The sequence below is a fragment of the Globicephala melas genome, chromosome 8 (genome assembly GCF_963455315.2).
Source record: "Globicephala melas chromosome 8, mGloMel1.2, whole genome shotgun sequence".
Lineage (NCBI taxonomy): Eukaryota > Metazoa > Chordata > Mammalia > Artiodactyla > Delphinidae > Globicephala > Globicephala melas.
In genome coordinates, this window is record NC_083321.1 from 8,838,440 (window position 1) to 8,960,335 (window position 121,896).

General features: G+C 46.9%; 10 protein-coding genes, 10 non-coding genes and 1 pseudogene across 30 annotated transcripts in view; 14 read left to right on the forward strand and 7 right to left on the reverse strand.

The window, feature by feature from the left end:
- Window positions 1-534, reverse strand: part of SLC3A2 (solute carrier family 3 member 2) — a 6,184-nt gene extending 5,650 nt beyond the window's left edge. Inside the window, exon 1 of the mRNA XM_030833837.2 lies at window positions 1-534. This exon is cut by the window's left edge and continues 53 nt beyond it. Coding sequence (XP_030689697.1) covers window positions 1-380 — 380 coding nt within the window. The 5' untranslated portion in view covers window positions 381-534.
- A 10,750-nt stretch (window positions 535-11,284) lies between these two features.
- On the reverse strand, window positions 11,285-35,157 carry LOC115840617 (small ribosomal subunit protein eS4, X isoform-like). The gene is made up of 2 exons (XM_030833838.3): window positions 35,038-35,157; window positions 11,285-12,116 (listed from the first exon to the last, which is right to left on the reverse strand). The coding sequence occupies exon 2, from the start codon at window positions 12,107-12,109 to the stop codon at window positions 11,306-11,308; it is 804 nt and encodes a 267-aa protein (XP_030689698.1). The 5' UTR covers window positions 12,110-12,116; window positions 35,038-35,157; the 3' UTR covers window positions 11,285-11,305.
- LOC115840719 (U2 spliceosomal RNA) lies at window positions 15,766-15,882 on the reverse strand (annotated as a pseudogene).
- Window positions 27,474-27,661, reverse strand: LOC115840717 (U2 spliceosomal RNA). The gene has a single exon (XR_004034555.1). It is a non-coding gene; the product is annotated as a U2 spliceosomal RNA (small nuclear RNA).
- Window positions 35,158-36,072: 915 nt separating the features above from the next.
- LOC115840711 (small nucleolar RNA SNORD26) lies at window positions 36,073-36,148 on the forward strand. The gene has a single exon (XR_004034549.1). It is a non-coding gene; the product is annotated as a small nucleolar RNA SNORD26 (small nucleolar RNA).
- A 279-nt stretch (window positions 36,149-36,427) lies between these two features.
- LOC115840710 (small nucleolar RNA SNORD27) lies at window positions 36,428-36,499 on the forward strand. The gene has a single exon (XR_004034548.1). It is a non-coding gene; the product is annotated as a small nucleolar RNA SNORD27 (small nucleolar RNA).
- Window positions 36,500-36,830: 331 nt separating this feature from the next.
- LOC115840709 (small nucleolar RNA SNORD28) lies at window positions 36,831-36,905 on the forward strand. Its single transcript, XR_004034547.2, has one exon. It is a non-coding gene; the product is annotated as a small nucleolar RNA SNORD28 (small nucleolar RNA).
- A 554-nt stretch (window positions 36,906-37,459) lies between these two features.
- On the forward strand, window positions 37,460-37,586 carry LOC115840715 (small nucleolar RNA SNORD22). The gene has a single exon (XR_004034553.1). It is a non-coding gene; the product is annotated as a small nucleolar RNA SNORD22 (small nucleolar RNA).
- A 206-nt stretch (window positions 37,587-37,792) lies between these two features.
- Window positions 37,793-37,859, forward strand: LOC115840708 (small nucleolar RNA SNORD29). Its single transcript, XR_004034546.1, has one exon. It is a non-coding gene; the product is annotated as a small nucleolar RNA SNORD29 (small nucleolar RNA).
- Window positions 37,860-38,031: 172 nt separating this feature from the next.
- Window positions 38,032-38,101, forward strand: LOC115840712 (small nucleolar RNA SNORD30). Its single transcript, XR_004034550.1, has one exon. It is a non-coding gene; the product is annotated as a small nucleolar RNA SNORD30 (small nucleolar RNA).
- A 250-nt stretch (window positions 38,102-38,351) lies between these two features.
- LOC115840713 (small nucleolar RNA SNORD31) lies at window positions 38,352-38,420 on the forward strand. The gene has a single exon (XR_004034551.1). It is a non-coding gene; the product is annotated as a small nucleolar RNA SNORD31 (small nucleolar RNA).
- Window positions 38,421-38,684: 264 nt separating this feature from the next.
- On the forward strand, window positions 38,685-38,810 carry LOC115840714 (small nucleolar RNA SNORD22). Its single transcript, XR_004034552.1, has one exon. It is a non-coding gene; the product is annotated as a small nucleolar RNA SNORD22 (small nucleolar RNA).
- A 5,933-nt stretch (window positions 38,811-44,743) lies between these two features.
- LOC115840705 (U2 spliceosomal RNA) lies at window positions 44,744-44,934 on the forward strand. Its single transcript, XR_004034544.1, has one exon. It is a non-coding gene; the product is annotated as a U2 spliceosomal RNA (small nuclear RNA).
- A 1,954-nt stretch (window positions 44,935-46,888) lies between these two features.
- WDR74 (WD repeat domain 74) lies at window positions 46,889-52,275 on the forward strand. 2 transcript variants are annotated; one of them, XM_030833852.3, is made up of 11 exons: window positions 46,889-47,006; window positions 47,085-47,191; window positions 47,277-47,398; window positions 49,184-49,259; window positions 49,400-49,546; window positions 49,726-49,827; window positions 50,927-51,027; window positions 51,110-51,165; window positions 51,508-51,653; window positions 51,738-51,794; window positions 52,060-52,275. In XM_030833852.3, the coding sequence occupies exons 1-11, from the start codon at window positions 46,943-46,945 to the stop codon at window positions 52,237-52,239; spliced, it is 1,158 nt and encodes a 385-aa protein (XP_030689712.1). In that variant the 5' UTR covers window positions 46,889-46,942; the 3' UTR covers window positions 52,240-52,275. The 2 variants fall into 2 exon arrangements, with proteins under 2 accessions (XP_030689712.1, XP_069902207.1); XM_070046106.1 differs by having other exon boundaries at window positions 46,953-46,972.
- Window positions 52,276-52,433: 158 nt separating this feature from the next.
- TEX54 (testis expressed 54) lies at window positions 52,434-52,865 on the forward strand. The gene is made up of 2 exons (XM_060303592.1): window positions 52,434-52,512; window positions 52,620-52,865. Exons 1-2 carry the CDS (start codon window positions 52,434-52,436, stop codon window positions 52,832-52,834), a joined length of 294 nt encoding a protein of 97 aa, XP_060159575.1. The 3' UTR covers window positions 52,835-52,865.
- A 284-nt stretch (window positions 52,866-53,149) lies between these two features.
- On the forward strand, window positions 53,150-81,635 carry STX5 (syntaxin 5). Of its 2 annotated transcripts, XM_030833855.2 has the most exons (11): window positions 53,150-53,290; window positions 53,978-54,221; window positions 55,222-55,292; window positions 55,458-55,513; window positions 55,632-55,702; window positions 59,499-59,615; window positions 59,691-59,747; window positions 59,923-60,004; window positions 60,476-60,582; window positions 60,752-60,873; window positions 80,886-81,635. In XM_030833855.2, the coding sequence occupies exons 2-11, from the start codon at window positions 53,997-53,999 to the stop codon at window positions 81,043-81,045; spliced, it is 1,068 nt and encodes a 355-aa protein (XP_030689715.1). In that variant the 5' UTR covers window positions 53,150-53,290; window positions 53,978-53,996; the 3' UTR covers window positions 81,046-81,635. The 2 variants fall into 2 exon arrangements, with proteins under 2 accessions (XP_030689715.1, XP_060159047.1); XM_060303064.1 differs by lacking the exon at window positions 53,978-54,221 and having other exon boundaries at window positions 53,159-53,290.
- Window positions 81,636-82,376: 741 nt separating this feature from the next.
- NXF1 (nuclear RNA export factor 1) lies at window positions 82,377-94,984 on the forward strand. 2 transcript variants are annotated; one of them, XM_030833843.3, is made up of 21 exons: window positions 82,383-83,207; window positions 86,531-86,714; window positions 86,934-87,093; window positions 87,896-87,979; window positions 88,092-88,196; window positions 88,320-88,400; window positions 88,514-88,583; window positions 88,717-88,805; window positions 88,938-89,045; window positions 89,229-89,338; window positions 91,164-91,200; window positions 91,670-91,738; window positions 91,832-91,887; window positions 92,019-92,126; window positions 92,243-92,301; window positions 92,408-92,523; window positions 92,647-92,689; window positions 93,287-93,359; window positions 93,837-94,019; window positions 94,508-94,568; window positions 94,685-94,984. In XM_030833843.3, exons 1-21 carry the CDS (start codon window positions 83,180-83,182, stop codon window positions 94,721-94,723), a joined length of 1,863 nt encoding a protein of 620 aa, XP_030689703.1. In that variant the 5' UTR covers window positions 82,383-83,179; the 3' UTR covers window positions 94,724-94,984. The 2 variants fall into 2 exon arrangements, 1 of the variants encoding a protein (XP_030689703.1); XR_009564824.2 differs by lacking the exons at window positions 91,670-91,738; window positions 91,832-91,887; window positions 92,019-92,126; ... (5 more) ...; window positions 94,508-94,568; window positions 94,685-94,984 and having other exon boundaries at window positions 82,377-83,207; window positions 89,229-90,849.
- Window positions 94,985-95,013: 29 nt separating this feature from the next.
- Window positions 95,014-96,284, forward strand: TMEM223 (transmembrane protein 223). The gene is made up of 2 exons (XM_030833861.2): window positions 95,014-95,435; window positions 95,858-96,284. The coding sequence occupies exons 1-2, from the start codon at window positions 95,120-95,122 to the stop codon at window positions 96,148-96,150; spliced, it is 609 nt and encodes a 202-aa protein (XP_030689721.1). The 5' UTR covers window positions 95,014-95,119; the 3' UTR covers window positions 96,151-96,284.
- A 109-nt stretch (window positions 96,285-96,393) lies between these two features.
- Window positions 96,394-98,738, reverse strand: TMEM179B (transmembrane protein 179B). Of its 2 annotated transcripts, XM_030833858.3 has the most exons (6): window positions 98,484-98,738; window positions 97,806-97,908; window positions 97,448-97,635; window positions 97,233-97,364; window positions 96,986-97,064; window positions 96,394-96,738 (listed from the first exon to the last, which is right to left on the reverse strand). In XM_030833858.3, the coding sequence occupies exons 1-6, from the start codon at window positions 98,600-98,602 to the stop codon at window positions 96,577-96,579; spliced, it is 783 nt and encodes a 260-aa protein (XP_030689718.1). In that variant the 5' UTR covers window positions 98,603-98,738; the 3' UTR covers window positions 96,394-96,576. The 2 variants fall into 2 exon arrangements, with proteins under 2 accessions (XP_030689718.1, XP_030689719.1); XM_030833859.3 differs by lacking the exon at window positions 97,806-97,908 and having other exon boundaries at window positions 98,507-98,738.
- Window positions 98,587-110,446, reverse strand: TAF6L (TATA-box binding protein associated factor 6 like). 6 transcript variants are annotated; one of them, XM_060303063.2, is made up of 13 exons: window positions 110,327-110,409; window positions 110,123-110,177; window positions 109,529-109,588; window positions 107,787-107,946; window positions 107,357-107,443; window positions 106,538-106,688; window positions 106,332-106,382; window positions 105,674-105,768; window positions 104,146-104,220; window positions 103,794-104,014; window positions 103,310-103,442; window positions 99,621-99,749; window positions 98,587-99,502 (listed from the first exon to the last, which is right to left on the reverse strand). In XM_060303063.2, the coding sequence occupies exons 3-13, from the start codon at window positions 109,534-109,536 to the stop codon at window positions 98,732-98,734; spliced, it is 1,881 nt and encodes a 626-aa protein (XP_060159046.1). In that variant the 5' UTR covers window positions 109,537-109,588; window positions 110,123-110,177; window positions 110,327-110,409; the 3' UTR covers window positions 98,587-98,731. The 6 variants fall into 6 exon arrangements, with proteins under 6 accessions (XP_060159046.1, XP_030689705.1, XP_030689709.1 ...); XM_030833845.3 differs by lacking the exon at window positions 110,123-110,177 and having other exon boundaries at window positions 110,327-110,446; XM_030833849.3 differs by lacking the exon at window positions 110,327-110,409 and having other exon boundaries at window positions 109,472-109,588; window positions 110,123-110,312.
- Window positions 110,447-114,725: 4,279 nt separating this feature from the next.
- POLR2G (RNA polymerase II subunit G) lies at window positions 114,726-118,068 on the reverse strand. Of its 2 annotated transcripts, XM_030833862.3 has the most exons (8): window positions 117,712-118,057; window positions 117,469-117,578; window positions 116,339-116,498; window positions 115,704-115,754; window positions 115,533-115,598; window positions 115,357-115,428; window positions 115,140-115,173; window positions 114,726-114,946 (listed from the first exon to the last, which is right to left on the reverse strand). In XM_030833862.3, exons 1-8 carry the CDS (start codon window positions 117,721-117,723, stop codon window positions 114,933-114,935), a joined length of 519 nt encoding a protein of 172 aa, XP_030689722.1. In that variant the 5' UTR covers window positions 117,724-118,057; the 3' UTR covers window positions 114,726-114,932. The 2 variants fall into 2 exon arrangements, with proteins under 2 accessions (XP_030689722.1, XP_030689723.1); XM_030833863.3 differs by lacking the exon at window positions 115,704-115,754 and having other exon boundaries at window positions 117,712-118,068.
- Window positions 118,069-121,896: the final 3,828 nt, after the last annotated feature.

The following is a 121,896-nucleotide window of genomic DNA, read 5'->3' on the forward strand; positions in this document are numbered from 1 at the left end:
TAGAGGGCGCCCTTGTGCCACCAGCTCATAGCGGGCAGCTCGCGGCAGCGCGGCGCCCGAACGATGATGACCACGGCGCCCGCCAGCATGCCCAGCCAGCCGAGCCAGAAGAGCAGCAGCAGCGCCCAGCGGGTGCGTACCCAGCCAGGCCTGCCTGCCACCTTCAGCAGCTCCTCTTTAGACAGGCCTGTGAACTTGGCCGCGGCCGCCGCGGCCGCCTCGTCGTCGGCCACCTTGATCTTCACCAGACCATTCTTCTCGGTGCCGCCCGCCACGGCCACGGCCACAGCCGCCCCCGACGCCGCGTTCATCGGCTGCTTCTCGGGTTCCAGCTCGTTCAGCTCCACTTCCTTCATGTCCACCTCGGCGTCCTGGCTCATGGTGCCTGCGAAACCGGCAACACGACGCAGCCTGCGGTCAGCTGGTGGCTGGATAGCTGCCCGGACCTCCCGGCCCCAGAACAGTCTCCCAGGTTTCCGTGACTCCGCTCAGCTTCCACGACCGCGTCTGCGGCCGGGCGGGCGCGGTCTCTGGGACTGGGCACGGGAGCCCCGCCCCGGCCCGCCCCTTAAAGTGGAACATCCTGGATTGCTCTTCCAGGGACTGAAAGGGTGGGCGGCGGCCGAGGGAATAATATTGGGAACTCGCTTCCGACGGCCGTGTGGTCGAATTCCTCACCTCGAACAGTCTAGCCGTAAGGTTCGGACACAAAGAAGGCTGAGCACGGAGCCACCTTTAGGTGGGCGGGGTCTGTGCTTTGTCCTGCCTCAGGTCCCCGCTGGTCCCTCGCGCTGCCGGAAAGTGGGCCAAAGGGGATATCCAGAACTGCGGGGGTGTCCCGAGGCCCTTCTTTGCCCACACCGAAGGTTTGTGACTTCCCTGGACACCACCCTCCATTTGCCCCTGGCCCAGGGCTCAGGCCACCGCCTGGTCTTCCCAACTTCGCATGGCCACTTGTACTCTCAGAGCCAATCAAACTCAACTCAGCCCTTTCCCCCACCAGACCTTGTCTTCTCAGGCCTCTGGGACTTGGCGCTAGACCTCCGATTCCCCGCAGGGCTACTCCCACTCTTTCAAGATATCTTGAATTTAGTTCAATTAATTCATCATGCGGCAACTATTTACTGAGTGCCCACTACAGTACTGTGCTTTATTAACTTTAGTGAATTAACCCTAATCTAGCCTTCCCCATGATATTTTATGATAAATCTGTTTGGACAGCACAGTTGCTGACACTCCCCATCTTACCCTACCCCACCCCCACTTTCTGGCCCCAGGATGTCGGGCAGCTAGGAACCTGACATCCAAAAGAGATGGATGGACAGCCTCGGGGCTAACAACATTCTGGGGCTGGGCCTCAGTTAGAGGCCCCCACCTTCTCCTTACACCAGATCAGAAGATTGCCATGGCCAGAATCTTCCCCTCCTTGCAGGGCCTCCCACACATTAGCCCAATCTCCCCACGGTGCCATGGTTCCCTTACCTCCCTTACCCCTTCACTATGCTAGGCCTTGGAGGCAGCTGGTACTGCAGAGGCCTTGAAAACCACCCAACTTCTCCCCACAGAGGTCCTTGGATTGAGAATGAGACAATTCACAGCAGGGACTGCCGGACATCAACACCATGAGGTGCCAACACTCTCAGGAACTTCTTGTTCCTGCGCACTGCCAGCTGGGTTATTTTCAGAGAGGCGCTGAAGGAAATAAGTTCTTTCTCCCTCTCCCACCTGGGCTGGAAGCCAAGATAGCTGTGTATTTGGAAGAAAGCAGAAGCCAAGATCTGAAGAAATAGAAAAGGTACCAAAGGAGAACCAAGAGAGTGAAAAGGCTCATCCCGTGCCATTCCCCTTCCTTCTTCGTACCAGAGCCCATCCCCATCCCTCACCCCAGGCAAGCGGGTAGAGGTTGGAGTTCAGACCTGTGCTCAATGATGATAAGGAGTCCAGGGTGCCCTGGGCATGCCAACCAGGGGCTGTGAACAGACTTTATCACCAGCATGAAAGCTCAAAGTTAAGAACTGTGGGGTCAGACACTCTCCTTGAGATAGTCCAACATAACACCCCCATACATACACATAGTATCTTACTCACAGCCCCCCATGGCTCCAGAAAGATGAAACAAATCCCTCCTGCATGCGGTAAATAAGCTAACAACTTACCTTCCCAAGTTTATCACCCACCACACCTGCCACAGGGACCACCCTCCAGCAACATCAGCCTTCAAACACCCGTTAGTCCCACAACACACCCAGCTTTGTCAGGCCTCTGCATCTTTGTACATGCCATTCCCTCTGTGTTCTGCCCTTCCTGTTCTGCCACCCTGCCTCATAAGCTCCAATTCCTTCCAGACCTAGCTCAAATGATAGCTTTTCTCAACTCCCCCGAAAGGATTACTTTCCATCCACTGTGCACCTCTCTCTTCTACAATTCACGTCTCATTTGTTCATTACATTTCCTTGTCTGAGTGTCGGCGCTTCAAGACGAGTGGCAGGGGCCTCGTGCTATTTGTTCATGGACGTGCCTGCTCAGGGGTAGCACACAGTAGGCACTTTGTAAGTGTTTGGTAAACGAGTGGATGAACTATTATCAATCAAACCCAAATTGCTCCCTTCTTAGAAATAATTCAACAGAAGTAGCATGTATTTGAAAAGAAATGTGCACCTCAGTGTTCATAGCAGCATTATTTACAATTGCAAAGATATGGAGGCAACCTAAGTGTCATCAACAGATAAATGGATAAAGAAGATGTGATATATACATATATACACACATATACATGTATACACACATAATGGAATACTACTCAGCCATAAGAAAGAAGGAAATTTTGCCATTTGCAGCAATGTGGAAGGAACTTGGAGGGCATTATGCTACGTGAAATAAGTCAGAAAAAGAAAAATACTGTATGATATCACTTATATGTGGAATCTAAAATATACAACAAACTAGTAAATATTATACAACAAAAAAGAAGCAGACTCACAGATAGAGAAAACAAACGTGGTTACCAGTGGCGGGGAGGGGCAATATAGGGGTGAGGGAGCAGGAGATACAAACTACTGGGTATAAGATTGGCTCCAGGATGTACTATACGACATGGGGAATATAGCCAATATTTTTTAATAGCTGAAATGGAAAGTAACCTTTAAAATTGTATTAAAAATTTTTAATTAAAAAAATAAAATGCAGGGCTTCCCTGGTGGCGCAGTGGTTGAGTCCGCCTGCCGATGCAGAGGACGCGGGTTCATGCCCCGGTCCGGGAAGATCCCACATGCCGCGGAGCGGCTGGGCCCGTGAGCCATGGCCGCTGAGCCTGCGCGTCCAGAGCCTGTGTTCTGCAACGGGAGAGGCCGCAACCGTGAGAGGCCCGCGTACCGCAAAATAAATAAATGAATAAATAAATAATAAAATGCAAAAACAAAAGTAGCATGTGAAGGTAAAGGGATAAAAGTGAAAAGGAATTTAAACAACACTGTATGGTATCAAGATGAAGCTGTTTATGTAGGAAAACAAACCAAAACTTGTAACTGTTCAATCAAATAAAACAAAGAATAAATCTGGGTGAAGGAGAGGACAGAAAAGCAACAGGGCAAGACTGCAGAGAAGAGGACTGAAGGTGACTCGAGATCCTCAGATCCTACAATGCATGTTGCTAAATACAAAACTTAGTATTTACTATAGAATTCAAAGTATATAATGTGTTCAAGAAGAATTTAGCCTTCAAGAAAAGGCTGGGACAAAGCAAAGAAAAAAGCAGTTCAAGAGTCCAGAGGCCAATAAGGACGAAATAATGAGGCCACAAGCCTTCAGGACTTTACACTCACTCAGAAGATGGGGGTGGGGCCCTGAAGTTCAGAGGGCCAAGTGCACAGAGAAAGTTCCTTTCTAATCCCCTGTTGAAAAAATTCATGTCACCTGTTTCCCAACAAGTGAGGATTACTTGATCTTAGCCAAAAGATATGGAAGTTTTTTCCCCCTCAGTGTGTAAAAAAAAAATTCCAAAGACAGAGCAAAGATGGGAGGATAGTTAGAAGCTTAGGAGACTGTCCAACAGACACGGCAACGCTGCCAAAGCTGAAGACATAATTCCAAAACACCCAGAAAAAAAGCATTCAGGCTCTGCCTCTAAACTACCCATCAGCCTTGAGTTTAGCCATTTGAAAAATGGATGACGGCTGAAGTTAAGGAACCAAGCATTTGGAAGCCAAAGTGCAGCTGAGATGAAAGCAGAGGAGGAGGCTGACCCCAACCACAGGGGCCCACTTGGCCGCTGTTATTAGAAGAAGCGATGTTGAAATATTACTTTACTACAAATCCTGCAGAAGGGGCACTGGCTGCTGAAGAGAACTGTCAGAGCTGTCTTAGTGAAGGGTGAGGAACGTGAGGGGGAATAAAAGCCAGAAAGAGTAAAGGAAACGCCAACCAAAGCCTTCTCTTAGAAGAAGAGAAATGAAAACATCTGAAAAGTATCTCATACTCACAATGGACAAATGAATAACACTGCAGCAAGCCATTCTCTCTAATGCAACCAAGTATTAAAAGAGAAACACCAGAGATACAGCAGATCAAGTTATGGAAGAGTTAGAGAAGTACTTTTAACATATTACCCTTGGATAGATGACATCATATATTCAATTGATCAGGACTTCCCTGATCAGTTTCTTAACCACTGGTGGCACAGTGGTTAAGAATCTGCCTGACAATGCAGGGGACACAGGTTCCAGCCGTGGTCCAGGAAGATCCCACATGCCGTGGAGCAACTAAGCCCGGCACCACAACTACTGAGCCTGCGCTCTAGAGCCCACGAGCCACGACTACTGAAGCCCGCGCTCCTAGAGCCCGTACTCCGCAACAAGAGAAGCCACCACAATGAGAAGCCCGTGCACCGCAACAAAGAGTAGCCCCCGCCCGCCGCAACTAGAGAAAGCCCACACGCAGCAACAAAGACCCAACGCAGCCAAAAAACAAACAAAAAAACAAATTCAACTTTAAAAAAAAATAAATCTCAACTTTAAAAACAAAAGATATTCAACTGATCAGAGACAGAATACTGATCTCATCAAAAGGCTAATTGGTAATAAGAGATTAAATGATTCCTTAAATGATCACCAAAGTACTCCAACGTCAGCTCCTTCTGCAGTTCTAGTCACACAATACTGTTGGGTATTGTCATCTTCCCCATCTCCACTGCTCCTCAAAACTTTCTATCATCACATTCTTTAGAAGAAAGTCACTAAGTGTAGCCACACTCAAGAGGTATGAGGTTAAGCTCTGCCTCCCAGAGCTGGGAGTATCTTCATAAATTATTTGGGATTTTTCTGTATGGAAGATTTGTCTCTTTTCCCTTATTTATTTATTTATCTATTCATTTATTTATATCAGTATAAGTCAACATATGTATGTATTCTTGGATACTTATTTTATACTTTGGGTTAGAATCCAACACTATATTGCTTTGCTGCTCAAATTATTCCAGCTTTGGCCACTGTGAGCTCTTTCAGTCTGGCCACTGTGTCCTTTTAATACATTCCCCCTCCCCCCCCCCCCGCCCTTTTTGTAACACTACTCTGCTTTCTGGCACTGCAAGATGCCCCAGGTTCATCTTGTGTATTCTCTAGGGCCCCAGCCCTAGAATCAGCCATTTCTCCAAGGAGCCCTGGTCCCTTTTATTGGAGAATGGTATTAGAAATCAAGATATGGGCACTCAGGTGTCTTTTTTTTTTTTTAATAAATTTATTTGTTTATTGGCTGGGTTGGGTCTTCGTTGCTGCACACGGGCTTTCTCTAGTTGCGGTGAGCGGGGGCTACTCTTCGTTGCGGTGCGCGGGCTTCTCATTGGGTGGCTTCCCCTATCGCAGAGCACAGGCTCTAGGCACACGGGCTTCAGTAGTTGTGAAATGTGGGCTCAGTAGTTGTGGCTCGCGGTCTCCAGAGCGCAGGTTCAGTAGCTGTGTTGCCCGGGCTTAGTTGCTCCGCAGCATGTGGGATGTTCCGGGACCAGGGCTCAAACCGTATCCCCTGCATTGCAGGCAGATTCTTAACCACTGCGCCACCACGGAAGTCCCTCAGGTGTCCTTTGATGAACGAAAGTTATCCATCAAAAATATATCAGTCTCGGTAATCTGCCTGCCAATGCAGGGGACACAGGTTCGAGCCCTGGTCCCAGAAGATCCCACATGCCACGGAACAACTAAGTTTGTGCGCCACAACTACTGAGCCTGCACTCTAGAGCCTGCGAGCCACAACTGCTGAGCCCACAAGACACAATTACCAAAGCCCACACACCTAGACCCCGTGCTCCACAACAAGAGAGGCCACTACAATGAGAAGCCCCTGCACCGCAACGAAGAGTAGCCCCCACTCGCCGCAACCAGAGAAAGCCCATGTGTAGCAACGAAGACCCAACACAGCCAAAAATAAATCAACAAAATAAAATAAATTTAAAATATATATATATATATCAGTCTCGGGACTTCCCTGGTGATCCAGTGGTTAAGACTCCACATTCCCAATGCAAGGGGCCCAGGTTCGATCCCTGCTCAGTGAACTAGATCCTGCGTGCCACAACTAAAGATCCTGCATGCTGCAACTAAAGATCCCGCATGCCACAACTAAAAGATCCCACATGCCACAACTAAAGATCCCACATGCCGCAACTAAAGATCCCGCATGCCGCAACTAAAAGATCCCACATGCCACAACTAAGACCCAGAGCAGCCAAATAAATAAATAAATAAAATATTAAAAAAGCAAATAAATAAAGGGCCTGTATTATTTAATATATATATGTATATATTAAATATATATATCAGTTATATATTTATATATTATTAAATATATACATGTATATCAGTCTTGGGAATTCCCTGGCAGTTCAGTGGTTAGGACTCTGCACTTTCACTGCTGACGGCGTGAGTGCAATCCCTAGTCAAGGAACTAAGACCCCACAAGATATGCGATATATATATATCAGTCTTTATATATATATAAGATATATATATATCAGTCTTTTCTTGTATACTCTGGTTTTGGGGGTTTTTAGTGTCCTATTTTTTTTTCAACATCTTTATTGGAGTAAATTGCTTTACATTGTTGTGTTAGTTTCTGCTGTATAACCAAGTGAATCAGCTATAAGTATACTTATATCCCCATATCCTCTCCCTCTTGCATCTCCCTCCCACCCTCCCTACCCCACCCCTCTAGGTGGTCACAAAGCACCGAGCTGATCTCCCTGTGCTATGCGGCTGCTTCCCACTAGCTATATTACATTTGGTAGTGTATATATATCAATGCCACACTCTCACTTCATCCCAGCTTGCCCCCTCCCCTTGTTCTTAAGTCCATTCTCTACATCTGCGTCTTTATTCCTGTCCTCCCCCTAGGTTCTTCAGAACCATTTTTTTTTTTTAGATTCCATATATATGTGTTAGCATATGGTATTTGTTTTTCTCTTTCTGACTTACTTCACTCTGTATGACAGATTCTAGGTCCAGCCACCTCACTACAAATAACTCAATTTTGTTTCTTTTTATGGCTGAGTAATATTCTATTGTATATATGTGCCACATCTTCTTTATCCATTCATCTGTCGATGGACTTTAATGTCCTATTTTTTAAATCTTTCCTTACTTCAAGGCCTGAAAGATACTCATCTGTATTTTCTACACAAAAAAAGGAAGGTTTTATTTTTGACATTGCAATCCTTAATCAATCTTTAGCTTATGTTTACTTATGGCATAAGGTAGAGAGCCTATCTCATTTTTTTTCCACATGGGTAACTGTAACACAATTAAAATACATATATATATTCGGTCTTTGTCCCTAGTTCCTGACAGAGAGCTCCTAACTCCCTTAGAATCTCGTGGGTGATAGGAATGTCTTTTGTTTTAATGAGGCCACTCTTGGTGGACTTCTAGAAAGCTTGAAGATGGGGGCTGGTTATCAGAAAGTCATGATTGGAAGGTTGGAACTTTCAGTCCCACCCCCCAACCTCTGGGAAGGGGAGAGGGGCTAGAGACTGGGTTAATCACCAATGGCAATGATTTAATCATTCATACCTACATAATGAAACCTCCATTAAAAACCCCTAAATGATAGGGTTCACAGTTTCCGAGTTGGTGAACACATCAGGGTGCGGGTGAGGCGGCACAAACACCCCCACTCCTTGCCCTATGCATTCTTCCATTTGGCTGTTCCTGAGTTGCATCCTTTATAATAAACTGGTAATAGTAAAACGCTGTACACGTACTCAGTCCCTCAAGGACCCATTTATTCTCAAATCTACTAAAGGACCCCCAAATCTTTGTTCATCTTTAGTTAGTTCTATATTTCTACTTATTCAAAATTAATCTTATCTTGCCATTCCCACAATCCCCTATAGCCTCTCCTCCTCAATCCCCCTGCTCAATATCACAGTTCAGTGAGTGACACTGGCATTCTTCCAGTTTTCTAGGCCAGAAGCACTTGGGCAATTTTCTTAGCTCTTACATCTCCCTATCCTCCTTGTCCAGCTAGATGCTGGTATAAACTCTGTAGCCTGGTTAATATAATTACAGTATCTCCACTTAAAGAACAACAGAAACTTCTCCTGCCTGCTATCACACAGTTCTCTAAACAAGTTGGAAATGGTTCCAAGTCTCCATCCAGACTTAAAATGTGCCAGCTCTTTTTTTTTTTTTTTTTGCGGTACGCGGGCCTCTCACTGTTGTGGCCTCTCCCGTTGCAGAGCACAGGCTCCGGACGCGCAGGCTCAGCGGCCATGGCTCACGGGCCCAGCAGCTCCGCGGCATGTGGGATCTTCCCGGACTGGGGCACGAACCCGTGTCCCCTGCATCGGCAGGCGGACTCTCAACCACTGCGCCACCAGGGAAGCCCCAAAATGTGCCAGTTCTTGATCCTGCATTCAGTATTTCAAATCCTGTCTTATAAATGTATTTATACAAATATATTTGTATTTAATATAAGACAATGTATTAATATATTTGCATAAGCAAATGTATTAATAAACGAAGCTCTCAAGCACTTTTGATTTTCACAGGCATTCAAAATGGCTAAATGTTACCAGAGCCCTAAAGACACATAATGAGACGTTGGGATCTTAGATTTCAATATGCACTTCCTGAACAGAAACTCTTCCTTCATTCCCTCAAGGCAAGTGACTCGGTATTTGAATAGCTCCACCCACATCTGCCCCTGCTCCTGCCTGTGCTCCCTTTTGGGTCAATTATAGGAAAAATCCTCTTAGGGCTCCATGCAGGGAAATAGATGCCTGACTACATTTTTCAAAAAAAATTTTATATTCAGTAAGGTGAAAAGGGGGTATATAGTGTTGAGAAGTAGACATTTAGGGACAAGTATGGAATATAACAGAAACCTGAATTTGAAATAACCACTCACTCTGGACCTAAAGTGGTTAATTTCAACAACTCTCTGTAAAATAATTTGGACTACAGATAAACTAAAGACAAATTAAAAAAAAAAAAGTAAAATACATCACTAAGAAGGGAAACCCTCTTTTCTATTTCAAAATAGAAACTGTTACACTAATGAAATGCTAACTAGAATGTAACCAATCTGAGAAAGGAAATAAACTTTTTCCTTACAATCAGTGATTACCACAGCCTGATTTTCACAGCTTCTTTTGAACCATTATAAGTCCCCAATAACACATGTTCCCAGAGGTGCTGCAATACCAGGCTGTGATACTGCGATATAAGAAATATGTATTTGGGACTTCCCGGGTGGTCCAGTGGTTATGACTCCGCACTTCCCCTGCAGGGAGCACGGGTTCAATCCCCTAGTCAGGGAACTAAGAACCCATATGCGGTGCGGCCAACAGAAGGAAGGAAGGAATTTGGTCTTCATTCCACTTTCCTGGAACAAGAGCTTCTAAAACCTTTGGAATCTCTAGAGTAAAGAGTGTCATTTTGTATGTTAACAAGGTGACCGGGTGGGGGTGGGTGGGTTCCAGGATGAAGACTTGTTGCCAGAAGAACCTGAGTAATTAGGAGTTTGGAACTTTCAGCGCCACCCCTCGGCCTCCAGAGGGGAGAGGAGCTGAAGCCTGAGTAATCACCAATGGCCAGTGATCATGCCTATCTAATGGAAACACCATACAAATCCTAATCAACAGGGTTTGGAGAGCTTCCAGGCTGATGAACACATCCATTTGCCAAGCAGATGTCACACCTCAAGTCCACAGGGTCATAAGACTCTGCACTTGGAACCTCACCCTATGTACCTCTTCATCTGGCTGTTCATTTGTATGCTTTATAATATCCTTTATAATGAACTGATAATAGTATGTAAAGTATTTCCCTGAGTTCTATGAGCTGTTATAGCAAATTCAAACCTGAGGAGGGGGTTGTGGGAACCCCTAATCTTTAGCCAACTCAAAAGTGTGGTAACTTGCAGATCCACTACTTGAGATTGTTGTGTGAAGTGGGGAACAGTCTGTGAGACTGAGCCCTTACTTAACCTGTGGGGTCTGTGCAACCCCAGGTAGTTTTAGAACTGAATGAAATTGTAGGACATCCAGTTGGTGTCCCCACAGCATTGGAGAATTGCTTGGTGGAAAACCCACACATTAAGTGTCAGAAGTACTCTGTGCAGAAAACATCATGGTAGTTAGCAGTAAACAGGCCATTAAAGCAGATTCTTCTCACAGACCCTCGCACTCAAATCTGGAAATGTTATTTAAGGAAGCTTTTTTCTTACTCATTTCACTCAACAGAAAAGGTACAAAATATCTACGGAAATGTAGACATTTAGAGAGATATTTTTAAATAGCAGAAATCTAGATTCTGGTTATCACACTTCCATGAAAAGAGTAAATGATCTCAAACAAAAATTTGTACTATTGGGCTTCCCTGGTGGCGCAGTGGTTGAGAGTCCGCTTGCCGATGCAAGGCACGCGGGTTCGTGCCCCGGTCCGGGAAGATCCCACATGCCGCGGAGCGGCTGGGCACGTGAGCCATGGCCGCTGAGCCTGAGCGTCCGGAGCCTGTGCTCCGCAACGGGAGAGGCCACAACGGTGAGAGGCCCGCGTACCGCAAAAAAAAAAAAAAGAAAGAAAAAAATTTGTACAGTTAAAGGTGCTGACTAGAGACAAAATTAAAACTCAAAAGTCTAAGAAAAATGGGTCTTATAGCAAGTTTGGAAAGGGGAGTCCTTTTTCATCCTCAAATTAGAAAGCAGCATTAGAACTGAGTTACCATAGAGCAAGTTTCTTTTTTTTTTTTTAACACTAAAGAGGCGTTTAATTATGTAGCGTTATTTCTAAGTACAAAGACTTTCCCAATCACATCACTTAGAGATCATTTTCTCCACTGCTCTGTTTGGCCGCCAGTCTCTTGTCTCTCTCCTCAGCAATGGTAAGGCGGACACCCTTTCCACAAGGAAGAGAGATCCATGGTTTTTTGCCTTTGCCGATAACGAAAATGTTGGAGAGCCGGGTGACAAAGCTATTGCCGTTGGCATCTTTCACATGAACTACATCAAAAGCACCAGGATGTCTCTCCCGGTGAGTGATCACACCAATTCTTCCCAGGTTAGCACCTCCAGTCACCATGCACAGGTTACCAGTGTCAAATTTGATGAAATCAGTAATCTTGCCAGTCTCCAAATCAATCTGAATGGTGTCATTCACCTTGATGAGGGGATCAGGGTAGCGGATGGTGCGAGCATCATGGGTCACCAGATGAGGGATTCCTTTTGTCCCCACAAAGATCTTTCTCACTTTACATAACTTATACTCGGCCTCCTCAGGTGTAATACGATGAACAGCAAAGCGACCCTTGGTGTCATAGATCAGACGAAAATTCTCTCCAGTCTTGTCAATGCTGATGACATCCATAAAACCAACAGGGTAGGTTATATCAGTGCGGACCTTGCCATCAATCTTAAGGAAACGCTGCATGCAGATCTTCTTTACTTCATCTCCTGTTAGGGCATATTTAAGTCTGTTCCTTAGGAAAATAATTAGGGGGAGACATTCCCTCAGCTTGTGGGGACTGGTAGATGGACGAGGAGCAAACACACCAGTCAGTTTATCCAGCATCCAATGCTTTGGAGCTGCTACGCGCTTCAGGTGCTTTTTGGGACCACGAGCCATGGCTGCACTAGGCACGGAAAGAGGGAGCAAGTTTCTTTAAAACAGTAATATCAATAATTTACAAAACACTTGTATAGGTAACTAAAATTTGATTTGGGGAATAAAACTGATACCTAAATGTTTTTCTTACTTATAGAAAATAAAATTCTGTATAGAAAAATCAAACTGAATCTAGACAAATTATTAGAATAAGAGTTCAATAAAATACTAGACATAAAATAATATACAAAACCAATTCTGTTCTGTACACCAGTAGCAAACAACTAGAAAATGTCTTTTTTTTTAAAGTTGCCATATATACTAGCAATGAAAACTAAGAGCTAAGATAAAAATCTAACAGTAAATAGATAACTTCTTTATGAAGGAAAAGATAATATCCTACAGAAACTCATTCACACAAAAAACACTGAGTACCTAGTATGTGCCAGGCACTCTTCTATGAGCTGGGGTGGTAGCGAGGAAAGAGACCCTGCTTTCATGAAGCTTAATTCCACTGAGGGAAAGAAAGACAATTAAAAAATACTCAACCATACACAGTATGTCAAATGATTACAAGTGCTTTGAAAAGATAGAGGAGGGTGAGAAGGAGACTACTTTATTCAAGGAAATCATCTCTGATGAGGTGACATTTGAGCAAAGACCCAAGGAGGTAAACGAACAAAGGAGCTTTCTAAAAGAAAGTTTTCTAGGTGAGGGAATAGCAAGTGTAAAGACCAAAAGGAGAAGTGTCACATATTCATGAATAGAAAGATTTGATGTCATAAAGAAATTAATGCTCCCTGATGAAATAAAATTAAGTCAAGATAAGAAAAATTTAACATAAAGTTTTTCTCAGCAGTTTGAGCCACTCCACTGCCCTTCCAGTGTGCATTGTGCATCTGCATTATGCGTTAACTAGATCCCCTTAGAACACACAGCAATGCCTACTTGCAAAAAGAAACAACAAACAAACAAACAAAGCAATTTCCTCCTGGCACCAGGAAGGTAACTCCTCAGAAGATAAGATAACATTCCTTTCTCAATTCTGTAAGGGGTCACAATAACTCATAACTCGCCTTGTTGGACTATGTTACTTTGATGTATGACCCTTTGTCTCAAAAACTTATAAAACTGTGCTTTGACCTCTAACAGAGGAATAGTCCTCAGAGCTTTCTGAAAGACTGTCTCCTGGGTTATAATCCTCAGGTTGGCTTAAATAAAATTTTCCAGTTCTTTCTTAGATTGACTATTGGTGGTTAATTTTTTCATTGACATCCCTGAACAATCTGTCTATCCACTGCAATTCCAATACAAATCTGAATATCTATTCTTGGGAACTTTATGATTCTATAACACGTGTAAGAGAAAAGGGCCAAAAACAGTAAAGATATTTTTTTTAAAAAGTAATATTTTTGAAGACAAATCCTACCATATACCAAGCATGTTATATTCTTAAGTAATAATAATAGCATGCTAAAGTAATAATAATAGCATGCTATAGCCACAGGGATGGACAAACGGACCAATAGAACAGAATATGAAATCTAAAAGAAACTCATGCATATTTGAAACCTTAATATATGCAGAGATAATATTACAACCACTGGAGGAAGGAATAGCTATTCACCAAATGGTGCTGAAAAAAATAAAATTAGGTCATTATTTAAAAGTAAACACAATAATATATTCCAAGTGATTAAAAGACCTAAGTATGAAAAGCAAATATTTAAAATTTTTAGAAAAAAAATTAGAATATCTTTCTGACTTCAAGGTAAGGAAGGAGTTCTTAAACAAGACACAAAAGCACAAAACATTAAGAAAAGAACTGATAAATTCTGCAAGAAAAATCTGTGCATCACGAGACCATAACAAACTGAAAAGACAAGCCACAAACGGGAGAAGACATAGTATCTGAAACTAATAAAACAACAGAGTCTTGCATAAAACATATAACTCACTGAAAACCAGTAAGGAAAAGGCCAACAACCTGGTAGGAAAAAAAAAAATTTACAGACTACGAACAGTCATTTCACAAAATTGGATACACAAAAGAATGGCCAGTGAACTCTTGACACATTACATAACCTTAGTAGTAACCAAGAAAATGCAAATTAAAATCACAACAAAATATAATTTTATGTCCATCAGATTGGCAATATCAAAACATCTGACTGAACCAAGTGATGACAAGAACATGAAATTGCATAAGTGACAACATTAACTGGTACAATCTCTCTAGGTGAGCAATTTGCAAAAGCCTGTAGAATTGAAAATACTCATAGCTATTACCCAGAAATGTCATTCCTGGATTCATAACCCAGAGAAACTCTCATCCACATGCACAAAGCAATATACAAAGGATTTCACTGCAGCACTGGTTAAGTAGTAAAAACTTGGAAATCTTAAAAAGGGTTTATCACTAGGGGACAAAATAATTTGTAGAAAACGTCTAACTAGAGTACTATAACTAAATCTTAAAGAGCTAGGGCACAAAAAGACAGAAAAAATGCATCAAAACTATAATGTTAAAGAAAAAGGGGGGGCTTCCCTGGTGGCGCAGTTGTTGGGAGTCCGCCTGCCGATGCAGGGGACACGGGTTCGTGCCCCGGTCCGGGAGGATCCCACGTGCCGCGGAGCGACTGGGCCCGGGAGCCATGGCCGCTGAGCCTGCGCGTCCGGAGCCTGTGCTCCGCAACGGGAGAGGCCACAACTGTGAGAGGCCCGCGTACCGCAAAAAAAAAAAAAAAAAAGAAAAAGGGGGAAATAGCAGGTTTCACCTTAAAATTTTTTCCAAAAACTAAATGATACACAGAACACCAGCAGTCTGCATTCTCTTTTTAATAAATTTATTTATTTATTTATTTACTTTTGGCTGTGTTGGGTCTTCGTTGCTGTGCGGCCTTTCTCTAGCTGTGGCAAGAGGGGGCTACTCTTTGTTGCAGTGCGTGGGCTTCGCAGTGCGTGGGCTTCTCATTGCGGTGCCTTCTCTTATTGCGAAGCACGGGTCTCTAGGCGTGTGGCTTTCAGCAGTTGTTGCACACAGGCTCAGTAGTTGTGGCTCACGGGCTCTAGAGCGCAGGCTCAGAGTTGCGGTGCACGGGCTTAGCTGCTCCGTGGCATGTGGGATCTTCCTGGACCAGGGCTCAAACCCGTGTCCCTTGCACTGGCAGGCAGATTCTTAACCACTGTGCCACCAGGGAAGTCCAACAGTCTGCACTTTAATTGACATCTATCCCAAAAGGGAGAACCACACCATTCATGGAGGAACTGAGACAGCAGACTGATTTGTGGAATGGAAGGAACAAGCCTCTGGTTCATCTCCCTGTTCCAAAATTCCACTTAATAAAGTATCCTCAGGGCTTCCCTGGTGGTGTATTGGTTAAGAATCTGCCTGCCAACACAGGGGACACGGGTTCGAGCCCTGGTTTGGGAAGATCCCACATGCCACAGAGCAACTAAGCCCATGTGCCGTAACTACTGAGCCTGCGCTCTAGAGCCCACGAGCCACAACTACTGAAGCCCGGGCGCCTAGAGCCCGTGCTCCACAACAAAAGAAGACACTGCAATGAGGAGCCCACGCACCGCAATGAAGAGTAGCCCTCGCTCGCCGCAACTAGAGAAAGCCCGCGCACAGCAACGAACACCCAACCTAGCCAAAAATAAAATAAATATAATAAATTATTTTTTTAATAAAATAAAATAAATAAAGTATCCTCAGGTAGAGGATTTATGAGATGTTAAATGATAAGAACAGATACTAACCTTGATCTTGGGCCAAAAACCAAAGAAACAACCTATAATTAAGATTCCCTAACCAACAAGGACCTACTGTATAGCACAGGAAACTATATTCAATATTTCGTAATAACCTATAAGGGAAAAAATCTGAAAAGAATGTATCTATGCATATGTGTGTGTGTGATATGTGTGTGTGTGTGTGTGTATATATATATAGGTGTGTGTGTGTATACATGTAGCTGAATCACTGTGCTGTACACCTGAAACTGACACAACATTGTAAATCAACTACACTTCAATTAAAAAAGAGAAAAGTTCTCATCAGGCTTTGCTTCCCAAACTTTCACGCAAGGCCATAGAAGCAGCCTTAAAGTTGTTCCTTTTAAAATTCCACATGTTTGGCTCTTCCAAAAACCAGTCTAATCCTTCCCTGGGAGAGCTTCCCACTGTCACACTCCTCCACGGTTCAGGAAATAAGGAAATTCTGTTCTCAGATTGAATTTTTGCCCTACAGGTGAACATCCTATCCTGCTCCTTGCAGAGCACTGCTCATTTGCTTATTCCTACTCCTCTACTAGTAGAGGCAGTGCCTCTTGCTGCCAGGAGAGGGCAGACCAATTCCCTGGAGCAGCTGCCATCCTCCCAGAAAGATTCCTGTTAGAGGAACCTGTTTATAGTTCAAAAGTATTTCTTCTAACAACCTCTTCAGGAGCTTACTTCATAGCATAGAGCAGGTAATCAATGAATTCTAGTGACATGCCTTGTTATACATGATGGGGATAAAGTAATAAATTATTCAGACAAGATTTCTGACCTCAGGGAATATATGCCAGCAAGGGGTCAGGTAGAGCGACGGGGAGGGAAGGAGTGGTGTTATTGAAACTGAAAAGGGAAACTGGGCCTTGCTGGCTCTGTTGGTAGTGAGACAGGAAGACAAGAGTACAGCCATTTCGGAAAAGAACCGAGGAACGGCCTTGGGCAAAACAGGCCTTCAAGCTAAAGAACAAAGGCCCTGGGGGCCTGAGTCCCAGAGACAAAAACCAGGCTCACATGAATAAAAGATTAACTTTATCTCTGTTACACTAACCTAGCTGCCACAAGACAAGAAGCTCAACTATAAATTTTAACCTTATCTGTTCCTGTGCTTTCTTGCAGAAAATTCTCATGCATTTCTTTCCCCTCACAGAAGCACTCCCTATTCCTGACAGCCAACCTGGGGCCACCTGCTGCTGATCAAAGAGCTTTGATGATTTCTGGAAATTATCATTCATCATGAGACAAACCCTCCCTTTTGTTATAAAAGCAACTCGCCCCTTCTACTCAGGGAGCTGGCTCTTTTTTTTTTTTCCTGCCTTCTCCCTTGTGCACAAGCTATCTCTTTTAATAAAAAGCTTTGCTTGCCTGAGAGCCTTGTAGAAGCGATATTCATTTCTACAGTATTGCTGTCCAAGAGTCTGGAAAGGGCCTGGTAACAGTAGGAACATACTTTAAGAGCAAAGGAGGAGGATTCTGAGCTGAGATCAGCTTTTTTATTTGGAAAGATCACTCTGGCTATCCTGGGGAGAATGGATTAGAAGGGGGTAGAGTCAGAGCCAGGGAACCTGGTTAGGAATCTCTAGCAGAAATCCAGGGGTGAAGAGCTTGAACTAGGGTACTGAGAAAGAGAAAAGTAGCTGCTAATGTCCAGAAGCTGGCCTGGCCCTCACTGCTAGGCCTTGGTGTTCTCATGTTGAACATAACATCAGACAAGTCTACTCTGTGGTCATGGTGGATGAAGAAAAAAACCAGAACAAGATCATTCACATAATCACGTCTAAACACAAACGAAAACGTGAACAAAAGTCCAAACATCTCTCCATCCTGGCTAATACGAGTGACTGCTGCTACTTCACCAATTACAGATTCAGCCTCATTGTAGTCTCCCCTCTTTCTAGATAAGACTTATTAAGATATCCAATAACAAAATGATCCCACTTCCTGAAAACACCCAGAGTAAAGCCCCACGAGCTTAAACCCTCACCCAAATCACCTAACGCCAGCCCAAATCCTGTAAGTTTTTCTAACACTCTCCCCCCCATGGTGTGTGTTCTTCCTCCTGTAACAAGTAATAAATCCAACCTGCTCTGATACAAGTACGTTCCTGACAGTCTTCAGCTGGAGGGCATTTACAGTATGGAGGCAGTGGGGATAATGTCTGTCTTGGACAACTGAGTAAAAGAGGGCATGCTGGAGAAGGAACAGATTTGTGGAGAAAGATGATGAATTCAGTTTTGGACAAGTTGAGCCAGATGTTGATGAACCATCCCAGTGAACACGTCTGGCAGTCAGATACAAGGGTCTGCAGTTCAGGAGATCCTGGATTGAGATGAAGTTTGGGAGACGGCGGAATATGTATAGTTAATGAAGTCATGGTCATGGATAAATTGGTCTAGCCAGACTGAGAAAACAAGTGGATCCAGGACAGAACGCTGAGTGCAATGGGTTGAAGAGAGAATGGGAAGTTAGAAAGTCGCTGGAGTGGGGACCCAGCAGTTTCAAAGATTTCTACTTTGTCTTTCCCAGGCCAAAGACTCAATGTGGGGGTTACTCCAGGTCCAAGTATATCAATCCCATTAAGCACTTGGGGACCAGGGATATGATCACTGGTTAAGAATCCAAGGACTTCAGGGAGCTTTCTTGGGACCCAGGACTCAACCCCTGGCAAGGATTCCAGTGGGTGGGGCAAAATCACTGCTATGGTGGCTCGTAGAAGCTTTGAGAAAGCAATGGCCTATGCTGAGTGAAACAGATATGCCTGACTTGCCCTAGTAGGTGGTAGAGGAAGGAATACAGAGGTTGAAGAAAGCAGGCATGCCAGAATGGATATATTAGGTGAGGTCAGAAGACCCACCAGAGAATTGTGTTCCAAGAAAGGGCCCAGAGGACACAATATTCACCAAGGCCATCTATTGAGGGGTATCAGCATCACTAAGAAGTTCAGGGGTGGTTCTCCTCTATGGTGGAGGAGAGGAAGTCACAGAGCTGAGCTACTTAACATGAGATGTATGGGGATGGTACTCCTTGCCAATCCCCATCAAGTAAAACAGAAGAGGTTTAACAGAAGCACTGCTTAACTGCCAGAAGCCAGAAAGCTGTAATTACCATAAGAACGGCAAGATTGGAGGGTTAGCCTTGGGGCCTTGACCCATCAGAGACAGTTGTAGATATAATAAACAATGGTATTCCTAGCGGTAAAATAGATGGGAAGCCAAGGAAGCCAAGAATGCTGCTGAACATCTACAATCTGAAGAAAGAAAGAAGAAAGGAGCAGAAGGCTAAATACAGTCACCACAATAAACAGTAGCCAAGAGGAAGCTTGCACAAGCCTCTTAGCCTCATCCACCAGCAAGAAGAACTACAGTTCTGCAGCCTGTGGAAGGAAAACCACATTCACAGAAAGATAGACAAAATGGAAAGGCAGAGGACTCTGTACCAGATGAAGGAACACGATAAAACTCCAGAAAAACAACTAAATGAAGTGGAGATAGGCAACCTTCCAGAAAAACAATTCAGAATAATGATAGTGAAGATGATCCAGGACCTAGGAAAAAGAATGGAGGCAAAGATCAAGAAGAAGCAAGAAATGTTTAAAGAAGACCTAGAAGAATTAAAGAACAAACAAAAAAAGATGAACAATACAATAACTGAAATGAAAAATATACTAGAAGGAATCAATAGCAGAATAACTGAGGCAGAAGAACGGATAAGTGACCTGGAAGACAGAATGGTGGAATTCACTGCCGCAGAACAGAATAAAGAAAAAAGAATGAAAAGAAATGAAGACAGCCTAAGAGACCTCTGGGACAACATTAAATGCAACAACATTCGCATTATAGGGGTCCCAGAAGGAGAAGGAGAGAGAAAGGACCCGAGAAAATATTTGAAGAGATTATAGTTGAAAACTTCCCTAACATGGGAAAGGAAAGAGCCACCCAAGTCCAAGAAGTGCAGAGAGTCCCAGGCAGGATAAACCCAAGGAGAAACACGCCAAGACACACAGTAATCAAACTGACAAAAATTAAGTGTAAGGCCAACTGGCCCGAGGCAGGGGAACGCAATCAGACTCACAGGTTGCATCAGACCGAAACTTTCCGGACCACCCAGTTCCAGGAACTGACCTGGGGACTTTCCACCCGGCCCAGCCTTCCCGCCTTTCGAGGGGCGGGACTAACGGTCCCCCAGGATACCCGAAAAGCCCACCAAGTAAGGAATACCCTGCGCCCTCCCGGATTCACCACACCCCTTTCCCTCCGTCCCCTATAAATTCTGCCCAAACCCTCGCCCGGGCGCGACTTCTCTGGCCCCTTTCTCTCGGACCAGTGCACCTCGCCCGGGAGCGCTCCCTAATAAAGCTCACTTGAAGCTTTCCTCTGTTTCGCGATGCCATTTGTTAAGATCCGACCTTACATTAAGGACAAAGAAAAATTATTGAAAGCAACAAGGGAAAAACGACAAATAACATACAAGGGAACTCCCATGTTAACAGCTGATTTCTCAGCAGAAACTCTACAAGCCAGAAAGGAGTGGCATGATATATTTAAAGTGATGAAAGGGAAGAACCTACAACCAAGATTACTCTACCAGGCAAGGATCTCATTCAGATTCGATGGAGAAATCAAAAGCTTTACAGACAAGCAAAAGCTAAGAGAATTCAGCACCACCAAACCAGCTCTACAACAAACGCTAAAGGAACTTCTCTAAGTGGGAACACAAAAGAAAAGGACCTACAAAAACAAACCCATAACACTTAAGAAAATGGTAATAGGAACATACATATCAATAATTACCTTAAACGTGAATGGATTAAATGCTCCAACCAAAAGACACAGGCTCACTGAATGGATACAAAACAAGACCCATATATATGCTGTGTACAAGAGACCCACTTCAGGGCTTCCCTGGTGGCGCAGTGGTTGGGAGTCCACCTGCCAATGCGGGGGGCACAGGTTTGTGCCCCGGTCCAGGAGGATCCCACATGCCCGTGAGCCATGGCCGCTGAGCCTGTGCGTCCGGAGCCTGTGCTCCGCAACTGGAGAGGCCACCGCAGTGAGAGGCCCGCATACCGCAAAAAAAAAAGAGACCCACTTCAGACCTAGGGACACATACAGACTGAAAGTGAGGGGATGGAAAAAGATATCCCATGCAAATGGAAATCAAAAGAAAGCTGGAGTAGCAATACTCATATCAGATAAAATAGACTAAAATAAAGAATGTTACAAGAGACAAGGAAGGGCACTACATAATGATCAACGGACCAATCCAAGAAGAAGATATAACAATTATATATATATATGCACTCAACATAGGAGCACCTCAATACATAAGGCAACTGCTAACAGTCATAAAAGAGGAAATCAACAGTAACACAATAATAGAGGAGGACAATAAAACCTCACTTACACCAGTGGACAGATCTTCCAGACAGAAAATTAATAAGAAAACACAAGCTTTAAATGACACAAGAGACCAGAGAGATTTAATTGATATTTATAGGACATTCCACCCAAAAACAGCAGATTACACTTTCTTCTCAAGTGCACATGGAACATTTTCCAGGACAGATCACATCTTGGGTCACAAATCAAGCCTTGGTAAATTTAAGAAAATTGAAATCATATCAAGCATCTTTTCTGACCACAACACTATGAGATTAGAAATCAATTAAAGGGAAAAAAATGTAAAAGACACAAACACATGGAGGCTAAACAATATGTTACTAAACAACCAAGAGATCACTGAAGAAATCAAAGAGGAAATCAAAAAATACCTAGAGACAAATGACAACGAAAACACAACAATCCCAAACCTACGGGATGCAGCAAAAGCAGTTCTAAGAGGAAGTTTATAGCCATACAAGCCTACCTCAAGAAACAAGAAAAATCTCAAATAAACAATCTAACCTTACACCTAAAAGAACTAGAGAAAGAACAAACAAAACCCAAAGTTAGAAGAAGGAAAGAAATCATAAAGATCAGACCAGAAATAAATGAAATAGAAACAAAGAAAACAGCAAAGATGAAGAAAACTAAAAGCTGGTTCTTTGAGAAGATAAACAAAATTGATAAGCCATTAGCCAGATTCATCAAGAAAGAGAGGTAGAGGACTCAAATCAATAAAATTAGAAATGAAAAAGGAGAAGTTACAACAGACACTGCAGAAATACAAAGCATCCTAAGAGACTACTACAAGCAACTCTATGCCAATAAAATGAACAACCTGAAAGAAATGGACAAATTCTTAAAAAGGTATAACCTTCCAAGACTGAAGTAGGAAGAAATAGAAAATATGAACAGACCAATCACAAGTAATGAAATTGAAACTGAAACTGTGATTAAAAATCTTCCAACAAACAAAAGTCCAGGACCAGATGGCTTCACAGGTGAATTCTATCAAACATTTAGAGAAGAGCTAACACCCATCTGTCTCAAACTCGTCCAAAAAATTGCAGAGGAAGGAACACTCCCAAACTCATTCTATGAGGCCACCATCACCCTGATACCAAAACCAAAGATACTACAAAAAAAGAAAATTATAAACCAATATCACTGATGAATATAGATGCAAAAATCCTCAACAAAATACTAGCAAACAGAATCCAACAACACATTAAAAGGATCAAGTGGGGTTTTATCCCAGGGATGCAAGGATTCTTCAATATACGCAAATCAATCAATGTGATGCACCATATTAACAAAGTGAAGAATAAAAGCCACATGACCATCTCAATAGATGCAGAAAAAGCTTTTGACAAAATTCAACACCCATTTATGATGAAAACTCTCCAGGTCTTCCCTGGTGGCGCAGTGGTTGAGAGTCCGCCTGCCGATGCAGGGGACACGGGTTCGTGCCCTGGTCCGGGAAGATCCCACATGCCGCGGAAAGGCTGGGCCCGTGAAACATGGCCACTGAGCCTGCGCGTCCAGAGTCTATGCTCCACAACGGGAGAGGCCACAACAGTGAGAGGCCCATGTACCGCAAAAAAAAAAAAAAAAAAAAAAAAATTTCTCCAGAAAGTGGACATAGAGGGAACCTACCTCAACATAATAAAGGCCATATACGACAAACCCACAGCAAACATCATTCTCAATGGTGAAAAACTGAAAGCATTTCCTCTAAGATCAGGAACAAGACAAGGATGTCCACTCTCACCGCTATTATTCAACATAGTTTTGGAAGTCCTAGCCACGGCAATCAGAGAAGAAAAAGAAATAAAAAGAATACAAATTGGAAAAGAAGAAGTAAAACTCACTATTTGTACATAACATGATACTATACATAGAGAATCCTAAAGATGCCACCAGAAAACTACTAGAGCTAATCAATGAATTTGGTAAAGTTGCAGGATACAAAATTAATGCACAGACATCTTTTGCATTCCTATACACTAACAACGAAAAATCAGAAAGAGAAATTAAGGAAACAATCCCATTCACCATTGCAACAAAAACAATAAAATACCTAGGAATAAACCTAGTAAGGAGGTAAAAGACCTGTACTCAGAACATTTTAAGATACTGATGAAAGAAATCAAAGATGACACAAACAGGTGGAGAGATATACCATGTTTTTGGATTGGAAGAATCAATATTGTGAAAATGACCATACTACCCAAAGCAATCTACAGATTCAATGCAATCCCTATCAAATTACCAGTGGCATATTTTTACAGAACTAGAACAAAAAAATCTTAAAATTTGTATGGAGACACAAAAGACCCCGAATAGCTAAAGCAGTCTTGAGGGAAAAAAACGGAGCTGGAGGAATCAGACTCCCTGACTTTAGACTATACTACAAAGCTACAATAATCAAGACAATGTGGTACTGGCACAAAAACAGAAATATAGATCAACGGAACAGTATAGAAAGCCCAGAGATAAACCCACACACCTATGGTCAACTAATCTATGACAAAGGAGGCAAGGATATACACTGGAGAAAAGACAGTCTCTTCAATAAGTGGTGCTGGGAAAACTGGACAACTACATGTAAAAGAATGAAATTAGAGCACTCCCTAACACCATAAACAAAAATAAACTCAAAATGGATTAGAGACCTAATGGACTGGAGACTGGACACTATAAAACCTTTACAGGAAAACATAGAAAGAACACTGTTTGACATAAATCACAGCAAGATCTTTTCTGATCCACCTCCTAGAGTAATGGAAATAAAAACAAAAATAAACAAATTGGGGGGCTTCCCTGGTGGCGCAGTGGTTGAGAGTCCGCCGGCCGATGCAGGGGACGCGGGTTTGTGCCCCGGTCCGGGAAGATCCCGCATGCCGCAGAGCTGCTGGGCCCGTGAGCCATGGCTGCTGAGCCTGCGCGTCCAGAGCCTGTGCTCCGCAACGGGAGAGGCTGCAGCAGTGAGAGGCCCACATACCGAAAAAAATAAATAAATAAAAATAATAAACAAATGGGACCTAATGAAACTTCAAAGCTTTTCACAGCAAAGGAAACTACAAACAAGACAAAAAGACAACCCTCAGAATGGGAGAAAATATTCGCAAATGAATCAATGGACAAAGGATTAATCTCCAAAATATATAAACAGCTCATGCAGTTCAATATTAAAAAAACAACCCAATCAAAAAATGGGCAGAAGACCTAATAGACATTTCTCCAAAGAAGACATACAGATGGCCAAAAAACACATGAAATCTGCTCAACATCACTAATTATTAGAGAAATGCAAATCAAAACTACAATGATGTATCACCTCACACCAGTTAGAATGGGCATCATCAGAAAATCTACAAACAACAAATTCTGGAGAGGGTGTGGAGAAATTGGAACCCTCTTGTACTGTTGGTGGGAATGTAAATTGATACAGCCACTATGGAGAACAGTATGGAGGTTCCTTAAAAAACTAAAAATAGAATTACCATATGACCCAGCAATCCCACTACTGGGCATATACCCAGAGAAAACCATAATTCAAAAAGACACATGCACCCCAGTGTTCACTGCAGCACTATTCACAATAGCCAGGTCACGGAAGCAACGTAAATGCCCATCGACAGACGATTGGAGAAAGATGTGGTACGTATGGAATATTAATGGAATATTACTCAGCCATAGAAAGGAACGAAATTGGGTCATTTGTAGAGATGTGGATGGATCTAGAGACTGTCATACAGAGTGAAGTAAGTCAGAAGGAGAAGAACAAATATCATATATTGACGCATATGTGTGGAACCTAGAAAAACGGTACAGATGAACCAGTTTGCAGGGCAGAAGTTTTGACACAGATGTAGAGAACAAACGTATGGACACGTATGGAAACGTATGGACACCAAGGGGGGAAAGTGGTGTGGGGAGTGGTGGTGGTTGGATGAATTGGGAGATTGGGATTGACTTATACACACTAATATGTATAAAATAGATAACTATAAGAACCTGCTGTGTAAATAAATAAATAAAATTTAAAAATTTAAATAAATGGTGCCAAAATCTCTTCCTTAGTTCCTGGATCTGAGCCAATTTTCACATCCAAAACCAAGTCCCTAGAGGAAGGATCATGAAACTATAATGACTCTCCCAGTTCTTCCCAAAAGGGAACTCATCATCTATTCAGATGACTATACATTTGGAAAAGGAGAATATGCAAATATTTTCAGCATTTTAGACACAGGATCTGAGCTGACACTGATGCCTAGAGACCCAAAGCATCATCATGATTCCCATCAGAAGAGGTAATTTCTTCAGTCCCCAAGTGTTTAGTGGAACTAATATACTCATGAGTTGGTATAACCTCTACTTTGGGTCCTTAGTGTAAGAGAGAAGAGCTATCATAGTGGGAAAGGCAATGTAGAAATCTCTGAAACTCCCCCACTCTTCAGCCATGATAGTAAATAAAAAGAAATGACCATATCCTAGGGAGTAAGGGGAGAGGGACAGAGATTAGTGCCACCATAAAAGACAGAAAGGATGTGTGGATGGTGCCTATCTTATCCACTCCTAGAAATAAAGCTCCCACCTATACACCAGATGACATGGTAAGTTGCCAACTTTGAGTGCAACCCAGAGTAGGAAAGGGCTCTGCAGCAGGTCCAAGCTGCAATGCACGAAGCCCTGCCATTTAGGACATAACATCCAAGAGACCTAAGAGGGTGGAAAATCATGCAGTGTGGAGCCTATGGCAAGCCCCAATGGGCAAAGCAGGGGCTTGAAATTCTAGAGCAAGGCCAGGCTGTCCACAGCAGACAAATACATGCCTTTCGAGAAAAAACTCTCAGCCTGTTATTGCAATACTTCATTATGAAACACTAAGTAACCATGAAATGCTCCCATTATGAGTTGGTTGTCAGACTTGCTCCCATTACGAGTTATGAGTTATGTCAGAACTGCTGCCATTATAAGTTGGACCTGTTAAGTCAAAGAGTCAGACCAGACCAGCAGCAGTCTTTCAAAAGATAGAAATGGTACCTTCAGAATCAAGACTAAGCAGAACCAGAGGACACAAGCAAACTGCATGAGCAGGTAGCCCAGACCTCTTGCTATCCACCATACATCTAAAAGCATCCCCACCCCTTGTGCAAAAGAACCCATAGTCATAAGGAATGTCTTGTATAACCTGCTAAGGGAGGAAGTAAAAGCCCAAGCATGATTTACAGATGGGTTAACTTATGAGTGCCAACTGAAAATGGATGACAGTCACATTCAGAAGTGGTCTTGAAAGACAGTGGAGACAGAAAATCTGCCAGTTATACACCTGATGATCCACCTTGTATAGAAGGAGAAATAGCCCAAGGTGAGAATATATACACATTCTAGGTCAATGGCCAATGGCCTGGCCATCTGATTTGAGGACTGGAAGGAAAAGGACTAGAAGATCAAAGGCAATGAGGTCTGGGGCAGAGAATGGTGATGGACATATGGGAGAGTGCACAAAGCCAAAGATTTCTGCATCACACATTAATGTCCACCAAAAAGAATCCACCATGAAAGAAGCACTAAACCACCAAACAGACAAAATGACTTGGCCTTCATCAGAAAGCATAAGATGAACCCAGGATTCTAATTTCAGGCATCCTCGTAGCCAATACAATGATTTACAAACAAAACATGTGAATTTCTATTTATATTTCATCCTTTGAAAAATTTTCTACCTTTTCAAATAATTGATAATGTACATAAAATATAATTTACCCTAAAAAATCGTCACATATTAGGGTGTTCGAGTTTCTTTTGTTTTTTGGGGGGTTTTTTTGGCTGCGCTGTGCAGCTTGCGGGATCCTAGCTGTCGGAGCAGGGATTGAACCCAGGCCCTCAGCAGCGAAAGCGCAGAGTCCCAACCACTGGACAGCCAGGGAATTCCCTCTAGCTTTTTTCTTAACTGATAGGGAGCAATCAAAAAAGTTTGGTGACCACTGCTATATTCTGCCATTACATAAAGTAATTACTGGTTGTTGAATTAACAGATATACTTGTTAGCCTAATTCTGGACTACTTCATATGGTTTATAGTACCTCTTACAAGTCCATAACCAAATCCTTTACTAATGAATCCAGTTGCCATAGTTTATCATGCTTATTCTTTCTAAGGGAAACATAATTTCACCAAAGTTATAGCTAACAAATCTCTTGTTTAACAACTAAATATCCCCAAAGGGGTACACTACTCCTAGAAGTACTGCAATGCCGGGTTGATGCATGGAGCTGACAAAACAAGCTCCTATTCTATCTCCTTGTTCCAAAACTCAATGTAATACATTGTCCTCAGGTAAAGGACATAGATACTAAACTGATAAGAACAGATACCACACTTCATCTTAGTCAAAAGGCCTAGAATTGATATTATCTGTATTAACTCCCCATCATCTCTTCCTGTCCCAAACTTTCCTCACTCAGGTCCACAAACACAGCTTGTAAGCATGTCCTTACAACCATCAACATCCTCATCTTCCCCAGAGACCAGGAAATTCTGTTATCAAATAACTTAAGTTACTGTCTTATCTCCCAGTTCCTGGCAAAGAACTAGTTATGTGCATACCTCCTCATCCATTAAGTGAGGCAGTGCCTCTTGCTGCCAGGTGGGGGCAGCGTTGCTCTCTGGGCAAAATCACCAGACCTCTCTAAGCACCTCATTTGATAAGAAGGGTTATCAACGAATTGGGGCTAGAAAAAGATCATTCAAAAATTTATAGGGATAAATTAGTATATATTGGGTCCTACTTTGTGTCCTCTACTCTGCTAGGCAATAGGGATACAATGATGATTTACACAGACATGATCTCTAAACTCAGGGAGTTTATGGTGGGCAGGCAGAGCGGATCTGTCTTGGGGAGGGAGTGGCAGTAAGGAAAGGGGCAAAGGGGTCTCAATGGCCATAATGATGATCTGGACGATAACCTAAAGACTATGGAGGGGCACTGAAGAGTTATGAACTGAGACATGAGACTGGACCAAATATTTTATATAGAAAGATCACTCCAGCTTCAAGATGGAGAATGGACTAAAGAAAGGAAACCAGGGTCAGGGAGTCAGATTAAGTCTGTTGTAAAAACCTTGGGGTCAAAGGCCTCAATTAGGGTAGTGGCAGTGGGGGAGCTTGGACAATTGAGTGAAACAGGAGAAGCAGGTTGAATTCAATCTGGAAAAGTTAAGAAGTTTGTGGACCACGTGACAATGTTCAACCAGAAGGCAACTGGATGCACAGCTCTGAAGCTCAGGAGAAAGATCGTGGGCTGGAGCTACAGGCATAACGGTGGTCATTAAAATCACGGGAGTGGATAAGGTGGCCCAGGCAGAGTAAGTAAAAAGTTGGGCCTAATACATAACTGGAGGAACATTAATGTTTGAGGAATGGGCCAGAAGATGTACCTCAAAGGATCAGGAAGAAGTTAGCAGAAACGTAAGAGGAAGGCTAGGAGAGGGCAGTGTCCCAAGCACTGTGGAAACAGTGTTTTAAGAAATAGGAAATGGGTCAATAGGGTAAGGTGCTGCTGAGAGATCAAGTAGGATGACTGAAGTGTCTTAAGAAGTGGGCAGCAACTGTGTGAACAAGTGCTTCTTAAGCCTTAGCTTGCATACAGATCACCTGGGGATCTTGTGTAAATGCAAATGCTAATTCATTCGGCCTGTGAAAAGACCTGAGATTAGCACTTCTAACAGGCTCCCAGGTAACGCAGGTGTAGCCAGCTCTTTAAAGGTAAAGACAGTTGCTGGAAAGAGGAAGCAAGATACGATGCTAGCCAGAGGGAGGCATGGTGTTAGAGCCACACTAGCACACTGTCTAAAGCTCCAATTCGGGAGTCAGACCTCCTGAATTTAAATTCTGACTCTCAGTAAATATTTTCTGAATAAATAAATAAATAGATCAACAAAAGACAGTGTACCACAGGGGTTGTTAAAGTATAATTTTTAAAAATGAAAACATGACTCATAAAAATATAAAGTAAACACATGTCAAAGATTTTATTCAACCTATTAATTAATAAGAGAATGAATAAGATTTAAAACTGGTTCAATAGAGAATTCTAGAAAAAGAGTATCATCAGTCAAGAGTCCAGGCAAGGGCTTCCCTGGTGGCGCAGTTGTTGACAGTCCGCCTGCCGATGCAGGGGACACGGGTTCGTGCCCCGGTCCGGGAAGATCCCACATGCCGCGGAGCGGCTGGGCCCAGTGAGCCGTGGCCGCTGAGCCTGCGCGTCCGGAGCCTGTGCTCCGCAACGGGAGGGGCCACGACGGTGACAGGCCCGCGTACCGCAAAAAAACAAACAAACAAACAAAAAATCACCTAATGTCTTACAAGGCAAACTTATCAAATTGTAAAATATCCAAAGCGATAGTAAAAAGGACATCAGGGGCTTCCCTGGTGGCGCAGTGGTTGAGAGTCCGCCTGCCGATGCAGGGAACACGGGTTCATGCCCCAGTCTGGGAAGATCCCACATGCCGCGAAATGGCTGGGCCTGTGAGCCATGGCCGCTGGGCCTGCGTGTCCGGAGCCTGTGCTCCGCAACGGGAGAGGCCACAACAGTGAGAGGCCCGCGTACCGCAAAAAAAAAAAAAGAGTCCAGGCAAGAATGATATGAATTTGCATTCTAATACATAGATATAAAATCACCTAATGTCTTACAAGGCAAACTTATCAAATTGTAAAATATCCAAAGCAATAGTAAAAAGGACATCAAACAAAGGTACACACCCCCTGGAAAACCAGATAATCCCCAAGCTAGGTGGGCCTGCTCTCCGTCAAAAGGACACCTAGTAATAACTTTTGCCTATTTCCAAGTTTTGGATAATTTTTCTTAACAGGGTCAAAAGTAGAGACTGGATTTGAATAACAGCTCTGCCACACTAGCTATACTATCCTTGGATAAGTAACTTATATAAAACTCAGTTTTCTTTTTTCACAGAACTAGAACAAAAAATTTCACAATTTGTATGGAAACACAAAAGACCCCGAATAGCCAAAGCAATCTTGAGAACGAAAAACGGAGCTGGAGGAATCAGGCTCCCTGACTTCAGACTATACTACAAAGCTACAGTAATCAAGACAGTATGGTACTGGCACAAAAACAGAAAGATAGATCAATGGAACAGGATAGAAGGCCCAGAGATAAACCCACGCACATATGGACACCTTATCTTTGATAAAGGTGGCAGGAATGTACAGTGGAGAAAGGACAGCCTCTTCAATAAGTGGTTCTGGGAAAACTGGACAGGTACATGTAAAAGTATGAGATTAGATCACTCCCTAACACCATACACAAAAATAAGCTCAAAATGGATTAAAGTCCTAAATGTAAGGCCAGAAACTATCAAACTCTTAGAGGAAAACATAGGCAGAACACTCTATGACATAAATCACAGCAAGATCCTTTCTGACCCACCTCCTAGAGAAAAGGAAATAAAAACAAAAATAAACAAATGGGACCTAATGAAACTTCAAAGCTTTTGTACAGCAAAGGAAACCATAAACAAGACCAAAAGACAACCCTCAGAATGGGAGAAAATATTTGCAAATGAAGCAACTGACAAAGGATTAATCTCCAAAATTTACAAGCAGCTCATGCAGCTCAATAACAAAAAAACAAACAACCCAATCCAAAAATGGGCAGAAGACCTAAACAGACATTTCTCCAAAGAAGATATACAGACTGCCAACAAACACATGAAAGAATGTTCAACATTATTAATCATTAGAGAAATGCAAACCAGAACTACAATGAGATATCATCTCACACCAGTCAGAATGGCCATCATCAAAAAATCTAGAAACAATAAATGCTGGAGAGGGTGTGAAGAAAAGGGAACACTCTTGTACTGCTGGTGGGAATGTGAATTGGTTCAGCCACTATGGAGAACAGTATGGAGGTTCCTTAAAGAACTACAAATAGAACTACCATATGACCCAGCAATCCCACTACTGGGCATATACCCTAAGAAAACCAAAATTCAAAAAGAGTCATGTACCAAAATGTTCATTGCAGCTCTATTTACAATAGCCAGGACATGGAAGCAACCTAAGTGCCCATCATCGGATGAATGGATAAAGAAGATGTGGCACATATATACAATGGAATATTACTCAGCCATAAAAAGAAACGAAATTGAGCTATTTGTAATGAGGTGGATAGACCTAGAGTCTGTCATACAGAGTGAAGTAAGTCAGAAAGAGAAAGACAAAATACCGTATGCTAACACATATATATGGAATTTAAGGGAAAAAATGTCATGAAGAACCTAGGGGTAAGACAGGAATAAAGACACAGACCTACTGGAGAACGGACTTGAGGATATGGGGAGGGGGAAGGGTGAGCTGTGACAGGGCGAGAGAGAGGCATGGACATATATACACTACCAAACGTAAGGTAGGTAGCTAGTGGGAAGCAGCCGCAGGGCACAGGGATATCGGCTCGGTGCTGTGTGACCGCCTGGAGGGGTGGGATAGGGAGGGTGGGAGGGAGGGAGACGCAAGAGGGAAGAGATATGGGATCATATGTATATGTATAACTGATTCGCTCTGTTATAAAGCAGAAACTAACACACCATTGTAAAGCAATCATACCCCAATAAAGATGTTATAAAAACAACAGCAACAACAACTCAGTTTTCTTATCTGTAAAAAGGGGATGGTAACCATAAAAACTACTATTTTTTGAATTGAGGTAATATATATAAAGCACTTAGTACAGCGCCTGGAAGGTGTCATGGAAAGCACTTAATAGATGTTAACACCCCCCACCAATTGTTTCACCTTGTTTATCTCATTCCCATTACTTGACACCCCAGCCTTTTTGCACCATTCTAGCAAATGTGTTTACACACACACGCACACATTTCACTTAATTTGACTACTACATTCTTCACTTGTGCAACATCCTCTTTTAACCTTATTATTCAAAGGAAAAAATGTCCAGCATTCACTTATTTCATGGGTAATGAAACTTGCATTATTTCCACCAAACTTCACCTTGACGTATATAATACCTCCCCAGTTATGTTTTAAAAATCCTAACCACAACCTATAAATCAGTAAGCACAGTCCAGTGCTGCAGTCCTACTTGGAGCATTCTACCTCATATGGCTCTCTCCTCCATTTCTTTCAGAGTTCTGCACAAATGTCCCTCTCTGAGTGAAATGACAATTCCTCCCCCTCTGCCCCAGCACTCCCTCTCTCCTTCCCTACTTAATTTTCACCATAGCTTTGTTTTTTTGTTTTGTTTTGTTTTTTGTTTTTGGCCGCACCTCACGGCATGCAGGATCTTATTTCCCCAACCAGGGATCGAACCTGTGCCCCGTGCAGTGGAAGTGCTGAGTTTTAACCACTGGACCACCAGGGAAGTCCAATTTTCACCACAGCATTTAACTGCACTTGACATATTATTTGTCTGTGTTTTCCACCAGAATATAAGCTCCAAGGGAGCATAAGGGGACTGTCTGCTTTGTTCCCTGTTGTATCTCCTGTGCCTTGTAGATGCTCAACAGATAAGTAATATTGGTAGACTAAACGTTAAGCGAAGGTTGCACCCGTGATCTCCAACTCCCAAGAACATTGGTTTTTTTTTTTTTTTTGGTGCTTAAGCCCCTCAACCCACTTACAGCTTCCAAAAAGAATATCCAGTTTTTGACATCCCCCCCTTTCTAGTGGATTCTATATCACTACAAAAGATGCTGAAAATTCGCACTCTTGTGCACAGGCATATTTTGATTGGCTCATAGAAAATGCTTAAAATTTTTAAGTTAGATGCCAACATTTTATTATTTTTTTTGTTTTTTGGGGTTTTTTTGGCCGCATCACATGGCACGTGGCATCTTAGTTCCCCAACTAGGGATCAAACCCACGCCCCCTGCATTGGAAGTGCAGAGTCTTAACCACTGGACCGCCAGGGAAGTCCCGATGATGCCAACTTTGTCAATGGGCAAATTAATAAACAATTCTGGATTTCTGGATTCTCTTGATCAGATTTTTCAGAGAACAGTATTCTAGGAAGGCAACAATCTGCTGGAGCTAAGACAGAGCTATCTAGATCGCCAGAGTCCCCACCCGGTTCCTACGGCTTACTGCATTACCTATATTCCTGTAGGTATGAGTTGAAGACTTCTGATGGAAATCCTCTCCTATTTCCCTTTCATTACACTTGTTAGTACAGAATCCACTTACCTGCTGCTTAAACTACTGTGACAATCTAATTAATGTCCTTATCTCATCTTAGCCCTCAATTTCTAATCACCTCCCTACTCAAAAACTTTCACTGTTTATTTTTATCTATAGTTCAAATTATTTAGCTTTGCATTCCAGGCCCCCCTCATCCGGTCTTCCCCAGGAAATCTTTTCCAATTTTATATTCTGATTCCCCTTCAGCCCATCTTTCATGAACTATATTCATACACTTCCTTTTCCAGCTCCAATCCTGTTGCTCAAATTGTTTCTTTAACTTGAATTCCCTCCCTGGTTCTGTTTATCTAACCTTCAAGGCCCAGGCACTCCATAAAGCATCCCCCAATTCCCATGCCCACACACAACCTCCCTAGACCTATCTGCCTGCTCTGGACCTTCTGAATTCTCCATAACTTATCTGTTCCATTTTCTATACATTTTGTTACAACTTTCCAATCATGTACTTGCACAAGCACTTAATAGTTATTGAATAAATGAATTTATTCCATCTATAATAACTTTGTTCATACTGGAATTCTTTCAACACTTGTTTTGTCACTTGTGTTACGCTGGGACATGCGTGAGGACAACACTGCCCCCAAAGGAGTGAAAATGGATTCCTGCAGAGTAGGGAGAGGGCAAAAAACCCTAGATATTAAAAAAAAAAAAGGTTTCTGGCCCTCCAAAGGTCCGTGGAACATAAACAGACATACAGTGTATCAGTGTTATTGCAACTTCATGGTTGGGATTAGAGGAGAAAATGTCTTTTTAAGGCTCCTGGAGAGGGGAAGACAACAATGAAAACAATTGAGAAACAGTATCCAGGGACCATGCTATTTGTTTCCTGTGTATTTGCTTGCCCCCCAAATTCCCAGAGAAGAGCGAGGACAGCAGTAAAGCAGAGTGATCAAAAGTGCAGGCTCTCGGGCTTCCCTGGTGGCGCAGTGGTTAAGAATCCGCCTGCCAACCCAGGGGACATGGGTTCGAGCCCTGGCCCGGGAAGATTCCACATGCTACGGAGCAACTAAGCCTGTGCGCTACAATTACTGAGCCTGCTCTCTAGAGCCTGCGAGCCACAACTACTGAGCCAATGTGCCTAGAGCCTGTGCTCCTCAACAAGAGAAACCACCGCAATGACACCACCACAAACGATTAATAAATTGATGCTGGTTGGCCTCAATAACAAGTGTATACAGGTGACTGGAACTGCCTCGCCAATCAGGCGGGAGCTGTAGGCTGCTCTGCAAGAGGTCTTTACACCTAGATTCCCTCATCTATAAAATGCGTGTACTGTACCAACCTCTCTTTTGGGATCTGGAGAACTGAAATATAATCAATTCACGTAATGTGCTTAAAGCGGCACTTTAAATATCAGCTAATATTAGCCCTACTGCAAGCCAAGCTCCTAGTAAAATCGGACTGGACAGCAGGACAGAGGTGGCCAGTTAGAGAAAACATCCTAAGGCTGTTATAAAATTCCAAAAGCACCTACGGCCTGATTCACTTTCCCGAAACGGCTCCACGCAAGGGCCCTCCACTCGAGCTCGGCCCGGGGCCCAGTAGTACCTGAGTCGCCCCCCATGCTGGGACCCTGAGGACCAGACCCAGAATGCTGGCTGGGCGGCTGGCGTGGAACCGAGACGACGCCGGCCGAGGGTTCATGAGGTTCGCGGTCCATCATGTCGGACCCTACACGCGGGTTTAAGGTGTGTGTGCGCAAGAGGGGGGGGGGCTCTCAGGGAAGGGAGAGGGGGCAGGCAGCTGTGACCGAGACGGGGCGTCAGTCCAGGATCCGCGGGAAACCGGGAACTAGTCGCCTCAGTCCCACAGTTATCCGCAGTACAATCCCCGCCGCGGCACGTTAGGCGTGCCTGCACAACCCCTAAGGCGCATGCGCACCGCTTTCGCGCCGCCGCGTCAGGGAACGCACAGCCTCCCCCTCCCACCCGACCCGGGCTTCCTCTGGAAACCTTTACCCAAGAGCCACCAGGCTCGCACGCCCTCTCTTTCTGCGCTTGCGCCTGTCATAGTCCCGCCCCCAAATCCCGTGGACCTCTGCGAGATGCTATTTAAGTGTCTCTCGGTAGGCTTTCGGTCTCATTCTTCCACAGATTTCGGTAAGTGTGTGTGTTTGACTACACTTTAAAAAAAAAAAATGACCACGAGAACGTGTCCGCGCCTTGGCCTCTCTCAGTTGCATGTATTGGGTTCGTGGAGCAGGGGAGAGAAAAACATGGCCATGGCATTGAGGCCTTGAAGCGACAGGGGCTTTGTGAAGGACAACATGGCGATGGGGGGCGGTGCCGACGGGCCTCTCTGTGATGAGAGTCTTTTCACAGACCTGTACTGAGCTCCGTGAGGATAAGAAACTCTGAGGAGACAGGCCTTGCACGGCCGACGCAGTCTTAGCTCCGGAAAACAAAGCGTTTACGAGATAGCCTAGTGCTGACCTGATGTTCTTTTGTCTTCAGGGTTCGGGCGCGCGTCGAGCACTAAAGGATAGCAAAGAGTTCTCGTTACAGTAAGTGCTCGTGGCGTGCCTTTACCACCTTTATTTTTTTGGTTTAATTGTTGGGATATACGGAAGTCTACCGGGATGTGCTACGGGGATGATCTCAAAAGTTGAACTCTCTCTTTCTGATGAATTAGTGGAGAAAACATAAAAATTCTGAGTAGCACTGTTTGTGGCCAATGTTTGGGCTCTTTAGCCCTGAGGTGTTAAGGGACTGACGTGGGACAGTTAGGCTACGAGACGTAAAAGTGAAGGGTGTTCTTTTTTTTTTCCCCAGATGTGGTTTAAATCAAAAGACCTTATGGGTGGGACGATGGGACAAGACCCGTCCCTGTGTGGACCAAGCATTATGGCGATGCTCCAGGTGGGTATACGATGCTTTATGCAATTACGGGTAGGGGCACAGAATCTGGATGGGACTTGCTGCTTCAGATTGCGCTGGCCACTCCATGATGAACGTAAAATGACAAGCATATGCCTGAACTCAAAAGTGATGTCATCTTACTTCTGAGAAGTGGGCCCCAAATACTCAAGGGCCTTGAATGGCTATTCTTAGGTACATATAATGCCTCCCTTTTCTGTCTCCAGCATCTCATCGCCAATCCTAAGGAATTCAGCTGCCTCCCAGGGTGAATGCAGGTAATTTTGCAAATGGGGGGGTTAGGGTGTAGTCTGTCTGGTGTTCCCTACAACCAGGAGAGCAAATGGTCAGTGGAGCAGTGTTGCCTTTTTGCTCCTTCCAGCTTGTTCCTCTTGGAATGATTTTCCTGGGGAGGGAGATGGCAGCCCAGCAAGCAGCACAGTTGGTTCTTGTGATGGTGTGCTCTTCCCTCACCCACATGTCACTGTCAGATGATTTGAGTGGTAATGCTGATTCTCCATGAGGTGCGACATTTAATAGCATGTTAGAGTTCTGATGGCAGTTCCTGTTAATGAAGACATTTTATTCCATCCTAGTGTTTTGAAATAACCATTTGCTGCCCTTTTGCAGGTTGTCCTCATGGTGATGTATACATCTGTCTTACAGTAAGTTACTTTTTCCAATGTTGTAAGTTAGGTTATATGTGAGCCTTGATAACTCTCGGGGGGGGGGTTGTTGTAAAAGCCCTGATTGATCCGTGTAACTTTTTGGTTTCTTTTGTTCCTTATAGTGATGTTTCTTGATCTTTTATCTTTCCTTTTTTTTAATATTTACTTCTTTATTTGGCTGTGTCAGGTCCTAGTTGTGGCACGCAGGCTCTAGAGCCCTCGGGCTTAGTTGCCCCGCGGCATGTGGGATCTCAGTTCCCCTACCAGGGATCAAACCATTGTCCCCTGCATTGGAAGGCAGATTCTCAACACTGGACCACCAGGGAAGTCCCTTATTTTATCTTTCTTGATTTCCTAGATGCCTCTTGATCTGCTCAGGGTCAAACTCCTGGAGAGAGTTGAGAATCGTGAGTACTGGTAACCTTTCTGGTTGTAGCTTGTTTCCAGTGCCAGTGAGGAGAGCAAGCATTCTGTCTTACTCCTGTTCTAGCCCCAGAGCCAGTAATGGTGAACCCACTGGGGCTAACGGGGAGAGGGGATGAAAGCTTGTTCCATAAGGAAGTGTCTGAGGTGCAGCAAATGCCTGCGGATATCACTTGCTTAGCTTTTCTTGGTTTATCCATTAACCCTAGCTAGAATAATTCTGGCTATGTTGCTAATTACATGACATTCTCATTCAGGAGCAGCTTGTTCCTTGTTCCTGTATTACTCCTGGAAAGCCTCCCGCGTTGAAAGGTTAGTTGATTAATGTCTGTATGGCATATATCACCAAGTAAGCAGTTTCTATGATGAATCAGACTAGCTCACTATGACTTAAATAATGAGAAGACCTGAACATCTGAGAAACTGGAGAAGACAGCAGTGGGATACTGTCTGTAAGGAACTTGTATCACTCACAGCTTCATCCTTCCCTAGGTACCATTGCCAGTTACCTGCTTGTTTGCTCAAAGGTGAGTGTTTTTCATATGCGTTGGTGCACACAGCGTATTGAGTAGAAAGAAATGCCTTTTTCGGCATGTCTGTATGATGACTTACCTGGAATCTCGTTCGGCTGACGATTTGCTGTTGAGACTCGGAAATCTGATTTTCTAGGAACCATAGCTTAGGTGGGAACAACTTTTAATGCAGGAATTAAGCTTACTGATTCAGTCTTGTTTTTGTTTTAGGTCCAACTCCTTGTCTGGAGCCTGAGAATGAATTGAGGTAAATCTGTCATCTGTGGCTACTATATAGAATTTGCCAGGGTTTCTTGTGGCACTTTGGATAGCTGTGCAGACATTACTTGTTTAATCCAAAGTTTGTCTTTGGCCATTTGTGAACCACCTGTGACAGATTTCCACTCACCAGTGATGAGTTCAGTACCGCCCCAGTCTGATCACTATGACTGAAAGGTATTTTCTGAGCTGTGAGTTTGCCTTGGAGTGAAAGGTGACAATAGTGGGAAGTTGGGTGGGCTTTATAGCCAATAGGAAGCTTTGTGGACTAGGTGGTGGTTTCTATCAAAATGTCTGTTGAGACCTACATAGATGTGCCTTTTGTCTCGGGGTGGTTTAGAGACTTAGTTCCCAATCGTTCTTTCGCAGGGGAAAGGAGTAAGCCATATTTCTGTTCAACTCCAGTCTGAAGTTAAGAGGTGAGTAAATGTAAGCACAAGGTGGGTCAAGTTAAAATTTCCCAGTGAAGAAATACTCACATGTCTTACTTCCTGTCCTAGTCCCAGAGCCTGTAAAGGTGAACCCACTGGGGCTGGCTGGGGGAGAAGAGGAAAGCTTGTTCCAGAAGGAACTGTCTGAGGGATCATAAGAATTTCTAAACAAGGCAAAGGAGGGAATAAATTACTGGTTGAAAATCGGTTGTGTTTTTTTTTTCCTTCAGGTCTGAAGAAAGAACAAAGCACACATAATGGTAAGTATCTATTCATGTACTTAACGTTACATATTTAATAGACTAACCATGATAAATAGAAAAGTATCTGGAAGCAGTCCTTTTAATGTTAGCTGGTTTAAAGGATAGCCCTTCTAAACCCATGTGGTATATACTTTTCCATATGGTAAGAAAACTCAACTTTTTTTATTTTTCTCTACAGGAGTCCAACTCTCAAAGGATATCAAAAATGGAATTTTCTTATACAACCTACCTGTTCAAATTAGCATACAATCATTTTAGCCTTTCTAAATAAAACTTTTTGTTTTTTTAAACCTTCACTGATTGCTGTGTTTGAGTGGGTCTAGCTGGACAGAAGGAAATAATCCCAGAAAGATTGTTACTGGCTTTACCCTGTTTAAGCTTGGCAGTTTGCCTGATGCTGAATTGTCTAACCCAGGGAACCATTCAGGGAGCCTCCTTACACCTTTAAGGAGTTTTTCCTTTTCTCTGTACTTAGCTGAGGAGTTCTATATGAATGTTTGCTGGGTTTGGGTGACCCTTTAACCTTTAGCTGTGCCCTAAAACTTTATACTAGACTTTTCTCAATAAAATACGTTTTGTGTCAGAAGTATAGTAAAGTAAAAGGCAATTTAACTGAAAGAAAATGCATTTTTGCTAATTCAGTCGTAGCCATACAGTAATAAGAATGGTGAACGTAGTAATTATAGCCACAAGAATGAAAGGGTTGGTCCAAGTAAGAGAAGGCACACCGAGGAAGCCTGGGGAAGCACCTGTATTTAAAGGTGGGAGGAACAGCAGAGGACAGACCCAGAATGAGGCACTGCAAGCAGTAAGAGAGCCTGCAGTGCTGACCTGTAAACCTGAGGGAAGAGAGCACCATGAGAGGTGTTTGGTAGATAATGAAGCCTTCCTCAAGCAATGTTTTCACTGTGTGGCAAATAGGAATTCAAATTAAGGCCCGGCTACTTAAGAGATGAAAGAAATGAGTCTGGGACAATCTGGAGAAATGGGGGAGAGCTCCAAAATGAGGGGGACCCTCATAGTCCTTCCATACAGTGATGACTCAGTCTATGATATTTCTAGCCTGGACTTCTGCAACCTGCTCCTGAACTGATAACCAGTCAGACATTCAGACCTTGATTCCATGTTGTTCCTCTCCAGTCTCCCCACTTCAGTAAGTGTCAGCAGTGCCAACGTGTTGCTCCATCCCAAACCTAGCAGTGTATTTGCTGGGAGAGCCAAGGCCCTGCTCTTGGCTTTTGCTGACTGATGTTTGGTTACATTCTAGAGGAAGAGGAGGAGGCAGAATGAGAGCCAACAAACAAGGTTATTTGAAATAGCAGAGTGGTTCTCAACCAGGGGTGATTTTGCCCCCTGGGGAACATTAAAAAATGTCTGGAGACACTTCTGGTTGTCACAGTGTTTTGTGGGGGGTGGTGGGTAGGCTATACTACTACCTAGTGGGTAGAGGCCAAGGATGCTGCTAAACACCCTACAATTAATAGGACAGCTCCCCAACTCCCCAAACAAAATGTCAATAGTGCTGAGTTTTCAGGCACCCTGAGATAAACGCCGGAAAGAATAGGAGTCGGGCTTCCCTGGTGGCGCAGTGGTTTTAAGAATCCTGCCAATGCAGGGGACACGGGTTCAAGTCCTGGTCCGGGATGCCACGGAGCAAGTAAGCCCGTGAGCCTAGAGCCCGTGCTCTGCAACAAGAGAAGCCACCACAATGAGAAGCCCGAGCACGGCAACGGCAACGAAAAGTAGCCCCTGCTCGCCGCAACTAGAGAAAGCCCGTGCGCCGAAACGAAGACCCAACGCAGCCAAAAAAAAAAGCTTGATCCCTGGTTGGGGAGCTATAATCTCACATGCCTCGCGGCCAAAAAACCAAAACATAAAACAAGCAATATTGTAACAAATTCAATAAAGACTTAAAAAAATGGTCCACATGGGCTTCCCATGGTGGCGCAGTGGTTGAGAGTCCACCTGCTGATGCAGGGGACACGGGTTCGTACCCCGGTCCGGGAAGATCCCACATGCCGCGGAGCGGCTGGGCCCGTGAGCCATGGCCGCTGAGCCTGCGTGTCCGGAGCCTGTGCTCCGCAACGGGAGAGGCCACAACAGTGAGAGGCCCGCGTACCGAAAAAAATAAAAAATAAAAAAATGAAAAATGGTCCACGTCAAAAATCTTTCTTTTTAAAATTTATTTATTTTTGGCTGCGTTGGGTTTTAATTGCTGCGTGTGGGCCTTCTCTAGTTGCGGCGAGCGGGGCTACTCTTCATTGTGGTGCGTGGGCTCCTCATGCAGTGGCTTCTCGTTGTGGAGCACGGGCTCTAGGCACGCGGGCTTCAGTAGTTGTGTCTCGGGCTCTAGAGCTCAGGCTCAGTAGTTGTGGCTCATGGGCTTAGTTGCTCCGCAGCATGTGGGATCTTCCCAGACCGGGGCTCGAACCTGTGTCCCCTGCATTGGCAGGCGGATTCTTAACCACTGCGCCACCAGGGAAGTCCACGTCAAAAAAAATCTTTAAAAAAAAATTACATCACCTAACCTGCTGTGCCTCAGTTTCTCCATCTGTAAAAGAGGGAAGATTATAGTACTACTTATTCAATTAATGTTGTTAATACATATAAAGCACCTGGAATCGTGCATGAAACCATAGACTAGTCAGGCTGGGAATCAGTCATCACCAGGTGACGGATGGGAGGGAAAGCCAGGGCACCGGATAAGATCATTTCAGCAGAGAGTGTAAATAGGAGCAGACATTTTGAATTCTTAGGAGCCAGGGAGCTAATACTAATCAGCAAAGAGGGTAGGGTTGGTGATCAAGAGGTCAGCTGGGCCCTCTTTTCTGGCCCGACTCCAACCCAGAGTTGCCACACGGGGATGCAGGCCCAGAGGAGCCAGTCTTTAAGTCCGGGAGCCGAGGCTATCTCTCTGTGGGCCTGCCTACAGGGCCTTCCAGGACCTCCAGATCCTGTTCCTCCAGTTGATGTGGCCTCTTTTTAGGTGTTTGGATGCCTTCAGACAGGTCCTCCTATCTTTTCGGGGCTGTGGTTGTTAACTTGTAGGTTAGTGAACAGGCTTTAGGGGGCTCTAAGAATCTCCTCGGAAATTGTATGCAAAATTGTATAAGGCAACTATGCATTTATTTGGGAAAAGCTTCAACAGATTCTCAGAAGGGTTGGGTGATACAATAAAAATTAAACACCTCTTCAGACTGACCAAGCATTTCTTCAACCTGCTTCATATTATGTTGGTTTTTAAGTTTATAACATCTTCCTCTCAAGAGCACCAAAAAAAAGTCTAAAATTGTTCAATTAATTTACAAATATGGGGGACTTCCCTGGCGGTCCAGTGGTTAAGACTACAAGCTTCCACTGTAGATGCGGCCAAAAAAAAAAAGAGTTAAAAGGGGGTTGTAAATTGGGAAGAGTTGTTGTTATAAACCTTTGAACACTACTTGACAATTTATACCATTTTCATGAAAATAAAACATTAACTTACAAAAGTTAAATGCACCCACATGGAAAGAATATTCCCTTGGCCTTGCTTTGCTTGTTATCAAAGCCAGTGACTTTTTGTGACTTCTTCCACTTCTCTCCATCTCTGCCACCACAGCCACCCCAACCCCACCCCCTAAGCCAGTTTCATCTCTTGCCTGGAGGATCACAGGAGCCTTCTCTCACTTTTCCCCAGTAAACCTTAAACATCATGAAGGCAAGGTCCATGTCTGATTTTGCTCATCATTGTAGGGTATCTGCTCAAAAAGCATAAACAAATGGACAAATGGCCTCCCAGTGAATAAATAGATCTCCAAGTTCCTGTGGAGTCCTCACTATCAGCCTCCTGTACCCACGCAGCAAGAGGCGGGAGTCACAGTAGAAGAGAGTGACAGAGCTCTCCCCACTTGCCTTTGCTTCACAGGAGGACCTGACAGCTGAGACCCGACAGGGAAAAGCCCGCCAAGAGATCTGTGCACTCAGGATGCTTGGCTGCAGCCTGCCTGGACAGACTGAAGCCTGCTCCACCAGGGGGCTGTGGCCTGCCCCAGGTTGGGTCTTGCAGAGTTTAGAGAAGGTTAGAATTGAAAGAAACTGAATTTTGCTTTTGTTTTTGCTTCTGTATTAGTTGTTTGTTTGTTTTGTTTTGTTTTTTATTGCTTGGTGGCTTAAAACAAAAAAATATATTATCTTACAGTTTTGGAGGTCAGAAGTCCTAAATGGGTCTCAATGGGCTAAAATCAAGGTGTGTTAACAGAGCTGCATTTCTTTCTAGAGGCTCCTGCCTTTTCTAGCTTCTAGAGGCCACCTCCATTCCTTGACTGATGACTCCCTTCCATCTTCAAAGCCAGTGACGGCTCATCAGATCATCACTCTGACACTGAGTCTCCTGTCTCCCTCTGTGATCTTTGTGATTACGTACATGGAGCCCACCAGATAATCCAGAATGATCTCTCCTTCTCAAAACGCTTAATTTAATCATATCTGCAAAGTACACTTTGCCTGCCATGTAAGGTAACATAATGAGAGATTCTACGAATTAGGATATGGGCATGTAGGGGCATTATTCTGCCTACCACATCTCCTTAATTTGGCCCCTCCCTGGAGATTCTGGATTTATTTTGGGAGCTTGTAGAAACTGCTTCTGTTTATTCACAGGGACACATTGTAAGAAACCATATTCTCTAAAATCATAGATTATCAGACTTTGCTAGTTGAAATCATATCAGTGAGAATAGAACATCCCACTCTTGCCTGAAGGATCTCAGCCAGGCCGGTCACTTTGACACATAAACAGCTGTAGAGCTCAGTTAAGGGGGTTTCGAACAGAACGTTCCGCGTTCAGATTAACACAGTGTCCAAGCAAACAGGACTTCAAGTCCCGTTCTCAGCCAGAGTCTGACATTAATCCCTTTCATACAGCTGGGCTATGCTGTGAGCCTCTAAAGTACCGCTTCTTTTAGATTTGACCTACATTGCCTCACCCCTACTCCCACCGCAGGTTCCTGGGTTTATGAATCAGGCGGCTCCGAAATGTCTTTCTCAGGCCATCTTTTCTCCGCTGTGGGGCCGACGGGTGATGGATGGTACAAAGGGCAAGATGTAAGTGGGGTGGGGGTGGATGTTACAAGCCGAGGAGGCGGGAGGGGCAGAAGGGAGCCGGGAGCCCCAGGATGAGAGGGGAACACAGGCTATAAGCCAACTTCCACTGTCACCTCTGGGCCGAGAGCAGCGTGTCCTCAGTTCTCACAACCACCGCTTAAATGCAGGTTATTAATTCCTCCATTTAAAAGAGGAGAAGACGGGAGCCTAAGCAACATGCCTCGAGCCACCAAATCAGGAACTGGCAAGCATGGATTCCAACTCGGTTCTTTGAACTCCGAAGTCTGTGCTCGGGAACCGCGGCCTTTCCAAGTAAATGTCCGGGAGAAGGGCCCCGCCCTGCATCTTCTTCCACAGACTAACGAACACCACCGCCCTGCCGCCCCCAGGGAGCGCCTAAAAGCCTTAAGGCTGGAGACGGACGCCACAGTCTCTGAGCAAAGGTACGACGCGGCCATTGATATCACGTCTAGTTATGTGGACCAATCCCCAGAAAGTGAAAGAGCAGAGGGGCGGGTTTATGCAAAACACACAGCGCTTGAGCAGGAAGGCGAAGCAGTAAAAACCTTATTTAAGGTCTACTTCCAAAAATTTAGTTATCATTATGAAGCAAAAATAATGAAGAATTGGTTTTAAGCAAGATCACACATTAAGAAAAGTCTAATGATGAAGCCATAAAAGTCACCACAACCGTAAAAGCTATAGCAAGAGTAACGCTGGCCAGCAGTGAAACTTACCAGTATCGCTTCTCGGCCTTTTGGCTAAGATCAAGTGTAGTATCTGTTCTTATCAGTTTAATATCTGATACGTCCTCTATCCGAGGACAATATATTAAATGGATTTTTGGAATTAGGAGATGGAATAGGAGCTTGCTCCGTCCACTCCACGCATCGACCTGGTATTGCAGTACTTCCAGGAACGGTGCACTCCCCTTCGGGGGAAACTTTTGGTTGTCAAAAAAAAGAATATAATTATTCAAGTATTTTGCTGTTTAGAATACAGGAAAACTTTATCATGAAGGTTAAAGTTTCCTCATTTACTTGTCTTATCTAGTTGTTATAGGATCTATTTGCAAGTGGAAGTTTATGATTCGTATAGTTCTGTACTAAATAACACATACGCTTCATTTAAGCTTGGGTTATGCGCTATTTTCCGTATGTCCGTTAGCTGCTGTGCAAAACATGAAATCGGTGATACTGTTTGAAGTCCCTTCGGCAAAAACTCTTAAGTTCTCCGAAAAATACGAGAAAACCAACAAAATGTGCATAGTTACAAGAATTCTGAGCTGCTTTTTTTTTTTTTCTTCTGAGAACTCATAAGTGTTCATGAGAGATTTTGTTTCGCGTGCCATGAAGTGTATTGCAGGAAACCCGTGTAGTCCCACCATCATGAGACAACTGCGATTATTCTTTTAACTGTTTTCGGTGCTTCCGTCATTGCAGTAGTATAAATCTACCGCCGCTGACGCGGGTTTGAGTCTTAATCCGCGCAGATCTCCCCACAAACATTTCGTTTTAACGCCGCAACTGTTGAATCGCGTCGCCTGTAGTTCGTACTCCATAGCAAGAGCAACTACGGCGATGAGAAGGCCGCACACCACCTTCACAACAAAGAATAATTCTCGCTCGCCGTCCGCGTGCAGGAGTGGAGATGCAACGCAATCAAAAATAAAGGAAGTATTTAAAAAGCCATCAGAAAGAATAGTAAGTACTCCAGTAAGTTCCGTACAAAATGGAGGAATCCGAGCACCGACTTTTGGTCTGGATTGAACTAGATTGAGAGTGTTCTTTTCTCGGTAATGCAAAGCCAAGAGCAAGGGTGAAGTGTTACTCTCCGCACTCCTACCGCCAGTTCTCTACCGGAGTCGAAAATAAAGATTGCTTCTCTCTTCAGGAGTCAAATCCGCCGGGCCACAGTGGGGTGCTTTATTCTTACAGACGTAGTTTAAAACAGCAAAATTTCTGAAAGGCTTTGATTTCAGGAAACAACACTTCTCCGTACGTCACTCCAGAAAGGGAGTCGTTGTTATTTCGTAAGTTGCATTTTATTCTGAGGAGAAGTGTTAATTCTGCAGTTTTTTCACTGTGAGTTGATTTTTACGATCACCAAACCTCAACGTGAGGGAGAGCAATGCCCTACCTTACTTTTCCAAAAGGATATACGTATACTTAAGAGTGTCTCTTCGTTTTCCCAAACACTATTCGTGTTGTTTTCTCCTTCTTTAATTATTTTTCTTTTACGCTGCTTTGGGTTTTCCTTGCTGCACGCAGGTTTTTATCCGTTGCTGCGAGCGGCAACTACTCTTCGTTGTGGTGCGGGGCCTTCGCATTGCGCAGGTTTCTTTTGTTGCTGAGCACGGGCTTCAGGCGGCGGACTTCAGTAGTGGTGGCACGCGGACTCTAGAGCGCAGACTCAATAGTTGCGGCACACGAGCTTAGTTGCTCCATAGCCGGTAGGAATTTTCCCGGCGTAGGGTTCAAACCTGTGTCCCTGCATTGACAGGCGGTTGTTTGATTACTGTGCCACCACAGAAGTCCCCTTTTTGTCTTTTCATACTCGAAGTTGAAGCCCTCCGCTTCACTAGCGTTTCAATCATTTCTGAAATGGTCTCTTACCTTGTCTGGTACAGGAAATATTACATGATGCTTTGGGGTAGGGAAACGGACTACGGATGCCTAGACCCGGCATCGCGGTTCAGTTAGGATACGCTTCACTCGAAGTGTAAAATGGTCAAGTTACTGTTCAGATCTCCACAAGAAACATCTCCAGGTTTCTGGAGATGTAAAAGCGAAAGCAACTGGCGCGCAAAGGGATTTTTTTGTTTTTTTAACTGTTGCGGTTTAACTCCCGGAAACCGCATTCCACTGGGTCGGACTCCGCGCGCGCTGGTGACGCAGCTGCTGCGCCGGAAGTGCGAGCCGTAGGTTCCGGGACTCAGCTATGGCTGCTGCGGCAGCACGCTGGAATCACGTGTGGGTCGGCACCGACACCGGCATCCTGAAAGGTGGGGGGCGGGGGCGGGAACCAGGGGCGGGGGTCGCCGTTTGGGGACATTGGCGCGACTAACGTCCGTGTTCCACAGGCGTGAATCTTCAGCGCAAACAAGCGACCAACTTCACGCCGTCGGGACAGCCGCGGCGCGAGGAGGCGGTGAGCGCCCTGTGTTGGGGCGCGGGCGGCGAGACTCAGGTGCGCAGCCGCTGGCAGGCGGAGCGAGGGGCCTGGGGCACGGCCGCCTCCCTCTTCTCGCCATTCTGCCCTCCTCTGCTCGCAGATCCTGGTGGGCTGTGCGGATGGGACAGTGAAGCACTTCAGCACCGAGGAGGGCAGGTTCCAGGGTCAGAGGCACTGCTCCGGAGGGGAGGGCATATTCCGAGGCCTCGCCCAAGTCGACGGGTAAGACCGAGCCCCTTGCTGAAACGCTCAGGTCGTAGGGAGAGCTTTGAGGTTCCCGTAGGACGGCCGAATAATGGCGATCAACCTTGAGGTGACACGGGCCGGGTCTGCGTGACAGGGGCCTTTGTCCTGCCGAAGTTCATTCATTCCTATAACAGACATTAACTGAACACCTACTGGGTTGTATATAGGCATTGGGCGAAATGCAAGGGATTCAGGTCAACCAGACACAGTACCTGCCTTCATACAGTTTGCAGCCTCCAGGGTTTTTCTTTTGGCTCCATAATCTTTTGGATGACCCTGAGCCCGTCATTTAATAGTTTCGAGTGTTTTTCAGTGGGGGCTAACAACCACCAACAAGGTCGTGAAGCTCCCAAAGTAAAAGATAGGAAAGTGCTAGGTTGCAGGCCTAGCTTCCTTCCGAAGATGAAGAGAGAGGCTGTGAGCAGACTGTGTAGGTTTGGTGATGTTAATTCTGACAGGTGAGGTGGAGAAGGCTTTGTGGGGGTGAGAAGTTGGAACTGGCCCTTGAAGCATGGGTAGAATTTTGAAATGTGGAGAAAGGAATAAGGGCATTCTAGAAAGAAGCTCCTGCCTGAGCAGAGGCCAAGGATTGGTGTTAGGCTACAGGGTACATCACAAGGACGATAAATAGCATTTGAAGGTTGAAGCTGAGGCAACGTTTTTCCTTTTTATTTTTTTTCCTATTATTTGTGAGGAAGCATTTTAATATGAGATAGGCAAGGTAGGTTGGGACTAAAGGTAAAGGGCTTTAAGTGCCAGGCCGAGAGATCTGCACTTCTGTAGGTGGTGGGGAGTTACTGGTTTTTGAGCAGGAAATGCTGCGGTCAGAGCTATGAGCTTGCAGGAATGTGGAGGATGGATTGGAGAGAAAGCAGTTGGGAGACTTGCCACAGCCCAGGCAAGCCTAGAGCCTGAACCGAGTTGGGAAGGGTGGGCAGATATGAGAAAGAGTATAAGCTTGAACTGTACCGATACTGGGGAGAGACTTGCTTGGGCTTCATGGGATGCATACTTTGAGGGAGAGATTGGAACCCCGAACAGGGAACTTGAGAGAAGAAGCTGGTGTTTGGTTTTGGCCGAACACTAAATCCAGAACAGTCCCATTTCAGTCCTTTCAGAGCTACTGATCCTTACCTCTGGTGACTGACTCAAGGTTCAGAAAGACTAGCAGGGCCAGGTGCCCCAGACGTAGCTGTGGAATAGCAAAGGCTGTCTGTTTTGGAGTATCAGACTTGATTTCCAGCTCTGGTGCTGACATTTATAGCTGAGTGGCAAATCTTTTAATTTCTCAGAGCTTCAGCTTCCTCACTTATGAGACTGGTAAACCCTTACCTTGTTGAGGAAATTAAGTAAGAGCCATCAAGCCCTGCCCAGACCCGAGTAACCTAGAGGCTTTCTTAAGAGCAGGACTGGTATGGGACCTCCCTGGTGGCACAGTGGATAGGACTTGATGCTCACAGGACGTTCAGGCCTGTGTGCAGGAGGCCAGGGTTCAATCCCTGGTCGGGGAGCTAGACCCCACGTGCATGCCTCAACTGGCAGTTCACATGCCTCAACTAAGGAGCCTGCGAACTGCAACTAAGGAGCCCGCCTGCTGCAACTAAGACCCGGGGCAACCAAATAAATAAATATTTTTTAAAAAAGGAACAGGGCTGGTAGGAGGGAGTCTAGTTCATATGAATTTGGGCGTGGGTCGACTGGGGCCAGAGAACAACCCTGCTCCTTTTTTTAACCCTGAGTCTATCCTCCCTTTGCCGGCAGCACCCTCATCACATGTGTGGATTCTGGGATTCTTCGAGTCTGGCATGACAATGACAAGGAGGCATCCTCTGACCCTGTGAGGCTCCCCTGGCCTGATCCTGATGGTTGGGGGAGGTGGGGCCCAGGGTAGGAGCCAGATGAAGGCTTTGCGGGAGGGAGGAGGGTAAAGATCTGGAACCGACTCTCATCTCCCCTCTCATCTTCCATTCTTTTCAGCTCTTGGAACTCAGAGTGGGCCCTGGGGTGTGTAGGATGCGCCAAGACCCAGCGCGCCCCCACATGGTTGCCACAGGTGGGAAGGAGAATGCTCTGAAGGTGTGGGACCTGCAGGGCTCTGAGGAGCCTGTGTTCAGGGCCAAGAACGTGAGTGATGGGGGGTGGGGAGGTGATGGGGGGCAGGGAGGGGCTGGTTCCGAGGTCCAGGGAGTCTGAGGCCACTATGTCAGAGACCAGCTGGGCTTTAGGGGACAATGGTAGAAGGCAGGAGGAAGGGGCACACTGAGCCCTCCACAGCCCTGTCCCCCATCTACCCACCCTACCAGGTACGGAATGATTGGCTCGACCTGCGGGTTCCCATCTGGGACCAGGACATACAGTTCCTCCCTGAGTCACAGAAGCTCGTCACCTGTACAGGGTACCACCAGGTGAGGCACCACCCCACCCCTATCTCTTTCTGGGCTTAAGCAGCCTCCTGGAGAAACAGCCTTGCTGTGCAGGCTCGGTCCCCACCATTCGGCACAGCCGCCCTGCTTGCCATCCTTCTTCCATCCCTGAGCTCCCAGAAGAGGGACGACTTCCCCCGTCTGTTCCAGCCCAATGGCTGAGCCGGTGATCTTCTCTTACTACATTCTAGGAAGGAGTTCCCTGAACTGTGATTCTTCCTTTTCCTCCCACCTGGAAGAGAAAAGAAGGGAGTGTCCCCTTCATAGTAGAATCACATGGTTCAGGTGTCATGAGAAGACGTGAGCTGGGTATCAAGAGAACTGAGTTCTGGTCCTGATGCAGCCTCTGATTTGCTTTCGGACCCAAGCCTGACCCTCTACTAACTGGCCTCAGCTCCTCAGCTTTACAGGAAAGGTCCACATGGGGATCTTTTCAGTGGGTCTCTCTCTCTCTCTTTCCTTTTTTGACTGCCCTGCGCTGCATGCGGGATCTTAATTCCCCGACCAGGGATCAAACCTGTGTCCCCTACAGCGGAAGCACAGAGTCCTAACCACTGACTGCCAGGGAATTCCCAGCTGGTCTTATGTGAAGTTCTAAGACCCAGGCAGGCCTGGGTGGCTGTATTTGCCCTGTTTCCTTTGCTCCTACATATTGAAGTCTGCTATTGGTGAGACGCCTCTGCTCAGAACACATATGAGGGCTTCCCCTCTCTTCCCTGTTGAGACTTAACGTCTTTCTCTGCTTGAAATTCAGCAACTCTTGACAGTTGGACTGACTTGCTTTTCCATCCCAAGAGGGGAGTACGGGGGGATGGAATGCTCATGCATGCAGACCATGGGAATGCTGCCGCCTCCAGGCTGGGGGACCTCTCTCCTCAGCCCTGTATGTTCATGCTCCTTAGCAGCTGTCTCTCCTCTACCCCCCAACACACAGAGAAGAGGAGTGCATTTCAAATGGGAGTTTCTCTGAAAGAGTGGGTTGTAAACAAAGCAATATATGAGGAGGGAATGAAGATGTGGAGGAGCCGGAGGGCATCTGTGGAGTGCGGGTACTGTTGGTGATGCTTCAGCCTTCCTCCAGGTCCGTGTCTATGATCCAGCCTCCCCCCAGCGCAGGCCGGTCCTCGAGGCCACCTACGGAGAGTACCCACTGACAGCCATGACCCTCACTCCTGGGGGCAAGTGAGTGTTTAGAGGGCAAAGTGGGGCTTGGGAAGGACTCCAGGGGGCCCCTGCTGACCCCATGTGCCTCTGATCTCCTCAGTTCGGTGATTGTGGGGAACACTCATGGGCAGCTGGCAGAAATTGACCTTCGGCAGGGTGAGTGGACTAGGGAGCCTTGCGGAAGGGGAAGGGGTGGGGAGGAAGGGAGGATTCCCTCGGACGGGGTGCAGTGGAGCTGTTGAGCCCTCTTTCAGGTGCCAGATTGCCCGGGTTCAAATCCTGGTTCTGCCATAAGCTGTGTAACCTTAGACAAATTACTATGTCAATTCCGTGCCTTAGTTCCTTCACGTGAAAAATGCAGATATTAATGGTAATTGCCATCTCAGCATTATGTTAAACGAGGATTAAATGTTGAAACATAAAGTGATATGAACAGTAAACACTCAATAAATGGTTGTTGGCTGGCCAGCTAGCACTGATTCCTACCGCCTTCTCTAGGGCGCCTACTGGTCTGTCTGAAGGGGCTGGCGGGCAGCGTCCGAGGGTTGCAGTGCCACCCTTCAAAGCCCCTTCTAGCCTCCTGTGGCTTGGACAGAGTCTTGAGGGTACACAGGATCCGGAATCCACGGGGCCTGGACCATAAGGTGAGAGCCTGCTGCCTCCTGTTCCCCGGATTCATGTTTCTATTTCTGCAGGCTTGGCCCGTTAAGGTCCCTCATCTTTTGCAGGTTTACCTCAAATCTCAACTGAACTGCCTCCTGCTGTCAGGCAGGGATAACTGGGAGGTAAGCAGTTGGGTCTGGGAATGTGGGAGCTAAGGGCACAGGTGTGAGGACTTCCCTGTGAAGAGGAAAGGGAAGCAGCTGGAACTCAGACCTGGGACTGTCCATCCATCTGCCAAGTGTAGTCCTAAAAGAGTTACTGCCAAGGGTGAGATAGGCACATGGATGGACATGGTTTCCAGGAGCAGGAAATAAAAGGGGTGGTGCCTGGAGGAATTATTCCCCTTCCCTGTGGGTCTGACTCCTAAGCTCTTCTCCCACTCACCAGGATGAACCCCACGAGCCTCAAGAGCCCAACAAGGTGCCCTCAGAAGACACAGAGACAGATGAACTCTGGGCTTCCTTGGAGGCAGCTGCCAAGCGGAAACTCCCCGGTTTGGAGCAGTCCCAAGGCGCCCTCCAAACCAGACAGAGAAAGAAGAAGAGGCCTGGGTCCACCAGCTCCTGAAGAGCTTGTGCTCACGTTGTAAATAAACAGCTTAATACGTACCACGACCCTGAGCCTTTTGTGTTGGCAGAAAGGAAAGAGTGGCGGCTGCTCCCTGAGCTGGGGTGATGGGGCTATCTGCTGTCACAAAAGCAGGGCCGGGAGTCGGCGGGCTGGCGTGGGTGGAACCGAGTGCGGGGGCCGCGCGTGGGGCCATGGGCTGCTGCCAAGGCAAGGACTTTCAGACTTCGGGTGAGCAGGCCAAGGAGGCCGGGTCACAGGAAGTTCAGGAAGGTGGGACCGGAGACACACAAGGGTGCCCAGGGAGCCGGGAGTGCGGGATGGACCACCCGGAGGTTGGACTGGGGAGGATAGAGCTCAGCGGCCTCGCATCCTCGCAGGCAAAGAAGGGATCGATGCAGACTCGGCGGAAAACCGGAATCTCAGGTCGCACGAAAGGCTTCTGATCACTGTGCTGTGGCGGCGGCTCTCCCTGTTCAGCCGTCGGGGCTCCTCGCGGTCAAACAAGAGGCAATCAGTCCAAAATCCAAAGCAGGCGTGTACGTTCCAGGAGTGCAACCGGGAGGGGATCCAGGAGGAGCCGGAGAAGGGGTGACCCCAGCCCTGTTCTCAGTCCGCCCCAGCCTCCCTCCAGAGAATAAAGTTTCTAACTTGTACCTGCCTGAGAGCTTGTGCCTCCAAGGCTCGCTTTGCGCACACAGGGCGCGGGCACCACCAGGGCTGCGGGCTCTTTAAGGCTCCTCCCCCGAGGCTGGCCCATTCCCTTGGGCCCCAGGCTCCCGTTCCTTGGGGGCGGGGCCACGGTTGCGGCCTAGCCAATGGGAGAGCGGAGTTGCATTAGCGTTTGGGTGGAGGGGCGCGTCTCTCGGGTCGCCGGGCTTGAAAAGGCGTGGCACCGCCCGCTCGTCACCGGGGGTGGGGTTACGTGTGGGTGACGTGGCGGCTTCTAGTCTTTGGTCGGGTTTCGGCGGCTTCGGTTCCCGGGGTGAAGGCGGTGACGACCCGGGAGATTGTGGCAGTGGCGGCGGCGGCGCCAGGCGGCAGAGAGGAGGTAGGACACGCTCTAAGAGGGGTCTGACCGCAGTGTCTGCTCTGGGCAGCTCTTTCCGGGGACGGCGCGGGCTGGGGGGAAGGGAACCAGAGGCAAGCGGGCAAGTCCTGCCGGCACGGCTCGAAGTGAGCGAATACGTCGCCGTCCAATCAGGAAAGCCCCTGTTGAGAAAGACGTCGGCCTTAGCTAATTAGTGGTTGCAGTCCTCCAGACGGTGGGATTTAGGCGAGGCGAGGGTGGTACTTCCTGCTTCAAATAAACACCTAGAGATTTCCCCCCTCCGCCCACCGAAGTGTGTCCCTCTCAGGAGGTCCGTCACCGTTTCTCCCTGACGAGTCGGAGGAACCCGTGGATACGAGAGGGCCCACTTAGGGCCTAGGGCAGTTGCACGGGCCGGACTGGAGCTTCGGAGCCACAGGACCTGGCTCTGGCCCTGCCTCTCCTTCAGGGCCCCGGCCCGCGCTCTGGCCGCCAGAACCAAGTTGGAAGAAGAGTCTGAGGAGCCGGACGGCTTGGGCCAGAGAAGAAGCGGGGTCCTGCCCGCTGCGGGTCGGCCCCAGGATCTGCGGGTGGCTTCGGGCGCGAAAGTCCGTGCCAAGTGCAAAGGGGCCCCGAGGATCTGCTGGTTGGGGGGGATTTGTGGGGAAGGAGGCTGCCTGGGGAATGACACTCTCCCCTCCACCACAGTCCAAGGTTATGCGTCTCAATGATCCCGCGGAAACGCTACGGGTCTAAGAACACGGATCAGGGTGTCTACCTGGGTCTCTCAAAGACACAGGTCCTGTCCCCTGCAACTGCTGGCACTAGCAGCAGCGACATCGCCCCTCTGCCCCCCCCAGTGGCCCTGGTCCCTCCCCTTCCCGACACCATGTCCTGCCGGGATCGGACCCAGGAGTTCCTGTCTGCCTGCAAGTCCCTGCAGAGCCGTCAGGTAAGGACCTGGAGTGGGAAAGGCAAGAGTGACTCATACTCAGACCTGGGAGACGCGGTGCTCCAGCACCGTTGGTTGAAGTAATTCTTGGGGGAGCCCGATGGAGAACTGGTCCAGCTTGGAGAGGGTGGTAGGTTCTACCAAGCAACAGAGAAGAGGTGGGCTAGCTAATCCAGAGGTAAGGATCGAGGCTTTTTTTTTTTTTTTTAAATCAGGAATTCCCTGAGCGTAGGGTTGCTATTCTGGAAGGAATATCTCAGCGCAAGAGGTGGCTGCAAGTATATTTGGTTTGGATGAAGAACAGGTTCTCGAAAGAGCTTTTAGCTCAGAGACAAGCACTTTGAATTCTAGTTCCAGTATAATTTTACCACTTTTGCTCTGTGACAACACAGAAGTTAATCTAGTTGGATCTCAGGTTTTGTATCTGTAAAATGAAGGAAGGTTTCTAAATAAGTAGTTTTAATCAAAACCACTTTGGAGTGCTTTTTTAAAAATTAGATTTGTCTTGGTCCAGACTTTCTGAATCCAAGTGGAACCTGAATAAATGTAATTTAAAATATTTTTACTGGTCAGCTCTTGTTAGTTTCTCTTCTGTATGACCTCCAAGAGTTTTACATGTATCCTCGCTGACTCCCGGATTGGAGGAATAGAATGGTAATACTAGTAACCATTTATTTAGTGCTTAGAATGGACCTGGTATTTGGCTAAAATAATTTACAACCCTTAGGTTTTTTAATCTTAGCAAGAACAAGAGATGTGTGGATTGTCTTCATTTTACAGAAGAGGAAGTAGAGATTCAGAATGGTTTAAGCAACTTGCCCCAAGCCCCCTATGTAGTAAGAGGTGGCACCTAGATCTGAACCCAGGTCTACCTGTATGGACCGTCTGGTGGAGGATGCCACTAGTGTTAGAGGGTGAGTTTAGTAGACACCTGAGGAACAGTGAAAGCTGGAAATGGGGAGGGAAAACTAAAGTTTTACCTCTTGACGTTGCTTTTCAGAATGGAATCCAGACAAACAAGCCAACTCTGCGTGCTGTCCGGCAGCGCAGTGAATTCACCCTCATGGCCAAGTGAGTTGACAGAAGTTATGTGGTGGGATGACCAGTGTCTGAGGAGAGGTAGCCTTGCCTGTGGTGACCTTGGCCGTAAGGACTGGGATTGGTTGTGCTGGTGCTAATGTGGGAAAGGCCCTCTCCTTCCCTTCCCGCAGTGTTCCCATTAATGCTCGTTTGCAGGCGCATTGGGAAAGACCTCAGCAACACATTTGCCAAGCTGGAGAAGCTGACAATCTGTGAGTGTTCTCGGGGCCTTTCAGAACTGGGGCAGTGAACCCGGGAGGGCGGAGGAACCATACTCCCTGAGCCTGGTCTTCAGCCTCACCTGTCGTGACTTCTTGTTTGTCTCTGCAGTGGCAAAGCGCAAGTCCCTCTTTGATGATAAAGCAGTGGAAATTGAGGAGCTAACTTATATTATCAAACAGGTGAGCGACTAGCGATCGGGAGAGCCCAGCATTTCAATTGGATCACTTCCATCATTTTTCTTGCTCTAGGGTCCCAGAGAAAAGTTTCTAGAGCCAGCCCTAAACATCCCGCTCATCCAGTGTGTCAGTGATCTTCTACTGTGTACAAAGCACCGTGCTGGGCACTTGCCACACAAACATTACGAGGCAAGATACCTGCCTTCAAGGGCTTATTGTCTAGAAGAGGTATCCAGCCTCATAAACTCACACTTACAATGAATAGGAGGCAAGTGGTACAGAAAAGATCTTATGAAAAGATGAATGAGATAGTCTGGGGACACTGGGAAAGATTTTATTGAGGATGTGACATCTGAGCTGGTTTCAAGGCTTGTGGAGAAGCAGTGGAAGAACGTGCCAGACAGGGGAAACAGTGTGTGCAGAAGCATGTCTTATAAAAGGGAAAGTTCAAGTTTTTGCTCAGCTATCACCTGCTCAGGGAGGCCTACTGTCACTATGCTGTTTACTACCCCAGCAACCAACTCTGATCTCGCTTATCTTGCTCTATTTTTTTTTTTATAGCACTTGTTACATTTTAATGGTCTCTATAGTTAACTTATGTTTATTGTTTGTTTTCTCCCACTTAAGTCATCTTCCTCAAAAAAAGAAAAAAAAAGTGCTAATGCCATAAGAGTAGAGATTTTTCTTTCTGTTTGTTCATGGATGTATCCCAAATGCCTGTAGCAGTGTCTGGCATGTATTAGGTACTCAGTATTTGTTGATTGAATTGAGTGATTGGCAGCAAATGAGACTGAAAAGGTAGACTGGTAGCTGTCTGTGAAGATCCTCATGGGGGCTTGCTAAGTAGTGTGGAATCACTCTGAAGTGTGTGGGCTGCAAAGACGATTAGAACGTGGATTCCAATTCTGTCTGCAAGACCCTAGTATAGCAGTTCTAACAGTGTTATTTGTTCCTTTCCCGGAACAATGTAATAAGAATAAAATGAGAAATTGAATGACCATGGGGGAAAAAGGAACACCCTGGAGCATGAACGGTCAGGGAGGCTAGGGAGGAGGCTTGTGCAGTTGTCCAGTATGAAGATGATTATGGCAGAGGCCAAAGGGCAGATACATTCAGGAGATGCTGTGCTGAGTAGAAAAGAGAGGGTTCCGTTAATTACTGGGGCATTATCGCATAGGCATTTAAGAACCGCTGACTGGATTTAGACAGACTTCAAATCCCAGGCTCACCAATCATGGTGTGACCTTGCGTAAGCTACCTAACTACCCTGAGCTTCAGTTCCCTTATAAGTAAAAAGGGGATAATAACAGTACCCACGTCACAGGGTTGTTACAAGGATTTATTAGTTTATTTTTTCAATCACTCACATTATTGAGTGACTTTGGCTGCCTGGTTCTGGGGATTGAGCAGTGAACAAGACAAATGCGGTCCCTGACCTTGGCAACTTCCTTGCGGAATGGGTGAACTAGACGCTATACAAGCAAACAGAAAAGACAGTTTCAGGTAGCGGCACATCCTATTAAAGAAATGAGGTGAGTGAGTTCCTCAGGGTAGGGGCCTACTTTACATGGGGTGATAGAGGATGGTTTGGCTGAGGAAGGGACATAGAGACCTGAATGGTAAGGAGAAAGTTGGTCATCCAGAGATCTGACGGGGGCACATTCCAGAAAATGGGAATAGCAAAGGGAAAGGCCCCGAGGCCTGGGCAGCCTTGTTGTGAAAGGCTGTGAAACAGGCCAGTGTGGCTGCAGCACAGCCAGTGAGAAGGAGGCCTGTGGGGGGGTGAGGTCAGAGGAGTGAGTGGGGCGCGACCACATAGCCGTGTAAGCTAGGTGAGGAATTTGGATCGTGTACTAAATTTAGTGGGAAACTCTTGGAAGATTTTGAAGCAGGGGAATGACATGCACTATTTTTGGTTTAGAAGGTCACTCTGGTGGTTGTGTGGAAAGTGGATTGTAGGGGGCAAATTCTAAAAGGAAGATCACTTAGGAGGCTCTGGGCAATTTTTAGAGAGAGGACAGTTTGGACTAGGGTAGCTTTGTTAGAGAAGGAGATGAGTGGACACATTCAGAGTATATGTTGGAATCAGCTGGGTTCTTTGTGGGTTCCGTGTGGATTAAGGGAAGAGAGAGGAATTGAGGATGATTTCTTAAGGTTTTCGTCTGAGCACCTGGTGAGCGGTGGTACCATTTACCAAAGTGGCAAAGAAGGAAGGGGGAATAACTGGGGGGGAAATTAAGAGTTGTTTTCTATGTTAAGTTAAGAGAAAGTCATAAGCTGCTTAGCAGGTTGCATGGCGCACAGTAATCAAACCCGAGACTGCTGTTCTGTTCACAAAGTGCTGAGTATGTAGTAAACGCTCAATGCAGGTTATGGTTGTGCTGTGGCATATAGGTTGGGTTAAGGAGATGTCAGTATGTGACTTAGAAGCTTCTAGCTTGGGCAACTAAGTGGGGAGTAGTGCCATTTTCTAAGTTCCAGGGGGAGGAGATTTTATGGGGGAAAAACCTGGAATGCAGTTTTGGACACATGGCTGTGAGCAGGCTCCATTAACTCTGAAGGGACAGAGCAGTCAGCAGCAGAAATCGTCCAGGGGTCTCGAGAGAATCTTTGGGGCTAGGATACTAATTGGAGGAATACTAACTGGGGGTACTATTGGAGGGACTGTAGAAGTTGCCTGATCTAGTTTTTTGGGTTTTTTTTTTTTAACTTTTATTTATTTATTTACATTTTGGCTGCGTTGGGTCTTTGTTGCTGCCCGCGGGCTTTCTCTAGTTGCGGCGAGCGGGGGCTACTCTTCGTTGCAGCGCATGGGCTTCTCATTGCAGTGGCTTCTCTTGTTGTAGAGCACGGGCTCTAGGAGCGCGGGCTTCAGTAGTTGTGGCTCGTGGGCTCAGTAATTGTGGCTCGCAGGCTCTAGAGCGCAGGCTCAGTAGTTGCGGCACACGGGCTTAGTTGCTCCGCGGCATGTGGGTTCTTCCGGACCAGGGCTCAAACCTCATCCCCTGCATTGGCAGGTGGATTCTTAACCAGTGTGCCGCCAGGGAAGCCCCTAATCTAGTTTTTTTCTTAGCCTGTATCTTGAGCTCACTACTTTTGACCTCTTCCCTCTCCCCCTCCTCTTCTTCCTCTGGTCTTTCCCTGGACTTCGCTGTCCTGGGGTGGCAAGCTTTCTCTGCCACTCCCAGCCGCCTCCTTCATCTCCCTTGTCTCACGAGGCCCTTGGCAGGCAGGATTGGGAAGCAGATAATCCATTGGCCTGGTGTAGAAAGCCTGGCTGTGCTACTAATTCATCGTGTATAACGTTAGACAAGTCGCATCTTTCACTCTTTTGCAATAGTAATTTTTAAAAGGAATTCTGTATATAAAAACCATTTCGTTGATGCTTCTGGGAAGCCATGGTGCCTTTGACTCTTCCTGTCTCCTGAGTACAGCACAGATGCTTTGTTGCTCAGCATGCTCTGGGTCTGAGATTTTGGCCTTTTGAAGGGTTCTATGGCCATGAGCATGGCCTCACAGTGGGGGTAGGACAGCAGGGTGGAGGGAGTAAACACCTCAGGTCTTTATGAATGGACGGGGCCATATTTCACCTCTTTCTGGCTCTACCCCGCAGGCACTGAGCCTGAGCAAAGTACAGAGCTTGGACTATCCCAGCAGGCCCTTCTGGTCTGTCCGAGGTACCATCACCCCTGCTAGTAATGTCCACCCTGCCGTCCCTGCCAGAGATGTCCATGTGGGAGAGATGCTGGCTGAGGACCCCATGGTTGATACTCAGTTTTTCTGTTGGCTCTTTCACCAGGACATCAACAGCCTTAACAAACAAATCGCCCAGCTTCAAGATTTCGTGAGAGCCAAGGGCAGCCAGAGCGGCCGGCACCTGCAAACCCATTCCAACACCATCGTGGTCTCCCTGCAGGTGGGACCCGGGGGAGGGAGAGGCAGAAGGGAGGAAGGCGTCTTCTCTGGCTGACCCTCTCTCCTTTTCTTTCAGTCAAAACTGGCCTCCATGTCCAATGACTTCAAATCAGTTTTAGAAGTGAGGACAGAGGTGAGAAGAATCTGTGTAGGAGGGATAGGAATCAGGGGTGAGGGCCCCAGAGGGAAGTGGGAAGGGGACAAGTGGAAGGGCAAGGGCAACAGGGTCACGGGCACCAGGAGGAATCTCTTTAACGTGCCCGCTTTCCAGCGGCCTCAGGACCTTTGCATTTCTTCCCCAACCTTAGAACCTGAAGCAGCAGAGGAGCCGGCGGGAGCAGTTCTCCCGGGCACCCGTGTCAGCCCTGCCCCTTGCCCCCAACCACCTAGGTAAGTCACAGGCAATACAGGGAGCCCTGAGGGATAAGGCTTAGTTACTCCAGTTCTGGTATCTTCCAAAGGCAGGGGTTGGGTAGGAGAATGGAGGGCCAAGGAGGTTGCTAGGCTTTGTCTCTTAGAGGTCAGACCTGATTGCTGGGATTTATGATCCACACCTAGTCTCCAGCATTCTCAGTGTTGGGGGTGAATTCAATCATGTTCAGAAGAATGACAGTTTCTAATTTTTTTTGCACTTACTCGTTGTATTCCCATTCTGTCATTTAATTTTCACAACCACCTTTTGAGAAAGCAACTATTGTTATCCCCCATTTTACAGGTGAGGAAACTGAGGCTCAGAGAGGTTAAATGACTTGTCCAGGGTCACAAGGCTAGTAAGTGCCAGAGCTGGGATTCAAATCCAGAGCATGTGGGCTTTGAACCTTTTAACCACTAAGAAGTGCCATGTCTTCTTTCTTCCCCCAGGGGGCGGTGCTGTGGTTTTGGGGGCGGAGTCTCGAGCCTCTGGGGACGTGGCCATTGACATGATGGACTCTAGGACCAGCCAGCAGCTGCAGCTCATTGATGAGCAGGTATCCACGCTCTGAGCTTGGGAGGAGTTGCTCCTCTGTTTTCCTCTGTGGTCACAAGCAAGTGTTTGGAATGTGCCATGGGTGGAATGGCAAAGTGGAGGGTCCTAAAGAGGCAGGCCCTCCCCTGCAGAAGCTCCCAGTGCTCATGTATGCTGTCTCTCCTCTGAAGGATTCCTACATCCAGAGCCGGGCAGACACCATGCAGAATATTGAGTCCACAATTGTTGAGCTGGGCTCCATCTTCCAGCAGTTGGCACACATGGTTAAGGAACAGGAAGAAACCATTCAGAGGTGAGATTCTTTCTCTCCTTAACTTCAAAAACAGGAGCCTTCTCTTCCCTGTGGATTGGCATGCTAAAGGTCCCCAGGGACAGCTTGATGCCCTTTGGAAGAGAAGAGTGAATCCTGTCCACCCACAGGGTCAAGTTCACCTGCCTCCATCCACTCAACAAGTGTTAATTGAGCACCTGTTCCTTGTCAAGCACTGTCCTAGGTGCTGGGGGTACGGTGATCAACAGCACAGTTAAGTCTATTTTGTGGAGCTTACTTTGTAGTATGGAATTTAATAGTGTGGGTGAGGATAGCTGTTAAAAAGAATTGAGAAGAAATTTTCAGGTACTGATAAGGGCTATACTGAGAATTAAAGTAGGATGAGGTGTTCAGAAAGTGATGGAGGAGGTATATCAGATTGGGTGGCAGGGAAGGCTGCTCTGAAGACTTGATATTTAAGCAGAGACATGAACTACAAGAAGGATCCAACCATGCAAAGAAGAGGGATCCAACCATGCAAAGGAGAGGGTAAGAGTTGTCTAGGCAGTGTGGACAGCTGGAGCAAAGGCCCTACGATGGGACAGTCTTGCTGTATTAAAGAATCAAGGGACTTCCTTGGTGGCACAGTGGTTAAGAATCCGCCTGCCAGTGCAGGGGACATGGGTTCGATCCCTGGTCCAGGAAGATCCCACAGGCCACGGAGCAACTAAGCATGTGCACCACAACTACTGAGCCTGCGCTCTAGAGCCGCGAGCCACAACTACTGAGCCCACGTGCCACAGCTACTGAAGCCTGCGCGCCTAAAGCCCAAGCTCCACAACAAGGGAAACCACTGCAATGAGAGTCCTGCGCACTGCAATGAAGAATAGCCCCCGCTCGATGCAACTAGAGAAAGCCCGCGTGCAGCAAGGAAGACCCAACGCAACCAAATAAATTATTTTTTTTTAAATTAAAAGAAAAAAGAATCAAGAAGGCCAGTGTAGCTGGAAAGCAATGAACAGGAAGAGAGAGGTACAAGATAAGACTGGAGGGAGGTAGGCAGAGCCCACGCACGGGAAGGCCTCTCTGCTCTCCTGGTGCCCCCTGCTACTGCACGAGGCATTTTATCTGCTCCTCTTTGGCACTTAGCGTTCATTCAGTCAGTTATGGAGATACAGTCGAGGATGAAAGAGACAAAGAACCCTCCCCTTGGGGAATATACATTGTAGTAGGGGAGACAGATAAGTTAAAATACACAAAATAAGTAAATGGTCCAGTATATATTTTTGCCCAGTGATAAATCCATAAATAAAAGTAGAGTAGGGTAAACTAATCAGGAGTTCTAGGTTTGGAGGAACAAGTTGTAATTTTAAATAGGATGGTTGTTAAGAGAGGCCCTATTAAGAAGATGGCGTCTATCCAAGAAGGGGGAAGGTAAGGGAGTTTGCCGTGTGGATATATGGAGAAGAGTACCAGGCAGAGGGAAGAACCAGTGTAAAGGCCTTCAGGCAAGAATATGTCTGATGAGTTAAAGGACAGCAAAGAAGCCACTGCATCTGGGGACGGGTGAGAAGGAGAGTAGTACCAGGTGAGGTTAGAGGGGAAATGGGAGACCAGATCATGTGGGGCCTTTTAAAGCCAGTGTGAGGATTTAGCATTTACTCTGAGTGACATGGGGAGCCACTGCAGGGTTTTGATGAACGGTTGTACTATCTGACTTCTGTTTTATTTATTTATTTTTTGGGCCGCACTGCGTAGCTTGTGGGATCTTAGTTCCTTGACCAGGGATTGAACCAAGCCACCGCAGTGAAAGCGCCAAGTCCTAACCACTGAACCGCTAGGGGATTCCCTCTGACTTCTATTTTAAAAGAATCATTTGGTTGCTGTAGTCAGAACGGATTGTAAGGACCTAGGATAGAAGCAGGGAGATGGATGCAGAGGCCTTTTCAGTAATCTAGGCAAGAGGTGATGGTTGCTGGGACCAAGGTTGTATGAGTAGTAGTTGCACTCTGGATGTATTTTGGAGGTAGAACCAATAGGATCAATTGCTTGATGAACTGAATGCAGGGCATGAGAGAAAAAGAGGAGTTTATGATAACTCCAGGCTTTTGATGTGAGCAATCAAAGGGATTCATGCTCTTCACTTGAAATAGGGCTGGTTACTCAGGGTAGAGTAGATTTGGGGCAAAATAAGTTGTGTTGGACACGTCCAACGAGGTGGACAGTTGTTTGTTTGTTAGACATCTGGGTGGAGATAGTGAACAGGCCTATAGATATAAGGAGTTGAGGAGACAGGTCTGGGCCAAGAGTGGGCAGCATTGGACTTTGAAACTAGGCCAAGTGAGTTCTAAGAAAGAGGAGGATCAAGCACTGAGTCCCAGGGCTATTTCTGGACTCAATTCTTAGTTCTGAGGGAGGGCACTGAACAGGAGCACAGTTTGTGAGGTAGGAAGAAAAATAAATGAATGTGGTGTCCTAGGAGCCAGGAGAAGAAAATGATTCAGGGAAAGAATAATCAGCTGTGACAAATTTTGCTTATAGGCCAAGCAAGATGAGAGCTGAGAATTTAATTGGAGTATTTAGTTCATTAATAGTTAATAATTTTTGCTAAGGTTGGATTTAGGCCTACCATTTTACTATTTTTTTTTCCTGTTTTTCCCTTCTGTTTTTTGTTCCTCTCTTCCTTCTTTCCTGTCTTTTGAACAGTTGAAAAAAAAATTTTAATTCCATTTAAATTTGTCTGTTGGTATTTTAGCTATATGTAATTGCTTTTTTTTTTATCCAGTGGTTGCTCTAGGGATTACAGTATGCATCATTAACTTTTCACAGTCAGCTTCATATAAAATGTGAGAAGTTTGCAACCCTCTCCTCCATCTTTTATGTTATAGTTGTCATATTTGTTGCATCTACATACTTTATAAACTCCATAATATAATAGTATAATTTTTATCTTACAGAAATAAAGAGGAAAAAATAGTCTTTTATACTTACTCATATATTTACTGTTTCCAGTGCTCTTCATTTCTTCCCGAATATCCAGTTTCCATCACTTCCCTTTAACCTGGAGAATTTTCCTTAGTACTTTTTGTAGTGCAGTTCTGCTGATGACAAATACTTTTACTTTTCTTTTTTTTTTATAAATTTATTTATTCACTTATTTAATTTTTGGCTGCATTGGGTCTTCACTGCTGCACACAGGTTTTCTCTAGTTGCTGAGAGCAGGGGCTACTCTTTGTTGCAGTGCACGGGCTTCTCATTGCAGTGGCTTCTCTTGTTGTGGAGCACAGGCTCTAGGCATGCGGGCTTCAGTAGTTGTTGCACATGGGCTTCATAAGTTGTGGCTCGCAGGCTCTAGAGCGCAGGCTCAGTAGTTGTGGTGCATGGGCTTAGTTGCTCTGCAGCGTGTGGGATCTTCCTGGACCAGGGCTCAAACCCATGTGCCCTGCATTGGCAGGTGGATTCTTTACCACTGTGCCACCTGGGAAGCCCACTTTTACTTTTCTTTTTTTTAAAATAAGTTTATTTATTTATTTTTGGCTGTGGTGGGTCTTCATTGCTGCGCGGGCTTTCTCTAGTTGCAGCGAGCAGGGGTTGCTCTTCGCTGTGGTGTACCAGCTTCTCACTGTGGTGGCTTCTGTTGTTGCAGAGCATGGACTCTAGGTACGTGGGCTTCAGTAGTTGTGGCTCATGGACTCTAGAGTGCAGGCTCAGTAGTTGTGGCGCACAGGCTTAGTTGCTCTGCAGCGTGTGGGATCTTCTTGGACCAGGGCTCAAACCCATGTCCCCTGTGTTGGCAGGTGGATTCTTAACCACTGTGCCACCAGGGGAGTCCCTGGCTGCTTTTTAATACTTTTTTTTCTTATATTTGGATTTTCACAGTTGATGGTTTATGTACTTAGATGTGGTTTTCTTTGAATTTATTTATTTATTTATTTACTTATTTGGGGCTGTGTTGGGTCTTCGTTGCTGTGTGCAGGCTTTCTCTAGTTGTGGTGAGTGCAGGCTACTCTTCATTGCGGTGCGCAGGCTTCTCATTGTCGTGGCTTCTCTTGTTGTGCAGCAGGGGCTCTATGAGCACAGGCTTTAGTAGTTGTGGCTTGCGGGCTGTAGAGCCCAGGCTCAGTAGTCGTGGCACACGGGCTTAGTTGCTCTGCGGAATGTAGGATCTTCCCGGACCAGGGCTCAAACCCGTGTCCCCTGCTTGACAGGCGTATTCTTAACCACTGCGCCACCAGGGAAGCCCCTTCTTTGAATTTATGCTGCTTGGGGTTCTCTGAGCTGCTTGAATCTGTAAATTTATGTCTTTCATGAAGTTTAGGGAATATTTGACCATTATTTCTTCAAGATTTTTTTCTGCCTCTTTTTCTTTCTGTTTTCTTCTTCTAGAAATACATATATATAATCAACTATAGGAATTCCCTGGTGGTCCACTGGTTAGGACTCAGCACGTTCACTGCCAAGGGCCTGGGTTTGATCTCTTGTTGGAGAACTAAAATCCCGCAAGCCATGTGGCACAGCCAAAAAAAAATCAATTATAACTGTATATTTATTTTGTTGAGATGTATGTATATCTCAACAAATTACATCTCATTAGGAGGCATTTAATGTCAGATTGACCCTATATTATCTAGAACAAGTTTGATCACTTGATTAAGGTGGTAACAGATAATCTCTCCTTTCATTTATTTATTTATTTTATTATTATTATTTTTAAATCTCTCCCTTTTTTTTTTTTTTACGGTACGCGGGCCTCTCACTGTTGTGCCCTCTCCCGTTGCGGAGCACAGGCTCCGGACGCGCAGGCTCAGCGGCCATGGCTCACGGGCCCAGCCGCTCTGCGGCATGTGGGATCTTCCTGGACCAGGGCACGAACCCATGTTCCCTGCATCGGCAGGCGGACTCTCAACCACTGCGCCACCAGGGAAGCCGTAATCTCTCCTTTTAAAAGTACATTTTCTTCTTTGCAGTCAGCAAGTGATTTATGGGATACCCTGTTCCCAAAAAACCTTTAACCTAATGTTTCTAGTAGCCAGTTATGATGCTTGTCTGGTCTGAATTAATTAATCTAATTTGGGTGTGTTTTTTCTGTAAAGAAGAGCTTTCCTTTATTAACTGCATGAGCTGAAGTTCATCTTAATCAGACTGGATAAATCTTAATTATTTTCCTGTATTTCCAGAGTAAATAGTTACGGAGTAGGTGCCATAGTAGTGACCAAGGAGGTTTTTTGTTTTGTTTTAATTCTTCCTTGTTTTTGATTATCATTACGGGCTTAAGGTTTTTATTTATGTTTTATATTACAATTAGTTAGGATAATGATTATTTTCATAGTTCAGATTGTTCCCAGTTTGTCCAGTGGAAGACAAGAGGTTTTTGTTTTGTTTTTTTAAAGAATGGGAGAAAATAAAAGTATGTTTGTATTCTTTTTTTTAAAAATAAATTTATTTATTTTATTTATTTTTGGCTGCATTGGGTCTTCGTTGCTGTGCACGGGCTTTCTTTAGTTGCAGTGAGCGGAGGCTACTCTTCGTTGTGGTGTGCAGGCTTCTCATTGTGGTGGCTTCTCGTTGCGGAGCATGGGCTCTAGGCGCATGGGCTTCAGTAGTTGTGATACGCGGCTCAGTAGCTGTGGCTCACAGGCTGTAGAGCGCCGGCTCAGTAGTTGTGGCGCATGGGCTTAGTTGTTCCACGGCACGTGGAATCTTCCCAGACCAGGGATTGAACCCGTGTCCCCGGCATTGGCAGGCAGATTCTCAACCACTGTGCCACCAGGGAAGCCCCATGTGTTTGTATTCTAATGGGAATGATCCAGCAGAGAAATAAAAATTGATAATATAGCAGGCAGGGGGAAGAATCTTAAAGTTATGTCCTTGAGATGGTGACAGGAAGTGGGATCCAGTAGATAAGTATAGGACTTGGCTTTGAGACGAGCTGGAGAGAGCTGGGAAAGCAGATGCTGGTGGGAGGGACCAAGATAGCTGAACTCATGGCACTGTGTAAATGCCTGGGACTCAACACCTAGTAGTTGAATAAGTAAACAAACATCCTTTTAACCATTGGTTGCCAAACCTGGATGTTCATAGGAACCCCCTATAGAGCTTATAAAAAATGAAGATCTTGCCAACCAATGGCTGGCAGCCACTGCACAAGGCAGAGCCTGGCAACTAACCAGACCAGGAGCCAGCCACGCCTACTGGGCCACCTACGCCTAGTCAGTCCCACCACAGCAGAAGGGCCCACACAATATGGGGCAGCCCTAGAGCATATAGCTGTGGTGACCAGAGGGAAATGAACTGCTGGGATGCATAGAACATCTCCTACGAAAGGCCGTTTCTCTAAGGTCAGGAAACATAACGAACCTACCAGGTACATAAAAATAAAAACAGCAAATTGGGCAAAATGAAGCAACAGAGGAGCATGTTCCAATCAAAGGAACAAGTTAAGACCCCAGAAGAGAAACTAAGTGAAGTGGAGATAGGCAAACTACCTGATAAAGAGTTCAAGGTAATGATCATAAAGATGATCAAGGAACTTGGGAGAAGAATGGATGAACATAGTGAGAAGCTTAACAGAGAGTTAGAAGATGTAAAGAAGAACCAAACGGATGAATATAACTGAAATGAAAAATACACTAGAAAGAATCAACAGTAGATTAAATGATACAGAGGAATGGATCAGTGAGTTGGAAGATTAGAGTAGTGGAAAGCACTGAAACTGAAAAAAAAAAAGTTAACAGTTTAACAGACCTCTGGGACGTCTAGTGTACTAACATCTGCATTATAAGGGTCCCAGAGGGGAAGGGAGAAAGAGACAGGGAACGTATCGGGAGACATAACATTATAGCTGAAAACTTCCCTGACCTGGGAAAGAAAACAGACATCCAGGTCCGGGACACCTAGAGAGTCCCGAACAGCATCAACCTGAAGAGGACCACACAAAGACACACTGTAATTAAAACAGCAAAAATTAAAGACAGGGAGTATTAAAAGCAGCAAGGAAAAATTAAGTTATGTACAAGAGAACTCCCATAAGGCTATCAGTTGACTCTTCCAGCAGAAACTCTGCAGTCCAGAAGGGAGTGACATGATATATTTAAAGTGATGAAAAGGAAAAACCTACGGCAAGAACACCCTACCTGCCAAGGTTTTCATTCAGCTTTGATGAGGGAATCAAAAATTTTACAGAAAAGCAGAAGCTAAAAGAGTTCAGCACCACCAAACCAGCTTTAGAAGGAATGTTAAAGGGACTTCCCTAAGTAAAAAAGAAAAGGCCACAACTAGAAACATGAAAATTACAAAAGGAAAAAGCTCGTTGGTAAAATTAAATATACAGTAAAAGTAGTAAATTTAACCATTTACAAAACTAGTAGGAAAATTAAAAGACAAAGAGTAGGGCTTCCCCGGTGGCGCAGTGGTTGAGAGTCCGCCTGCCAATGCAGGGGACACGGGTTCGTGCCCCGGACTGGGAGGATCCCACATGCCGCGGAGCAGCTGGGCCCATGAGCCATGGCCGCTGGGCCTGCGCATCCAGGGCCTGTGCTCCGCAATGGGAGGGGCCGCAGCAGTGAGAGGCCTGTGTACCACCAAAAAAAAAAAAAAAAAAAAAAAGTAAAATCACCCATATCTACAATAAGTAAGTGAGGGGTACACAAAACAAAAAGTTGTAAAATATGATGTCAAAAACTAACTGTGGGGGAGGGGAGTAAAAATACATTTGAACTTAAGAGATCAGCAACTTAAAATAACCACATATATATATTTATAGATTGCTATATATAAACCTCGTGGTAACCATAAACCAAAAATCTGTAATAGATATATAAAAAAGAGAAAAGAATTCAAACGTAACACCAAAGATAGTCATCACATCATAAGGGAAGAGAACAAAAGAAGAAAGGAACAAAAAGAACTACAAAAACAACCCCCAAAAAACTAATGAAATGGCAATAAGTACATGCCTATCAATAATTACTTTAAATGTAAATGGACTAAGTGCCCCAATCAAAAGACATAGAGTGCCTGAATGGATACAAAAACAAGACCCATATATATGCTGCCTATATATGACTCACTTAAGATCTAAAGACGGACACACAGACTGAAAGTGAGGGGATGGAAAAAGGTATTCCATGCAAATGGAAATCAAAAGAAAGCTGGGTAGCAATACTTATATCATACAAAACAGACTTTAAAACAAAGACTGTAACAAGAAACAAACAAGGACATTACATAATGATGAAGGGATCAATTCAATAAGAAGATATAACAATTGTAAACATACATGCACCCAGACATAGGAGCACCTGAATATATAAAGCCAATATTAACAGGCATAAAGGAAGAAATTGACACTAACACAATAATAGTAGGGAACCTTAATATCTCACTTATATTAATGGACACATCAGACAAGAAGTCAATAAGGAAACACTGGCCTTAAGTGACACATTAGACCAAATGGGTTTATATAGAGAACATTCCTCCAAAAGCAGCAGAATACAAATTCTTTTCAAGTGCATATGGAACATTCTCCAGGATATATTTATTACATGCTAGGCCACAAACCAAGTGTTAGTAAATTTAAGAAAACTGAAATCATATCAAACATCTTTTCCAACCACAATGCTATGAGAGTAGAAATCAAATACAAGAAGAAAACTGCAAAAAAAACTAACAAGTGGAGGCTGAACAATATGCTGCTAAACAACCAGTGGATCACTGAAGAAATGAAAGAAGAAATAAAAATTATCTGGACACAAAATGAAAACAATAATCCAAAATCTGTGGGATGCAGCAACAGCAGTCCTAAGAGGGAAGTTTATAGCAATAGAAGCCTGCCTCAGGAAATAAAAATCTCAAACAACCTACCCTTACACCTAAAGGAACTAGAAAACGAAGAACAAACAAACCCAGAGTTAGTAGAGGAAAGAAGTAATAAAGAGTAGGGCAGAAATAAATGAAATAGAGACTAAAAAAAATAGAAAAGATCAATGAAAGTAAGAAGAGATAAACAAGGTTGATAAACCTTTAGCCAAACTTATCAAGAAGAAAAGAGGGAAGGGCCTAAGGCAATAAAATCAGAAAAAGGAGAAGTTACAACTGATACTACAGAAATACAAAGGATCAAAAGAGATTCCTGTGAAAACTATATGCCAATAAAATGGACAACCCAGAAGCAGAGAACAAATTCCTAGAAACGTATAATCTCCCAAGATGAATTAGGAAGAAATAGAAAATATGAACAGACCAATTACCGGTAATGAATCAGTAATTTTAAAAAACTTCCAACAAAAGTCCAAGACCAGATTGCTTCACAGGTGAATTCTACCAAATGTTTCGAGAAGAGTTAACACCTATTCTCAAACTATTCCAAAAAACTGCAGAGGAAGGAGTGATCCTAAACTCATTGTACGAAGCCAGCATCACCCTGATACCAAACCAAAGATATCACAAAAAATAAAATTACAGGCCAATATCACTGATGAACATAGATACAAAAATCCTCAACAAAGTATTAGCAGATTGAATCCACCAATACATTAAAAATACACACCATGATCAACTGGGAGCTTATTCCAGGGATGCAAGGATGTTTCAATCCACAAATCAGTGTGATATACCACATTAACAAATTGAAGAATAAAAATTATAGATCATTTCAAATAGGTGCATATAAAACTTCTGACAAAATTCAACATCCATTTATGATAAGAACTCTTCACAAAGTGGGCAGAACATTCCTCAACATAATAAAGGCCATATATGATAAGCCCACAGCTAACATCATACTCAGCAGTGGAAAGCTGAAAGCATATCCTCGAGATCAGGAACAAGGACACCCACTCTCACCACTTTTATTCAGCATAGTATTGGAAGTTGTATCCACAGCAATCAGAAGAAAAAGGAATCCAGATTGTAAAGGAATAAGTAAAACTGTCACTGTTTGCAAACGACATGATACATAGAAAACCCGGAAGATGCCACCAAAAAGCTACTAGAGCTCATCAATAAATTCAGTAAAGTTGCGAGATACAAAATTAATACACAGAAATCTGTTGAATTTCTATACACCAACAACAAACTATCAGAAAGAGAAATTAAGGAAACTCATTTACAATCGCATCAAAAAGAAAAGGAATAAATCTAAGGCAGTAAAAGACCTGTACTTGGAAAACTATAAAACACTGATGAAAGAAATTGAAGAGGACACAAACAGATGGAACAATATTCCATGTTCTTGGATTGGAAGAATTAATATTATTAAAATGACCATACTACCCAAGGCAATCTACAGATTCAGTGCAATCCCTATCAAAAACTAATGGCATGTAGTCTTTTTTTTTTATTTTATTTTTTTATACAGCATGTTCTTATTAGTCATCAGTTTTATACACATCAGTGTACACATGTCAATCCCAATCTCCCAATTCATCACACCATGCCTCCACCCACCCACCGTTTTGCCCCCCTTGGTGTCCATAGGTTTGTTCTCTACATCTGTCTCAATTTCTGCCCTGCAAACTGGTTCGTCTGTACCATTTTTCTAGGTTCCACATACACACGTTAATATACAATATTTGTTTTTCTCTTTGTGACTTCACTCTGTATGACAGTCTCTAGATCCATCCACGTCTCAACAAAAGACCCAATTTCGTTCCTTTTTATGGCTGAGTAATATTCCATTGTATATATGTACCACATCTTTATCCGTTCGTCTGTCGGTGGGCATTTAGGTTGCTTCCATGACCTGGCTATTGTAAATAGTGCTGCAATGAACATTGGGGTGCATGTGTCTTTTTGAATTATGGTTTTCTCTGGGTATAGGCCCAGTAGTGGGATTGCTGGATCATATGGTAATTCTAATTTTAGTTTTTTAATGAACCTCCATACTGTTCTCCATAGTGGCTGTATCAATTTACATTCCCACCAACAGTGCAAGAGGGTTCCCTTTACTCCACACCCTCTCCAGCATTTGTTGTTTGTAGATATTCTGATGATGCCCATTCTAACTGTTGTGAGGTGATACCTCATTGTAGTTTTGATTTGCATTTCTCTAATAATTAGTGATGTTGAGCAGCTTTTCATGTGCTTCTTGGCCATCTGTATGTCTTCTTTGGAGAAATGTCTATTTAGGTTTTCTGCCCATTTTTTGATTGGGTTGTTTGTTTTTTTAATGTTGAGCTGCATGAGCTGTTTATACATTTTGGAGATTAATCCTTTGTCCATTGATTCGTTTGCAAATATTTTCTCCCATTCTGAGTGTTCTCTTTTCGTCTTGTTTATGGTTTCCTTTGCTGTGCAAAAGCTTTGAAATTTCATTAGGTCCCATTTGTTTATTTTTGTTTTTATTTCCATTACTCTAGGAGGTGGATCAAAAAAGACCTTGCTGTGATTTATATCAAAGAGTGTTCTTCCTATGTTTTCCTCTAAGAGTTTTATAGTGTCCGGTTTTACATTTAGGTCTCTAATCCATTTTGAGTTTATTTTTGTGTATGGTGTTAGGGAGTGTTCTAATTTCATTCTTTTATATGTAGCTGTCCAGTTTTCCCAGCACCACTTATTGAAGAGATTGTCTTTCCTCCATTTTATATCTGTGCTTCCTTTGTCATAGATTAGTTGACCATAGGTGCATGGGTTTATCTCTGAGCTTTCTGTCTTGTGCCATTGATCTGTGTTTCTGTTTTTGTGTCAGTACCATATTGTCTTGATTACTGTAGCTTTGTAGTATAGTCTGAAGTCAGGGAGTCTGATTCCTCCAGCTCCGTTTTTTTTCCCTCAAGACTGCTTTGGCTATTCGGGGTCTTTTGTGTCTCCATACAAATTTTAAGATTTTTTGTTCTAGTTCCATAAAAAGTGCCATTGGTAATTTGATAGGGATTGCACTGAATCTGTAGGTTGCTTTGGGTAGTATAGTCATTTTCACAATATTGATTCTTCCAATCCAAGAACATGGTATTATCTCTCGATCTGTTGGTATCATCTTTAATTTCTTTCATCAGTGTCTTATAGTTTTCTGTCTACAGGTCTTTTGTCTCCGTAGGTAGGTTTATTCCTAGGTATTTTATTCTTTTTGTTGCAATGGTAAATGGGAGTGTTTCCTTAATTTCTGTTTCAGATTTTTCATCATTAGTGTATAGGAATGCAAGAGATTTCTGTGCATTAATTTCGTATCCTGAAACTTTACTAAATTCATTGATTAGCTCTAGTAGTATTCTGGTGGTATCTTTAGGATTCTCTATGTATAGTATCATGTCATCTGCAAACAGTGACAGTTTCTACTTCTTTTCCAATTTGTATTCCTTTTATTTCTTTTTCTTCTCTGATTGCCATGGCTAGGACTTCCAAAACTGTTGAATAATAGTGGTGAGAGTGGACATCCTTGTCTTGTTCCTGATCTTAGAGGAAATGCTTTCAGTTTTTCACCATTGAGAATGATGTTTGCTGTGGGTTTGTTGTATATAGCCTTTATTATGTTGAGGTAGGTTCCCTCTATGCCCACTTTCTGGAGAGTTTTTATCATCAATGGGTGTTGAATTTTGTCAGAAGCTTTTTCTGCATCTATTGAGATGATCATATGGTTTTTCTCCTTCAGTTTGTTAATATGGTGTATCACATTGATTGATTTGCGTGTATTGAAGAATCCTTGCATCCCTGGGATAAACCCCACTTGATCATGGTGTATGATCCTTTTAATGTGTTGTTGGATTCTGTTTGCTAGTATTTTGTTGAGGATTTTTGCATCTATGTTCATCAGTGTTATTGGTCTGTAATTTTCTTTTTTTGTAGTATCTTTGTCTGGTTTTGGTATCAGGGTGATGGTGGCCTCATAGAATGAGTTTGGGAGTGTTCCTTCCTCTGCAGTTTTTTGGATGAGTTTGAGAAGGATGGGTTTTAGCTCTTCTCTAAATGTTTGATAGAATTCACCTGTGAAGTAATGGCATTTAGTCTTTTGTGGAGACACAAAAGACTTGCAATATCCAAAACAATTTTGAGAAAGAAGAACAGAGCTTGAGTTGTCATGCTCCCTGTCTTCAGACTGTACCAAAGCTACAGTAATCAAAACACTATGGTACTGAAACAGAAACAGACGCATCAATGAAACAGAATAGAAAGCCCAGAAATAAACCCACGCACTTATGGTCAATTAATCTATGACACAGGAAGCATCAATATACAGTGGGGAAGAGACAGTCTCTTCAGTAAGTGGTGCTGGGAAAACCAGACAGTTACATGTAAAAGAATGAAATTGGAGCATTTTCCCGCACCATATACAAAAGTAAACTCAAAGTGTGGGAATTCCCTGGCAGTCCAGTGGTTAGGACTCTGCGCCTCCACTGCCGGGGGCCTGGGTCAGGGAACTAAGATCCCACAAGCCACACGGTGCATCAAAAAAAACAAAAAGTAAACTCAAAGTGGATTAAAGACCCTAAATGTGAGACCAGAAACCATAAAATTCCTAGAAGAAAACACAGGCAGAACACTCTTTGACATAAATCATAGCAATATTTTTTGCATCCATCTCCTAAAGCAAAGGAAACAAAACCAAAAATAAACAAATGGGACCAAATCAAGGTTTTGCACAGCAAAGGAAACCATCGACAAAACAAAAAGATAGCTTACCAAAATAGAAGATATTTGCAAATGATATGACTGATGGGTTAATTTACAAAATGTATAAACAGCTCATACAACTCAACATCAAAAAATTCGATCAAAAAATGAGTAGAGGGACTTCCCTGGAGGTCCAGTGGTTAAGACTCTGTGCTCCCAATTCAGGAGGCACAGGTTTGATCCCTGGTCAGGGAACCGGGATCCTGTAAGCCGAACAGCACGGCCAAAAAAAAAAAAAAGGCAGAAGACCTGAATAGACATTTTTCCAATGAAGACATACAGATGGCCAACAGGCACATGAAAAGATGCTCAACATTGTTAATCATTAGAGACATGCAAGTCAAAACCACAATAAGATAGCATCTCACACCTGTCATACTGGCTATCATCAAAAAGACCACAAATAACAAATGGTGGTAAGGATATGGAGAAAAGGGAACCCTTGTGCACTGTTGGTGGGAGTGTAAATTGGTGCAGCCACTGTGGGAAACAGTATGGAGTTTCCTCAAAAAAGTAAAAATATTAGAACGACCGTATGGTCCAGCAGTTCCACTCCACTCCTGGGTATATATCCAAAGAAAATGGAAAACACTAATTTGAAAAGGTACATTCACCCCAGTGTTCACAGCACCACTATTTAGAATAGCCAAGATATGGAAACATCCTAGGTGTCCATCAACAGGTGAATGGATAAGGAAGAGGTAGTATATGTATACAATGGAATACTGCTCAGCCATAAAAAGAATGAACTCTTGCCATTTGCAGCAACTCTTGCAACAATGAATAGGCTTCGAGTGTATTATGCTTAGTGAAATAAATCAAAGACAAATAGTGTATAATATCACTTATGTGGAATCTAAAAAATAAGACAAACTACTGAATATGACAAAAAAGAGACAGACTCAGATATAAAGAACAAACTAGTGGTTACCAGTGGGGAGAGTGAAGGGGGAGGGGCAACATGCGGGTGGGGGATTAAGAGGTACAGACTACTGTGTATAAAACAAGCTACCAGGATACATTGTAGAGTTCAGACAATATAGCCAATAGTTTATAACTAATTGGAGTATAACTTTTAAAAATTGTGAATCACTGTTGTACATCTAAAACATATTGTAAATCAACAATACGTCAATTAAAAAAAATGGAAAGAAAAAAATGAATGAATGTAACAAAACAGAAACAAATTCACAGATATAGAGAACAAACTAGTGGTTACTGATGGGGAGAGGGAAGGGAGAGGGGCAAGATAGGGGAGGGGTTTAAGAGATAAAAACTGTATATAAAATAAGCTACAAGAATGTAAATATTCTACAGCACAGGGAATATAGCCAACATTTTATAATAACTTTAAATGGAGTATAATATGTAAAAATTTTGAGGGTTTCCCTGGTGGCGCAGTGGCTGAGCGTCCGCCTACCGATGCAGGGGACACAGGTTCGTGCCCCGGTCCGGGAGGATCCCACATGCCGCGGAGTGGCTGGGCCCGTGAGCCATGGCCGCTGAGCCTGTGTGTCCGGAGCCTGTGCTCCGCAACGGGAGAGGCCACAACAGTGAGAGGCCCACGTACTGCAAAAAAAACCACAAAAAAACAAACAAAAAATTTTGAGTCACCATGTTCTATACCTGAAATTACTATAGTATCTTAAATCAGCTATACCTAATTTAAAAATATATTTTCTCCTGGAAAAAAAAAAAATGAAAGTTCCTGGCAGTCTACTGCACTCACATCTGTGGAATCAGAATCTCCAAGTATGAGGCCAGGAACCTGGTTTTTTTACCTTGCCCAGTTCTTCAGACTACTTCCATGTTCTCAGTTCGGTAAGAAGAAAGGCCATTAGTGGAGAGAATCAAGGAGAGGAGGTGTGGGAGCTCTGAGGGATCCGCAGGTTCACACACTGCCGCCCACTTGCTCTGATGCCTTCGGGCAATGTCCAGGCCTGGATGTTCTTTATTCCCCACAGCACCTAGCAAGCAGAGTGCTTGTACTCCTGGTTGTTGATCAAGTGAAACTGCGTGAACACCTGCATTTGTATAAAGCAGGGTTCCCAACACCAGTGCATTAAGCAGCCTCACATATTTAATCGGGCAATTTAAAGGCACTGTGAAGACAGCAGTCTTGAGCCTAGAACCAGGAGAATTGACTGATTCTTACCTGGTTCAACTGAGACCTAGGGAATTCAGTTGAATTGCTGAGTTAGGCCATAAACACTGGAGCTCTTCAGGCTACAATGTTTTTGTTTTTTGGTTGCATTGGGTCTTTGTTGCTGTGTGCGCTCTAGTTTCTGCGAGCAGGGGCTACTCGGGGGCTACTCTTCGTTGCGGTGCGTGGGCTTCTTATTGTGGTGGCTTCTCTTGTTGTGGAGCTGTAGGTGCGTGGCATGTAGTAGCTGTAGTAGCTGTGGCATGTGAGCTCAGTGGTTGTGGCTTGTGGGGTCTAGAGCGCAGGCTCAGTAGTTGTGGCACATGGGCTTAGTTGCTCCGCGGCATGTGGGATCTTCCCGGACCAGGGCTCGAGCCCGTGTCCCCTGTATTGGCAGGCAGGTTCTTAACCACTGCGCCACCAGGGAAGCCCTACAGTGTATTTTGAATATTAGAATATTATAGATTCAAAGAAACAGATTTGTATCAATAAAAGCTTTGTGTTCTTTCCCCAATGCATATGTGTGTTTTTTTAAGAATTTATTATTATTAATTTTTTTGGCTGCATTGGGTCTTTGTTGCTGCGTGCGGGCTTTCTCTAGTTGCGGCAAGCGGTGGCTACTCTTCGTTGTGGTGTGCAGGCTTCTCATCGCGGTGGCTTCTCTTGCTGCGGAACATGGGCTCTAGGTGCACAGGCTCAGCAGTTGTGGCGCATGGGCTTAGTTGCTCCACAGCATATGGGATCTTCCCGGACCAGGGCTTGAACCCGTGCCCCCTGCATTGGCAGGTGTATTCTTAACCACTGCACCACCAGGGAAGCCCCTGCATATGTGTTTTAAATAGTTAGGGAATTCCCTGGCGGTCCAGTGGTTAGGACTCTGCACTTCCACTGCAGGGGGCATGGGTTCCGTCCCTGGACAGGGAACTAAAATCCCACATGCCAACAAAACTGAAAGCCTTTTATTAAAAAAAAAAAAAAAAGTTAGAGTTATAGTATGTATACAACTTTACATTCTAGTCTTCCTTGAAAAAGTGTCATAAGTATTTTTCGGTGTTAGTACTCGTTTGTTCATTGGTTTAGCAAACATTTGTCGCTGCTCCTGTGAGCTAATCCTCCTGGATCTGGGAATAGGAAGAGAACGCAAGAGAACGCAAGAGGCCGCAGACTGGTGCTGGGTGAGGAGAATGAGGTTTGTTCTGGGACAGCTGAGAGGCATGAGATGCATGGTCTTAATGCTCAGAAGAGAGGGCTAAGCTAGAGATAAGGACTTGGGAGTCAGCAGCTTCTGGGTGAAACCATGGAGGTAGATGAGACTACCCAGGGACAATGGGTAAAGTGAGAATAAGGACAGGACAGCTCCCCATGGATTCCAGGCATATGTGGTGAAGGGAAGAATCTGTCCAAGAGACTGAGGAGGAAGTTTTAGGGAGATGAGAGAAAAAAGCAAAGAGATGTGAAGCTGAAGTGGAAAGAATTTTAGGGAGAAAGGGGTCGTTATTTCTTGGTGCCCCTGAGAAAGGAAGTGTGAATTAAGGATCCTCAAGCATTACTTGGATCAGGGGGCTTGGATTAATTGGATCAGTGCCAGCAATTTCAGTTGAGTGGCTCAGAAGCAATCTGGCAGTAGATTGAAACATAAAAGGGAAATAACAAAGGAGAGAAAACTTGTGTGCAATGATATGAAAAAGAAACTGAAAATTTGAAAGGATGATGTTTTTAAAATAGACCCAGATATTCTTGTGTTTGCTTCCTGCAAATGCCAGTGGATCTGGATTTGAGCACCCTCGTGAGAAACCACTGATTTAGTCCAAAGCTCTCAGTATGTAGTTTCCTGGGCCCCATCCTAGGATCTCTGAATGTGAAACCTAAGAATTTGCTTTTTTTTCTTCTGCCCACTCCTTGTGGCATGTGGGATCTTAGTTCCCCAACCAGGGGTCAGACCCCGGCTCACAGCAGTGAAAACGCTGAGTCTTACCCACGGGACCGCCAGGGAATTCCCTGGCGGTCCCGTGGTTAGGACTTCACGCTTTCACTGCTGTGGGCTCAGGTTCGATCCCTGGTCGGCGAATTAAGATCTCACAAGTCACTTGGCTTGGCAGAAAAAAAAAAAAAGAAAAAGAATCTGCGTTTTTGTTTTTGTTTTTGATTTGCGGTACGCGGGCCTCTCACCGTTGTCGCCTCTCCCGTTGCGGAGCACAGGCTCCGGACGCGCAGGCTCAGCGGCCATGGCTCACGGGCCCAGCCGCTCCGCGGCATGTGGGATCTTCCCGGACCGGGGCACAAACCCGTGTCCCCTGCATCGGCAGGCGGACTCTTAACCACTGCGCCACCAGGGAAGCCTGAATCTGCGTTTTTGAGACGCTCAACAGGTGATTCTTATGTTTTTCTAAGGTAGAAAAACTGCTGATGTAGTGTTAGTCATTTTCCTTTTCCCTCCAACTTGTAAACTAAAATTTTTCAAACTATAGAAAAGTTGGGAGGATAGCATAAGGAACACCTATATTCCTTTCACCTGGATTCACCAACTGTTGACATTTTATCACATTTGCTTCCTCTCACCTTTTTTTTTTTCTGAATCATTTAAAAGTAGGTGCAAACATCATGACATTTTATCCCCAGATACTTCAGCAAGCATCTGCCAAACATAGGTCTTCTCCTGAGCAGCCACAGGACCATTATCGAGCCTAAGAACATGAACGATTCTCCAGCACAGTCCAGCACTCAGTCCATACTCAAATTTCCCCAACTGGTCTAAAAAAAAAAGTTTTTAGCTTTTTTCCTTCAATTTAAGATTCAGCAACATTCATACATTTCATTTGATGGTTGTGTCTCTTTAGTCTGCCTTTTGTTTTTTGTGTGTGTGTGATACTTACTTTTTTTTTTGAAGAGGCCAGCGTCTCTTGTACGAGGTCCTCCATGTTTATTTGTCCCCTGTTTTCCCTATGATTAAATTTAAGTTCCATGTATTTGGGAAGCCCGAGGTTATGTCTTTTATTGGTGATACCAAGTTTGGCCACTTGTTCAAGGGGGTGACCATCAGACTGAGTCATCTGTGGAGTGATGCTTTGGGTCCCTGTGAATTTCCAGTTCCTTAGCCCCCTGATGGTCCTTGCCTGATTCGTTGGTGAGAGTGTGTGTTGCAAAATGGTAATTTTCTAATTTGCTCATTCCTTCTACATTTATTAGCTGATATTCTTCCTTAAAGAAGTTTTCTGTCTTAAAATTACTATAGAATAATAGTAATTTCTTTCCTTGTATTAGATTTCATTCACAGACTCCCATTTAAAATCTTTTAGATGCCAGATTGCATTCATTGTTTTTCCACTTTTGTTAAGCAAAGCCATTATAATTGCCGATATGAATGAGCTTAATTGGGTATGAGATGACAAACGCATCCACACTGAGAAATGTAGTTATAGCCAAAAGCTAGGAAACCTGATAACGTTAGCCTCCCTGACATAAACAGGGAGCCGTGTACAATCCAGGCTCCTGTATTTGGACAGAGATTAGCTCGCCATCCTCATGACCACCTCACCAGGACCTTGGACTTGCAGCCACTGGCCCAGCCTTTCCTCTCACTTCCTATTTGATTACCAGGCTCCACCAACTTTTCTGACCTCACAGCTCCCACAGGTGCCTGCTCCCAGCGAATCCCTTTGCAAAGACCAGGGTTTATATTTGGTTTTTAGGACTCTGCATATTCAGATTAGCTGGGATATGTTTGATTTTCCTCAGCAGTGTCTCAAGAGATTGCCATTCTTCTGAGAACTTCTCTATATCCTGAGAGACATGTTCTCCTAATATAGGGCTTTTCTTATCCCTTGACTTTCTGTCCACATCATCAAGTTTTTCTTCCTTTCTCACTCAGAACCAGGGTTTCCTTACCATAATGGTCTGTGAACTTTTCCCCCTTTTTACAAATGCAATACTGTTTATTAGACAAAAATCAATAAATACCAATGAGCAAAAAAATATAACATTTTGGATCCTCTTAGTATGGGTTGGGCACTTTATATAACTCATTTAAGATTGACAACAAACTTACGATTCGTGTTATCCTCATTTTTCCTTCCTTTGCAGTTGAGGAAAATGAAACTTGAGGTTAAATGACTGGCTTAGGGGTCATAAGCTAATAAGTTGCAGAGTTGATTTTCAAACCACAGCCAAGACTTGTTTATATTACCCTTCCAGAGCTTTTTCTATATATCAATACAAATATATAAACATGCAGAAAATACACTTCAACAGCATTCCTTTTAATCCAGTGTCATTCTCTTTCCCCTCCTCCCGGCCCTATCCCCAGGATCGACGAGAACGTGCTGGGAGCCCAGCTGGATGTTGAGGCCGCCCACTCAGAGATCCTCAAGTACTTCCAGTCGGTCACCTCCAACCGGTGGCTTATGGTCAAAATCTTCCTCATCCTCATTGTGTTCTTCATCATCTTTGTGGTCTTCCTTGCCTGAACCCTCTCCACTCTGAGGCACTCCATGGGGGTTTGGAACCCTCCTAGGAGGGCAGGTGGCCAGAGCTGCCACTGAGCCTGTGCAGGATGCTTGGGAGAAAGGCCCTGCTTCCTTCGAACTGCTAAGAATGGCCACTGCCCCCAATCCCTCACTCCTTTCCTCTGGCCACCCTGTCCTCCCCTCCCCACCCTCCAGCCCATGAAACACACACGGTTCTGGATTTGGACTCTGCTGTGAAGTGGCTGGAAGGGAGCAGAGGCCAACTGGGGGTTCATCACGCAGGTTGTCTCCACTAGGAGATTTTTATAAACCCTCCCCAGCCTGTCGCAAAAGAAACTTTGGCAGCAAGGGGAGGTGATGTCCTTCCTCACCTTCCTGAGAGTGAGGAAAGGAAGTGAAACTGGCCCAGGGACCAACTTTCCCATCTGGATTAGAATTTGACCTCTTCTTCCTCTCTTCACCATGTGAGGCAGGGGGCCCTGTGCCCCTCGGCTGCCTGCATAACCCCAACTTTGGCTGCAGGTGACTCTCAATCTGCCATATGTGCTGCAGCCTGTTTTCTCCCAATTACAACAAGACTGTCAGCCTCACTAGCCATGTCGTCATTTTTGGGTGGGAGCGTCAGAAGGCCTAGGCAGCAAGTGGAGTGAGCCCACTGCCCAATATTATAACTGAAAGGGTTGGGCTGATGGCCCCAAGCGGCCAGGCTTTGGGCTCCATGCACACAGCTGCCTCCAGCAGGGGATAACCAAGTGCAGCAGCACTTAATTAGCATGGAAACTTCCCTTCAAAGCGGGGAGCAGGATCTCAGAGTGGGTCTCTGATGGGTGGCAACTTCAGGACCATCTCCAGAAGTATTTGGACCTGTTTTCATCTGCATCCTCCAACCAGCTGGCCCCACGTTTTCCTTGGGCTGGATGAAGCAGGAGTTCTGCCTGCTGCCAGGAGTGAAAGGTGAAGAGAAGTGTTTGTTCGCAGCTCCAGCTGAGGCTCGTGGTCTCCTCGAAGCCCCTCACCAAATCCAAGCTAGTCACACGAGAATGAAGTAGAGACCTGCCTGGAACACCTACCCTCCAGGGAGGTCAATATGCTTGTCAGTCCCGAGCAGGACCCACGACCACATCGTGCCGAGGTCACCGGAGTTCCCCCATTTCACACACCCAAAGGAAGCTCAAGCTATAGCGAGGACCATCACCATCACACTGGGCTGGCCATAGCACTTTGCGGGGGGGGGGGGTTGTCTAGGAGAGCCCAGGTCTTTCCTAGGCCTGGTGTTTTAATATTTCCTCTCCCCTTGGCCTGTGTTCAGAGGGTGGTCTTGCTTGCATCTTCACTGCCCAGTTGACCCACGATATGGGTTTAGCACAGCACATCGGTGGTGGGTGGGGCGATCTGTGAAGACGACCAAAGCCTGACAAATGCAGTTTTTCTCATTTGACTCTGCAACTCTTCTGGGGGAACGCAGAGATAGGAAGCTTATTTCATAAATATTTGTTGAGTTTCCGCTACGTGCTAGGTATGGTACTGAGCCAGGTGCTGGAGAAAAAAGCCATGAATTAGTCAAGTCCCTGCTCTCTTCTAGTTTTCTATTTTTATAGGCGAGGAAGGCACGGCATAGATAACGCAGATGGCAAAGGGCTGGGCTGAGCTGAGACCTAAGCCCTGGCTGGATCCCCGTAGGGGTCTATGAGCGGTCACTCCCACTCCAAGGCCCTTGGTCTCCCATTCCTCGGCAGCACTTCTTGTGGCTCCTCTTCCGTGTTCGTCTTGGAATCCTGGGCTGTAGCGTCCAGCACTCTGCTTGAGCCCCTACCTTTGTGGTGCTGGTCTAACGGCGGACGGATACGAGTAGGGGGCGGGGCGAACTCGCGGTAACTCTGGGCTGCGCGAGCTCGGGTCTTAGGCGGGGCGTGCAGCGCCAAGTCCCGCCCCCGGCGCGTCTGCTCGTCGGATGCGTACGCACATGTCCCAGCGGCCCCGCCTGTTATTGTAGGACGTCGGCTGTCTGTGACGAGCTCGACCCCATAAAAGCGGTGGCACCCAGCGCAGGAGCACTTCGCCTTGGAGCGCCTAGGCGTTCGGACGTTGGGCTGGGTTGAGGCCCGCGACAGAGCCCTCCCTTTCTCGGTGTGCCATGGCGGACGAGGGGAAGTCGTACAACGGTCAGTGCCGGCCCTTGGGTTGGGGAGCGGGACGATCTGGGCTCAGCTGGGCAGCGCCGGCCTAGGCCGCAGCGCCGGGGCGTGAGGCCGCGAGGGGCCCGGCGTCCGCGGGGAGCGGCGGTGCTCGGCGCCGGCCCGGCGCGGGGCGAGGCAGCCCGGGGGTTTGGCTGAACTTGAGGGTGGGTGCCCGACTTGTTAATTCCGGAATCCTGGCGTTGCGAGCACCTGCGGCTCGAAGCCGGTGGCTCGGCAGCGTGGTGATGAGATTCCTTTGAACTTTGTGGATGGTTGATACCTGTCAGTTCAATTCGGCTGCCAGACTCTTTAATGTGAGTCGGTGCCCTGCTCTTGGGCCGCTGGTGCCCTATTTTCTACCGCGCGTCCAGTCGGTCTTGCCCCCTTCCCCTCCCCCCCACCCGCCGCGGCTTTGGCTTAATATTTTAGACCTACACACTAACTCGATGTTCTAGTCCGAACACTACATTGGGTTTTAGTCCAGAGTAGTGGTTAAAAGCACACGACAGCCGAGGTTTCAATCCTGAGTTGGCTATGCCAATCTTGAGTGAGTTAAACACTCAGGCCTGATTTTCCACCCCTTTAATAAGGATAGAAACAGTACCTACCCCCTGAGTTTGTCTCCGTGTGTGCGTTAAAACGAGATGGTTCGTGTCAAGTGCCTGGAGCATAGTGCCTGGCATTGGAGAAAGCCCTCAATGAACGTTAGCTGCGCTTTCTATTCATTTATTATTTTTTCCCTAGGGTCATTTCTTGAGGTTCATTGTTTGCAGAGTATTACGCATTAGACAGACCTTTTTGGGGAATCATGCGTCTTTTTTAAGAAGCCATTCCTACCCACCAGGGTTCAGAGGATCATATTCCTGGAGAACATTTGAGGACCCTTGGTGAAACAGCCTAGCTGCCACTAGAACCTGAATTTAGGAGTTGTCTCCTGAGTTAAGAGGCATTTCTGACCAAGGAAACAAAGAGCTCACTCCCTAAACTTCAGAGTGGCAGTTTGAGAATAAGGCTTTCAAAAGAAGCTCTTAAATTGGTCATATTTGTAACTGATGTTTGTACTGTATAGGCAAAAGAGGTATTGTTTACTGAAAGCTAATGTAATCATTGTGATTGGTTTTCTGAGATGTGAGAGAGGTCACCTTGGGATTAAGTAGATTTGGGTGGGCTGACAGAAAGCTGATTTCAGGTGACTTTCAGGGAGTCTGAGTTGTGTTGTTACACTTGGGTCACTCACACTTCCACATTCACTTCAGAGTGGCAGTTTAAGAACAAGAATTTTATTTATTTAGTTTTTTTTAGTAAGGTTGATTTACAGTATTATGTTAGTTTCAGGTATATGACATAGTGATTCAGTATTTGATAAATTCGATTCCATTAAAAGTTATTACAAAGTAATGGCTGTCACTGCCCATGCTGTACAATGTATCCTTGTTGCTTATCCATTGTATATTTAGTAGTTTGTATCTCTTAATCCCATAACCTTATCTTGCCCCTCCCCACTTCTGTCTCCCCAGTGGTAACCACTAGTTTGTTATCTATATCTGTGAGACTGTTTCTGTTTTGCTGAATATATTTATTTTTTAGATTCCACATGTAGGTGCTATCATACAATAATTGTCTTTTTCTGTCTGACTTATTTCACTAAGCATAATACCCTCCAAGTCCATTCATGGTGTTGCAGTGGCAAAATTTCATTCTTTTTTATGACTGAGTAGTATTTCATTCTTTTTTATGACTGAGTAGTATTCATCTCCTCCTGAGTCTGTTGTGTATATATGTACCCCATCTTCTTTATCCATTAGTCTCTTGATGGACACTTGGGTTGCTTCCATATCTTGGCCACTGTAAATAGTGCTGCTATGAACTTTGGGATGCATGTATCTTTATTTTTCCCCCCTGAACACAAGTGAAGCTCATATGGTATATAACACAGGGAACTCTACTCAGTGCTCTGTGGTTACCTAAATGGGAAGGAAATCCAAAAAAGAGGGGATATATGTATACATATAGCTGATTCACTTTGCTGTACAGTAGAAACTAACACAGCATTGTAAAGCAATTAAACTCCAATAAAAATTTAAAGATTTAAAAAAGAAGCAAGTGAAGCTTATATGTTTTCTTCCCTTTTTCTTAGTTTTGATGTTTTCCTTTTTTTTTAATTTTTATTTTACATTAGCGTATAGTTGATTTACAATGTTGTGTTAGTTTCAGGCGTACAGCAAAGTGATTTAGTTATACATATATCTATTTTTCAGATTCTTTTCCCATATAGGTTATTTCAGAGTTTTGAGTAGAGTTTCCTGTGCTCTATGGTAGGTCCTTGTTGATTATCTATTTTATATATAGTAGTGTGTATATGTTAATCCCAACCTCTTAATTTATGCATGTATCTTTTTGAGTTAGTATTTTTTGTTTTTTCCAGATATATAACCAGGAGTGGAATTGCTGGATCATATGGTAGCTCTATTTTTAGTTTTTTGAAGAGAGAACAAGACCTAAAAGAAGCCCTTAAATTGGTCATATTTGTAACTGATGTCTGTGCTATATAGGCAAAAGAAGTATTGTTTACTGAGAGCTGATGTAATTATTGTGATTGTGATGTAACTATTGTGACTGATCAAATTTTCAGTGAGGGTAGACTTAGGGAATGAACTTATGGTTACTAGGGGGGAAGGGTGGGGGGGCAGGGATAGTTAGGGAGTTTGGAATTGACGTGTACACACTGCTCTATTTAAAATGGATAACCAACGAGGACATACTGTATAGCACAGGGAACTCTGCTCAGTATTCTCTAACAACCGAATTGGGAAAAAAATTTGAAAAGGAATAGATAACATTTATATGTATAACTGAATTACTTTGTTGTACACCTGAAACTAACACAACGTTGTTAATCAGCTATACTCCAATATAAAATTAAAAGTTAAAAAAAATTTTGAGTGGGATTAAGTAGATTTGGGAGGCTGAGAAAAGCAGACTTCAGATGACTTTCAGGGGCTCTGAGTTGTATCCAGTTAAACTTGGGACACTCTCACTTCCACATTCTGCTTCTTCTTTCTATAGTTCCAGTTTCTGCTTCATTTTTCTAAAGACTTTACACAGTTTTCCAATCATTTTCCCCTGTTGCTGCCATCCCACGGAGAGGGTTCTTTCCCTGGACAGGCAGAAGAGTTTGCACGGAGGTGGTCTCTGTAGTGAGTGTGTATCTCATCTGATAGTGCCGGGTGCCGGATGCTGTGGTTGCCAGGCAAGGTAGCTGAACCAGTGATGTATTTTCTCATTTAAAATTCTGTTCCCAACCCCAGAGCACGATGATCGTGTTGGTTTCCCTCAAAGAAGAAAGAAAGGCCGGGGCCCCTTCCGGTGGAAGTATGGTGAGGGGAACCGGAGGTCTGGAAGAGGAGGTTTCGTTGTTCGGTCTTCCCGCCTTGAGGAAGAGAACAGAGATGTGGCAATGAGCGATGCCCAGGATGTTTCCCGAGTACGATAGTAAGTAACCAGTTGATCTGGTTTGAATTTATCGACCCCCTCATTTATGTAGCCCTCTTACTGTCCATGTCATTTCTCTTCCCGCCTGGAAGAGAGAGAAATGCCAGGACCTGCTTAATGGTTGAGCAGTCTTAGTTGTGGTCCTGGTAACAGTGCAGGAAAGTCTTTGAGAAGACACTCCTGACCTTTCTGAGTGTTTTATTCTCTCCCTCCCCACAGCAACCCCTATGCTGCACGACCCAACCGTAGGGGTGATAATTGGCACGAGCGGTCTCGAATTCATGTTACTGTGCCTCTGCGGAGAGATAGAGCTCCTCCAGAGAGGGGAGGGGCTGGCACCAGCCAGGATGGGACCTCAAAGAACTGGTTTAAGATTACAGTGAGTACCTTGGAAAGTACATGGTGCAGGGGAGCTATAGGGGGCTGGGCTCAGAGTTAAGGTGTTTACTTTTCACATTAAAAAATCAGTGTTCTCAGCTGTTAACTCCATAATCAGGTAACCATTCTTTCTCCTAAGAGTCAATATCTTAGAACACCTAAGAGCAGGTTCAGAAAAGGAGAAGGGGACAGGTAGGACGGGGAGGCCATCTAAAGGGAAATGTGGTAACTGCGGTTGGGAGGTGGAATAACGCCTCCACATGTCTCCATCTGACTCAAGCTGAGTGTGGAGCTGGGGGTCCCTTGAGTTCTCTCAGGGGCAGGCAGGTTATAAATGATGTCTTGGAACTTTTAGAATCAAACAATTTGAATCTTTTGAGGAATAATAAGTATAAATGGACAGAAAGGAGGTTAAGGAGTTCGTGTTTGGCTTGAGTAGAAACCCTTTTTTTTGGCCACACCATGCAGCTTGTGGGATCTTCTTAGTTCCCCCACCAGGGATTGAACCCGGACCACCAGGGAGTTCCCAGAAAACCTTTTTTTTTTTTAAATATTTATTTGGCTGCACCGGGTCTTAGATGTGGCATGCGGGATCTAGTTCCCTGACCAGGGATCGAACCTGGGCCCCCAGCATTGGGAGCGAGGAGTCTTAACCACTGGACCGCCAGGGAAGTCCCCCCAGAAACCCTTTAATTGACCGTTTCTTCAGAGCTTGGCAGATGATACGAAAGGAGGGCTAGAGTGGGTCTGCTGTTCAGTATTAGTTATGTGTTGTTCCCTTCTCTTCTCTTTCTCTCATCTAGATTCCTTATGGCAGGAAATATGACAAGTCATGGCTCCTGAGCATGATTCAGAGCAAGTGCAGCATCCCTTTCACTCCCATTGAGGTAAGAGAAGGCCCAGGTGTGTGGCTGGGGACCAAGGAGCAGGTGGAGGTACCATCTGCACGGGGGTGCTCTGGGCTCCCAAGTCCAATGCTGTTGTTTTCTCTTCTTGCAGTTTCACTATGAAAACACACGGGCCCTGTTTTTTGTTGAGGATGCCAGTACTGCCTCTGCATTGAAGGCTGTCAACTATAAGATTTTGGATCGGGAGAACCGCAGGGTATGTGTGAAGGGCCTGGCTTGGTTGGGGGTGGGGATTGGTGCTCAGGGCATGGACTGGGTCTTGGTCCTGGGGCTTAGGCCTCCCTGGAGTTCACCGTGCCCATGCGTGTCTCCCCTGCAGATATCTATCATCATCAACTCCTCTCTTCCACCCCACACTGTGCAGAACGAACTGAAGCCAGAGCAAGCAGAGCAGCTAAAGGTGAGGCAGCCGCAAGGGATGGGTGCTTCCACCCGAGTCCTGCCAGTTCTCACCCTCCACCCATGCCCACACGCGACTCCAGTGACCGCTGAATCCTTTGTATTCCTCTGTAGCTGGTCATGAGCAAACGATACGATGGCTCCCAGCAAGCACTTGACCTCAAGGGCCTCCGTTCAGACCCAGGTACGGTTGATAGCAGTAATTCTCAGATGGGTGGCGGCAGAGGGGGATCTGTCAGGCAGGGAACATTTGAGGCTGGTTTGGTGGGAACGCTGGCCTGGGTGAGCCCTCTCAGACTTCCCTTTCCTTCCTGAAGATTTGGTGGCCCAGAACATTGATGTTGTCCTGAATCGTAGAAGCTGTATGGCAGCCACCCTGCGAATCATTGAAGAGAACATCCCTGAGGTGAGGCCTTTGTCCCACTAGGTGGGAGGAAGCAGGGTGGGATAGATAGATAGATAGGATGGGGTTGGGAGGCAGGTTTGTTTCAGATTCCCTTGCTGCTGGTGCTTCCTCTAAATTCTTCTCTCCCCACAGCTGTTGTCCTTGAACTTGAGCAATAACAAGCTGTACAGGCTGGATGACTTGTCCAGCATTGTGCAGAAAGCACCCAATCTAAAGATCCTCGATCTTTCTGGAAATGAGGTGAGACTGAGAGCCTGTTTGTGTTTGGGATGGGGTGGGCAGAGGGTGGAGAGAGCTTGCCTGGTGGCAGCAAGAGGCGAGGGAGGGCATTTAAGGGATGCGGTGGGGCTTGGGGGCGGGAGGGATCTAGCTGGCTCCCTTTACCAGCATGTCTTTCCCGCCTTTTCTCCCCATCCTTCGCAGCTAAAGTCTGAGCGGGAGTTGGACAAGATAAAAGGGCTGAAGCTAGAAGAGCTGTGGCTTGACAGAAACACCCTGTGTGATACCTTTCGAGACCAGTCCACCTACATCAGGTCAGTTTTAACCTCTATCTCCCCTCCTGGGAACCTTCACCCCCTAGGAGGCTGAGCTGATGCACCCTGACCAGTGCCCGTCTGCAGATGTGCAGCCCTGAGCTGGAACCACCTGTCCTTGGGGAGGATCATGTGCTCCTCCCGTTTGTCCATCCGTGACACCCAGCTTTGCCCCAGGCCTCCTTTCCTTTCTTCTCACCTGTCTGCCTGTTTGCTGGTTCTGTGGCTTTTCTCCTTCCTTCCTGAACACAGGGTTTTCTACACTCCCCCTACCCTGTTGTTCCATGAAGAGCAGCTCCCTTTTTTACCGTGGCTAGGGGGCATATCTTGTATATCATGCCCCATACATGGAGTTGCTTTGAGCCAAGAGCCTGGTATCCCTGGGCAGAGAAAGCCCTCCCTCCCTGGGACTTCCTGCTGATGGAAGTTCTTCCTTCCTCTGTCCTGCAACGGCCCCTCTTGCCCTTTTGCCAAGAGGCGCTCTCTTCTCACAATCTCCTTGCCCAAGGCTGGTGCCTGGGCTTTCCTGCCCACACTGAGGTTGAGGCCTCCTGGTGGCTGGTGCCGTGCAATCGGTCTCTCTTGCCCAGTGCTGTAAGCTGGGCCCTCCCTGGAGGAGAAACCTGGGTTCCCGAAGACATGTGACCAGAGCCGGGGCCCCGCCAGTTGGCGAGGGAATCCCAGGGCAGGTGCTGGGCGTGGAGGCCACGGGGGCATAGGCTACCAAGGTGACAGAGAACTGACCTTCTCTGGGGGCGCTGCACCTCGCTCACTCGCACACCTCACATCTCCCTGCTTGGCCCCGGAGGATGGCTGGTTAGCCAGAGACGGGTAAGATTCCTCAGGGAAGGAACAACCTAAGACAGGCACAGTCGCAGAGGGGCCATCAGGAGAGAACTTGGGGGCCAACAGAGGTGGGGCACAGACCCTCACCCCCCCAACTTTGCAGGGGCCTGAACCCTCACCCCTTCTGAGGGAGGTCTCCTGTCCCCATGGCTGCTTCGCTTCCCACGCCCAGCTCAGATGGGAACCCAGGTAGCAGACAAGAGACCTGGCCAATAGCAGCTGCTCTCCCGCCGCAGCAGGGCTTTGTTTCCCATTTCCTCCGTGGACCACAGGGAAGAGGGAGCTGAAAGAAAGGGCTGTGTCAGGTGGCTTCTTCCTTTGTTCTCCCTCTTCTTTCTAAATGACTCTTTGCCGTGTAGTGCTTTCGCTTTTCCTTTGCTTTCTCTTTCCTCTTTCTCTCTCCTCGCCAGTATCGGCCCCGTCTCCTTGGCTCCTTCCTCTCCTGCTTTTTCTCTCTCTTCTCCGTTTCGTCCCCTCGCTGCTTCCTTGGCCTCATCTCCTCCTGAGCCCTGCCTTGCTCATCTCCCTGCCCCAACATCCTGTGCCATTTCTGCGGTGTGTTCTGGTCTTGGCCGTGGCCAGACCTGGCAGAAGTGATGGATACCTGTTGAGGCAGTGGAGCCCCTGGGCTCCCACCCCATTCCCTCCTCCCGGGGGCTGCACAGGTGAGTAGGTGGAAGGTAAGGGGGGTAGGGAGGGAAAGGAGGTCCTGGCTTAAAGCCTGGGCCGGGAGTGCTGCTTCTGTGGCGTGTTCAGAGTCACTCAGAGAAGAGAGGGTCGTCCTCCGAGGCAGTCATTTCTGGTGCCCAGGAGAGGTGGGGAGTTGGGGCCATTTTTCCTGGAGCTCAGAGGCTGGGAAAGAGTGAGGACAAGAGGGTGGGATGGGCTGTTCCTCGGGCATTGGTATATTCACCCCTAGAGCAGCCCAGGAGGCACGGTGGCTCTGAAACATCACTCATTTCTGTCCCATTCTTGACAGCGCCGTTCGAGAGCGATTTCCCAAATTATTACGCCTGGTAAGTACCTAACTTTTTTCATTCTCTTCTAAGGAGCATAGCATCTCGCACCCTCAAAGTCTTGCCTAACGTGTTTGTATGATCACTGATTTGGGGACATGGAGCCCTTTGAGAATCTGACAAAGTCTCTAATCCTTTTTTTTTTTTTTTTTCCCCTGGTTGTGGGGTGGGGGGAATCAAGCCATTTTATTGAGGACCTTTGAGGGAGGGTTGAAGGGCCGGTAGAACAATGAGATCTGACATCCTTCTCCCAGCTGGGATCTCCCCAGCTTCACAGTCACTGAAAATATAATCATTCTTCCCAGAAAAACACCTGTAGACAAAAGTTGCATCTATCAGGATTCATGGACCCTTGCCATGTCTCTTTGACACTTGACCTGTGACCCCTCACTCTTAGTTCTCCCATCTGAGTGCTCATCCAGCCTTTTCTGTCTGGTTTATATCGTCGGCTGTCACTTTCTTTCTGCAGGACGGCCATGAGTTACCCCCACCGATTGCCTTTGACATTGAAGCCCCCACAGTGTTACCTCCCTGCAAGGTGAGTGGAGGGGGCCGCAGTTGGGGGCACAAGAGTTAGCGCTCACGTTGGGAGAGTCCTGGTTACGTGGTCCTAATACCTGTTTGATTCCAGGGAAGCTACTTTGGAACAGAGACCCTGAAGAATCTGGTCCTGCACTTCTTGCAGCAGTGAGTATCTCAGGTCACCTCAGGCTGGGGGGCGGTGGGCTAGCCCCAGCACAGCTCGCTCTCGGGAGCTGTCGGTCACTGTGCGGCCCCAGATTGTGGAGCTCAGGCTTTCCCTTTTGTTTTCCTCGTAGGTACTATGCGATATATGACTCCGGAGACCGGCAGCAGCTCCTGGATGCCTACCACGATGGGGCCTGCTGCTCTCTGAGTATTCCTTTCACCCCCCAGAACCCTGCCCGGTGAGTGTCACATCCCAGAACCTGCCCAGGACCAGAGTTTCTCAGCAAATACAGGCCAGCACGTGCGCATGCACACCGTTCTGACCACTGCCTCCTTTTTCTCCTGTTCCCCCCAGAAGCAACTTAGCTGAGTACTTCAAAGATAGTAGGAATGTGAAGAAGCTTAAAGACCCTAGTAAGTGTGTGATGTGAGCAGAACAGGTTGGGAAAAGGGGATGGGAAGGGGCTGAGTGTGGGCTGAGTGTGGCAGCTGCTCACCTTGGCTTCCCCTCCTCCCACAGCCCTGCGGTTCCGGCTGCTAAAGCACACACGTCTCAATGTTGTGGCCTTCCTCAATGAGTTGCCCAAAACTCAGCATGACGTCAGTTCCTTCGTGGTAGACATAAGCGCCCAGACAGTGAGCACCTATGTCTTCCTTGGCAGAAGGGCGGAATTGGGGAAGGGGCGGTTAAGAGGCAGGGAGGACTCGGGCTCTGGCTGGGAGCCTACGTGGTACCTGATGCTGCTGCTTCTCTTTCAGAGCACGTTGCTGTGTTTTTCTGTCAATGGGGTCTTCAAAGAAGGTGAGGGTCTTTGGAGTGCCGAGTTTGCAGAGTGGTCCCTTTCCCAGCTAGTCGTTCTCAGCACTCTTAGCTTCCCAGCTACCTTCTCTTCTCTCTTCTTCCTTGACCTCCTTCTCTCATTCTTCCCCCCAAGCCTACCCTATCCACCTGTCTTTTCCTGTCTGGGATATGGGAAAAGCCTGAGGTTTAGAAGGACACAGACTTTGGAGTCAGGCAGGTCTGAGCTTCCATCCCAACTTTGGTCCTCTGTGTCTGTGGGCAATTTACATTACCTCTGAGCCTGAGTCTTTATTTGTGAAAGGAAGGGGGTTAGTAATAGCCATCTCACAGTGTTGTGGTGAGTAAGTGAAGTGATGTACAAGACACCGGGCCTGGCACACACACACTCCACTAGTGGGATAACAGCATTGTTGTTATTACTGTCCTCCCTGACCTCTGATACTCCTCCCCACTGTGCTCCCCTGTGCACACATAATCATCCCTGTCTGGCCCACTTAGGGTTCTTGGTATCAAATAAGACCATGATTTTTGAGAAGCTGTTTGAAAACATAAAACATGAGTGACTCTGACAGGTTGTCACCATTGTTATCATTGCAGTGGATGGAAAATCTCGGGACTCTTTGCGAGCCTTTACCCGGACATTCGTCGCTGTTCCTGCCAGCAATTCAGGGTGAGTGTTGGACTTACCGTATGGGGTCCCAGTCCCAATCCATGGCCACCACTGTGAAGATTGGGGAGGGTGGAGTCGGTCCTCTGGGTATCTTCAGACATTCAGAAAGGCAGGGGGTGATCAGAGGAGGGTCACATAGTGGTGACGAGCTTGGCTCTGGAGTCCAGCTGTCTGGGGTTTTCATCCTGGCTCCACCACTTCTAGCTTAGGGCAAGTTTCCTCATTTGAAAAGTGGTTTAACAATATTCACTTCCTAAGTCTGTTGTGAAGATAAATGAGTGTTGGGGGAGAATGTATAATTCTAGTGTGTTTGGTAGATAATCCCATACATGGAGTCCATGGGAAAGGGAGGAAATGAAAAAGGGACCTCGTGAGTATTGAAAGGATCTGAGTGTCAAGTGAGAATAGGAATGATGTTGGGAGGATGAGGTTATCTGTCTGTCTGTCCAGCTGTCTCAGGTGCTTTTTGTCCCCAAGGTTGTGCATCGTAAATGATGAGCTATTTGTGCGGAATGCCAGTCCTGATGAGATCCAAAGAGCCTTTGCCATGCCTGCACCCACACCTTCTTCCAGCCCAGTGCCCACCCTCTCCCCAGAGCAGCAGGAAATGGTGCAGGCATTCTCTACCCAGTCTGGCATGAACCTTGAGTGGTCCCAGAAGTGAGTACTGGACATGTGTAGGAATAAGGGTGAACTGGGGTAGGGCTGCTGGTGAATAATGACTGCCCCTAAAATTTTTAAAGCCAGAACTTTTTTTTATTACTTAAAGAAAAAAAAAAGACGGTCCATAAAAAAATTTTCTCTATGCATACATTAGCATAACATTTAAAGTCAAAATGAAGTCCCTCTTTTATACTGTTCTGCAACATACTTTACTTATCCCATGAACATCTTTCTCTATTAGTATAAAACTCACCTTAGTCTCATTTCTGTTAGCTATTTAATAGAAATAGATAGCTATTTAATATTTCTTTGTAATCGAAAGACCATTGATAGATGGATTTTTACCAACTTTTCATTTGTATAAAGAGTGCAAGAATGTATGTAATTGTTGGTGTTTCCATAGAACGGATGTTGAAGTGGCATTTAGAGATCAGGGTGACTGCGTCTTGGTTCTAATGGAGGTGCCTGTTCTTGCCCTACTCCAGGTGCCTTCAGGACAACAACTGGGACTACACCAGATCTGCCCAGGCCTTTACTCATCTCAAGGTAAAGTTTGGGAATAGGTGGCTAAAAGAGATTTCCAGGCCTTCAAGAGGGTCACGTAGGCTTGGGACGCGGGCATGGGCCACCTGGCTCTACTGACCTTTTATTTTTTCTCTAAGGCCAAGGGCGAGATCCCAGAAGTGGCATTCATAAAGTAATCCATAGTCATGCCCCAGAAGATCCCTGTAAATAGCCCTCGTCTGTCCTGATGTCTCCTCTTCGGCCCCTGTGACTGTGACTGTGCTGGATCCCTCTCCTTACCTGCCTTCTTGAAGACTTCGGGAAGATTGAGCCTCCCTGGTGCCAGGAAGCCAAAGCTTACTTTGTAGAACTGACACTAAACTACCCGAAGGACTTAGGTGCTTTGTGTACTTATCCCAGGATCCTCCCTACTTTTTAAGATAAAGAGTGATACTGTATTTTGTGTCCAGTGTGCTGGGTTATTTTAGCCTTGCCCTTCGCAAGCGCGGGCGGGGCCGACAGATGGACTCCGAGGGGGCGGGGCGGGGCCAGCGGCAGGAAGTCCCGCCCCGGAAGCGGTGCCGCTCAGGGGCATGGCGGCTCTCGGGCGGCGGTGCCGTGTGCGGTTGTTCTTAACGCTGCAGTCGCTTGCCGCGCGCAGGGCTCTGCATGACGTGGGCCCGCCACGGGACGTGCTGCTCTTCGAGCACGAAGGAGGTCGCTTCTTCGCCGTCCTCGGGCTGTTCTGCGCTGGCCAGGGCGTCTTCTGGGCTTCCCTAGCCATTGCCGCCTTGGCCCGCCCGCCGGCCTCCACTCGGCCTCCAGACGCCGAGTCCCCAGGCCGCGGCCGCCTGGACCTGCGCTCCGCGCTCTGGCGCTACGGCCTTGCCGTCGGCTGCGGCGCCATCGGTAAGGTGTGGTTTGCCTTCCCGGCATGGGTCGAGGAGGGCGGGCACAATCCTCTCCGCTTGGGCAAGAAGAGTAAGGGGCTCCCGACCCTCCAGGATGGACAGGCCACCCTCATAGGTGTGTGGTACACTGGAGTCGGACGTCCCCGAGCGCCAAGCCCTCGTACAGGTTCAGGCTGAAGACTGCCTCTCACTCTGTGACCTTGAGCGAGTTAGTACTTACGCTCTGGACCCTGTTTTAAAATGGGTGTGAGTATCTATTAAGGCTTTTGGGAGGAATGACTAATACATGATGGGGGTATAGGAGGAGCTTAGTAAATGTTACTATCATCACAATTTTTTTTTTTTTATTATTTGGGGGCACACGGTAAGGGTTGCTTCTTAGCTCTCCAGGGAAAACCCCAATCTTTGCTCTTCCTGCAGGTACTCTGGTACTTGGTGCTGGTCTTCTCTTTTCCTTCCGCTCTGTGCGCTCAGTGATGCTACAGGCTGGAGGGAAGCAAGTGACCCTCACCACTCATGCCCCCTTTGGCTGGGGTGCCCATTTTACAGTTCCCTTGAACCAAGTATCCTGCATGGCCCACCGGGGTGAAGTCCCTGCCATGTTGCCTCTGAAGGTCAAAGGCCGACGATTCTACTTCCTCTTGGACAAAGCTGGACACTTCCCCAACACGAAACTCTTTGACAACACTGTGGGTGCCTACCGTAGCTTGTGACGAAACCACCTCAGGTCACTCACCCCTCCCAGAGGGGAATCAAAACTGAACCTTAGGGAATGGGGTGACAACCAGGGTCACACAAGAGGCCCAAAATTCATTAACAGCAAATAAAGGAGCAGTCATCCCAAGGGCAGCTACCTGTCAGTACCTCAAAGTTTTGATCCATGCCTGTTTCGCCTTCACTCCTTACTCCCATCCACCCTACCTACAGTGCTTTACACCAAGAACTCAGTACTGAGATGAAGAAAGAAAGTAATATAATACTTTGGTACAAAAACAGCTGTAGGAAGAGGGGGTCTGTTAATCATGTTTCCCTCCTGGAGGGAAAACTCAGGCTCCCAGCCGTGTGGGCCATGTGGGGGCAAGAGGACTGCAGGCACTTGGGCACGGAGTCTGGCGGCAGGAGTACTCTTTGGTTAGTCTTCAGGAATGGGAAAGGCGTGGCCCAACAAGAGCATCTGTCTCAGAGCTCCACACAGGGTCCCCCCTCTCCAGAGGCCGGTATGGGGTGGCTTCAGACTTCCACTGCATGACCTGGAGCACCAAGACCACACACCACAATACCAGATTCACCCAAGAAGAGGTCTGTGGGAGACAGGAACAGGAGTGTGAGGAGTGGGCCCATCTCGAATCCAGTTCCACCCACACACCACTCTTAGCTGTTCACTGTCAGGCCGTCAAGCCTTCAGCTCCTCTCAGCCCCTCACTGGTGGGCCAAGCTCAGAGTACACTGGTGAGCACTCTTACAACTGCAGATTGTGTTATATGATTCATTATGTGAATCTGTGTATCCCTCAATCTCCACCCAGTCTTTCATATCCCAGGACCTCACTTCAGCATTGTGTAGGTTGGAGTAGAACTGCAGAGCGGTTCCAGGGGGTATCCATGGAGTTTTCTGGGCATCAGAGCAGCTGTGAGGTCAAAGAAACAGTTGTGAGAAAGGGGAGACATACCCTAAATACCCTTGTGCTCCAGTGCCCCTTTGAGAACTGATGGGGATATAAAACGGGGTGTATAGGATCCCATCTACAGAGGGAAGGTAGTCAGCCCCAGCCAGGCTTCCCTCCCTCTCCCATTACCTAGTTATGTTCAGGGAGATGATGGATTTGCAGAGGGAACTGGTGCCAAATCGAAGGATGCAGGCAGACACTAAGACCAGGAAGATGGCTATAGCTGAGATGGCCAGTGCAATGCGGAGCCCTATCGGGCCTCTATAAGGAGGGAGAGAATAAACCTTGTGGTTGAGGTGGGACTCCTCCCATCTCAGCCCCTGGCCCTCGGAGTGGGCAGTCACCTGTGGGAATCCTCGATGCAGCTGCTGTAGACCCAGAAGAGCAGAAGCAGGAGACAGTAGAGGGCCAGCAGGCCAGAGGCCCCAGCCACAAAGTAGCAGAGAGATGGGGCCGAGGGTCGGGACAAGGCCAGGGAGGAGCCATTCAGGGCAGCCACACCATACAGGGGACAGCTGCCCCTGAAGGAGCCCTGTGGAAAGAAGCTGCTAAGTCCTAGATTTCAGGCTGGTGCCTCTGGATGCAGGCTCATGGCAGGTGTTGGGGATAATCTAGACCAGGGCCGCTCTAGGGAGTTATTTGTGCACTGTCAGCTCCTGTTTCTGGGCCAGTAGATTAATGAGTCCGCTGGGGAAATCAAACCTGCAGTGAGTGGCCAGAAGGATCAGGAAATAGGCGGTAGTTATGAAATACAAAGCGCTTCAGAGTTGCCTCACAAGTTCTGGTCTCCCCTCGTGCAGAAATCCTAGAGTAGAACCAGAACTGTGTGACCTTCAGCTATCTCCGATGTTTTCTGACCTGTAAAACAGGCGTAATAGCGCCTACTTATAGGGATTAAATGAACCTGTTTATTAACATGATTGCCTGACTGCGATAAACACTCAGCCTAAACTTTTGGCTTCTGCTACATCACTATTTTGCCATTTAACACATTCTGTTGCAACCATTTGGTAGTTTGATCATCTCCACTACACTAAGCTTTATTTCTTGGAGTAGCTTAGCACAACAGTGTCTGATTTAGGGGGCCCTGGACCAGCTTGTTTCACAGCCAGGGTGAGGTTATGCAGAGGGAGTCACCAGGCCGGGCTATATCTGATGCTGTTAAGACTCTCCTGAGGACTCGTTCCTTTGGCCCGAGTATGACCTGGGCGGACAGATCGACAGAGCGCGTTTACCGCCGATGCAACTCCGCCGCCGACCAGCCCCACCCGGCCCACCGGCTGAGAGGAGCAGCGCGCCAGAACCCGCCCCCCCACCCCCCACCGGCCCGGACAGCAGCGGACTCTCCGTGTCAGGATCGGCCTGCCCGCCCCCGCTTACCCGGCCCCGTCCCGCAGCCCCACCTGGGTCCGAGTCAGTGCCGCGGCCGCCACGGCTCCGCACACGAAGGCGGTAGCAAAGAACACGAGCTCGACGCGCTGCAGCCAAGGGAGAGCCATGGCTCCCTCGCCACCAGGAAGCGCCGCCGTGGGAGCCAACCGCCCAAGCCCCGCCTCATCCGGCGCGACCCACGAGCGCGGAGACGTCACTTCCGGGCGCTGGATTTATTCACAGAGGCCAGCGCCGCCTCAAAGCGGCAGGTACAGCGAGTAGTCCGAGAGCGCCCAGCGGCGGGCCGGGCGGCCGGTGCGGCCGATCATGGGCAGCTTCTGCACGTAACGGGAGGCCGGGCTGGGCCCGTACGGCGCGGGGAAGGCAGTCTGGAAGAGGCGCCCGCGGCATCGCCTCCCTGCTTGCCGCCCGGCGATGATGAAACGGAAGTGAGGGGCACCGCGCGGGGCGAAACGGCTCTTCTGGAAGACGTCGCGGGTACCGGCGCCCGGGCCCTGCTGCCGGGGCGCCCCCCGCGCCCGGTGCACGCGCGGCAGCGGCCTGCTCTCAGAGGCGGTGGGGGCAGAGGCCGACGGGGGGCCTCCGCCCCGGGGGCTCTCGTCGCCCTGCGGGCTGACCATGGCGTTGGCGGTCAGCTGCGGCATCTTCCGCACCGAGTCCGGGGCGGCCGCCGGCTCCTTCTTGTCCCCAGGCGGCCGCGGGGCCGTGGGCGCGGGCTGACCCGTGCCAAAGCGGGTGGCCAAGCTGTCACCGAAGAAGGCGTAGAGCTCCCGATAGATGTCCGCCAGGGTCACCGAAGGGGAAGGAGCCTCCGGCCCCGCGCCTCCTGGCGGCAGCGGGAGACCAGACCCAAAGCCTGGCTCTGCGCTGCCCCCGGAGGGAGACTCCTGCAGGAGAAGACTGTCCCAAGGCAGGTCGTCTGAGCGCCGGCAGCCCCTGCTGCCTGGCCCACCCTTGTTGGGCTCTGCTGCCTGGGCCTTCATCTTCAGCAGTCGTTCTACGGCCACCTGCAAGAGCAGGGGGACTAGGATAGGAGGAACCTGGGCCTATCAAGTGTTCCAAAGTAGGCCCGCTGAGCTGCTGTGCTCATGCAGGGAGGAGAGGCTGGAAGGGGCTGGCACTCACCAGAATGGCTCCATAGACTTTGTGCCCATCTGCTTTAACCTGGGCATTCGATACTGAATAATCATCTAGCACAGCCTGCAAATTTGTCCAGTAAGTGGACAGGTGTGGGTACAGGACTCGCTCTACTGCCTGGAAGGGAGAGAAGAATGCAGTGAGTGCCTCTTTTTTGCTTATCGCCTCCCAAGTACCATTTCCCCTGAAAGATCTACTTTTATCTCCGGTACTGAATTTAGGGCTCAATCCTAAATTCCCTGCTTGGCATATTCAGCCACCGTTTGGAAGCTCCTGGATGCCCAAGCCTTAATTAATTAAGCCCTGGGAACAAAGATCGGGTACAAAGACATACAAAACCAATACAAAGTGACCCCACTATCACTGACATGTGCCAAAGGCTAAGAGCGTATAAGTAATGCCCCCTGGTAACAGAGAAATTTAGTGGCCAGCTGCTACCCTATACAGCCAGTAATGTCCTGGCAGAAATGCAACCTGGAACTCAGTTCTAACCACCTGTGCAAAAACAAACAACTGGGCTTCCCTGGTGGTGCAGTGGTTGAGAGTCCGCCTGCCGATGCAGGGGACGCGGGTTCGTGCCCCAGTCCGGGAAGATCCCACATGCTGCGGAGCGGCTGGGCCCGTGAGCCATGGCCGCTGAGCCTGCGCGTCCGGAGCCTGTGCTCCGCAACGGGAGAGGCCACAACAGTGAGAGGCCCGCGTACCGCAAAAAACAAACGAACTGATCAGAGACCTGGACTCTGATTATATAATTTTAAATCCTATGTTTAATTTAGGGGAAAGCAATTAAGACTTCACAGAGCAGGTGACGTTTGTGACAGGCTTATATGGATAAGTTCTTTGGTTAGCCACAGACTGAGAATTTGAAAATGTTGATAAAATTAACAAGTTCCTAGAAAAATAAAACTTAATGCTGATTCAAGAAAGATGAAAGCGGGCTTCCCTGGTGGCGCAGTGGTTGAGAGTCCGCCTGCCGATGCAGGGGACACGGGTTTGTGCCCCGGTCCGGGAAGATCCCACATGCTGCGGATCGGCTGCGTGCGTGAGCCGTGGCCACTGAGCCTGCGCGTCCGGAGCCTGTTGCTCCGCAACGGGAGAGGCCACAACAGTGAGAGGCCCGCGTACCGCAAAAAAAAAAAAAAAAAGATGAAAGCTTGGGACTGCCCTTGTGGTCCAGTGGTACAGAATCCGCCTTACAATGCAGGGGATGCGGGTTTGATCCCTGGTCAGGGAACTAAGATCCCACATGCTGCGGGGCAACTAAGCCTCTGTGCCACAACTACTGAGCTCGCGCGCCTCAACTAGAGCCCATGTGCCGCAAACTACAGAGCCCACGCGCTCTGGAACCCGCGTGCCACAAGTAGAGAGAAGCCCGCACGCCGCAACGAAAGATCCCGCCTGCCACAACTAAGACCCGACGCAGCCAAAAATAAATGAAATAAACAGAGATCTTTAAAAAAAATATATGAAAGCTCAAATAATTCTGTAACCATAGTAGTTAAAAATATAACCACAAAACACCATGCCAGAATTTACAGTCGACAGACACTCAAGGAAAAGAGCGTCTCAATAAAATAAAATAAAATTTAATTTTAAAATATAAAGTATAAAAAATAAATACTCCTTCCCTACCTCATCCCATAAAGCCAGTATAACCCTGATACTAAAACCATGTAAGGACAGTACCTGAGGAAACTTAATGATTGATTTCACTCATAGAGATAAATCATTTTAAATTTTAGTAAAGGGCTTCTCTGGTTAAGAACCCGCCTGCCAATGCAGGGGACATGGGTTCGAGCCCTGGTCCAGGAAGATCCCACATGCCGCGGAGCAACCAAGCCCATGCGCCACAACTACTGAGCCTGCGCTCCAGAGCCCATGAGCCACAACTACTGAGCCCATGTGCCACAACTACTGAAGCCCATGCACCTAGAGCCCGTGCTCCACAACAAGAGAAGCCACCGCAATGAGAAGACTGCGCACCAAAACGAAGAATAACCCCTGCTCGCCGCAACTAGAGAAAGCCCATGCACAGCAACAAAGACCCAATGCAAACAAAGTAAATAATAATTTTAAAATAATAAAATTTTAGTAAAGCCAACAGTATATAAAAAATGTATTATATTCCAATAAAAGTTTTGCATTTTTTTAAAGACTATAGCATGACTAAATTGAGTTTATCCTAGAAATGTAAAGATGATTTACTATTAGAAAATCTGTATAGGGAATTCTCTGGCAATCCAGTGGTTAGGACTCAGCGCTTTCACTGCTGGGGCCGGGGTTCATTCCCTGGTTGGGGAACTAAGATCCCACAAGCTGTGTGATACAGACAAAAAAAAACAAAAACAAAAAACCACTATGTATACAATTAATCACATTAACAGATAAAAGCAGGAAAACCTTAGGATCAATTCAAAAGATACAGAAAGAGCGTTTGATAAAAGTTAACATAAAGTAATAATAAAACTAAGAATAAAATTTCCTTAACCTGAGGAAGGTATCTATCTATAAACACACGAAGTAAACATCAGCCTAAATAGGAAAGGTTACTGTTAACCCGTTTTTAAAATCGGAAATGAGACAAGGATGCCCATTATCATCATATGTAAAATGATATTAGTGATCGTAACAATAAAATAATAAAAAGAAATTAAAGGCATTAGGTTTGGGAATTCCCTGGTGGCCCAGTGGTTAGGACTCCGCACTTTCACTGCCAAGGGCCCAGGTTCGATCCCTGGTCAGGAAACTAAGATCCCACAAGCCGTGTGGTGTGCCCCCCCCACCCCTGCAAAAAAAAGAGAGAATTCAAAAAAATAAAGGCAGGCTTCCCTGGTGGCGCAGTGGTTGAGAGTCCACCTGCCGATGGAGGGGACGCGGGTTCGTGCCCCGGTCCGGGAAGATCCCACATGCCGTGGAGCGGCTGGGCCCGTGAGCCATGGCCGCTGAGCCCGCGCGTCTGGAGCCTGTGCTCCGCAACGGGAGAGGCCACAACAGTGAGAGGCCCGTGTACCACAAAAATAAATAAATAAATAAATAAATAAAAAGGCATAAGGTTTAAAAAAGACAAAGCTGTCATTATTTGCACGATATGATCTACCTTAAAAACCCAGAATAATCCACAGTTAAAAATGATAGTTTAATAAAGTAGCTGAATCAATACACGTCAACTGTGTTTCTATACACCAGTAAGAAATTAATACCATGAAAAGAAGACACCATTACAACAGTATCAAAAACAGCAGGAGGGCTTCCCTGGTGGCGCAGCGGTTGAGAGTCCGCCTGCCGATAGAGGGGACGCGGGTTCGTGCCCCGGTCCGGGAAGATCCCACATGCCGCGGAGCGGCTGGGCCCGTGAGCCACGGCCGCTGAGCCTGTGCGTCCGGAGCCTGTGCTCTGCAACGGGAGAGGCCGCAGCAGTGAGAGGCTCACATACCGCAAAAAAAAAAAGAAAAAAAAAAAAAAAAAGAAAGAATCTAGGAATAAACTGAATAAAGTATTTGTAGGTTCTCTTCAGGGAAAATTATGAAAGGATCCTGAAAGACAGTGAAAGACCTAAAAAAATGGAGAGAGATGACAGGTTCTTGGACAAGAAAGACTTTCTAACTACAAATGGGAGCTCTTACAGGTTTAAAAAACTGTCTTTTTTAAACCTCTGCGAGAAAAGCCAGGGTCCTCACCTTCCAGCCAAGGGCGTGCAGCCCCACCACAGCCCCGTAGTGAGAGCAGAGAGGCCTCACAGGATCTGCCAAGACCTTCTGCAGGGAGAGCAGGATCTGCTGATAGAGGCCACTTACAAGGTCCCCATGAGTCCTGCGGGAGCAACATTCAGTCAGCGGAATGAGGCACAGCACTGCCCAGCTGTACTCAGGTCCCAGCACACAGAGAAAACAGCACCTGTATGGCACGCTTGGGTGAGTGAAAGAGGTGTCTGGGCCGAGAGGCCCAGGACCTCAGGGCTGATGGACCAAACCCCTGGCACGTTCGTCACCCATTTGTAGAATCCCCGGGTTCATGGCACACCAGCTTGGAAGATCGAAGGGAAGAGGCTCCCGACCTCTCAACACAGAGCCTTAAAGCCAGAAGTTTCACCCCATCTCCTACTCCAACCCACTCAGCTCTGCAGCAGTCCTGCCCTTTGATCAGCACTGGCCCAGCAGCTACCAGAAGATGTGACTGAGCAGGAGGGCAGCTCCATCCCGCAGGGTCCAGTGGTCATTCAGCGGGTTGATGGAGGCAGCCAGGGGCTCCAGGACACAGTAGAGGACACTGCCTACCAGGGAGCGGACATAGGGCCCCAGGCAGAGGTGTGGGTTCCGAACTAGGCTCCGTGCCACTTGCAAGAGCCGGTGTAGCTGCTCCAGGTCGTGGCTTACAGATTTCACCTGTTGGGAGGAGAGGGGTGCTTAGGGGACACAAGGGCGCACCAGAGCCTGCTCTTCTGGTGGCACCTGCCGTGAGCCCTAGAGGCTGCTGCATCATCTCCTCCCCACAAAACCACATAAACCCCACTTACCCCACTGACCACATAAACAAAGTACGGCAGGAGCGCTGCAATCTTCGAGTTGGTCTGCAAGTCCTGGAGGGCAACCTGAAATGGAAGGGGCCACGCTGCACAGTCCACCAGCCCCAAGTATAAACTGACATTTTTTTTTAAAGAACAATTTAGCACCTATGCAGTAAAATTTTAAACGTTCAAACTCTGTGACTCAGCAATTCTACAAATTTAACCCGCTACAAAAGAAACCCACTCACACATACCCACATACAGATAGCACTGTCTGTAATGTAATAATAAAAAACTGAATACAACCTAAATGTCCAACATATTTTTAACTGAGTAAAGCAATTATTCTAAACCCAGACGTTTAGTTACCACTGGTTGACGGTAAACTATGTACAGTTTACACATACAAACAAAAAGGGTGAGTGGGAGATTCTACAGAATTGCACTTTCTACTTTGTGTGATTTTATATTACAGTACTTCTATTATAAACATATGCTGGTATTACTTTTTTTTTTTGGCTGCATTGGGTCTTAGTTGTGGCATAACAGCTCCTCCCTAGCTGTGGCGTGCGAGCTCAGTAGTTGCAGCACATAGGCTTAGTTGCCCCGCGGCATGTGGGACCTTAGTTCCCCGACCAGGTATCGAACCCATGTCCCCTGCATTGGAAGGCGGATTCTCAACCACTGGACCACCAGGGAAGTCCCCTGGTATTACTTTGATAAGCAGAAAAAAGAGAGTAGGTAAATGAGTAAAACCATCTTAGCCCTGAACCTCCACCACCTGTGCCCTTCCAACTCCTCTGGATAAAGACCCTAAGTTCAGGTTCTGTGAAAGCGGACAGCAGCTAGTGAGGAAGGAGCTCAGCTCCCAGGCCCCACATCCAGCCACCGCACTGTTGCCTGGGGACCAGCAGCCAAGTTTCTAAGGCAGGAAGTATAGTAACAACGGTCCTAGCTTTGCAAGGGAAACAACAGCAGCAGCCAGACATGGAAGATGTAAAACCCTCAAACAGAGAGAGGCCACATGGCCAAGCAGACCACCAAACTGGTCCTCGTCTGACTCTGGACAGAAGAGGCCTGGCACAGGCGCTGTCCAGCGGGCCCTGTGGAGCCCAAGAGGCTAAAGCAGCAGGGCTGGCAGGAGGTCTGGCCAGGCACCTTAACCTGGCTCCCTCTACTTCCTCTTCTCCTTTCCCTCTCGAGTCCAGGCAAATGAAAGCTACCATGTGGATGCCCCATGTGGCTCCAGGTCAACAGATGCCCCAAAGGGTGGGCTCTGGATTAAGGTGTGGGGAGCTGACCACCTGAGCCCCCACAGGGCCCTGCTGAGCTGCCCATTCCCTAAGGAACAAGGGTTCCTACTAGAGTGGGAAGAGGAGTCAGCGCTGGCGGAGGGCCAGCCACAGAGCACCACGCCAAGAGCAGCTTCTGTCCACATCAGTCACTCAGTGTTCAGAGGACAGAAGGAGGCATCTGAAGGAATTCCATGAGGATTTGAAAGTTGGACTTTGTGCCCCAGTTCAGGCCCACGGCTCACCTTCATCAGCTGTGGATCATCCCCCAGCACAGCCCGAGTCACTTGCTGGTAGTACTTGAGAAGGTCATCAGTCAGTGAAGACACAGCACTGGGCACTGCCAGAGGGTGGGCAGAAGGTGGTCAGGGTGGAGCCCTGCCCTCTCCCAGCCTCCCCGCCTCCCCCCAACAACCACCGCCATTCCCACAATCCCACAAGGAGCCCATTCCGACAGGACGCCCAGAGCACAGCGTTGCCAGCCCCTCTGAGCAGCCTGCGCAGCCCTGACCTTGCAAGCTCTCCACACCCAGCTCTGTACGCTGCCTCCCACCTGTCCTCTGCTGGGCGGACTCCTGCTTAGTCCCCAAGTCCCAAGGTCATAAGCCTCAGGCTGTGAAGCTCCATTCAGCAGACCCTGGAAGTGTGACACCTCAAGGACCCCAGCAAGCGGCCCAGACTTCTGTACTAGCACCCAACATGGCATCATGATCGGTCTTAAGTCTGGGACACTATCTCCGACTCTGAGGCCTCTGGGCAGGGAGCAGTGCCCACTCAGGGCAGGCACCCCTTAGGCACGGAAAATTCTTGTCAGGTGAAGACTCAGAGGTGTAGAGGCACCACCCTCAGCTCCTAACGGAGGAACGTCCAGGCAGAGGGCCCATTCCCCACACTGCCCCTTACCCGATCCTTGAGGGGCCAGGTTCCCTTTGCCATCTAGGTAGGAGACATGAACTAGAACCAGAGCAGAGAGATGGGTCAGCCTGGGGTTCGGCCCCTTGTAATACCACCCACCCTTCTGAGTTCCGCCCCATCCACCAGCCAGCCCATCACCACTCCTCCGACAACCCAACTCCTGTCCCCACCCCATGCATGACCCCGGCGGTCACCTCTCACAGCTGTCTCGGCGCAGCCTTTGGGGATGTTGGTGGCCAGGGCCAGCTCCACCAGGTTCACCTCTCGGTCCTCGGGGAAGTAGAGCTCACCCTCCCTGGCAGGGCGCAGGGGCAGCGCCTCCTGGGACCCATAACCACACACAGCCTGAGTGAAGAGATGACTGGGCTGAATCCAGGGAGGGAAGAGGTGCTCTACCAATCAGGGCACGAAGCCTATGTTTGCGGGAAGTCCAGAGTCCTGAGAAGAGGGGGGATGCCCGGGGATCCAGGCCCTTCACTGGGAACTTGGCTGGAGCATCCAGTATTCGCTGAGTCAAGGAGTAGCATGTGGGCCCTCCTCACGGATCCACAGGGACTCAGAACCCCACCCACAGGCCGCTGGTCCTCCACCTCACACTTGCCCAACTTTGAAAACCCTCCTCTCTTCTAACCCTCCCCTCTTCTTCCCTAGACCCACTGCCCTGGAACAACTGTGCAGGACATTCCAACCCCTACACTTGGGCTCAGCCTCCTCCCTCACCCAGAATGCCCTCTTTTCCTTGTGACTTAGTCTAATCCCAGCCTCCCTTTCAGGTTCAGCTCAAGTTCCATCTCTTCCAAGAAACCTTCCCTAACCTCCTGGTCTCCGTGGCCGCCTCTCCCTCTCTGAACTCCTGGCCCTTGGGGGCTGGGCCCAGCACATGTGCTGTGGTGGCTGTGACCTTCCCTCGTGTGTGCACTGGGTCTTCACATCTCGCTGCACTGCCAGCCCCGAGCTGGGCGTGCAGGAGGGCTCGTGCCAACCGAGCCTTCTGCAGCCGGCACCCCACTCACCTCCACACTGCTCCATCTGAGGGCCCTGTTGAAATCCTCGACAGTCAGCTTCCGCCGTTTGGTATGTTTCATGAATTGAGAGCTATTCTGGGAGCGGAGGAACAGAGTCAGTCAAGGGACAGGAAACAGGGGGCAAACAACTCCCAACGTCACATCCCCTCCCTGTGACTCAGTTTCTCATGTGCAGGATGTGACTGTGAACCTGCCTGGCCCACCCAGCAGGCGTGTGGTGAGCAGCACACGAGAAGACGCCCAGCAAGCGCTTTGTTCGCTGGAAGCCCAGCGGGCTGGAAGCGGGCTCTGGAGAGGGCAGGGACCGCCTCCACTGCACTCCCTCTGAGCAGGGAGTAGGTGCCTGACATATACTTGCTGAATAAACCCCTGGGGGAGGGGGTAGTCAAAGGGAGGGACAAGGAGAGGGGAAGTGTACCTGGGTGGCCTCTCTGAGACGGTAGCACACGTCCTCTGCGAGCAGGGCCGTCACCTCATCACTCAGCTCCAGGCCTGTGCTCTCTGCCATGAGCCGGACGGACTCCCGAGGGATCTCCACGAACCGCCGCTCTTCTCGCTCCGACATGGCCCCGATGGAACTGGGAGTGGGGAGGGAGGTGTGAAAGGCCAGCCCAGACTCCCTCAGAGCCTGTGAGCCGGACTCAAGGCCCTCGAAACCAGTCTTGCTGCTCTTTGCTTCAGAATCCCTGAACAAGGAGTCACGATGGCTCTGAGTGTCCAGGTGAGGAAACCTGAGGCTCAGAGCAAGAAACGGACTTGAGCTGGACCAGAGGGCAGACAACAGGGCCACCTGAGAAACTGCCTGGCCTTGGGTTGCACAGAACTGGGTCCCAGCCCTGCTCTACCACCTCCGGTGTGAACCCGCTGAGACCCTCATCAGTCTGAGCCCCGGGAAGATAGTGGCAATAATCCCTGCCCTCCGTAACTCACAGGGCTGAGGTGAGGATGAAAGGAAATGAGGTAGGAGAAACTCAGGGTCTAGAACGCTACACAAATGGAAAATGTTACGATCACTAATAATAAACAAAAACTTCATGCCTTCTTCCTTCTGATCCTTGCTACAATCGCTACGGACTAAACACTGATGAAAAGACTACTTTTACCCCCATAGTCCCTTGCTCAAAAGTCTTCAATACTTCTCCACCACTCCTAAAAGGAAAGTCCCAGCTCCCTGGCTCAGCATACCGTGTTTCGTCCCAAATCCCCACAGCTGATCAAGCTGACCCGTCCCCCCAGTAAGGCCGCCTCGTGTCTTCCAACCTGCCTTGCACCCCACTGCCAGGGCTTGGGCTGGTCTGTCCCCCACCTTACTCCAAGCCCCCACACCCTCCTCTTTCTTTCCTAAGGCAGAAGCAGCCTGTCCTTTGAGGTCTTCCTGCCCCATGTGCCACCTGGGGCTGTCAGGTTTTTAGTAGCTGGGCTTTCTGCCCATGTGTCTGGTCTTCCCCAGTTTGGCTACGAGCCCTAAAAGCAGAAACCTGCTCTTCCGTTCACAGGATATGGCAGAATAAGAAGGCACGAAAACAGCACAGCCCACAATTAGAAGGTTGGCCCTCACGGACCAAAGTGAGGCATCAGCACCATGGGAGCGACGCTCACCCAGCTTCACGGTGACCCACCCAGGCACTGCCCCACCACTCCTCTCTGACAAGGCTCAGTGGGTCACCAGTGACCTCCAGGTCCCTAAATCCAGTGGGCGCCCTACCTGGTCTCCCTGCAGCATTTCTCCCAATGGCTCCTCATTGCCTTTGGAATAAAACACTAACCTGTGCCATGGCTCCAAGGCCCTGCATGTGTGACTACATCTGCAAACACCTCTTTCCACTCTCTCGTGTTCTGCATACCCGTAGCCTCTTTCCATTTCCTCAAAAACACCTTATTTCAGGACACTCATACACTGTTTCCTGGACTTGAAACGCTCTCCTCCTCCACCCCCAATCCCTTTGTCCACTGAGCTCCTAGTCGCTCCTTCAGATGTCAGTCTGAAATGTCACTTGCTCAGGGAACTCTTCTCAGACCCCCACCATGGGCCTGTACTTTACCTCCCAAAGCAGTTGACAGTTTGTAATTATACACTTGTGTAACTTTCCGATTAACACCTACCTCCCCACTAGATTGTAAGCTCCATGCCAGCAAGGATCATCATGCCTTTTTGCTCACCTTTGCATCCCCCGCGTCAGGCACTGCGTCTGCACATAACACGCCCTCAATAAACACTTGCTGAAAAAACGAATAAAGAAAAGCGATTTTTCTAAACACATGCTATGCCCGAGGCACCGAGCTAAGTGCTTTCCATGGCTTCCGCCTCATTCTGTCCACATTAACAATGCGATAGGGATTCTGTAAGTATTATGTCTATTTCACAACCAAGGAAATCAAAGCTCAAAGAGGTTAAATGTTAAATGACTTTCCCAAAATCATCCGGCGAGCACTACCTGGGTAGGGAGCAAGAACTCAACTATCGTTCTAATCATGAGGAGCGACGGGCTGTGTGGGGAACAAGGCCTGGATTCCCAGCCAGGAAACTAGGCGTTGGAAACCCGCCAATGGATAATTGTTAAGCTTCTTTCTCCACCTGTAAAATGGGAGCACGAAGTCCTGCCCACACGGAAGGCGCCGAGGGGTTTTCCCTGTTACGAGCCCACATTACAATCCACAAAGTCCGGGCTCCGACCAAGGTCTCCCGCTCTTCAACCTCCTCTCCTCCACATCCTCAGCCACTAGCCATACTGTTAACAAGGCGCGAGAACTGACCTCTACCGGTCTCCGTGATGCGAATCCTCCCACCCAGCCTCGCTTCACGCCAGATCTAGAGGTGGTGGGGTACGGAGGAGGAGGTCAGAGGTTACAGAACTTGGGTCACGTGGTCAGCGAAGGGGGCGGGCCCCCAGCGGAGCTGGCTCCCAGGCCGGCGAGCGCGCGGTCCACAGCAGGACGGGCCTTCGAGGGCCTGCTCACCTGAGGGCTCCGGCACGGCGAAGGCGGTTACCGGGACGGCGGTAGCTGTGACAGTGACGGTGGTGGCGGCGGCCCTGGCGCCCACTCAGCTCGCACTAATTCCCTCTCTCGGCGCTCAGGCTCCGCCCTCTACAAACACAGCCAATCGACGAGCACCTTGAGGAGTTCCCGCCCACCAAAAGACTTCCCGCTACCCGATTGGCCACTGTGATGGGGCTGTAAAAGGCTCAGGGCGCCAGAGGTCACGTGATGCTGAAGATTCGCGCTTCTTAAAGCAACAGCTCTTGGGAGCTTTGCGGGGTGGGTTTGGTTCGGTGTACGTTTTAATAACCATGTTCTCGAGGAAAGCGTCCGCATTCCCTTGTCTACTCCTGAGTTTCCGAGCACTTGCATTTACACGAATGCATTGATGCTTTAGACTTCGGCGTCTGCGTTAGTTTTGCTGCCCGCTTGGTGGGGATCAGCTTACCTCTCCCACATCACCTGCCACTTCCCCTTCCCGAAGGTTGGGCTCTCAGTAGGTATTCTCTGCCGGCAAAAGGGTCTTCTGACTGGGCCAAACACACCCCGTGCAAGCTCTAGACACCAGGGCTCTACCCATTCGGGCACCCTACCTCGTATCCTCCCCATTTCTGTCCAATAAGCCAAATATAAGCCCTCACCTGCCTCGCACACTTCCTTGACCGTTTTACACGTACACGCTTTCCCGAACTTGGACAGTTCTCAGTTGAGAAGCAGTGGGCTTAGTGAGTCAGACCGACACGGGTTCAAACTCTGATAGTGCTTTTGAGCAAACTACTTAAGCGCACTTCCCCCATCTACAAAATGGAGTGATAATACCCACCTCACAGGGTTATTGTAGATTAAATGAGATAAAATGTAGATTGACAGTTGGTAGTTGAATTTTCACTCACACATCACGGGGCAGACAGTGATTTAATTCCTTTATGTTCATCCAAGATGGGACCATTTAGGGCTTCCCTGGTGGCGCAGTGGTTGGGAGTCCGCCTGCCGATGCAGGGGACGCGGGTTCGTGCCCCGGTCCGGGAAGATCCCACATGCCGTGGAGCGGCTGGGCCTGTGAGCCATCCGCTGAGCCTGCGCGTCCGGAGCCTGCGCTCCGCAACGGGAGAGGCCACAACAGTGAGAGGCCCGCGTACCGCAAAAAAAAAAAAAAAAAAAACCCAAGATGGGACCATTTGCAATGGGCTATTATAGAAAGGAGCTTTCTGTAGGGGAGCATGAATGTATACATCCTTGCCCTTCCTCCCTCTCAGGGTTAGATGCTGCTGCCTCTAGAAAAGAAGATCCTCTGAGACCAGAGCTGAGAAAGCCAGATGGATGGGACTGGGGTTGCCACAGCAACACCACCTAAGGGGACTGTGACCGTGCTGAGTCTCTTCCAGTCATATTCAGAATGATACTTGGAGGAGTTTCAGGACTGTGCTTGGTCACTGGAGTGTCTGCCCACCTATGCATGAAGGATAGGGGGGCTCCTCTAAGGTTCTGAGTCTGAGATCAGCTCAGATCTCCTGGCTGCTGGCAGACATCCTTGCAAAGGTGTTATTGGTAGGGACAGCCATTGGCAACCTTGGCAGCGTGAGACAATGAAGAGAGGATGGCCTGCAGGCCTGTAGGATGCAGTAAAGCTGCATGCAAGCTGTCTGGGGCTGATCTGCCTCCAGCTTGAGTCAAAGCAGTAATGAGACTCACATGGCCATAGATGGGAGAAAGGTGGCTCCCACACAAACTCCCCAGCCACCAATGCCTGGCAAGAAAAGCTATGATGGTTTTAGAGTTAGACGATTAAAAAAATTTTTTTAAATAACAGCTCCACTAGTTGTGTGACCTTAGGCATGTTTAGTTCATCCCTCTGACCTGTTTTATCATCTGTCAAGTGGGGTGACAGAATGTTACATGGAACTGTTGTGAAAATTCAATAATGTGTGTAAAGGATTTAACATGTTACCAGGCACATACTCCTGTCACTATTAAGCCTGTGACCTCTTTAAGAGGCTGTAACTTCCTGGGAATTCCCTGGTGGTCCAGTGGTTAAGACTCTGTGCTTTCACTGCTGGGGGTCTGGGTTAAATCCCTGGTCAGGGAACTAAGATCCCAAAGCTGCATGGCCAAAAAAAAAGAGGCTGTAACTTCCAGACTCCCCTAGTACCAAACCTTAAAAGATCAGAAGAGTCCAGGACTATCTCCAGGCCATCCCCACTTACTCGCTTCCCTATCCAGTGTCAGCCTTCTCAGTGCCACACCCCACATCCTCACCAGCAGTTCCATGAGCTGCTTCTCTGTCCATCAGTCTCTTCCTTCTGGCCTGGTTTTACTACTGGGGCATCCCCAGCACAATTTACAGATGCATGATTCCATTTGAGAACTTGGGAAGAACTTTACTCTCAGTGAGACACATGTTTAGGGCCTAACTAGGCAAAATCCCTGCAACCTATGAAATCAACTCTGTAATCAACTCAGTGTTGGGAAGTGGTTTCACAACTTGAACATTGTTTCCGTGGCAAAATTCATTGCAAATCCAGCACAGAAACTTTCCTGGGTTCAACACACTTGGGAAAACTGGCAGAGTGCTGAGAACTGGAGATACAAAAATCAAAGGGATGCATATGAATCTATAATTATCTCAATAAAAACTGAAATTTTATGTAATAAAAAAATGGAAAGGGAGACAATAAGGAAATAATGTGTTTTATGACATACTAGAGAGGTATGAATGGAAGAGCCTACCTCTGTCCAGGAGTGGTGAGGCGAGGGGAAGGGAAACACATTCAAATGCCTTTTCCTTACCAGGTTAAAGGCAGTATTCCGGATGTTTCATAACAGGTCTGGACCTTGGCACGGTTGACATTTGGGGCCAGATAATTCTTTGTTGTGGGGTGGCTGTCCTATACATTGTAGGATATTAGCAGCCTGCCTGGCCTCTACTCACTAGAAGGCAGTCGCATCCCCACCCAGTTGTGACAACAAAAAATGTCATTGCCAAATGTCCCCTGGGGGCCAAGATCACTCCAGGTGATAATCACGGCTTTATATGCACCATATAACAATAATTATAATTAACCGTTGAGTACCTATCATGGGCCAGGCTCTGTGCCAGCCACTTGCACATACAATCTCTGATACTAGCAGCAGCCATCCAAAGAGGGTTATATGATCATTTTACAATGAGGAAACATAAGGTCACCCAGCTAGGACTGCAACCCAGCTCTGTATCAACCCAAATACTGTGCTTTCTACGACACAGCTCTGTTTCCCAAGGAAGTCACGGAAAGCTTTAAAAAAAAAAAAAAAATTGACTGAGATTTGATAGATTCCTAGGCAGCAAGCAGGTAGGTTGGGAAAAGGCATTCCAAGGTAGACAAATAGTACTGCAAAGACAGTGTGAGGGACGGTAGCATGTCTGCTTCATCTTATTTCGTGTATTTCTGTTGTGTTACCCTAAGGAGATTATGAGCCCTTTCATATCTTCAGTTCAGTTTAGTTTAACAATTGATAAGCAAATAAAGGCTGTAGTTTATGTGCCCATCCTAAGAAGGGCTGGGACCCCACAATCTGTATCATTACTGTCCTATTATTCACCTCTTCCTACCTGCTGTCTCCTCTTCCCTCTCCTCAGCTATACTCTTGGTTATTTTTAAGGCTGGGGAAAGGGCAAATACTCTGAAACTAGACTGGGGCTTAGGACTTCTCTGGTAGCACAGTGGTTACGAATCCGCCTGCCAGTGCAGGGGACACGGGTTTGAGCTCTGGTCTGGGAAGATCCCACATGCTGCGGAGCAACTAAGCCCGTGTACCACAACTACTGAGCCTGCGCTCTAGAGCCCACAAACCACAACTACTGAAGCCTGCGCGCCTAGAGCCCGTGCTCCACAACAAGAGAAGCCACCGCAATGAGAAGCCCATGCACCGCAATGAAGAGTAGCCTCCGTTCTCCGCAACTAGAGAAAGCCCGCACGCAGCAACGAAGACCCAACACAGCCATAAATAAATAAATAAACAAACAGACTGGGGCTTAGAGCGGCTCTAATGATAGTATCATTTGCTGGAAGCCAAAGACCCAACACTAGCGCCTTCCCTTTAGTGAGGTCAACTTCAGACCTTGGCAAAAGGGTTAGTCAGATCCCCTGGTGGGTGAAGCTAGTTAAGGCATCAGGCCAAGAAAAGAGGGGCTAGCAAGCATCTGGTCCTCCAGCCTTTTTAAAAAAAGAGTTGTTCTGGGTCTTCCCTGGCGGTCCAGTGGTTAAAACTCTGCGCATCCACTACAAGGGGCGCAGGTTCAATCCCTGGTCAGGCAACTAAGATCGCACATGCCGCGCAGCGTGGCCGAAAAAAAAACCAGACTTGTTCTTACCAAAGAAAGAAGGAGATGACACTTCCATGAGAATCAAGAACCTTTTATGGTTAGAACACACAGTCAGAAATCTGGGAGTGGCTGCTAAGCCACAAGAAGAGCCAGATGTCTTCTGAGGACAAGAAACCTTCCTTGCCTCCTCCACAGCAGCCAGACTGGGCCTCTGGACAACACGGAAAGTGTGACAGTCACACCTCCTGGATAAGGACCAAACAAGGTAGGAGGTCACGGTACTCAGCTCACAAGCCCTGCCGAGAACAGGAAAAGCACATTGGTTAGACCCAGAGCTTGGGGCAGCCCTAAACATCGACTTCCCATCCCGAGAGGCACGTGTCCTCGGTCTTCCAAGCAGACAACAGGAGAGTTTCTGTCATCTGTGGTTCAGGCATTAAATCCCATATCCCACAAACCCCTCCTCCAGGCAATGACCCTGACACTCACCCAAGTAATCATCCATCAGGGAGCCGATAGCAAACTGCAGAAGAAAAGGTAAAAAGCAAATGAAGCCAGGGCAAGCACAGAGCTATGCTCTAACCCGCAGTCTCAGGCCTTCTGCCCACCCACTTCTTCTTCCAAGCAGAAGAGCACAACCCCCCCAGGAACTCTGGGGAGGCAGAAATCATCAGCGCTGCCTGGTAAAGGCAGGCAAGAGACTCACAATGTCATTCTTGTCCACACGGGTCCCCACAATCTTCAAGCGGATCTCATCGTCCTGCTGAATCACAATGTCCTGGGGAGGAGGGAACAGTACATTCAGACAACCCCAGGCCAGGACTCTCCCTCGGAGTGGCTCATGCTCTTGTCCCTCTCACTGACTTCTTCCTTCCCACTTACCTCATCCATTGTCTTGTAACATGGTGGGTTGGAGTTAGGATCAAACTCCATCTCTGACGGGATGGACTGAAAGGAAGGTGAAACTGGGTAAGAGTACTTTAAAAGGATGCTTCAATAGATGCTCACGATACCTGTCTCCTCCTTAGACCCACCCAGTGTGCCTAGACTTACATGTCGAGAAATGAAGCAGGACATGGGCCCAATTTCTGTGAAGAGTCCAACCTAGAAGGGAAATGAGTGACCTTGCTTTTCCTTTTGTCCCCCAAAGTCTTCTAAGCTTCCTGTCCTTATCTGGTTCCTAATATCAATAATATTCTTCATGTTTCGAAACCACCCTGAAGTTTGGCATTTGTTTTCATTTCTTTCTTTTTTTCAAGCTTTCGTTTTAAGTTAAGGAAGTGTAGTGGTAAACAGCTGAGGCCTAGAACTTGTCGGAACTTGGGATTTGAACACCTGTTGGCCACATGACCTTGGCCAGTAGACAACTTCTCCAAGCTTCAGCCTGGAGAAAAAAGCACGAGGATAAAAGCACTCACCTCACAGAGTCACTGTGAGGCTTTGCACACTACCTGTCCCAGAGGAACTACTCAATCAGTGGAGGCTACTATTGTTTTGACTATCAATAATGACTTACATACCCCTGAGTGAGGCAGAGCAAGATCACCATACCATTTGACAGGTGAGGAAGCTTGAAGCACAAAGAAGTGACGTGGCCAAAGACACAGAGTTATTAACGAGTCGAGTTGGGATCCATCCCAGATCTTCTAAGGGAGGGACCTTTCCACTACCTCCCCTGATGGTCTTACCTTGTTGACCTGAGTGACAACGGCATCCACGACCTCCCCTTTAAAGGGTCGGAAAACAATGGCCTTGTACTTAACTGGATAAAGGACAAAGCCTCGGCCTGGCTGGATCACACCAGCACCGATATTGTCGATGGTAGTGACAGCAATTACAAAGCCATACCTGCAAGGAGGATGAGAAGGAGAAAGGCACTGTGTGTGGAAAAGCCTCTAAAACCATCTGCCACAAGAGACACTGAGCCTGGGGGTAAAGGGGCGGCACAAAGGGGAAGTAGATAGCACCCCTGCCCCACAGAGCTTAATACTCAAGAGAGGAGACAGGACAATGGTCCGCATCTAAAAATGCCAAATGCTGCTCTCATAATTTCACAACAAACGTCCAAAAGGGCTGCAGTCCTTGAGCCAAGAGACCTCAATCTTGGAGATGCCTCAGAATCACCTGGGAGAAACTTATTAAAATGCATATTCCCAGGCCTTCCCCCAGAGAGTCGTGATGCTGTAGGGATGAGTTGAGGCTCAGGAACCTGTATGTTCAAAGAACACCCAAAGTTACTCTGATGCTGGAGGTCCAAGCACTCTATAGCCCTGCTCATCCTCACTCATTTACATCACCACGTGCGAGGCTCCTCTGTGCAGAGCCCAGAGATGGTCAAGTCTCAGTCCTCTTCCTTCCTCCCCCTAACTCTCAATCTGCTTTTTCCTGCTCACTCATTAATTCAACAAACCTTTAGTGAGGCCCAAGATGTGCCACGCCAGGTCCCTGGGACAGAGAAAAGCAGCAGAATCAAAAAACACTGAGCTCCACAAGGGCGGACCTCATTCTCTTTTTCACTGCATTGTTCCCAGGGCCTGACACAGAGCCTGGCACACAGCTGGAGCTTTAGAAATGTTTGCAGAGTAAATGAATGACCAATCTTGGCTGAAGGAAGGAAGCTCCGTTATCCAGCTTCGCAGAGGGAATCGTGGGAACCCAAAGCAGGAAGCATCTAACTGCCCGGGGCTCCTGGGAGAGTGAGAGGGCTCGCCAGGGTAGGTAGCTGAACCTTTCAGGATGTGTAGGAGTTGGGGAGGGGATGCAGGCAAAGGGAGACGTGTGCTCACTGCTTAGGCGGCACGGAGGGCGCGACACTCACTTGCCGGTGCAGGTCCCCTCCACCTCGGTGAAGAGCTTTTGCTTCACCGTGTTGAGCAGGTTGGGGCCGAAGTAGCGTGGGTGCAGCAGGATCTCGTGCTCCAGGGAGATCTGCGGGGAAACGGGGATGGAGACCAGGCTAGGAGCGGCAGGAACGTGAGGCAAGAAGCGGTCCCTAGTCCCTGTCCTCCGCTTCTCTCCTCCTCTCGACCCTGCCCTCGCCACCACCCCGTGCCCTGCTCACGTGATAGAACATCGTCCCGGAGGAGCCTGGACAGCAGCCGGGCCTACAGCAGCGACGGCACCGAGCCTCCACACCCACCGGAAACACAGCAACTACCCCAAGCCCGCTTCCGGGACTGCCCCGGAGAAGTGGGAGGGACTCGCCTCCTCCTCGGACCCCATTGAGTCTCGTTGTCGTGGGCGGGGAATCCGTGAAGCTCCTCCCCTCTGTGCAGCCCAACCGTGGTCGAAATGCCAGGCTCGCACAAATTATCAGTGTCCGGCGTAGACTATATGCTCAGTAAATCCTTTTAAAAGGAACTAATTCCCTGGTGGCGCAGTGGTTGAGAGTCCGCCGGCCGATGCAGGAGACGCGGGTTCGTGCCCCGGTCCGGGAGGATCCCACGTGCCGCGGAGCGGCTGAGCCCGTGAGCCATGGCCGCTGAGCTTGCGCGTTTGGAGCCTGTGATCCGCAACGGGAGAGGCCACAACAGTGAGAGGCCCGCGTACAGCAAAAATAATGATAATAATAATAATTAATTAATTAATAAGAGATGGCATAAATAAAGCGCTTTAGCAGAATCTATTCATTCAGCAAATAGCTGAAGACTGCTTTCACATAGTAAGTATAGTAAGTAGCTGTTCTTATCTCATTTAATCCATACAGCAACCCCACCAGGCAGGCTTTGTTATTACTCCCATTTACAAGAAGGTCCCAGGCTCAGAAGGTTGAGGTCACTCAGGGTCGGGATTCAAATTCAGGATGCCTGACTCCAAGACTCTTGCATATTCAGGCATTCATTGCCTGGCTCTGGTAGTTTAGAGATGAAACCCGCAAAGTCAGAGTCCAGAAGGTAGCGCCCCCTGCAGGTGTGACGAGAACCTCAAGTCACTGCGCTCCTCTCAACGCCCTCTCGCCCCTTCGTCCGCCCCCTTACACCCAAGGACCTAGAGAACTGGTGAGCCTTGTCTGTTCCTTCAGCTCTGCTCGCAGTTCTGTAGATAGTCCCTTTATTAAACTCGCCTCAGTTAACCAGAGTGAGCGTGCAATCTGTGCCCTGCTGGGACCCTGACTGATAAAAGGGCCATGGGAAGAAAGGCAGAAACACCATGAGACGCGGACCTAAAATAAAGGCTCAGCAAGAGCAGCTGTTTCTAAAGCCCAGACAGTCTCTGGGACCTTGAGCAAACTCCCTGTTGCCTAAGTTTTTGTATGTTGTAAGAAATCCTGACCTTCCCTCCTGCAAGAACAGAGACTTCATGCTTTCTTAGAGTTGTCACACACCAGTTTCCATTGACGCTGCCCATTTCCTAGAATGATTGAGGTCACCAGTCAGCTGCTCAGAATCCTTGGGGATCCCCTGCACCTGCAACCACATAAGGAAGCAGATGGCGGGACGGAGGGCAGGGCCTCAACAGCCGCGACTCCCTCCTTTCCTCTTTTCGAAGCCAGCCTCCCCGCAAAAGCAACCTTACTTGCTGACAGTGGTGTGCTGGAGCCCCCTACAAAAGCCAGCTGTTAATATTTCAGGAATTTTGCAAGCCAGTGGGTAAACACAACCATTATTAAAAAGTTAATTGTCTTGGGACTTCCCTGGTGGCCCAGTGGGTAAGACTCTGCGCTTTCAATGCTGGGGGTCCGGGTTTGATCTCAGGTAAGGGAACTAGATCCCACATGCCTCAACTAAGTCTGCATGCTGCAACTAAAAATCCTGCAAAGACCAGCGCAGCCAAAATAAATAAATAGATATTTTTTAAATGTTAACAATAATTTAATTGTCAACTTACAATTAAATGAATTATACTAAAAAAGAAAGGCAGAGGTGTAGATGAAACAAGTTTGGCAATATATTGATAATCGTTGAAGCCAGATGATGGATAACGGTGGTTTCTTACACTTTTCCTACTACTTTTGTGTGTTTGAAATTGTTCATAATAAAAAGTTAGAAAAAAACAAAACTGTGATACTGTGATTTACAATAAATATATATATATATATATATATATATATTTGGTCTTTTCCCCCGTTTCTGTCACAGAGCTCCTAAACCCTTGGAATTGCCTAAGTGATAAGATGATGAATGTGTCTTGATATTCATAACAAACCCCTTTCAACCACACACGAGTTTATGTTAATGAGATGACTTTTGGAAAGCACCTAAACCAGGGGAAACAACCAAGTGACTGGAGGATTGGAACTTTCAGTGTCAGCTCCTTGACCTGGCTAATGAACTAATCAACCCTGCCTATGTAGTGAAAATCTCCATAAAAACCCAAAAGGATGGGGTTCAGAGAGCTTGGCGTTTGTGAAGACGTATAGAACTGGGGAGAGTGGTGAGCTCAGAGAGAGCATGGAAGCTCCACGCCCTTTCCCCATCCCACACCCTAGGCATCTTTTCTATGTGGTTCTTCCTGAGTTAGGGTCTTTTATAATAAAGTGGTAATCTAGTAAGTGAAATGTTTCTTTGAGTTCTGTGAGCCACTCTAGCAAATTAATTGAACCTAAGGAGGTGGGCGGGGGTGGTCTTTGGAACCTTCAATCTATAGCCAGTCAGATGGACAGATGACAACCGGAACTTACTATTGCCATCTGAAGTGGAAGGCAGTCTTGTAGGACTGAGCCCTTAACCTGTGGAATCTGATGCTATCTCCGTGTCGATGGTGTCAGAATTGAGTTAAATCATAGGACACCCAGCTGGTGTTTGAGAATTGCTTGGAAGTGTGGGGGGGGGAAAACACACATTGTAATTAGAGTCAGAATCATTAGCAATAAATACTTAAAACTCATCATTTCCTATTTAACATAGTTTACTATTATCAATGCTCTTGAGGTTCTTTACACCTACTGTGTCTGTGTGGTGTAAATGTTATATAATTGTCTATGTAGGTATAAGAGTTCCAGTTGCTCTGATATCCTCACCAGCACTTGGTACTGTCAGCAGGGTTTATTTCTTTGTTTGCTATTCTAATAAGTGTGATAGTATCTCATGGTGGTTTTAATTTTCATTCTCCTAATGACTAAGGATGTTGAACATCTTTTCATGAACTTATTTGCCAAGAGTGATCTTTTCAAAACTCACCTCAAATCATGTCAATCCCCTACTTAGGGCCTGATGGCTTCCCAGGGCACTAGAATAAAACCATCACTCTGACCAACCAGGCAGGGGCCAGATTCAGCCAACTCTATTTTCTGCCTCTCTTCCTCTTGCTTTCTCCACTCCAGCCACATTGGCCTCCTCTCCCACCTTGAGACCAATGCGTTTGCTATTTCCTATGCCTACAACGCTCTTGGCTCTGATTTTCACCTGATGGGGATGGGGGAGCTCCTTCTCATTTTTCAGTTATAAGCTCAATATCACCACTTCCAAGAGGCCTTCCATGACTACCCTGACTCAAGTAGCCACACCCAATCACTCTCCTGTTGTATTGCTTTGTTTTATTTTCTTCATAGAACTTAGCCCTATTTAGCGTTACCTTATTAATTTATGTATGTGCAGATTGCCTGTTTCCCCTCAAGAAGGGCAGGAATTCCTGTCTGTTGTGTTCCTAGATGCCTAGAAGAGCCCCTGGCACACAACAGGTGCTTGGGATCTATTTGCATCACTGATCGAATCTCTAGCACCTAACAGTGCGCTTGGCAAATAATGGAGTTTAACAAATATGGGTTGACTGAACCTCATTCTCATATTGAATCTATTATGATCTCTTCAAGCTCCCCAGGCATGGTTTGGCCCTGATAAATCCTCCCCAAGCCCTAATCTCTTTGCCTCCAAAGCTTCAGAATCAGAGACAAGCTAGAACAGAAAGAAAATAGCAATGGAGAACAATCAGCTGAATTGAGATTTGGAGTACAAAGAAAGTCTACTGAAGGATTGTTTTACTTTACTTTTGTTGCACAATAAACCACCCCAAAACTTTGTGGCTTAAAACAACCACAGTAATTTATTTATCTCATAATCTACAGTTGGAGCAAAAGACTCAGTGGGGAAGGTGTGCTCCTGCTTCAAGCAAAGTCAGCTGGGCAGCTCAGCTGGGCACTGGAGGGTCCACTTTTTTTTTTGCGGTACGCGGGCCTCTCACTGTTGTGGCCTCTCCCGTTGTGGAGCACAGGCTCCGGACGCGCAGGCTCAGCGGCCATGGCTCACGTTCCCAGCCGCTCCGCGGCATGTGGGATCCTCCCGGACCGGGGCACGAACCCGTGTCCCCT

What these genes read in the sequence shown, in the direction of transcription:
- LOC115840617 (XM_030833838.3), bottom strand. Translation starts at nt 12,109, where the DNA reads ATGGCTCGTGGTCCCAAAAAGCACCTGAAGCGCGTAGCAGCTCCAAAG.
- WDR74 (XM_030833852.3), top strand. Translation starts at nt 46,943, where the DNA reads ATGGCTGCTGCGGCAGCACGCTGGAATCACGTGTGGGTCGGCACCGAC. An exon ending in CCTGTACAGGGTACCACCAG is followed by an intron (nt 49,828 to 50,926) that starts GTGAGGCACCAC and finishes GCCTTCCTCCAG; the next exon opens with GTCCGTGTCTATGATCCAGC. An exon ending in ACCCTCACTCCTGGGGGCAA is followed by an intron (nt 51,028 to 51,109) that starts GTGAGTGTTTAG and finishes TGATCTCCTCAG; the next exon opens with TTCGGTGATTGTGGGGAACA.
- TEX54 (XM_060303592.1), top strand. Translation starts at nt 52,434, where the DNA reads ATGGGCTGCTGCCAAGGCAAGGACTTTCAGACTTCGGGTGAGCAGGCC. An exon ending in GTCACAGGAAGTTCAGGAAG is followed by an intron (nt 52,513 to 52,619) that starts GTGGGACCGGAG and finishes GCATCCTCGCAG; the next exon opens with GCAAAGAAGGGATCGATGCA.
- STX5 (XM_030833855.2), top strand. Translation starts at nt 53,997, where the DNA reads ATGATCCCGCGGAAACGCTACGGGTCTAAGAACACGGATCAGGGTGTC. An exon ending in CCATCGTGGTCTCCCTGCAG is followed by an intron (nt 59,616 to 59,690) that starts GTGGGACCCGGG and finishes CTTTTCTTTCAG; the next exon opens with TCAAAACTGGCCTCCATGTC. An exon ending in CCTTGCCCCCAACCACCTAG is followed by an intron (nt 60,005 to 60,475) that starts GTAAGTCACAGG and finishes TTCTTCCCCCAG; the next exon opens with GGGGCGGTGCTGTGGTTTTG.
- NXF1 (XM_030833843.3), top strand. Translation starts at nt 83,180, where the DNA reads ATGGCGGACGAGGGGAAGTCGTACAACG. An exon ending in GACCAGTCCACCTACATCAG is followed by an intron (nt 89,339 to 91,163) that starts GTCAGTTTTAAC and finishes CATTCTTGACAG; the next exon opens with CGCCGTTCGAGAGCGATTTC. An exon ending in CAATGGGGTCTTCAAAGAAG is followed by an intron (nt 92,690 to 93,286) that starts GTGAGGGTCTTT and finishes TTATCATTGCAG; the next exon opens with TGGATGGAAAATCTCGGGAC.
- TMEM223 (XM_030833861.2), top strand. Translation starts at nt 95,120, where the DNA reads ATGGCGGCTCTCGGGCGGCGGTGCCGTGTGCGGTTGTTCTTAACGCTG. An exon ending in CGTCGGCTGCGGCGCCATCG is followed by an intron (nt 95,436 to 95,857) that starts GTAAGGTGTGGT and finishes CTCTTCCTGCAG; the next exon opens with GTACTCTGGTACTTGGTGCT.
- TMEM179B (XM_030833858.3), bottom strand. Translation starts at nt 98,602, where the DNA reads ATGGCTCTCCCTTGGCTGCAGCGCGTCGAGCTCGTGTTCTTTGCTACC. An exon ending in GGGCTGCGGGACGGGGCCGG is followed by an intron (nt 97,909 to 98,483) that starts GTAAGCGGGGGC and finishes GTTCTACTCTAG; the next exon opens with GATTTCTGCACGAGGGGAGA. An exon ending in CTTCTGGCCACTCACTGCAG is followed by an intron (nt 97,636 to 97,805) that starts GTTTGATTTCCC and finishes TTCTTTCCACAG; the next exon opens with GGCTCCTTCAGGGGCAGCTG.
- TAF6L (XM_030833845.3), bottom strand. An exon ending in TCAGATGGAGCAGTGTGGAG is followed by an intron (nt 106,689 to 107,356) that starts GTGAGTGGGGTG and finishes CTCTTCACTCAG; the next exon opens with GCTGTGTGTGGTTATGGGTC. An exon ending in CTGCTCAGTCACATCTTCTG is followed by an intron (nt 103,443 to 103,793) that starts GTAGCTGCTGGG and finishes TTGCTCCCGCAG; the next exon opens with GACTCATGGGGACCTTGTAA.
- POLR2G (XM_030833862.3), bottom strand. An exon ending in GAGGGGACCTGCACCGGCAA is followed by an intron (nt 116,499 to 117,468) that starts GTGAGTGTCGCG and finishes TCCTCCTTGCAG; the next exon opens with GTATGGCTTTGTAATTGCTG. An exon ending in GTTACAAGACAATGGATGAG is followed by an intron (nt 115,429 to 115,532) that starts GTAAGTGGGAAG and finishes CCTCCTCCCCAG; the next exon opens with GACATTGTGATTCAGCAGGA.